This window comes from Cylas formicarius, unplaced genomic scaffold (assembly GCF_029955315.1).
Source record: "Cylas formicarius isolate icCylForm1 unplaced genomic scaffold, icCylForm1.1 PGA_scaffold_5__7_contigs__length_24384050, whole genome shotgun sequence".
NCBI lineage: Eukaryota > Metazoa > Arthropoda > Insecta > Coleoptera > Brentidae > Cylas > Cylas formicarius.
Window position 1 is genome coordinate 14,868,977 of NW_026844341.1, and position 144,179 is coordinate 15,013,155.

The following is a 144,179-nucleotide window of genomic DNA, read 5'->3' on the forward strand; positions in this document are numbered from 1 at the left end:
TTTTAGTAAATGTAAGTTTAGAACCGCAGGCACTAGGTCTACAAGTTTTAAAAAAGCTAGTGAAGATGATCGACGTATTGTGATTCACGAAGAATTTATATTAATAGTTAGTTAATATTAAAGTGTACTAAAAACCTGCGATTAAAGTGACAATATCACCAGGCAAATTTTTGAAAATTGGTTCAAAAATCAGCTGGAATCAAATCTTCCACCAAAAAGTTTGACGGCGATGGAAAACTCAAGCTTTCGTTTCGGTATTTTAGACGACATTCCAAGGAAAAACATCGACAAAGCAAATGTTGATTGGATGGTTAAAGCAAAAGAACACTGACTTCGCAGAGAGGACCATAAACGATAAAATATGGAGGATTTTAAATATTAGGAATACGTTATTTGATATAGCGTTACGCCTACGTCATAGCCTAACGTCATTCCAGAAAGGTAGAAAGTCAACTATATAAACATATTTTTAAAAAAAATATATATCAGAGATTATAAAAAGCCTATTACACAGGAACTGAACATACCTGTGGTGTGTAGATACGCATTAAATAAAACAGCATAGTATACTTGAGAAAAAAAAACTTATTGGACGAGAAAGAGCAATGGATTGTAAATTCTGATAAAATTGAAGCTAGAAATAACGCAACGATTTAAATAATAACATATTGATGTAACGAGATGAAAAATGACAATCTATTTTCTTCTTGGCCTGCCTTGATGCAGCTGTGGCTGTTGACTGACACAATTTCGCAATGCTTGACAGCACTCGAGATTTTAATTGTGGCACGTGGAAACTGCTCTCCTCACGTTGATCTCTGAGTCGTACTAGTCTCGATCACAGCGGAGTACGACACCGAAGCTACATACGAGTTTTTGTGGACATATACCCAGTGAGATTGTTATCAAAATACGCAAAGAATATAACCATAACAATTAATTAAATGAAAACCAATTTCTTACGAAAGTTCTATTTTTTTTGCAATTTGATATGACTAGGTAGGAAATTTCAATTACTAACAGCAACATAGACGACAGACTTTTGAAAATTTGCAGTTTTGTGCTGCGGCCATCTAAAATCAGGTATACATCTGGTGTTATGATAATGGTCAAAAGCAAGACACCAACCATCCAAAACTAATGTTCTTCTGATTTTTTAAATGAATCGCTGACTGATTAACTACTTTAAAAGCTATTGGCTTCTCTGCCACTTTTGTTCAGGTTTCTCTCAAGACTCAAGCTTTTATGACAAAAATGCGTAATGTAGTTCAATTCAGAACCGATCAGTAAATTCTGTTGCGCTGCTAAAGTTCAGAAAAAGGGAGAAATTTATGAAGTTCAAACTGATTGTTCTGAATTAAAAATAGACGAACCTTATAAAAAGATAACATAAGTACGTCGTAGGGTTCTGATTTGTGTATAATATTTAGGGCCACGCCTTTCGCAAGTTATATGAGATCAGAGTTCCTTTTACAGCAGGATAACGCGTAGCGGCATACGTGGGTAGTACTTTAAATAAAATGTCGCAGATATTGCGGAATGGCGGGGCTATTAATCGACTTCTCTATCGCATAGAACACGATTAAAACACTGTATCAAATGGAGACGATCAAGATATCGAAGGAACGAAAAATGACGTCCGTTATGGCTATCGATGTGTGGGTGTTTTGTTCGATTTGTAAAAAAACCCGACTATTGACGAGTTGACACTAAAGTTATCACCAGATAGACCTTTAGCAATACCTTTTTTTTAGTTTAATTATAAAAGATCTTCTGAACGTCAGAACTGGAGTAAATAATCAATGGCAAGGGCGATTAACGCAGAGAATAAAAATTAAATGGGATTGCTAGGAGCGACTAAAAAATGCAGGTCAAGAGTGGTTATCTGTATTACGACAAAGAAATAAAGATCAGCTTAAGAAAGCTGGAACCAGCTTCTGCTCTTAGAGCCTCAGTTTGAACCGTTTTTTTAAATATTACAAGAAGTTAAAAAGAACAATAATATTTTCCCGTTTTGTATCTACAATGTTTATGAGTTGGGTTTATTTATCGTTCAAAGCCCTCAGAGGATATTTGCAACTGCTAGACGTAAACATATCTGCTGTTTGTTGTATGGGCGCAACAGGCAATCTGGTACCTTCGTGAAAAATCGGATGACTACCAACGCATTTGCTCAGTTGCTGAGTTTCAGTCCCACGTCCCTCCAAAGGCGACAAAGATATTAGTGTCAAAGGAGTTGAAGCGTTAAATTGCAAATTGGATATCTTTTTGGCGAATCGTATGAGAAAGCAGCAACTCTACAAAACGATATGGTTTTAAGAAGATCGGCATCCACATGTTTTTGCAGACAAATTATTTGAACCTACGGATGTAGCATATATATCATCCATGTAGAATGCCTGCTATAATTTAGTTAATTTGTAGCATATTATCTAAGCGGCTAAGTGCTAGACAAGAAAATATTGGACTTAGGCTCTATTGGGTCCAGGCTTGCCTCGGAGTATTTTCCTGCAATTGTCCAGTGGATTTTTATTAGCGCTTTCCATCAGTAGTTGGTGTCATCAACGCTTGGTGCAGTCCAGTTTTTCAGCTTCAAATTCATCTGTGTTTTGTTGAAGCAGTCTGTAAATGCTTTTTGGTTATTTACAAACAGTTTATTTTATTCATAGCGCTGGCTTCTTAGTCGGTATCTAATTCAATTTACTAATGCTTTAATCTTTTGTTTTACATTGTCAAGATGTTCCAGATGATGCTGTCTATAAGAAGGAATACAAGGACTGTTTTTGGCATGTTTGGGATAGTTTTTTGTGTCCTTATGGGCTTTTTGGCTACTCTCACAGTTACGGTAAGTCTACAGAATACCCATTTCTTTATGTGCGATGTTTTTTTTTACGTTATATGCGTCGTTGCCCGAGAGATATGTTTTTGGTCTGCGTTTTTCATTCTCATGACGTTGCATGAAGACAGAATCACCTGGAGCTGCCGGAACAGGAAAGCGCGTAAATTCAATTTTTCCAGCTGCGTTGCCAGATTTCGGGGAATCTCTCCGCTCTCTCCTATTATAATTGGGATAGTTCTGAGAGCACGCACCCTCCAAGTATTTTTGAAGTCTTCTGCCAGACGTTAGTATTTTTCAACTTTCTGGATGTGATTTTTTTGTAGGTTTGCAGGTGATGGAATAGCAACGTCAATATAAGTAACCTCGCTCTTCTCATTGTCGTAGATTGAGATGTCGGGTTTGTTATCCGTCAAGACTTCTCAAGAACTGAGTCGGTAACATATAGACAAGGTACCGTTTTTCCATCTGACCGTCATCATCTGGCTATAAGCGCAGTAATATTATAATCAAATAATCTAATTTATATCCTGGATTGTGGGGATTTAATGGCGTAAAGTTTGTGTATTGATGGACCACTGCGCTCTGAATTGGTGACGATGCTGCCTTACGGAAAAAATATTTTCGTAGAAGTATAATCTGCCACCTACTGTATCTCTCTATACCGGCTTTAGAGTGGTGTTTGGGGTATTTAGTAAAGCAAACCCGACTCTACGGTACCTCGGTCGTGAACAAAGTCTAGATATTTGTAGGTTTCTCCCCTCTTCATACTAGTAACAGCTCCACATCCCGATGTCTTAGTCAAAAAAAGTCCCCAATTATGTGCCACATACCCTTGTGAATTCCATTCACCTTACGTTTGTGGAAGCCATATTTCAATTTGATATCATTGGAAAATTGCTCGACACAGCGCAGTTGTTTTATACCTCTCTCAGTTGCCGAGAACAGCTTGATATCATCAACTATGTCAAATAAAACGATCCGCTATACGATCTGGAAACCCACAGGAGATACGAAAAAAAGTTTCTTGAATTCCCTGTGTCACAAGTGTCCCGACATCGTTTTTCTGATTTTAAATGGAACACCCTGTAAATTTCGACATTTTTTGAAACCTTGGTTAAAATAAATCACACTTTCTTAACAAATTTTGTTAATTGAATTCGCCAAAACCACACCACCTATTTAGCACACTCTGTATAAGCTGAGACGCACCGGTCAAACTGATTTAGTGGTGCATCATTTCCTTAGTCAATACCTGCATCAGTAACGTCACACACAATTTTATAAGGGGCAATCAAAATATGAAATGTAACACATAACCCCAATTTCTGCCTAAACTATGTAAAATTCGAATAGGACATTCTTAAGAAAGTGACCTTTATTTTAACAAAGAATTCAAAAAATTTCGAAACGTATAGTGTGTTCAATTTAAAATAACAAATTTTATGTCGGGGGGACACTTTTGGGACACCCTGTATCAACAAAATTTTAATATTTTAAACCTTCAGGAGAGTCCAATAAACTTTTGCACGTATCGTTTCGTATCTCCTACGGTGTACATCAGGTGTGTGAGTTGCAAATCGTTACTAATTATTATTATTGTTGTTATTATTATTTTTATTATTATTATTATTATTATTATATTTTATTTTTTTCTCATCGGAAGATAGAGTCCTCTCATGTCGGCTAGGTGAGTAGCAAAACATGAAATGTGCGCTATTGAAGTTGAGGTTGATTAAGAACTCTTCTAATTATGTTGCAGGTAGCTAGTACCACAGACTTCTGCATTTCAAAGTAGGCGCCTGGATTTACGGTGAGTGTTGTCAGGTTGGTTCTGAGGGACTTTGGTATTTCTCCCATTGCACCGATCACTATAGGAACAATGTTAACCCTATAGACACGCCATGTCTGTTTTATGTCATCCGCTAACGGTATATATTTTTCTCTTTTTTTTCACGTTCTTTCTCCTGCAAGTTGTTGGGTGCGGGAATTGCAACGTCGACGAGGATCACCATCTTATTTGCTTTGTCATAAATAAGAATATCTGGCCTGTTATGCTGGACAATGCGATCGGTCTGAACAGTTCTGTCCCAATATATCCTAAATCCCTCATTTTCAAGCATATCATTACTATTATTTTTTTTTTCCTCCTTATTAGGGTAGCAGCTTTAGTGGGGTTTATTAACCAGTCACTAAAGTTGGGGGGGGGGGGGGAAGGTTTATGTCTCCGGGATATTCAGGGTCTTTCGGACGATTTTGCAAGTTTCAAGTATTACGGACTTTTGCATTTTTGTAATGATGGTTTTATTCGTTATTATTATTATTATTATTATTATTATTATTATTATTATTTGGTTCATAAATTGAACAAGCATTTCTCATTCAAGACAGGATTATCTGTAATTTATGGAATTTTAATATTCACCGCAAGTCAAAGGAAACGGGAAACCGCCAACACCGTCCAATAACAAGGTCATAACAGTAATAATAATAAACGTCCCCACATTCGTCGTCGATATTTACCCGATAATTGCGGGATTATTATTTCGTATTTTGCGACGTTTTTCCCAAGGTCGCCTGCCTACGGAATCCAATATCTACCCCGACAAAAATGCCACAAAGAGTGGTCCCGATCGCAAAGAGGACAGACGAAACTGAAAGAAGGGCCAGAAAAATATTTTTCGGGGTTCTTTTCGAAGGAGCTGACGTCACCTGGATTATTTTCGTCGACTCTCGTTTCTCATTTCTCTAGAGTGGAAATTTACGATAAAATTACTTTACGGTAAAATTCCACGATACGGGACCCCCACGCAGTCCCTTACGACCGTTCTTAATTCAAAAGGGTTAGTTATTAATTTTCGTGGGACTGTTTAAAAGAGAATTAAGGAGCCTTCAAGGACCCATATTTTATTTGGTTCCGAGTAATGTTGATTACTTTGTGTATTTATGAGAAGAAAGTGTACTTACAGTACAGTAAATAAAAATAACAATTCCAAACGTTAGAGGAAGCAGAATAACAAGTAATAGATACATATATGGTACCCCAACAAGATAGAATATTAAAAAATAATAATGGCAACAATTTCAGTCAAAATAAAATTTATTTATTTATTTATTTGGTTTTTGGAAGGCAAACAGATTGAACTCTCAGCAGTGTCCTTTTAAGGATTACAATAGAAGTAAGTATGAAAATAAATAAATAAAAGCGATGAATTGAGCCCACCTTTGAAAAAAAAAGTAAACAATACAAATAATATTTCAAATTTAAAAGGGGAAGAAATACACTAATGTTGTACACAGGGAAGGCAATAAAAAAAGTGTTTTTAAATTTTATTTTATTTTTTTAATAATAAATAGAATATAGAATTATTGTATTTATTTTGCGGGATACTCTTAATAAGTAAAAACAAGAAAATATAACGTAGATAACGAGTGTCGATTCCAAATTCTAATAATAAACAAAGGCTTGGTTCTAAATTGTCAAAGTGCTCCATTTAATGTAATCCTGGCTAATATCTCAGAGGAGGCCAAATTTTAGGAAAGCGACCTCTCTTCGATCCTCCAATGTTAAGAGTTTATAAGGCATTCTTACATAGTTTAAGTTATGTGCTATTGAGTTAAGATTTTTTTTTGTAAGAGTGGTACAGACTACGACAAGAAACTCACCAGCAGTTGCTGAGCACAATCATGAAAGCGAACATCAAATATTATTCGATAAAACTAAAATTTTCGCATGTAACCAATTCTTCTATCTAAGAAAAATCCATAGAAATCTATAAGCAAGCATACAATCTTAACCAGGACTCAGTCTTTACCTTTTACTAATATGTAGAATGAGAGCCAGTTTCCATTAAGTTCTGAAGAAGCCAACAAAGAGATTGGCGAAACGTCAGCAATAATCTAAGATCCGGTTTAAGAACAACACCCCTCATTCTTTTCCGTGATAAAATATTATTTTAAATTATAAAACTTATTGATTAATCAAATGAGAAATGATTGACAGTCTATATCTTTGCAAGACTATTTTTAAATAAAAATTAATTAATTTCATTTTTTTTCTTGGTTACCGTCAGTATTTTTCTTTATAAATTTAGTCTCAATCAAAGAAAAAAAGTATATAGAAAATGCCATACAATGTTTGACTACCTTTTTTTAGGCAACAATACGTGTCAACCAGGTGTAAACAGGTAATCGGATGTAGTGATTTACCCTCATTCTTTTTCTTTAAAAATTAAATATGTAAATATACAGAATTTTATTAAGAACCCAACGATATATGATTGACTTTATAAATAAAGTGTGACTGCGAGCGCTATATCTTTTTTCATGTACGGCAGAGAAGGATGTACAATAACAGCTGCGCATAAGACTCTTGCCAGAAAGAGAGAGGCGTGTGTTCAGTTCTCTGTGTATAAGACAAAGATAAATATATTCCCCCACTTAAAATTATTTTGGAGCCTTACCACGTTATAGCAGTATTAGCTTTAAAAATTTGTAAAAGGATTTAAAATTTATTGGAATTAAGGAATATAATTTTTTTAACGTGTTTTACTTTATATTACATTTATATTAAACATTAAAAAATAAAATACGTTATTAGATTCAATATTAAAGCAGCTGTTATTGTACATAATTCTCTGCCGTACATGAAAAAAGATATAGCGCTCGCAGTCACACCTTATTTTTACATGAAATGATTGAAACTTTAGATCAAGTCAATCATATATCGTTGGGTTCGTAGTAAAATTCTGTATATTTACATATTTAATTTTTAAAGAAAAAGAATGAGGGTAAATCACTACCTCCGATTACCTGTTTACACCGGGTTGACACCTATTGTTGCCTAAAAAAAGGTAGTCAAACATTATATGACGTTTTCTATATACTTTTTTTCTTTGATTGAGATTAAATTTATAAAGAAAAATACTGACGGTAACCAAGAAAAAAAAGGAAATTAATTAATTTTTAATTAAAAATAGTCTTGCTGAGATATAGACTGTCAATCATTTCTCTTTTGATTAACCAATAAGTTTTATTATTTAAAAAAAATATTTTATCACGGAAAAGAATGAAGGGTGTTGTTCTTAAACCGGATCCTCTACTACAACTTTTATTTATATCAGACGGAGAAGTTTTTGTAAATAGTTTTACAAAAACCTGTGGAAGTTTGTTTGAAAAATGCATGTCTAACCTCACATTTGAAAACAGAAGCTTAAAATAAAAAAAGGGTAAATTTTGAGAAGCATTTTAACTAGCCGGGATGTTATTAATTTCTAATTGTTCCTAATTTACTAAATAGAAGGCCAATTTCATATTTTAAATCGAAGTTTCGTTATTTTTTCTTATTACATCTCTTGCGACAGCTTCAACGCCACTTCTTAACGAGCCATATCAAAAAGGCGATAGGAATTTTCAACATTATCTATGACAAATTTACTTATTTTTTTTTTCAAGCGTCTAGGGGCATCCGTTTCTTTTCCGTTTGAGAAGAGAACTGCAGTAAGTGGTTTAATTTGTATAAATACATCGAGAATTAATGCTCGAGCGTATGAATTATCTGTTTTCTGTGTTGCGCTCCGCAATAATACCGCCGTCGAAAATGAAATTGGGGCAATTAAAGTTTGGATTGCAGCCAGTTCCGAAAGCAACTTACGAAATATTTCCCCGGTTGCATAATGCGGCATCCGGCGGCGTCCAAAAAATATTTTAAGAAACGATTATTCACTCCTCTTGTACTACGACGTGTGAAAAGATTGTTTCTACTCTCTACTGCAAACTACCGAGTGAAGCGCCAGCTTCTTTAACCACATTCAGAGGCTATTTCGGGAAGATTTTAATCACTGATGATATTTTGACATTTGTCAATTCGGCCGGTCACGTAAACTTACTGAACGTTCTTCTTTCTCTTCTTCTACAAACTCAAAGAACATGCACTAAAAAAATAGGTATAGTCTAAGGGACTCATTCCAATCGCTAAAAGAAGCAAATAACATATGATGGAGATCGTAGTTTAGATGCCATCACATTTGTGCGGTATAGATGGTCCGGGTAATGGCCATAATAGTTATTCCTTTTCTGAGGAGATGCAACCCCTGAAACCAGGGAGACCTACTGTACATTCTTCCTTGTGGGGACCTATTCTTCTTTATTTTAAAGAGCACGAAATCCATAGATGACTAGTAACCCAGAAACGGGATTTATAATCTATTTTTAACATCCTACTCGTTTTTGCATTAAAGTGATTTCAGATTCTGAAGAGTACTCTTGGGATCCTGGACAATTGAGGTTCTCCTTAAGTCATGAGTATGTATTAAGTGCGGTTCATGATTAATTGCCATCGTTTCAGCCGAACAAATGTTAAAATAGCTGTTCAACACCAATCCCGATTTAATATTAATATTCCTACCCTATCATCCTCCCCCTTTTCCAAAAGAGCAGTTCATTGCGACAATCCTTAGAAAAACCAGAATCAATAAAATCCTGTGCAAGATCTGAGATCCAAGATCAACCTCGAAGTAGGGAAAAACGTTATATGACAATCTGATCCAGATAGAGGCACATACAGACCTAGAGCTCCTGAACCGCACAAGGGCTTGTTCTTAACGCTATAAGACTTAAGAAATTTATTTGCGAGATATGCCCTTCTCGAGTCCAGTTAACGGGAGTGGAGTTCATTAATCCAAGAGCATTATCCAATTTATCAATAACGGAATGCAAACAATTCCCCATGATGGTGGACCAATAGAAATACTTTTTCAAGGGATGATTTCCGCATTAACTGAAAAATAAAATTTTCTTTTTAGAAAGAATAACAGCCGATTGGGTCAGGATCAGCTACGACAAGCGCTATGTCACCCACATACTGCAACAAGGTAACCTCTGCTGGAATAAACTCTTTGACATAAATATTAAAAACAACATGTAATTTTACTTTTAACGGTCCGATCACCCTAGAAAGATTGGGCACAGAAACTCGTGACTAAAACGCCGTCTATGAAACGTCACGAGCGTCGTAAAATTTCAAACTGCCTGGCACGGCCAACTAAGGCATTACGAGCGACCACCGTGCGATCCGTGACGTCACCGACTACTGATTTTCGCGGATATTTTTAGAAGACGCGTCGAAGATTCCAGGAGTTTTCGCGTAACCGGGACGTTTGCCAAGCATTGTCCAAGTCTGATAGAACGTTTAAAAATAAAGCCGCCCCCCTCCTCCTTAGAACTGTTTCGCGGTTTTTCGTATCTTAATTTACTGCCGCTTTCGTTAGCTATTTTATTTTTTTTTAAACCTTTAATTTATTTATATAGTTATTTATTTACAAACCCAATGGCTATCCAGTAGACTGTTTAGTTACAGGGAAGCTTATATTAAAATCACTCTTATAATACATTTATTGAGTTCCTGTAAAAATGTTCCATTTGGTAGAGCTATCTTGGAGTACCTCAAAAAACTATTTAACATTTATCCAGACTAAATATTCTTTTTGTCATATACTTAGACATATTTCTGGAAGAATACTTTACAACTTCGTTATAAATTAAATTAGCTCTAGGGTAATAATGCCATGGATGATCTTACAATATATGAGTGAGTTTTATCTTTTTCTCTCAGTAAACTGCCATAAGCATATAGCTATAAGATAATATAGTGGCCCTACTACGGTATAAAGTGATGCGCAGCAGGTGTCTAAGATATTTTCGCAGAGAAGGTCTTTTGCGCATGCGTCATCCCCAACTAAATGAGTTGCTACATTGCCGTAATTTTTCGGAAAAAATTGACTAATTTTCGTAAGAACGCAAAATCAGTCTCTGAAATCCGAAAATAATTTTCAACGCCGAGAGAATACTGACAGTCTATGCCATTGATGGTTACATTTTTGGTGATAATGATTCTCTCCGTACCTTTTTCGTGTTTTTGTTAAATCTTGTGTTTGTGGTCAAAACTGTAAGGAAAAGAATGTGCCTATATACGGGTATGTGTTGCCTTATCTACGAGTTAATTTAAAAGGTTTAAAAGTGGTTTCTATAGGATTCCCACTCACAAAATTGTGTAATTTGTGCTTTAATACTTGCTCCTTCACGAAATTACAAGTGTGGCAAATATAAGTACCTAATAGGATCTTAGACAAACTCGACTGATTTAACAAAGCCAGAAGTTTGACTAGAACAATCACAAGAAATACTCCTTGGGAGTGCGGAGTTACCGGAATCAGTTCAGCTGCAACGGGAAGAATTTAAACGATAAATCTGCCGGATATTTTTGGGAAGTCTGAAGGCATTACAGGAAATTTTTCAGAATTACCAGGAATCTAGGAAATTATTCAATACTACAGTACGTAGCCACGTAATTTGACACTGATTAAATAGAAACAGTTCTATCAATAAATACTGATTTTGCAAATCTGCTTGTTAGATTCGGGACAACTTGAGTAAGAAAAATATTATATTCACAACTTGGGACGAAGAGAGCTTGATTAGTCTCTGACTATTCTCCCAATCCTTGCTTGGCTCAAGAGTAAACTATGTCCTTGAGTAGTAAGTGTCACCTACTTCCCTTGTGTGAATAACTATTTAGTACCACAAGTTTTTAGGCAAGTTATGGGACTGATCCATGTTTTTTTTTTATATACTAATCACTTATCCAGGTAGTGTCATTCTATTTACATTTGATTTTTTAGTTTACCAAGAGATGAAATTTTAAGAAAACAACGGATAACATTCCTTGTCAAAAATGGAGCTGCTAAGGAATCTGATAGCTGTAGAAGAGCATCCATATGTGGGGGTCACATCACTCCTTTAAGCTATAAAAGAGATGGTAAACTCTTGATAAAGTAGGCAGTAGGTAGATATTGTGATCAATTGTAAATCTGGTTACTTGTTTTCTGGTCATTCCATTTGCCGATGGTGCCTAACAGCCCATATCTATAGTGCCAAATGGTACCTTTTTTTTCTAACTTGACAGATAAAATTTATCAAATAATTCCACATTCCTCAAAAATATAATTTTGTTGGTAATATGTTACCAACTTTTTTTCGGTCCAAACTATTGATATTTCTCCTGCATAATTTGGGATAGAAAATTTTCCTCCTTGAACATAAGAGAAATGTTTGTTGATAGGGGGGCGTTTTTATGCTTTATTTTCAAGAAGTCAAAATAATTTCTTTCCTAGGTAAAACTAGAGCATATACTAGCCATATAGTTTAATGTTTTATAAACTAACTTTTTTTTATTGCTTTCATCTTCTTTTATGCCATTTTTAAAGGTGGTGGTGATCTTCTCAAATCAAGTAATATAAAAATTCCTTGAAAAGAGTAACACTGAAGCATCTTAGGTCGGACGCTATTGTGCAAATAAAAAATAAATATTATTATTCAATTAAAAAATGCAGCATATGCTTTTATTTAATTTCTTATTGTGTTTATAAGCAACAATGTATTTTATTCTTTTCAATAAAACCCTTATTTAATAATTCATGTATTTATTCATTTATAATTTTACATTGTGTTCATTCTCCAACGTGCTACTATATCTTCTGTGAACTTCAAAACGAGTTATTAAAATGCTATTATAATTAAAGGTAGGTCGTAGTTGTTGAATAAACCACAATCTTGTCAACAAAACCAGTCTGGATTGTGCATCTGGAAAAAAATATTTCTTGATAGGACATCTTCCTTTTAGAATGTTTCATGTGAACTTACACTTTTAAAAATCCCGAGCATTTCTGGAAAAGTAATTTTTGATTATTTATTTATAAATTATTGTGTGAATTGATACTAGTATCTAAAGCCAGGTAGACACAATGCAATTTTTGCTATCAATTTTTTTTTTAAATTTTGATAGAATAAACGACACTTTTTAGGGTTTGGTAATGTTAATTCGGTTACATTTAGGGCTCATTGTTTATTGACTTGTTTTATACTAGTTTTTAATTTTCTTGATTACGTTTTCTAATACCTACAGTTTTTTAACGAAATTGTCCATCGGTCATAAATATAAATATATATATATATATATATATATATATATATATATATATATATATATATATATATATATATATATATATATATATATATATATATATATATATATATATATATATATATATATATATATATATATATATATATATATATATATATATATATATATATGTATATATATATATATATATATATATATATATATCTATATATATATATATATATATATATATATATATATATATATATATATATATATATATATATATATTATAATATATATTATATAAAATGGACAGTCAAGCAGGTCAATTGAACAAAACAATTGAGTTCCAATAAATGTTGCTATATATGATTTGGTTTTCCTCCTTTGAGTGCGGTAACGTGAATTTAAAGGCATTTGTTCTTCGGTCTCACTCATCATCACTGTTCTTTTGCATCTTTAAAACTTTTTATAGGTTTCTTTCACGAGTACAGAACATTTTCTTCCAATCGTTTTTATCTGCTTCTCGCAATACTCTTCCCTAGCAGTAGAAACAATGGATTAACAATTTCCAAAGTTTCCACAACTTTGAGATGATTGCAGATGATTCTAGTATCCAAATTATTTTTAACTTTAAAAAATCTATGTTTTTATCGTAAGTATGTGTTCAACATTAAACATTTTGTGAATATAATAATAATAATAATAATAATAATAATAATAAGTAACTAATAACTAACTAATATAACAAATCGTCTTCAAAAAGCTAAAGTAGACTTGGAATTATTTGACTCTAAGACACTGCTATCCTGGAAAGTACCGGGCGCCTTGTTTAATAGGTTTAAAATAGTTTTTAAAAACCGGTTGCTGAAGAAAGCATGAATTTGTCTGGCAAATACAGTTTTAAAAAAGAAGACCGACTGTAATTAGAGCAAATTTTTAATAGTATTATATTTTCAGCCATACTTGTTACGTTGTCAATGGAGGATATTATCACCCAGGCAAATAATAAATTCGAAATTTATTCCGAAATAAAATTTTTCGCTTTTTCGAATTTCTAAATAAATGTACTAATAAAATTAATTTCCACTGGGGCGTTTTCTCGAGCCATCATTAGCATTTTTAACAGTAAACTGGTCTCCTTTGTTGAAGTTAATGTTCCAAGTACCTGTTTTTTAATGTTTTCCGAAACAAAAATGCACATAGTCGAATTAATGAAGACTTATTATGTCAATATATACATACATAATATATACAAAAATTGATAGTTTTAAGAAGCAAATAAATAAAAACATTCTTCATACATAATTTAGCCTTGAAAGGATCTAGATATAGTTTCATCCTCTTTTATCACTGACGTGTGAAAAATATATCCAATTATATAAAAATAAAAATAGCGAGACAGGCTTATAGAAATCTTGGGCTCTTAACTAGGAATTCAATATGAAAAGCAATCTAAAAATGCTTTATTGTAGTTTAATATGATCGAAAATATTTAAAAAAAAAATAAAAAAACTTCCACGGGCTAATGAAGGCTGATTGGCAAAACGTGAGCAAGTTTTGCAAATAGTAATTAATTTTGAAACTAGATTCTGGAAAGAGAACCTGATACTTATGTCAACAATATATGCGACACAGAAGACTTATGACTCAGTCACTCAGTTTTTTTAAAAGTATATTATGCAACAAATGCGTAGGGCATTTGAGTGTCGAGTTTATTTGAAACGAGCGGAGCGCAGCGGAGCGAGTGCTTATTAAACGAGTGACTTTAAAAGTTTACCGAACGTGTTGCATACTATACCTATTTTACGACTGTTAGTTTTCGTGTATATTTTTGCAAAACAACACAACTATATTCACTGACGTGAGCGTCAGAATTGATAAACGTCAAAATTCAATCCGTGCGGTAAAATCTCGTGGTAAAGTGACGCTTTCCGGATTTTAGATCGGTGTATAATTAGGTATTTTACAGAAGGGAGTATATTACGCAACAAGTGAGGTAAACGGCATTTGACTTACGAGTTTATTTGACACGAGCGGAGCGAGTTTTTAATAAACGAGTGAGTTAAAAAGTTTACCGAACTTATTGTGTACTATACTTTTTCTACGACCGTTAGTTTTTGAAACACGAATACATTCACTGACATGACTGTCAGAATTGACAAACGTCAAAATTCAAAGCGTGGGTAATATCTCCGAAAACATGCGATTGCTTCCAAATCCGTGCGGTAAACTCCTGGAAATGTCCGAAATGGCTCGCATTCATGGGAAACGAAACTGACGTGGTAAAGTGACGCTTCCCGCACGCTAGATCGGTGGGTAATTAGGTATTATATTATATTATATAAATATATTCCGGAATGTTACCAATGTAATTAAATTATTTTGTTTGAACAATTTCTTGAATATATATCTTTCTGATAGAGGGCGTTTTTACGCATATTTAAGACAGTACTAGTTAGGTTGGAAGTTAATTTTATTGCAATTAGAACTTTTTGTTGAGTCTTGGGTGTGTAAGTTGATTTAATATTAAATAATTATTGTTATGTATTTTTTATTGTTTTTCCTAAAAAAAAAATCGGTCAGGCCAGATGCGACAATACTTGCTTCACATCTAAAATAAACAAACAAAAAGTTCGAGTTGATCAATCGCCGAGCCCCCCTCCTTGCCCCGCGATCCGCGATCCCCACCTGTTAAATGGCGGTCCTTTCGGCTTCCTCTTCGCGTTTGTTTCCGTTCATAAAATGCCGGGGCGTCCTCACTTCCCCGCGCCTACGTCCGACGCCGCTTCCTTCGTCGTCGTCGTCGTCGCCGACAATAACCAGTGACGTAGAATTTTGAGGGGGCGTCGAAAAATACGTGGGCCTACGTTTCACATGTTGCGGGACGCTCCGAGTTCATTCATTCATCGTTTCGCTTTTAGTTCTCAATTGTCGTCCGCGTAGGCCACGAGATTGTGCGGATTTTTGCGCGTCTCCGAGTTTTTGTGAGGTTATGCGGTACCCTGAGGGACGGTGGTGCTGGTGCGCGTTCAGTGCGTAGTTAAACCGAGTCGGATATTATTTAGAAAGCTGCGCGCTTTCGTAGTTTGCGATTTTCTGGGCCCGACGCGTTTAAAATTCGCGCCGATGAAGCTCAGTCGGTAATTTTACGTTTGACACGGTGACGCGTCGCCGTACGAGACGCCACGAGTGCGATCTAAGCTGGCAACGGCGTTGTAGAAAGGTGAGGCAGTTTTACATTAGAAAAAGTCCGCTAGTGTAGTAGGGATCGCTGTCTTTCTCTATCTCGTTTATCGAGCGATCTCGTTGTGTCATTGCTTTATATCACGATTCCCTTGGCTATCAAACAATACTTTCTTTAAATATATATAGCGAAATAAAACGACATTTTCCTTTTACTATTTTATAGGAGCGTAAGAAATACGGAAATTAGAAAATAGAAAAAAAAACTAAAAAAACCATTTAATTTAACTATTAAAGTTATTAGGAGAAGTTTTCAAAAGCAGCAACGTGTACATCAATGCATTTTCCACGTTTTTCTATTGAGCGAATTGCCATCGATCTGGTTTTTTTTCTCTTATTGCAGCCTTTAAAACGTCAACGTGTTGGTATCTTTCCTTATAAATTTAGTTATTTAACTAACCCACAAATCCATTTATTGTTGGAAACTGGAAACTACTTCTGAGGTCAAGCTGATCTTGAAAACCATCCAGAGCTTCAGTAATAATTGCAATGTACCGCTCACCGGTCGGCGTTCCATCGTAAAAATATGAACCAACAATGCGAGAACCGCTACAGCACCTTATTTATGTTTTGGCGGCAAAAGTTAACATACCAATGAGAAAAAAAGATCTCTCTGTATCCCTTGCCAAAAGCACTTGAGCTGGTCGAAACTTATGAGGGCTAAATTTTTGTTTTTCCAAAAAGTTTTGGTTTGGTTTGGTTAGTTTTGACTATGTCTCGAATAGAATTGTCACGGTATGCATCAAAATATCCCACAACACCAATTTCCACGTCTTCATTTATAATAAATTTTTTTCGTTTTCTTTTTGCAAAAACGGTTTTATTATTTCTATAGATTGGATTGGATGGATTGGATGTATTGGATAGATTGGACGAACTATTTACTGCATGCCAAATTGCATTTTAGCATGTCGCAATTTTGATACAGTAAAATTAGCGCATTAAAACACATTTTTTGAAAACTAATTTTCTGTTTCTGTTATATTCCGAAACCGAACCGAATTTAATTTCATCTTTAGTCACTAAAACTGACGCTGTGCACAAAGCGGAAAGAAAAAAGCAATACGGGTCGTAAAAAAAACAGCAGTTTTGAAGAGCCCCATTTTTTTAAACTTTGAAACTGGACAATAAAACCAAAAATGTGGAAATGTTACGATTACTGTATTGGGAAATATAATTGAAAATTCCTAAAGGATGCTTTCGTGAAAAAAGGGTCCGGGCTCTTCCATCATCCTCTAGGTATGTTTACAAATGGCGTAGAATCTGCATCATCATGTCATATTTAATAGACATATTTTAGGTTATTCTTCCTAGTACTTTGCGAGTTTCTTCCCGTTTCATGACCAAGTTATTTACTTTAATAATTTTGCTTATTATTCACATCTTTATTTTCAAAATTTTATTAATTTCCCTTACACATTTCTTAGTATTAATATCTAGTTACATACATTTTCTGTATAATCTCCTTATATATAGTAGACGTATTTTAAGCACCGCCAAATTTTTGTTTTATAACATTGATTTAATTTTTAGAGGGCTTTCCGTAAATTAAAAAATATTATAAGGGTATTTTCCTTGTATATGTAAGCGAATTTTGTGGATTTCTGTCTTCAATTTTGAAAGTTTGTCCACGTCATCTTCGTTGAATAGCTCCTAAGAAAAATTTTCAAGACTGCGCTTGGTTTTCTTAAAGCTTGATGATATGAAATGCTTTTTTTTTCTACCAACTTTATGCACAAATGTGTTTGTTCACAATGTTATGCGAAGGAATTTAAAATATTGGCGTTTTAAAAAAATTATTAGAAAATTCGTTAGTCAGAAAAAACAGCAGTTTTCAGGAACATAATTTCAACAAGTATTTATTGATTTTTTGTCATGTCTCTCTAAAAGGAAACCTTTTGCAGGTTTTTACAAATATTAGAAAACAATATCTTAATATTAAGCCCTGCAATCAGTAAGGGGCATTGATAACTTTACGATTCTTGCCAAGTAACAATAATGGCTAACAATGCTCTGTTTAACAATGTGAGATATCAGTTGTTAACCTAGCCATCATATTTTTCTGCTTGTTTTCTCTACTAGTCGACAATTTTTAAATGTTCTCGAGAAATTTTGTAGAGTGCGTGTGATGAATTAAGAACTTTTTTGTAACTTTTTAATGACTACAGGAGTCGCAAACTCTATAGTTACTTTAGGAAATGCGCAAAGTGAGCAAGAAGGTTATTTCCTTCTTAACGAATATTTAAGCAATTTGTAGAAAAAGAAGGAGAATGTAATATCATAGAAACTCTTTTAATATTTTAACGAGAAATTTATTAACTGATTTCGTGTAAAAAAAAGAGCCTACCATTTATATCCGTTGTTTCTTTATTTACTCGCTTCGGGAACTTTTAACGAGTAGCGTTGAAAAAAATTTGTACTGTTTATTGTAATTTGATATTTTTGAATAGTTTGTCTTTATATTAAACATTTTTTCTTGCTATTTCCTTTATTTTAAGCAGCATGAAAGATGATTGTAAAACTGAAGAACTCCGCTGACGCATTCCCGATGTTTAACGTTGCTTTACAGGCTATAATTTATCAATGCTTAATTATATTCATATTCTTCATACTTCAATTCATCAAAATCGAATCACTTATTTTGTTAGTATAATTTACAATGATGTTTTCTCAAAAGTGTTAGACAAAAACGGATTTCCATCTAATCTACATTTCACCCTTCAAAGAAAAGCTTGTATTCAATTGTTACTAACAAAAAATATTTTAGAAAACTCTTTAAAAAGGTATGGAGTAATGTGGTCCCGAAATGGTATTTTACCTTGGAGCCTCATACAATTATTTTGCAGCATTTGGATAGATTTTTTCGTTTTGCCATCACAGAGAGCTGTCAAAAACTATATCACATATCAAATGGAGACAAAACTATACTCTCAAGTAAAAGATTTATTTTTTTATTTTTCATTTTAATTTGAAGAAAAAAATATTAACGGCTTCTGACTAACAAAAACATATCATGGTCAGCCATTATGTCATCGTACAGCAAATAGGTCATAACTTAAGGAAAGCTAATTTCTTTCGTTTTATGTTAGGTTATGAATGAAAAGACTTGTCGGATCGTGTATCCGATACCCGGCCCAGCGTACCTGTTGATCGGCATCCATTACCATATGGCAAGAGGTCATAGCACCTTTTGCCCAAACCGCCATCAAAATGATAACCCTTGCGATGCGCAATATACACAGTGATCTGAACAGAGTGCAATCTACCGCGAACAATCACAACAACAACAACAATAATGGTGACGAGTTCGTTGATATACTACAGGTAAGAACTACTTAACACAGAACTTTTAAATTAGTACGTTTACATTTAGTTTAGAACCCAATACTTCCATTTATGTGAAAGACTAGACAAATTTAGAGAAAGAAATATTTGCAAGCTTGGCAACACCGCTTTCCGATTAATTATATGCAATATTTTCAAAAGCTAAATGTATGGGTTTCAATAATTGGTAGAAAGATACATTACATTACATACATTATACACAAAATGTACCTAAATCAAATGTTTCCAAATCGGAGGACCGGACAAAGTGAAACAATCGATTGGCCCCCTCGTTCTCAAGATTTAAATCCCCTAGATGTTTTTCCGAAACCAAGCCAAAACTCAAATAAAATAGGTTTCTTCTTTGTTTGTTTTGAAATAATTTTTAACGTTATTACCAATTTGTTAAAATTGTTAAAATAGTTTATTCATTAAACCATTAATTATTTGCGTTTATCCTTACAATTTGAAGGACAATCCAGAAATGAATAAAAACATACCCTTCCTATTTAAAATAAGAAAGGTTGGTAATTTAGTGAAAAAAAAACGTGGCAGTGCCTTCTATGTTACCTTTGGATTGAGCATTGGAATTATCACAAAAGGGTATAAAATACTGTAAGCTGAAACATCTAACAAAGTATACCTCTAGGGTTAAATTTAAGCGAATCTGAGTTTCTCAAGAGTGAGTTTATACTTTTGAACAGATACAAACATACATCGAAGATATACAGGCATGGTAGCCTCAGAATTTTTATTTTTTTAAAATAAGGTTTGCAGCTACCTCTTGAGAAGACACCTGCTATGGAGTTGACTGGCCCCAAAAAGACACTCCTTATCTTATTGATTATAATAGTAAATTTGGATTAATTGTTTTTGTGGTTAAACATACGTTTTAATTTTTTCAAGAGAAATGCTACTGAATATAGTTTTGAGACCAAATCATGGCAGTGATATTTGTGTGCAATTTGTGTTGTGACGATATTATTTACTTTAATTTCTAGTTTTGTGCATATTTTTTTGAGGGTGATGGAATCTCAAAGCTCAAAAATTTTTAGGGATTGAGATATAAGCTACGGTTTAGTAGTGCCATGTTAGTAGTACCAAATACGATAACATCCGTCCAGCGGCTGAATTTCAAACACCCAGTATATTCTAGAACGCACCATCAGGGTTCCTCTCTTCTAAACGTGTAAAGTAAACGTGGGTTCCAGGTTCAGCAATTGCTGCTGGACGGGAATCGTCGGGACCCGATGGGTTTCCAAAATCCCCAGCAAACGATCCCGGGGAGGGTAATGGACGGTATAGGAGGGTCGGGACCACCCCCGTATTACTACGGGAACCCGTACCAGGCACCGCCGGGATCGGCTGGCACCAGCATGGAGGATCTGGTGGCCATGTGGTTCTCTGGCGGACCTTCAACTTCAGGTGAGTCTAAACATGTTACGAGACATCTGTTCCGCCTTTCATCGTGACCACGACCGTGACGGTCACCAGTGATTTTAATATTTCGTTATACGTAAATTCTTTGGCTTGGTAAAATATTCACAAAGCGTCTCAAATCGAATACCTTATTTTCAAATGAACCATCGAAATCACAAGCTTAAACTGAATTTGAAAAATTTGTATTATTATATTAAATAATATTCCTACCATGGTGGTATGTATATCTGGCTAGGGGTGTGAACATTATTAATTTATGTACTCCGAGGAGTATTGTATGTCCCAATGTCCCCAAGATTCTTATATAATGCCTCCTAGTCCCTATAATTCCCTCCAATCCCCCAAACTGCCTTTTGCCCACAATGCACCGCAGTTCTTGAAAATACTCTTACATTGCCCATACAATACCTCATAATTTCTAACAATTTCTTAAAATACCGATTAATTCTATTTTTAGTTTATATACCCATCACCTTTTTTCAAACGTATTAAATGCCAAACAAATCGAAATGTGCATAAATAAACTAAATTAAAATTCCTTCATTTGATTTTAGTTAAATTTGATGGGTAGATACCATTTGGGCGCAATTGATTTTTTTAAATAAAAATACCCAAAATATTATAAACAAATGAAATATAAAAAGCTGCCTTGACATCAAACAAATTGTTATTGTTATTTTTCCGTTCATTTAAAGTATTTAAAAAAAACAACTTGGTAGTTTTAAAAGTTTTAAAATCCTATGAAACAGATAATACCTAAATGACGTACTTAAAGTTTTAACTTAACTTAATAAATAATTATTTCATTTTTTATTCCTATAAACTTTTCCATTTATGTAAATAAAAAAATAGGAAACCTTGATTTCAATAAGATAACACAAAAAACTTAATGATTTTATTTTAATATATAATAGAGTGAGAAACAAAATAGGTTTTTGATACGAGGTCGCTAAGGAATAAAAAAAAATTAATGATTATGTATCATTAGTTTTGGGACATCAAAATGTATCATAAGCTCTTAATATCCGAAAGAAAAAATCCAGGTCAGCATTTCACAAGTACAATACTTTTACTTGGAAAACGAGGTGTGAAAACTAAATACAACAGTTACCTTTTTTTGTCAATATGCTTCACGTACTAGTCAAAATTGGCGTCTTCAGGCATTAGAGTAACGTAAACCTTTATAACCCATTAGATATCGACGTAAAACCCCCTTTCTAATTCAAATAGTTGCCGATTTCGATAAGATCCCAGTCAGAATCTGCTTTTTCGCCTTAGAAAAGCAAATATGTACTTAAAAACCCTCTTTTTCGGACAAATAATTGGTTTTCGTTCTTGATTTCGAGCAGACTATTGTCAAAACCTGCATTTTCATAACTTATCGGAATGAAATCCACTCTAAAACTGCAGATAACATAATGAAAACCCACTTTCTTGGATTGCTAAAAGGTTCTTCTTCCATTTTTCAAACAGATTCCAGTGAAAATCGGCTCCTCCGACACATATCTAGCCTAAAACCGCATCAAAACTGCAGATATCAGCTCAAACTATCATTTAGTGGTCCAAAAAGTTACCTTTTGTTGTCAATATGTTTCAAATACTAGTCAAAATTGGCGTCTTCCAGCATTAAAGTAATGAAAACCTTTGTAAACCATTAGATATCGGTGTAAAACTCCCTTTCTGAGTCAAATAGTTGCCAATTTCGATAAGGTCTCTGTCAGAATCTGCTTTTTCGCCTCTTATTGCACCTTAGAAAAGCAGATATATACTTAAATCCATTCTTTTTGGGACAAATAAATGGTTTTCGCTATGAATTTCGAGCACCTTATCCCCGCAATTCGATTCGCAAATTCCCAATTTCCCACAATCCTACGCAATACCCTGCCATTCCTCTGCGTTGTACACCAAAAGGCATTGTGTTCTTACCCCTCGATTGGGGGTAATGGCCCACTCCATCACTACTCCTTTTGCTTGGGTGTCTGTTTTTATACTTCCAACCAACACCTGCGTTTAAATAAAAGTGACAGCATCCTTAATTATTTCCAAAAACAAGAATTTATCGCCTGGTTTTCCAAAAACCCTATAAGTAAAACACAATTTGCGAATGCATTACGAGAAAATGAATAGGTCCGATATCCGCGCCATTTTCGACGCCCCCGCGGATCTCAAAAATAATTACTTCATAGTTTTAATATCACCTTTTTCGGTATACCTTATGTAATTTATGCAAAAATGCCCGTCGCGTTTTAACACGCCCGGTATACCCACATGCGGCCGGCCTGCCTACGCTACTGGCATACGTCAGCCTGTTACATTTTTATTATTTGCCGACGAATTACACCGATATTAATATTGTTATTGATAGGATTTTATATACGGTTTTGCAATTAGAATTAATGATTCGACGGAAAATCAAGCAAGGATTGGTGTGAAAAAAAAAATATTTCCTTCGTTGTACAATAGCATCGTTTCAAGGTGGTAAAAAGTAATAAAATTGATCATTTCGGTAATCATCTCACATAAAATCAAATTTTAAATAAATAAGTAATAGTAATAAATAGTACAATAATAATAATCATATTTTATTGATTCATTTTATTATCGATCTTATTGGCTATGTTAATGTAGATAAGACAAGTGAAATACCTAAATCGAAATATTGCTGAATTATAATTGTAAATAGCATTTTAAAATAAATAAATAATAATAATATATAGTATACTAATAATATCCACATTTATTTTATTATTAATCCCTACGGCTACATTAATGTAGATAAGACAAGTCAAATATCTAAAACTATACAGTGCTGCGATAAATAAAATTTTATGCATTTATACATTAGACAAACAAATAAAAGACAAATATAAACAAAAACATGTTCCAACCTCCAAGAATAGACTCTTCACTTCTTTTTTGAAAATTATAATTCATATGACCTCAAACATTCACAGGATAACGTTTGCCACATGGGTAAAACTTTAACGGGCAAATATGTTCACGGGGCAAGTTTGAAAGTAGTGTTCATTATTTTTAATGACAGTCATTAGACGTGAAGTAATAGAACATTGTTTTTGTAATAGCCACACCGAAATCAATGAGACCACTGATACAAAGACGTACATTTTCCACATTATCGGCAGTCAAGCTTGTACTATGTTTCGATTCTTTAACTTTCATCGTTGATAATAACTGTTCGCACTTACAAATCAATATTCTTGAGAATTTTATAAGCTGCGCTTATAAAATGTCTGTCTTCTTCGAGGTGTTTTTTTGTACAACTCCACGTCTTCAAATTTAAACTTTAGAAGTCTATGACGTTTTTGAAATCGCCAATTCTCTTCGAAAATTGATCCCACAGTAACTTGACTTCTTCAGCATATTGAGCATAAGCAATACTTTCATGCGTAGTGAGCATAGTGAAATGGTAACTGTTACCAGAGAGCATCGGGGCCACCCACAAGAGAATTTTGTTCTGGGACGCCTTCAAATGGTGTGTACAGATAATTTATTATCTCTTTAGGCTGTAAGCTCGACCAGAAATGCGAACTCAGATATCGATTTTGGGTCACTCAATTCAGAGAGTTTTTGCATGAAATCCACTATATCATTTCTAAGCTCCTAAAACCGTTTTAGCATTTTCGCTTTGCTTGCCATCTGACCTCATAATCATATGCTCATAATACTATGATAATAATAAGAACGGCTATAATGGTTAAGCCTTCGATATCAAATAAAATTCATAACATTCTGGAGTTGAATGGACTTAAAATACAACAACAAAAGTTCTGTTGGTGGACAATGCAATCAAGAACTATCAAATCATCTTTTTGCACATTTAATTCAGTTGCAAAATTCTGATAAAACTTTTACGTAAGCTGTCCATAGAAGGCGCATCATATGTGCACTGGATAAAATAGGGAGACCTGTTTATGTAACGAAAGAAAAAAATTATCAACCTATATATGAAACCCAATTTTTTTCATTCGCTGGACCGTCGGAAGTATTTAATTTGGTATCCATTTATTAATCTTGTTATTTTCTCCAAACAACTCCTGGTATCTCAAACTGAATTTTGTTTTTGATGGATAGAAGATGTTGAGAAATTTTTGGAGAAGTGGAAAATCTTAAAAACCTTCTAATATGGGAATATGGGAGTTAAGAGCTTTTGATATGTGGTCAGCGATGTTTTAAATGTAAGAAAGGACAACAACAGTGGTAAGTGTGGGGTTGCTTTCAGACTCATTGTGTTTGGAAGGTTATGATGAAGAGTATTTTGTGATGGTACGCTCAGAATTTAACCAATATGAGAATCAGTCATCTGATAAAATGTTAATGTCCCTCCTGTATCTCCACCCCCTCAAAGTGTATATAAACAGGTACAGAGTAGAATGTGAGTCAGTTTCAGTTAAGCTCTGAAGAAGCCAGCAGGGTGATTGGCGAGACGTCAGCTAGTTGTTATTTTAAGTAAGCAGGTCACATTTGTAAGAAAAAGCGTTTATTGTTTATTGTGAACACACTCTACCCTGACATTTTTTTTAAATTTTCATTTTGTTCAAGCTGCTTTGGAATCTTCTAGAAAAGAATTAAATTTGTTACCCACTGCACCGAAGTTCTTCTGTAAGATTGATAATGGTTATAGAAATCATTTTAACCACTATCCAAATAGATTTTATGCCGTTACTTTACTAACCGTACAGGAAATAAAAAGGGGCGCAAAATATTTACGCCGTTTTTTTTACATCCGAGCCATATCTATGATAAATTTATTGCTATTTAGGATTAGAAAACGCGAAGTTGAACAATAGCTTCCTAGTTTACATATTTTTCTAACCAACTATAAGAACCTTATGAAGCAGATAGACTTATATAAACACAGTTATTTGAAAAGAAATAAAACATGCTCTACACAAATGATGAGAAATCATCTTAAAAATTTCCTTATTCAATTTCATGCTAGTCTGCACTTCTAAGCTTCTAAGCTGGTACCTAGACAATGGTGTGGAATATCAGCACATCATTTTTCATTTCTTATTTTGGCCCAACTACCAAACAGGAAATAATAAACACCAATTTAAAGTTAGTTCATGTTAATTCCTTGTAATGCAAAAGGCAAATAAATAATATTTATTAATATTTGCTACGGAAAAACTGAATAGTTGAGTATGAAAGTATATTCTTTGAATTTAAAAATAAGTTGTTATGCGACAAGTTTGATAAACGCAACTTGTGAAGTGATCATCAAAATCGACAAGCGGAAAATTGCGATCAGTGGCTAAAAACCGAACAGTATTTTTAGCATGTTTTAGTAAATTTGAATATAAAAGTAGAAGAAAGAAGAGGACTAAGTTCAGACAATTTCCAGAATTTTCTTTTCCGATTTTTGATTTGCTTTAATGTTTAGCTTAAAAAAAAGAAATAAGAGTTGGTTTCTGACTGATGGTACCAGAAGGAAAACTTAAGTAATTGTACTATATATTTACACTATTTTCGGAAGTTAGGCGTGGGACTATCAAGGTGCAACCCCTCTACCTTATACTCTAGGCAACCGACGTGATCTACGGCCAAGATAGTAACCGTCTATATAAAAAATGTTTTTATGACAATCTCTATAATTAGGAATGAATAATTTTTGTCTGTATTTATTTCTTTTATGGTTTTTTACTGACTACTTAAAACGTCAGTAATTAGTAAACTTAGTCTGGAACAATATTGATGAGTGACAAAGCCTAGGGTTTTATCAAAGAAAATGGGAATACCTCTTATTTGAAGACCGATAAGGATATCACAAAATAATAATAGTACCTATGGTATTATATAAACTAATATAAACTAAGGTAAACAACTAACTTTCATTTCAATAACAACCCATAGAGTGGACATGCTTACCAAAGTTCAACTTCTTTTGAAATATTTAGATGCGCTTTTCACTAGATTGTTGGGCTCTTGTTTGATAATCCATCGACGTAAAAAATGTGTATCGTTCAATTTAATTTTATGTTAGAAAAATCGGGATCGTCTCAGTTATAGCACGTTGGATAGTATAGGAAACGACTCCAGGCTTGTTAAAATCCATTAAGCCATTTTGGAATTATGTATAATAAAAATGAGAAATGGACTTCGCCAAATGCAACTCATCGATCGCAGTCGTGTCGGAAACTTCCACTGGGTAACTCCGCGATGACCGACCCCTGACACTTCGCAATCGGGTCAACCCTGCTGCATTAACCCCGCCGTCACTACCCCCGCTAACGAATTTCGAGTCAACCTCCCACGTGCACAGCCCCATTCATGAAATGCCAACATCCCGATTCTGGGTCACATGACGGGTCAGAGCGCTTCCAATGCAAATGCCCGGAAATAGAGGCCTAATTGTGCATTTTTACAGATAATAAGTGGGGGTGGCCCGTTGACAGCGCGTGGGCTGCTGTCCTACATAGTTACGGAGATTGATTTTGTGTGGTAATTACGCCTGGTGGTTGCTGAGGGCTCACAAACTTCAATAAGGACGACATGCTCTTACCCTGATTGGATTTTCTGGCATCAACTCTTCGTAATATTCTTCTTCTTTCACTTACTTACAAATCAGTGTTCAGTATTCAATATTCAGCAGTGGTTGCTCCTTTTCTTGTACCGATCAGTTTCGGTATCGTTTTAGTTCCATACAACTTCGCATGCCGTTATTATTGGTGAAACAAAGGTGCCGTTTGCACATTATGAGACGCGAAGAATGATGCAATCAGATTTTTAATGGTACGTGTAGTTTCTGAGCTATGAGACTGATAAACGGCATTTTAGCGAGAGTGCTGAAGAAATTTGGCAACAAATTGTGTGTTAGTGGGCATCAGAAGTGATAAACGTCAAAATACTATCATATTTGTATAGATAACCGACATGTCTTCAGAAAAAATATAAACACTTCAACTGCTGCTTATTCGCATTTAAGTAGGATAATATCCCTTATCGAGGATCGATGTAAGGCCCGGTTGGAATTATTTGCAACCTAAGTCTAGAATGGGTCAGTAGTTTTTTCAAAGATCGTTCTCAATTTGTATCCCCTAAGTTTTATAACAGTAAAAGAATGGAAAGTGTAAATTCAGCAGCTATTATATAGAGATGGGTGTCCCTGAAGGTTCAATTTTAGGCCCTGTACTCTTCATGTTATATGAGAGAGAGAAGTGCTGTAGGGTACTCAATGGGTTGATGGCATGGTATGGAAAAATTAATCTATATTTGAACGCAAACAAAACGCAAACTATAAGGTTTCATAACCATCAGAAACAATGTGACAATTTTAATATCTGCTTAGGCAATGTCTCAAATGAGGATAGTGTGGAAGTCTGGAAGTCTCATTGTGATATTCTTATTTCAACTCCAAATAGTATTAACTATCTTTTTATAAATCTGAGTGAGATTTCAATTAGGCCGCAGTTGCTCAATTTATACTACGAGAAGGTCGAGTCCCAATTATGTTATGGGGTCAATTTGTGGGAAGTATCTGTAAATGCCTATAAAGTATTTTTAGCTCAAGTTGACATATTGTAGGGGTTTAGTTGCCCAATGCAGAATTCTCACACTGGTGAGTCTTGTCATTTTGGAACTGTCATTGTATGTTTTAAACAATTTATGGAATTTTAAGTTAGTTGGTGACGTACATTCTAAGCATACAAGACAGGACAGAGCGGTAAGCTGAATGTTTTCTTCTCTAGGCTGTCGACAACTTCGAGGTCATCTGATTATTTGGGCGTTACTATTTTTAACAACCTATTTGAAAAATAATTAAAGATATTATTATTATCCATAACATTTTATACTCTAGACAACTTTTAAGTCATTTTTTTTTATTTGTAGTTTCCTTTGGGAAAATAAATATTGTTACCAGCGACAATGTTTACAAGTTTAGCTAGAAAGTCAAATGCCACTAGAATAAACGTTTCAACATTTCTTGTAATAATATTATAATAATAAAATTTATTCTTCAATGGAAATGCTATCATAAAGTACATCATAAAAATAACACAGATATTGATAAACAAACTGTTCATCCCCTCTACCGCGACTACCTCTCAGCAAAAATTCAATATCCCAGGAGATATATTACATCTCTCTGACCCTGATTTTCACGCCTCCTGACGAATGGTATTCTAAAACTAGGTCGTAGGCTAACAAATCTTGTTAAAACTCATCTCGCTTGGATTGCATCAGGCACTGTTCCAACCACTGAACACTTGCACAAAATATCTGCCTTAATGTTTCACAAAACGTAGAACGTGATAACTTCCGCACCAAATGTTGGACAATTGAAGAAGTTGTCCAAAAGCGCTCTATCGCCTGAAGATGAAAGATCTGAAGCCATTTTTATTTCGACAACTAAAAGTGATGGTTCATATCAGGTAAAATATTCGACTAAAAACATCATTAGGATCAAAATCTTAAAGGCAGACCCATTTTTTTGTATAATCAATGTCCATTTATTCGGTAAATTTAAATCACATTTTCGCAATATTTTGACTAACCAAAACTAACCAAAATTAGTTCCTTTCAGATTTTTGATTTTTGGAAAATTATTTCAAGTTTTCTAATATCCTGGTAATAAAATTTTACCTACTGCCGTCAGTTTAAACAACCAAATCAGCATCTTAAAGTGTGATCTATGGTTACAAAAATAAGTCAATGTTAATATTAATGTTATATAATTCTTAATAAATAATAATTTTACAAACATAACAAGACCGTATCTAAAAGATAGTATTTTTGGGCATTAAATTATGGTGAAAAGAAAATTTGAGTTGAACCATCGTAGCAAGCACCTTCATTTTCCCTCGTAGCTCAGAAACTACAGGTCTGTTTATACCTTTCTTAAAGTAACAAAATAGAAGGATAGTATGCAAGATGGTAATAATACGGCCAATTTTTCCTTTCACTTGATAATTCATCTGGGGTAACACCAAGATATTTGAATTTTGTGACACGTGAAATGTCAATGACATTTTTCTTTTGGTAATATCGATATGCAGCACAAACTTTTGTTCGCATTGGATTGGGTTTATTTATTAGAAAAAATGAATAAAAAAAGTAAAACACAAAACAAAAGCATTTTCAAAAAAAAATTGTGTGCTTTGATTTGCTTCGCTCAGCTTGTATTGGTGTCATCTTGCCTTGACTTTTCATCTATTTCTCAAAATCTTCCATAAAAATCAATATACCAAAACTAATTAATTATAATTTACGTCAATGTCGTTACAATGTTGCTACACGTCGTTTCAAAAGCAATATCAGAGTTGGATTAGCTTCTATGCTTACATTTTTCCAACAAATTACGCTCTGCGTCAATTACCAGCCCCACCTAAACTATTCATTACATGCGCTCCCTCCCCTAGGGGGACCTAAATGAGGAGAAATCGGTTTTCCAGTCAAGGGAGCAACACCTGTATATAAAACAACCACATCATTACGGAAGGTTCTGCTCTATCCTCGTGTGACGTCATTTCATTCATGGAAATATTTCCCCTACGAGGTCACATGACGACGTCCCCACCACTCCGACGTTGGCCGGGGATTAAGCGCTTCTGGGGAAAAAGCCAGTGTCGAGTTCAGGGTGAAATGCGAGGTCTTGTCGTACGAGGGTTGTCGGAATAGTGTCTATAAATGTCAGTTGGTAGAATAGCATAAATCGAGTCGATTAGTAATTTAAAAAAGAGTTACATATTTTTCGAAGAAAGTTATTTTGTTTGCAATATGCATTTGAATAGGCATACGTTGTTTTTGACAATCGACATCTAATTTAATCACCATTAACATATAAATTACATACAATATCTAATGTTTTGTACTTTCAGTTTAAAGCAACACGAGCAATTGACATCTTTACGAGTTTTTAGATGTATGTCGACTCTCTATTTTTTCAAACAAATAAAATGCATCATGTAAATTATTAAAATGGAAAACTTACCTTTGGCTAGTTTTGTTACACTATTCCAACACTAATTCCGTCTAACATTTGTTCTATGTGATACTGCATATTAAAGAAGTTTCTGTTTTTCAATTTAGTCTTAGAACTCGCAAATTAATGGCCCCTAAGGTGTATTGTCAGTCTGCCAAATACACGTTAACTATTTTGAAAAGTCTGACATACTTGTTTTTTTTTGCAGGGTAATTATTTGAAATTGTAATCTTATTTGGAAACAGTTCCGATTTTCTCCTGGACTATTTGTTTTAAGACAATGGTATTTTGGAAACGCAAATCGTACAATTTTTTACCTATACATATATAAAAAAAACTTACAGTGACAATAAACCTGCACACTATATAATACGTAAATTAAATATTCTTTGCAGTTGTAAAAACAATGTATAACTAAATATTTTTAAAAATTTCCCAAAATAAATAGTGAAAATACAAGTCTAAAAAACTTCGTTTAATATCGGACAGTATTTTAGTTTTGGAACCAAGTGTGCTTCTAATTTAAACAAATCCAGTCCTTTCGAAATTAATGAAAGTGCCTATAGAAACTTCTGAAATATTTTGAAGGATTTTGAAGCCTGTGTTATTTTCAGCTACTAAAAGTAGATCTTCGATAATTTTTTGAACTGATTCAAAGTTCTCCATTTTCCCCAGCGAGTGCTTACTGGTTGTGGAGGTAACTCAGTATTTGGGCAATTCTTCTCATAAAATTGAAAACGTGAGGGTGCTTTAAAAAATATTTTTTTTTACTTAATTAATTTAATGATTTATCAATGAAGACTAGTATCTGATATATCCTGCCACCCTTTTGAGCCATGAGCCAACAAGTAACATGAAATAGGTTAGAATGTAGCACATTATGCAACGATATTTGACTAACGAGTTTATTTGACACGAGCGGAGCGAGTTTTTAATTAACGAGTGAGTTAAAAACTTTACCGAACGTGTTGCATACTATACTTTTTCTACAACCGTTAGTTTTTGGGTACATTTTCGCAAAACAACACGAACATGACCGTCAGAACTGATAAACGTCAAAATTCAAAGCGTGGGAAATATCTCCGAAAATATCGGATTCGTGGGAAACAAAACTGAGGTGGTAAAGTGACGCTTCCCGCACGCTATATTGGTGTGTAATTAGGTATTTTACAGACGGGAATAGAAAAAAATATTTTCAAATTTTGTGCTGCCTTAACCATATAAGGTGCAGCATCCGATAAGAGGAGTATGAATTTTTCTGTCGGAACACTCTAGGGTTAATGTTTCTTGAAAAAAATCTGTGTACACTTAAATTGTTAGTTTCTTTCCAATAAATTGAATCTAAAATTATCATTGGTTTCCTCTAAAATTGTAGAGTCTGACTCGCACGGTCTCTTAAATTTACAGTTTTTTAAGTGGTGTATTGGCGTCACGTGAGTCCTCAGTGAGCTAGGCTTGTTCGCTGTTTTTTGGTTTTTCTTTAAGACAATGTCGTATTGTTTGCTGGGAGGTTTCCCGTCTTTGCAATGTTTGCCTTTTGAGTTGACGTTTTACTGATTTGACATGTCGATCCACAATAAACTTTTTATCTGCATGAATCTGTGTCGAAAAGGACCGGACAGGCTCTTCATATGGCAATAAAATGTAATATGTAATAAATTCTTGGAAAAATTGCATATTTTGTACAAAACAGACAAAAAATGCAAAAAAAATGTATTTGGCATTTGCTTCTCCCATTAGTTATGAAAATCTTCCGCTTTTAAATATTGAGATTGTCTCACCATATTTTAATATTTCTGGAAATACACCAGAGGAAAAGGTTAAAAATACTAGTGAAAGATCTAACCAATTTTTTTTGCATTTTTTTATGCAATCAGGGAGGATTGTCTCTCAGGCCCTCAAGGAATTGGAATCACATTAAACTCTAAACAATGCCGTCTACTTCGCTTGTGGTTACAATTATCTTGGCTCCTGTACATTCCCAAATTATCCAAATGAAACTTCGAAATTTTAAGATCTACTATCAATTGGATATTAAACTGCATTAAAAATGCTAGTCTCACCAAGACTTTATAAATACCATGATAAAATCTGAAAAGAAGGGCTTTTATTTAATGATGTTATAAAAGTTTTCTACAAATATCCAAATTACAAAGACATTGAGAAATTGGATGCAATCAACCACTTTTTTAACCCGCACATCTGGACTATTTTCCCGAAAATCTTCGTGCCTCGAGTGAGAAGCAACATGAGGAGTTCCACCAAGATATAAGAGAAGCGGAGGGCAGAAAAAGGACAATCCGGCAATAGATCCACTAAACAAACTTTTTCGGCCAAAAGGGAGAGATGTTCAAAAAATAAACGGACTTAACTATTGTTAGGGTCTTAATTCTGATTTTTGGATTCTGTTTTTGTTCTTGTATTAATAAAAATAATGAGACTTTAAGTTATCAATTCTTTTAATGTTCATAAAAATCTTACCTCATAGAGGAAAATGCTTGTTAGTTAAATTTGGGAGGATTAAATTTAACAGAATCAAATGTGAGATCGAAATCAACAAAAGATGAATAATTGTTGGCCTGTGCTACCAGGAAGATTTTTTCACGCTTCTCACTTTATAAAACGCCCCGTATATCAAAGGAACCTCGACCGAAACCAGTCGGCGTCAATAATTTTAAAATCGTATAAAAGTTCCGACTGGACAGACGCCCGTGCAAGTCTGCGCTGTTTTGCGCCCGATTTCCCGGAAATACCACCCGGATTTTTACACGGGGATGATCGTTTCCCGATCCGGAACACCACCCGGCTGAAGTAAACCACCGCTCGGCGAATCTTGAACGGTTTCCGGGCGGTTTTAAGAGCAGGTGCGCCGTCAGATAACGGCCGGTTGCGACACAGTCGCCTATTTTCATTAAAGTCATTTTTAATCGTAAAGTGTCAAGTATTTTTGTTAATTGATTTTCTTGGTCGCGGCCACGTCTGCTCGCCGCGCTTACGGTAAAAGGAAAAACGTACCGGGCGGCTCAAAAAAAAAACAACGACGCTTGAATGGATTATTTTTTGTTACTTGTTTCTCGGGATTAGATGTTTCGTTAAATTTATTCTTTGGTGAACAATAATAATTATTATTCATTTATTGTTACGGAGACATTACATTCTCCTAAACAATGGTCTGCAGCCATACCAGAATAATATATAATTCCATATAAAATTAAACGAAGTTTAGGAAAAACCAATTAGGAAACAGTGGGTGAGCGGTCAATACCCAAAAGAGAAAAACTCTTAACTCTAAACGGCTCTAACCTAACAGACAATGTTATTTTTCTGACTATTTTGGACACTAAATTACACTTAACTCTAGGAAACTGATTTAGTGATCGAGCAAAACGATTATTTAGTTTAAATTTCAGATTTTATATAGCAGAGAAGATGAGATCAATTTTTTGTATGTACAGCCTAACTTGACACATTCGGCAAGAGATGTAACAGACATGGTTAGAAATGGTATTGCGAAAATTGAAAGCATATATATCCCTTGTATCGCCAAAAATGGGGATTATTTATTTATATATAAAAAAGTCTTTCCTACAAGCAGACTCAGCTGTCCAATAAAAGGAAAGTAAAAAATGTGACAAAAAAGATATACTTTGTCAGTGGACCAGTTTAAATTATTTTTTACCAGCTAAATCTAATTAGGAACTAATTACAGCTTTTTATTACAATATGTGAATTGGAATACCATCTTATGTGTCGTTTAAAGATTTCAAAGATCAGATCAAATAGGTCAAGATCCGGAAACGCGTTCTCTACCCTGTTATATGTACGGATATGGAACTACCTTATGGAAGTGTATTCAGCACATCGGTTTTAGATTTTAAAAAATTGACAAAAGGCAAGTTTTAATGGAATCTTTTAGAATTCGTAAATGGCGACTGACTAAAACACAAATTGACAAAAATTGACTAAAACCCCTTCCTCATCTGACACAAAACCAACACGAAGATTATACCAAAAAGCAATTAATTGAGGTTCTACAAAGATTGAACCTACAAAAGGAATACATCTGTGATAATTATGCAAAAAATCTAGGGCATACAGTTTTAAGGCTTCCACTTTACCACTGTATATTTAATCCCATTGAATATGTTTGGCACCAACTGAAATCTGCCATTCGTCGTAACAATGTTTTTCCCCGTGTGAACTCCAATGTCCTCAAACTTATAGAAACCCCCACAAACTTGAGCAAATTCTGCTAAACATATAGAAAAAGCAGGACAATCGTATATCCATATTGCAAATAATATAGAACAAATAATAATTAGAACAGGCGATCATAGCGATAGTGATACTGATATATTATGTGAATACTTTTAAGTAATTTAAGTAGGTAATAAAAATAATTTCTAATTTTATTTTAGATTTAAAAAAATATATTGTTTAGTATTTTTCCTAACAAAACCCGAAATAATTAAATTCTAAGAAAAGTACGGACCTGTTCGGCCATATTTCATTCTTACAGCTTGCCCGGGTCTTTCCTTAATTCGTATCAGTTAGTCACTTTCTTATATCTATGAACAGACTTTAATACAATATAATAATAATAATAATAATAATAATAATAAGACAGAGGTACAGAGTACAATGCGAGCGAGTTTCACATTATCTCTGGAGAAGTCAACATGATTCCAAGGTTCGTAAATAAAATCTTAATATTTCAATAAATGTGAGACATAAATAGGAACTGTAACGGAGGCACCACAACGAAATTCGAAAACGTGTAAGCAATCTGAGCTACTCAAAATTCATCTAAATACGAAGCCTTCCCGGCACGAACTAAATAAATAATAATAATTAAAAAAACATTATTTACAAACTTCTTACTGTCACACTTTTTCTGGACTCCTCCTCTTGATGAATCTTTGAAAAATTCTTAAAGATTCTCTGGTCATAGTTTATCATGGCTAAACTTACTGTGGAACGCAATTGTTGCTTCAAATTTAACTCCTTCACTAACTTCAAAAATTCTCTTGGACGATTCCAACGGGAGGCAAACCGTCCGCAAAAACAGCTGATCCGCACGCATTACGCACTCATAAGAGATATTTCAGGACGTGATCGAGCGGTATTTTTCTCGGTCCGGCGCGCGCCAACAGATGTTTTTTCGAAAATAGCCGGGAGACGCGTGTTTTTGTTATTTATTTTTTCCACTTGCGTCTAAATTTAATGGGGATTTTGTCACCGAACACCTCCGCGTTTAAGGAGAGGCTATTTTCGGGCGGACGCGGTTATATTTTCGAAACTTGGAAGTTTTTGCGTAATCACGTTCTATTCCGTCATTTGAAAGACTCGAGTTTTCACTTCTCCGTCCTTAACTCCCGAATCCGTATTGTCCACCATCCGCATCTACAAGGATTGCACTGTGAGAATGTAGTATATGGTCGGTTATCATTAAGAAGTGGAAAAATGCAAGCAAAAAACCTCAAAACCCAAATATGTATAAAATTTTGCAGAATTGTCCCGTTCTTCAGAAGTCCTATAATTTTTTTATCTATACCACAGACCTATCTAAAAATCGTTACTAAAGTTTTTTTGTTCATAGATATAAACATACTACTGATACATTCAGATAGTAGCAAATTGCACAACATACATCTCGTAAATTAACAAAACATTTTTGGCAGTTATGAAAACAATTGATAACCAAATGTTTTTCAAAATATCCCGAGAGAAAATTGTACTTTTTATCTGTAAACATAAATTTAAAAGTTCCCTTTCACTCAATATCTACAGAAATGATCGGACCGCATTTTACTTTTGGAATTATTTTTACTTCATTCATATCTGTTCCCTTTCGAAATTAGTGAAAATCCCTGTAAAAAGCATGTGTTATTTTCAATTACTGATAGAAATTTCTTTATAACCCCAGCGCCATAGGTACCTGAAACTTTTTTGCAACTTCCCTCAAATAGATTTATTGAGTCTGTCAGAAATCAGAGGTAGCTTTCAATTTCGTGAGTGCTATAGATAAAAAAGAATAATTTGTTTTTATGTTTCACTGTTGGTTCGAAAAATGAGTTTGTGTATTTATTAGACGACAGAAGATGAGTAGTTTCAATCTTCAGTAACTTTTCTAACTTCCAGAGCCTTACCAAGTTCCCCAGTGAGTATTCGGACAATTTTGGTCACAAAATTGAACACGTGAATGTGCTTCAAGAAATTCTATTTTTACTTGAACAATTAAATCATTTACCAGTGGAATAGTTAGAATAATATATTTTTTAATTTCGTACCTTAACCATATAGGCAATAGCAACAACCGATGAAGAGTATGAATTTTTCTGTCGGAAAAAGTTGGTTAAGGTTTCTTCAACTAATCCAGTCACACTTAAATTGTTGTTTTTTTTCAATTATTACCACCATAACCACTGGATTCATTGGTTTTACCTAAAACCCCAGTGGAATATATCCACAAGAGTCAGTTGTTGCATCAACCACAAGATAAACATAATTTTCATCCACATTTTTTTTAATATCATTTAGAGTTTGCTTATAAATGACGTCAACACTACCTCTACGTACAGTTAACTCGTCCGGTGTGTTAAATTTACGACAGTAAAGTACCTGAGTAGGCCCCATTGTAATTTAATAAACAAGTGCCGGGTCAAAACAAACAAAAAATGCAAAACAATGCATTTTGCATTTGCTTCGCTCCTTAGTTATTATCAATAACTTTTTCCAATGGAGATGATATCCTCAATGTGTGTCTCCTAGTTCCCCCAATGGTTGACTCTGAATGTTAGAAAGGCAAAATATGGATCAGTCTGCTCAGTACGGTTTTGATAATTTCACTCCTATTTTCCAGTGCTCTATGCTTCGGCTTAGAGTTTCAAGGTATCAAAGAGTTTCAACTTTGGAACACAATACCGAACCCTTGGGGATCCCTATATATGTTTTCTTTGGGTACACTAAGCTAACGCAAGTTTTGCCAACAAAACTGAAATATAGGTATAGAAATTACAGAATATAATTAAAAAGAATTCGAAAAATGGGACAAAATGAAGTGGTTATCAAGAGATCTTAATGCTGACTGGTATAAACAATAAACAATATAAATAACATGTCAGTCATTTAAAAAAAAAACGAAATAAAAGACAACAAAAAACATTTTTAAATAATATGCTGAATATATAAAGGAACAAAACATATAATCCTGATTTGATATTAGGGTGTATGAATCTAAGCGTAGTGGTCACATAATTTTAACATATTTGTTGTTATGATTTTATTAAATTTTGTTTCACAAGCAGGACAGCATTTCATAATAGTATACCATGCAACAAGCGAGTTTACTTGGCATGAGCGGAGCGAGTGTTTAATAAACTTTTTCTACGACCGTTAGTTTTTGGGTACATTTTCACAAAACAACACATTTTATAGAAGGGGGTAGAAAAAATATATTATGTTGCATATATACTTACCCATTCAACAATCAATCACTCAATTTTGTCTTGCCATTTATTGTACTGTATTGATTTGTAAAATCCAGTGTACGCACTGCATAAAAATATGCCCGAAGAGTTTCGAGTCTGACAGAAGGTCACATAAAGATAGGTCCTTTTGGCTAGCTCAAATATTATTTATGAAGAACACATCAAAGGAGAGGTGAAATGTGTTGTTCGCCAAAGCAAACACCACTCACTAACCCAAAGGATATTTCTTGAGTTAACCGCGCAACAAATGTTGAGGTTAAATGGAAGGTACGCCATCAACAAAAAAAAATCAAACATTGCTATTTCTCTTGGTTACAAATATTACCTATATTAGGTTTTGCACGACATATATTCCCCTCACAAAAAAAATAAACCTGTGCCCTCTGGTTTCGTAAAATAGTAATGCGGTTATTTGGTACCAAATAATAGCCTAGATAATATTTATGATTTAAGTACGTTGTAACCACGTAGTGGGGAAAACAAGAAGGGACAGAGACAACGTAACAGACTTCCGAGAATAGTACTAAAAGGTGGAAAGATAGTTGCTAATCCACATCACAGGAAAAGATGCAGAGGCAGCTTCAGAATTAACAGATCGACATATCTCCAAGAAGTAGAAGAAGAAGAAGAAGTAACCAAAACCTTCCGCGTATGTGGCGTACTCCCCGAACTGTCCTCTGTTTGCATCTACCCAAGGAGGCAATAATGCTGGTTTAACCACAGGCGAGCGAGGGATTGAAATCACCAAAATGTGATAATTTGTTATTATTATCTCGTAACAATTATTAGCAAAAGAAATACCGGACCGATTGAGACAATAATGAATCATGTGGCAAAAGACAACATGATTCAAAATTTATGGGCGAGTGTCTATACCGTTATCACCCGTAGTCCGCTCAAAGCTGAGATGTTACAAATGACAGCAAAAAGAAGAAAATGAATTTGTTTAAATAGAAATCGGAGTAATCTTTTAAACGGATATAGAAAGGTTCATATTTATATTTAAAAAAATACAGGACTTCCAGAGGGCTGTCAAGCAAGACACGAAGGAAGAAAGTGGTCGATACAATTAATTATGAGAAATCAATTTCTCCTGGATTCCAGGTGCTTGGTCTGTTGGACTTTGCGTAAGTCTATTCCTGTCTCAACCTTTGGATTGTTGGAGAGGTTCCCCACGTCTTTAGGGTGCAGAAACGCATTTTACGGACTATACTGTTTAAGCCCTGGAATTTTTCATGTCGGGACCTATTTTCACAACACTCTTTATTGACACTTCCTAGTATGTACATACTGAATTGTGCCACATATGTAAAAAGTGACTCTAATCTTTATATGCTCTCAAGAAACTCAGATATTCAGTACAGTTTAAGACCGAATCTTAACATAAAAATACTTACACATCGACTGTCTCTTACAGCAAATAGTCCCTTTGTTTTGACTGTAAAAATTTATATTAATTTGCCTATCGAACTGAAGGAGATCACTAGTCAAACTATTATTAAGGATTTTCTTTCTTGTGATACTTTTTAATACGTATTCGTTGTTTGTTATTGTTTATATATTTGTTATTTATCTATTAGTATTACTTGTTATTATTATTATTAATTTACTAATTATACTAAGATATCTTTATCTTTAAGAAAGTGGTCGATACAATTAAATATGAGAAATCAATTTCTAACCGCAACACTGGTTCGGGAAATCCTGGATTCCAGGTGCTTGGTCTGTTGGACTTTGCGTGGTGCGGTGGTACGAATGAGCGGGGAGCGAGCCTCCATCGCGTGAGCGTTCCGTCCGAAGGTTAGCGACTCGACGCGCGGCAACGTGGCGGCTATATAAAAAGCCGACGGGTCTGGGTCGGGATCGAGCAAAACGAAAACAAACACACACATAACGACCTGCCCACACGTATCCCGAAAAGTGGTTCAGTCGGCGTGTTACGCACCCACACGTCCCAATTAAATGCGGCACGCGCCACCGCCGCAACCCCCGGGGAACTTTGTGCACGCTCCGCGTATAATCCGGCCGAGCGCCGGCGTTACGTCACGCGACGTCACCGCGACGCGGCGGTGGGAGAACGGGCCCGTTCGAGGGAGGGGTGCGAAGCCGCGCCGATCGAACGCGATTGGTTCGGCGGGTCGACGCGGGCAGCCAAATATGGAACGCGGCGTTCATTCATAAAAGTTGCCGGTGGGACGCGCACACGTTCAGTCCGAGACCGACCGCGGAGGAGTAAGTTCGATAGACGCGTGCGCGCGCGGGAAGTTGACACACACACACACACACACGCAAAGTTTTCTGGGAGTGCGCGACGTACCGTTATAGTGGAGCGCGTGGACAAAACGGTGACAAAATGATCATGGACACTTTGGACACGCTGTCCAATCAGCACCATCATCATCATCACCACCACCATCACCACACGTCCGCGTTCCTGTTGACGGAAAGTGCGGCGGCCGCGGCCGCCGCTCACCACTTCAACGTGTTGAGTTTCGACACTTGTCTCTATAAGACGGGCAGTAGCGTGAGCAGCGGCGGAAGCCCGACGCCGGCGTCGGTGTGCACGTCGGTCGACGAGCCGCTCGTGCCCGAAGCTCAACCGGGCGACCTTAACACCCCCGTGACCACCTCGGGGGACGCCCCCTCCTTTTTCGGACCGAGCACCGTAGTCGAACCACCCCCGATCACAGGTTAGTTTTATGAATCGAACGGCCCACACAATCGCACCAGCTGATGTCGGGCCGTTGCGCCGCCGATATATCGACCCACGGACGTGCGTTCGGTTCATTCAACGTTCCAAAATAAAATGCGCGGGGTTTCGCGATATAACCGATCGATTCCGCAGGGTATGTTTGGAACAGAAACCGACCCCGTGATTAACTCCACCTACTGTTTATTACTCCAAAACGGCAGCCCTTATAGAACACCCTGCCGAGCAGACCTTGACCCGTAACCATTTCGGGACCGTCCTAAGAATTTATCTACATACACTCACAATCTTTTTTGCCGAGCAATTCTTGAAACATGTACATAAAAAATTTTACACAGGGTTAAAAACCCGCGAAGTACCACCATCTTCTCTCACTTTCTTCTTGACTTGCAACAATTTTTCTTACAGTTGACTTTGGCACTTTGGTCATATCACTTGTTTTTATTGGTACTCCTACTTCCACTTCCGAGTTTCTTATAAAATTTTAAACAATCAAAACAATTTGTTTAGCATCCGAAAACAAATGGATCCGTTTTTCAATTGCTTGCGTCTTCTAAATTGTCATTAGGTTCGGCTACCATCTCCACTTCGTCTTCAAATTGTGCTTCATTCTACGGCCTCCACATTTTAAAGTGTTAAAAAACAGGAACTTTGTTGTTGTTTGTTGTTTACAAATCGAAATAGGGTACAGGTACTTACCCTTACCCTTTGAAATATCCAGTGAAAATAGGGTCAAAGCTCGAGAATCAAGTAGAAAAATACGTGCTTCTAATTATTCGAAAATACCCCGCAGCATCAATGGCTTAATCAAATTTACTGTTTCTGCAAATATTGGTTAAGGTCCATATCAGGCAAGACCTACTAAATGGGGACTAAACATCTGTTGGGATTTGTCTTACCACGGTTCTGCGAAGATCTGCTGTTAAGGTACTGTAAAGTACTTAAAACGTCAAAGCGATAAATGCACTATATTTTTGGTAGTATTATGCCAGGAGGGCCCGACTTGGTTTCGTTGGAAGTTCAGCGCAACCTGTTGGGGGGATCTTTAGAATCTCGTTAGTGTATATATTTGGCGAATGGCAACTAACTTAGACGGTTCGCTCCAAATTTATCATGGTTTAGTTGGAAGTTCTGGTTTACGGAATGCCAAGTCTTTTTTCAGAAATCTTGTTGTTTTTTCCTGTTGAAATACACTTGAGGGAGCTTAAAACTCTCGTTTCTGCAATTGCTTCGAGAGTATTAATGGCTTATTACAACTGATTCGCCCCAAATTTATGACAGTTTAGTTCCCCATTCTCAAACTGGACTACGTTTAAATTCACCAGCACCAGGAAGTGTCCATCTGGTTAATTTCGGCGTTCTGGTTGCTAAGCCCATTCTCACTTGTTATTTTTTACGGTTGAAATGCACCTGGAGGAGTTTCGGATTGTGGTGACGGTCGAGGTTTCTGGACATAATCGATGGACCTTCCTAGACTGCGTTCGAAATGATGACGGCAGATGTTGAAATAAACCAGCACCAAGAAACTCAGTGCATCCTCTGGTTTACAAAATCTTGTTATTTTTGTTTCTGTTGAAATACACCTGCGACTCTGACTTTGGTGTATGTTTAAATGCTCTAGCACCAAGAGGTTAGTACCTGGTTTAATGGAACCTATGATTTACCAAACCCCTAGTTTATTATCAAAATTTTTGTTATTTCCTACTATTGAAACACACCTGGGTGACCTCTGGAATCTCATGTATCCAAACGTGACTGCCCTGGTTTTTGAAGACCTATTGGGTCCAAATTTATGATGGTTTGCTTCCCCATCCGCTAGTGGCAGTTGTTTAAATAATTGTAATAATAACTTTATTGCTCAATAGAAAATAATCTATTTGCAGAGCAATATAGGTTAATATCCAAACAAAAATACTGCTAGGCAATTAAAACAGTTCGTAATGGATATTGAGGTTGTACAAACATATCTTTTCCATTGCATTCAGTCTGCAATTAAATATATCACATACGCTATATATGCAGAATATGCTACATTTATACACTTTTTAACAGATTTAGTTTGACCTTAACACACTGAAAAGTGTCTCTAGTGTGAGAATTTAGCCGTGATATATATTCATGTACGCTAACAAATTCAGGCGTTATGCAACAATTTATAAAATAAATTCATAATCTAAACCTCGTGCTTTGAAAGCTAGGTATTTCAATATTTTTTCTGTACTAACATTAGCACCAGGAAAATTCGACCTGTTATAATCCAAAATTGAATAGAAACCCTGCTCTACCAGATGCCTCGCATACCATCAGAATAGCACTAACCTGGTTTAGTTGGAACTTCAGCTCAACCTCTGATTTACCAAATCTCTCGGGGTTTTTAGAATCTTGGTCCATTGAAAAATCGAAAAGTTGATCTATAAGTATATAACGACTTAGTTCCTCATATCATAAATATCCTGTTGTATGTTTTTGACCTGGGGTAGGAAAAACTAAAACCAATAGATCATCTGGACCACATTTTCCGAAGTTAGTTGCTACAGTCTCTCGTGCTTATCCCAGAAAAATTTCTATGATGAACGACGAGCCAATCAGGACACCTAGTTAGGACAATCAAATCGGAAAATATTTTGCATTCCGATTGTTCGTTATTAGGAGTTCGAGGAATATGGCTTTTCGGTGCTGTCGTTATACTCCCCTTTTTCTTGAAGCACGCAAGAATTCGTCAAGTTCCATTAGTCCGTGTTAAAAAAAGCCATATGCAGCGTACATGTCTTTTTTTTTTCTATTAGACGAGTTCCGAGAAACCCGCCGTTCGTTTGTTTACCTATAAAGGTCACGTGACGTCACGTATTCCTTCGGGCTTTTTAATGCCTTCACGCGCTATCCGAGCGTGTAATGGATTATCGCCGGGTCCAAAACGAAATCGATACCGGCCCGTAAAAAATGATGCGGTTCCCCGCTTTCGGCGTTCGCCCATCCATTAATCTGTCAATTAGGACGTTAGTATATGGCCCGGTTTAATTAGTCGGTCTTTGAAAACCAACATCGATGTACAAACAGCCGTTTTTATATGAAAGCGTCGGTCAAATTTGGAGCTGCCGGAGCCGTGAAAACTAGTTTGCAATGGCGTCCCACAGGGTTAGGTTGCCGGGCCCCTCCCATTTGCAAGCAGCGAGCTGCAGTGAGGGGGCTTGAATTCTTGAGCCGTTTGACAATAACATTCTGCAGGCTTTTGTTTAGCTCCCAATGTGTGTTGCAGGGAGATGATTATGAGTATGATTCTATTCTACGATATATTAACATTTAAAACGTGTTTGGGGCCAAAGTTTAATATGCAAATACATTCGTGGGCCACGTTTAAAAGTAGTGCTCATAATTTTTAACGATATAAATCAGACATGAAATAATAGGACATTGATATTTTAATACAATTTATTAAAATGGTAAAGCGAAATGAAAAAAAAATAGGTACCGGGTGATCATTCATAATGTTTAATTTTAATTTTTTTATTTAACGTTTGGGAAAAAACATCAAATACAAAAGTTGTTCAAAAAATAGTAAGCTATTTACAAGATAGGCTGGACATTGTTCAAATTTTTCAGGTTTCTTGTAGGGAACGTGCCCTTGGGGGTTAATTGGCCCTCTTATTCGCTTTAACAAACGTTTCCAAAATTATTTGTTTTCCTCTTGCAGAATAATAAAAAGAACATAAGACATAAGTTTTGCTAAATCTATAAATGACACTGTCAGTTACAAACAAACATTTTGTTTTTCAGTGACTACTTACTTCACAGCCACCTAAGATATAAATTATAAACTCTAGAATATTATTTTATTTTTGTTATTTTATTAGTTTTCTATGTTTGTTACTGATAAAGGCGCAAAAACCAATAGCTCTGCATATAGGACATATTATACAATATTGGGTTGTGGAATTGACCGTATAATTTTTTTTTTCAATTGACCAGTCAAATGACCGAAATAATTTTCAAAATACAATGAAATTTATATTTATTTATTTATATTGTACGTTCGTCGCCATGGCGTCGTTCTGGAAACTAAATGGAGTCGATATTTTTATTGGGATTCCCCGTATCGCTAATCCTGCGCACTGCCAAAGTCATGAGCTATCGATCGAGAACTCACGCTGCGGCATATATATATATATATATATATATATATATATATATATATATATATATATATATATATATATATATATATATATATATATATATATATATATATATATATATATATATATATATATATATATATATATATATATATATATATATATATATATATATATATATATATATATATATATATATATATATATATATATCCCTGTATAAGCGAATCTGTGTCTGTTTATTTGTAATTTTTATTATTGGTTTGTAATCAAGGTAAAAATAGAAATTGTTATTATTAATATTAATATTATTACTGCTTAATGGTTATTAATCGATAAAATTCAAGCGATACAAAAAACACTTTGTCTGTGATGAGGAAGTTTTAAAATCAATATGTGTAACTTCCTGTTGCGATCAGGGGGGGCGTATTAATTTACAGTAAAAGTAAAATTCTATGCAAAATCTTAGATTTAGACAAACATTTTCTAGATACCCACGCGGAATTTTGCGCGATTGAGTTAGTACTCAGGAATACCGTAGTTATAAACGTATACAGATCAGCAAGTCACGGTGACCCTTATCTTCTTCTTCTAAATGAACTATACGTCAAAAAAGAAACATTATTAACATTTAAGTTGACTTCTGACGTTCTAACAACTGAGTTTTGCAATCTGCTTTCCTCTGTTGGTTTATTTCCTTGTAAACATAGCGCCCACTCTGTTTACTACTCAAACGGGCCTGAACAATATCTCTGCGTACTTTCAATTGGGAACCTTTTTTTTTGAAAATAGCCTAGATTCATCCCTTACATCTCAGTGTGACCTCAGAAATAAAAGAGATCATATGCTTTTTCTAAACGCTAAGTGTTGAGTATTCTCCTCTCCCGACGTGTGGTCTAAGTATAGATTGGTCAGTGCTAATTGCAAAAAACGCTTTAGAGCTTTATGTCTAGACCCACCAACATAACCTTCAAGGGTTACACTCAAATTAATCGCGCCAGATGAATTCAATCTGCTCTTCACGAATGTAGTTACGGACCAAATCGAACGACCTTTATGTCTATCTATGGAAAATTCCACCCCCTCATCAATCTTTCTTCTTGAATACAGTCTCTGATGGCGAAGTCCGCAACATTATTATGAGCCCGAGTAGTTTAAATTGCACCGACTGCTTTGGTTTAACTTCAAAAATATATTGACAGCTAATTTTTCAAAGAAGCTTCCACAGGATACTGTAATATTTTTTATAAAACTTCTGGATTCCTCACTCAAACAGCCTCAGTCAAGCTCTGAAGAAGCCAGCATGATGATTGGCGAAACGTTAGCTAGTTCGACTCAACAAAAACCGACGCAGGGGGCATACAGAAGTTTTATAAAAAGTGTATTGACAGCTATAGCTATATTTTCGAGTGCTGAATTTCGTTCATATATATATATATATATATATATATATATATATATATATATATATATATATATATATATATATATATACATATATATATATATATATATATATATATATATATATATATATATATATATATATATATATATATATATATATATATATATATATATATATATATATATATATATATATATATATATATATATATATATATATATATATATATATATATATATATATATATGAAAATCTCTAAATTCTTGTTCATGAAAAGGGAGATCTAGATATTCCGAATAATGTCAGGCCTATCGCTATTAGCCCCTTTTTGACGAAAGTTATCGAATAAACCTTAAAAAAATGTTTATCCACGTTCTTCGAAGCGAACAAATTTCTAAGTGAGTCGTGAAAATAAATCTACTACAGATGCGCTTATCTATTTTGTCGGCAGGGTGGTTCCCGACGCTACTAAAGTCTTCGATTGTGTGACCCACCGTAGAATTCTATGGCGTCAGAGGTATTCCTGTAAAATTAGTCGAATCGTATCTCGATAACAGGTTTCAGTACGTTCAGTATGGAAGTGAGTCGAGTGGCAGCGTCCTACCCCTGAAGTGCGGGTTTCCACAAGGCTCGGCTCTTGGACCGCTGCTAGTTATCATTTATATAAATGATTTACCGCTGTCTGCCCCAGTGCTAGCAAATGTTGCTGCAGTTACAAATATTCTGGAACAATGGTTTTCTGTAAATAATTTCGTACTTCATGAACTAAAAACTCTTGGGATTTGTTATAGATAGGAAAAGTTTCGGCAACACCATCTCGACGCGTATTCTGACTTGCTCTTCTTAGCTATTATCTAACGCCGGCGGTTCTCCGAATAGCCTGCTTTGAGCTGTGCCAGCGTACTAATAGGAACGACAACAGAGAGAAGTGGTAAATGTTATATTTTTTAAGAACTTTTGATGTGTGATCAATAAGGAAGGATAACGGTGAAAAGTGTGGGGTTGCTTTCGCACTCATTGTCTCTGCAAGATTGTGCTGCAGAATATTTTTTGATGGAACGTTTATTATCTCTAAAGCGGAAATTATTAAAGAGAAGAACCGATGTAAGGTGTTTTAATTCTGGGTTCAGAAAATCCAGTTGAGGTAGTTTTACTGCTCTACAAACAAGTGCGTTGGTTTCCTGTAATCAGAATGAGCCACTGTTAGGTCTGATATTCTATTGACAAAAATATCTAAGAATGGGAGATTATTATTAGTCTCTAATTCAATGGTATGTTAGGGTGATAAGCGTTTAAATGGCTGAGAAGATCTAGTAAGATTCCTGACCATCAGGCCAAAAAACGATAGTATCCTCAATTTGGAGTTTCAATAATTTTGGTTTTAAATCGAAGGCTTTCTTCTCAAAGCTCAAAAAATGTAATCACAATGACTGCTGATAATGGAGAACCCATAGTTCTTCCCGACGTTTGTTCAAGAATTCGAATCTTAACAACCTACCTTTTAAGTAAATTAAAATAAAAATGAAAAACTTTTTTGCACGGAATGTCTTTTATGACGCTAATGAATATTCGGAGCTACTTAGTCGTACAACGCTATAATGAACTCTTGTATTTTATGGGATCTTATTATTAGATTTTCCTATAATATCGATGTTTTTTCATTTCGGACGTTGTTGCCTAACTTATCTGATTGGTTTATAAAGTTTTATTGTATTCTATTATTATTATTATTATATAAAAATCACTGCTACTGCATTTGGATCAATTTTGCGTAGGAAAGAACGCGTGAATTTTATTTATTGCTCCACCCCAGAACGCTGTACTATTTTATGTAATCCGAAAAGGATTTCCCATCCAAGGTCAACGTGATCATCTCACGTAAACGCGCGACATCCTCGACCGCAAAGAACGCACGTCATCCTACCGAAACGTATGCCTCGTGCAACTACGCGCACTTAACGATATATGCGCTTTAAGTTGAGCATCGATTTTCCGCGGCCGCCCACGACGACGCCGATGATGGTCGCCGAGAGCCGCTGAACCTTTGCCTGCCTAACCGCGTCGCACTTGATTTCCAGGGCGCCATGTTCAGAGTCGATTCATAGTAAATTCCCCATGAATGGGCACGGAACATTTGAATGGGACCCCCGGTTATCGATCGCGTTCCATGCGCAGGCGACAACGCGCTTTGGCCTTTTCGCTGTCGCAGCGGGCCTTGAAAACGCCCGGCGTCGAATATCGACGCCTACGTGATTTAAACAGATGTTCGCACTTGTTGCCCCCCCCCCCCTGCCGACCGTTTCGTTTTTGCGGACGTTCCGGAGGAAATTCGGCAATCAAGCGGTCGGTACTCGAGAGGTCAGCGTTTCAGGTGTGGGATAACGGCTATTTTTAGAGGTACGCGATTTGGTTAGGTTCGGGCCAAAACGAATTGGGACATGGCGGAATGCGAAAATTCTTATTTAAAGAGACTGTAAATATACTTTCAGGTTATAGCAGAATCTATTTTATGTTTTATGGTAGCCTATTCAAAGTCTTCTAAATAGTGAAGACTTTTGCGCTTTCGCGGTTCTACTAAAGGAGTTTTTTAAGATAGAATAAGACAGTTATACAAGCGTAGTCAAGGATTTACCATACCTTCTTATTGCTCCCACTTTTTACAATGCTGCTTAAATATATAACTAACTTCTTTGTTTAAATATATATATTTATATCACGTCCTAATTTAGATTTCTGCTTTATAAATATATATACTGTCTTATTTGCATTGATTGAAATCTCACTTCGACGCAGCCAGTTGTAATACATAGTTGAATCAGCATTCACTTCTAGCTCTTGAATGGTAAGAAGGACAGTAACCAACTTTATTCTTTTAACTGGAATATTGTGAATATTTTAAAAAATTCTATTCTATTCTATTTTGAGTATTTTTGTCATAACGTTACATATGTAATTTGAAGTAGTTTTTGAAAAAAATGAACTTTTCCATTTTTTACGGTATTTGGAAAAATATATTTTTTACACATACATAAAATAAAAATCGAGAATTTTGGTTATTGATCCATGAAAGTGGTTAATATTTAATGCTTGGTCCTATCTATATATTACGCGGGGTACTCACAAATGACCATTAAAAACTGTTTTTTATGATAACACCATATATTTAGCACTTTTATTGGGTTTGTACTTGTATTGCCGAAGATGGAGGTCATATCGAAAATGATTTGCAATTAGTAGTAAGTTCTATTTAGTTGCATTACTTGTTGATTTTATATTGAATTTACTTATCTAATGTTTAAAGAAAATTTAGAATGGGATATTATTTAGGTTTAGTGTGATTTAAAATAAATTGCACCAGTTGTTGCAGAAAACTTAGCCATAACTTCTAAATTGCAAATTTTTGTATTGACAATGTATACTTCATTTCGGGATGATTTCCTCCTTATAAGGTTCCACAAAGTCGTTTTTTGGAACTAATGATATTTTCTTCCCTACATGTTAATACTACATTTCGTATTACATACCGGAACGTGCCCAGATAAGTTAATCTTCAGATGTTTTCTCATGATTCAATAACTCTATGGTTCCCATGAGTCTGTAGACCTGCCCAGTAGTGTGACGAGCTTTGTAAAATCCTTATGGTTTTATCGATTCTTCAATAATGGCCAGTCGTCTCTCCACAAAGTCTTTCTTTCGGATACTTTTTGAATAATATATTCTTCCCGATATGTTATGCAGGAACATGGAGAGATAACCTCATTTTCTCATTACGAGTATGGATAGAAATTCATCTTCAGGTCTTTTCTCATGATTCAATAATTCTTTAGTTCCCACGAGTCCAAAGATGGTGTAAAATCCTTACAATTTTGTCGATTCTTCGATAATGATCAGTAACCTCTCCACAAAACCTTTCTTTGGAGTACCTTTTGGATAATATGTTCTTCCCGATGTTTTACTACATTTTCTCATTAGCAATATATACAGATAACTCCATCTTGAGATGTTTTATTATGACTCAACAATTCTACAGTTCCAACGAGTCGGTAGACGCTCCTAGTAGGATTAATATTTAGTGAGGCACCTCGTAAGATATTGTAGTTTTGTCAGTTCGTCAATAATGGTCAGCAGCTTCTACACAAAATCTTTCTTTGGAGTATTTTTTGGATAATATGTTTTTCTCGTTGTGTTCCTGCTACATTTTGGTCTTCTATGCAGGAACATCTACATTTTTAAGGAAGCTTATTCGGTGAATATGTTTTAGCATTGCTCATTTAGAACGTCCCAGGACGCTATCGTTGTTAGGCGCATTTTTGCACTAATGCAAATAATATTCCTCAGGCATCTTTTCTTCCTGACACAACGATCTCGGCCATTTCGCGCGGTACTCTTCGACCTTTTAAAAAATGCAAGTCGACGTGGCGCGGAGAAAAAAAGAACCCAAAGTGACGGAATGTTACCAGTTATTCGAGGAGCGAGGAATCAGCATAAACGCTGGCGAGAAAAACACACACACACACACACACACACGTCAGGCTCTCTCGCCTTGGAAAGTTAAACGTCTAAATTTAACCCTGCGTAAAACTGTTGCGTTGTTTTTCGACTCTCTGGCATCGTCGTCGGGATATTAATAAAGTTGGCTGGCGAGTATCGCGGCGAATTCGTTTGTTTGCACCTGTTCCCGCGTTAAAATCTGGACCCTCTTCGTTTATAAGGCTATGGGCTTTTTTCCGTACCGTTCAAACGAGAATACACAGAAAAAAAAATCAAAAAACTGTTTTTTCTTGCGCATTTTTTGTAGTAAACCGAAAATATACAAGGTTGGTCGAAAAATAAATGTCGATCCTAAGTTTATGAATAATTTATGTAGCATAACCCTATGCTTATCTCTTACTTTTTATAAGCAACAGAATAAAAAAACAGAAATTTAGTTTTGAATTGAACAGGTAAGTAGCTATTACCAGTGAAGTTCTTAAATAGTTATACATCACATCTCCTTGTCCACAAGGAAAGTGAATCGGTTTAGAAATCCTTCCAAACATTGCCCAGGATATCTTATTTAATTTGAAATTTTATGTCATCTACTTTTTATTTGGATTTTAAATATGTCCAGAGGAAAAAATCCAGTGAAGTAATTTCTGGAGATCTTCACTATTCAAAAAATACCGTAATTAAATATTCATGCAGTTGTTGAGCAAAATGGGCTGCAAATCTGTCTATGTAGAATATCAGGCTGATTTAATGAAATCATTTTACAAAATGATACATATCGATCTCAAATACGGTTTTGATCGAAGAAACAAACATTTGTGGATGTTGTGTATGATTTTTTCTCAACCATCATCATTATTAGAAGATACTTCAGCAGATGCAACATGGGAATTATATTCTCAGCAATATAATCTGAATCAATTAAAATTTCTGCGTTTAGCAGATTCTTGAAGTAGTGTTAACCTGGTCAACAGATATCAAACTTAGATCAATACCGGTATAAAAAATTTCATAAATAATTTTTTTTTTAGTCAAACTAAGAAAACCATGGCACAGCATGTTCCATAACACCACTGGAGCAACTAAAAACTAACCTAAATGAAATGGCAAATTCGTTCCGGTAAAATTCCACCGATATTAACATTTAACCATAAACCGCAGACAACCACCTCACCCGACTGAAGCACCTATTTCCACCACTAGAAACAAAAGATCCCAACTAACAACCAGTTTGCATTGCAGGTACCTTAGACCCGGAAGAGCTCACATCAATCGATCCCCAGCAGAGTCGAAACTCGCCCCATCAGTCACCTTCGAGCACCCATTTAGCGGACAGGGTGACGCCTCAAGCATCAGCGCTCTCACCCAAAGAGGAGAACAGCAACAGCGCGTTAAGCACGATGTATCCCCATCACTCGTCGACGAGTAACAACATGGGTAAGATCCAGCACAGGGGAGTGTACACCTCAGCCGGGTCGCCCAGTATGCAAAGTACAATCCACATGCAGCCCCAGAGCCCTTTGGGACTGAGCAGCCAAAACATGGGACACAGTCCTTCGGCAGTAAATCAATGGTTGCTATCGAGCGGTGATAAACCTATTTACCCTTCGATGTTTGGACTGTTGCAAGGGACAAGTCAGAGTCCCCAACAGTACCCATCGGCTACACCTTCTCCCGCCGGTACCCAGTACGACGACAGGAATACCGATCAATTAATGCTCACCATGGAGTGCAGCCCTAGTTTAACGTTGAAACAGCCACCCAGTTATCCGAGCTGTACCAGCACGTCGTTGCAATTGGAAATGCAGCAGCCCGACTTGGTGTACTCGCGTGTGGCTCAGCCTTTAGTGTCCTCGACGAAGTATCAGTGGGAAACGCAAGACTATGGCTCTTCGCAGGGCTCGGTGGTTCCGGGACCCAGTTCTTTAGTGCCAAAACAAGAACCATTCACATCGTCGTGCGGTGCGGAGATGCAGCAAGGTGGATCACCGTACGGTACCGTTCAGCTCGCCGAGTACAACCCTTCCACGTCCAAGGGTCACGAAATCTTGTCCCAAGTGTACCAACAAAGTCCGGTACCGCTCAAATTGGTACCGGTGAAACCGAGAAAGTACCCCAACAGGCCCAGCAAGACTCCGGTACACGAAAGGCCGTACGCGTGTCCTGTCGAGAATTGCGACAGGCGATTTTCGAGGTCGGACGAGTTGACCAGGCATATCAGGATCCACACCGGACAAAAACCGTTCCAATGCCGGATCTGTATGCGCAGCTTTTCGAGGTCCGACCATCTCACGACGCATATACGCACGCATACGGGAGAGAAGCCGTTTTCCTGCGACGTCTGCGGCAGGAAGTTCGCCAGGAGCGACGAAAAGAAGAGGCACGCAAAGGTGAGGTTTGTAAACGAAACTGTTTGCGACATTTTGGACAGGAAAAAGTGGGCAAGCGTTTTTTCTTAATTATTTGCTTCAAAATCGTTTGGTTTGAGGACGTTTTCCTTCTACGGGTGGCATTTTAACATTTTCACAGTTTTACACGATTATCGAGTAAAGACGAATGTTTATATTTGAAACAAATGGCCTAATGCTATGCCACGAAAATAGGCCCTGGTAATATGGGATTACTAGGTTTGCTAGGTGCACGCCCGAGTATACTTAACAAAACCACGCTTCTTTGGATTGTTTCCAGTCTAGGAAGCATTCTATGGCTAGGAGCTGACCTAGTTTTTGACTTCTGTATCGGTTTCTAGTTGGAACAAACATGATGCTCTCCAGTACTAGTTCTTGTTTTGCCCCACCGTTTGGTTCTCTGGTTTGCCTTTTCACTTGTAGATATTTTGCGAATAGCGCTTTTTTTGTGGGTTAAGCTCTATAGCATATGGGGTAATGGATCGCATCTCACTTTTGTTCTTGATCTATTCTAGACCTCGAGAGTGATTTCTGACAGGATCTTTACGTTATCGTAGATAATTTGTGATAGAAAAGTGTCCTAGTCTACTTTCCCATAGGCCCACGTTTGCTTCTTCCTTTTTTCCGTCTGGCTGTTGGCGTTAAGGTTGAACAGAATGTAATTGTGATCGATTAGAGTCTCTTCTTCTTAGACTTCCCATGTTAATATTTCTTAAGCAGTGGTTGCAAAACTTGCTGCTTACGAAGAAATTACTTTTATCCCCTGGGACCTTCTGGCATTCTACTGGGTGCTTGAATTTTTGCCAATTGCATTAAAGTCTCTCATAAATTCTAAATTTCTTCTCACTGTTTGGGTCAGTTAAACAACAACCAAAATCTTTTTCGTAATTTGGACAGAAGAAAAATGCACTTAGCCACTTACTATCCAACTCGAACTAATAAATCGTTGAATAGCAAATAAGATCCGACAAAACATAAGAACACCATCAATTGCCAAAAATATTCCGTGTATTAGTGGTGCCATATCCATGGTATCCCATAGTTTCAAACGTATAAACCAATGAAACGCCACGATTTTTGTATGGTGCCTTAGGTTTGTAAAGGACGTTAAAATGCCTACGATCGTTTCAAAAAACGTATCCTCCAGAAGATCCGGGTTTTTAAAATAGGCACCCAAAGTCGTTATTTTTATTATTTTTTAAAGGTTCAGGATACTTAAAGGGAACTTAGACTACAAATACCTGTGCTCTTGTTTGACATTTTTGCAAACAATGCTGAAAAAAAATTATTAACCAACGGTATTTCTTGATATTATATTTAACCTAGAACCTCAATTGAAGTGTGATTAAAACCATAAAATTTAATTTTTTTATTTAGTGACCCATATTTCCGATTGTTTAAAATCAAATAATTAATTATCATTAATTTAGAAATCATTAGTTTGAAAGTCGTAATTGTTTTGAAGTATTTACAACAATCTTTGCATTTAATACACACCTAGGTAAAAATCTGCTTTTGAGCCAAATTTAATTATTTCTTTCGTTAAATAATGATGTCGATTAATAACAGCAAACAGGCTGAGTTTTGTTATAATCAAACACAAAAGGAAGTTGAATTAACGTTTTCGTTATTAATTTAATTTATCTATCGATTTTACCAAAATTAATGACCAACTCCAAGCCTCGTTTTAAATACCACTTAAAACTGTTGCAATAGGAAATAATAACTTCAGTATGGGTCATACTGGTTTAAAAGTAAATATTTTAAGATTTGGATAAAATAGTCTTTAAAATGGTTTCAAATTTTAATAAACAGTCTCTTCCCAATATTTGAAGAGGAACGAACTCGAAACTACAAGTCCATCGTATCCCGATCGCTCGGAAAGACATTCCGATAATGATACGTCTATAAAAATGTCGTCCCAACACGAGCCTAACCTACAGCCATCTATAACAAATGCGGTCCACGGACGTTGATTAATTGCGAAGAATTTAACAGCGGTGTGCAATAATACTATTATGCTACGCCTCCTTTTTTCAGTCAGCCAAGGATGAAGGCGTGGATATAAATAGTCCGGGAGCATAAACTACATTGACCTAAAATTCATAACCGTTGTTATTTGAATCCGACACAAATCGAACTATCAGTTTCAGTCGTAAAGAAGAATACTGAACACTTCAATAAAGATGGGGGACTACACTTTGCGACATTTTCAAAGTGAAAATGAAAAGCTTTAGATTGACGAAAATATCCCGATATTGTTGCCAGAACAGAAAAGAAAGAGGAGATCGCTGTCAGTAAAGTCGACAAGCAATTTTATTTAGCCAACAAAGTTTTCTAAAGAAACATCTATTTTTATGAGAAATATACCGAAACGAATGAGCCATGAGTGATTCTTCAATGAAAAGTGACTGAATGATTGACGAGTGATCTATTTTCACTTGAAATATTTTCCTACAAAATTGACGGCGATCATCAAGGTTTTTCTAAATAATACAGAAGAATTGCAATTTTGCGGATTTTTCCATTGTTCTAAAAAGGATGATGAGGAAAAAATATAATTCCTCTACTACCTATTAGACTTTATGGAAGTCCTCTTAACTGATGGCTGATGGTGGGGGCTTCAACCAAGCCCTCTTGAGTATTTCATGGACATGAAAGTTTTGGAGCACTGTCCATCGCACTGGGGGCAGAGATTAAACATTTCTTATTTTTCTAGAAAAACTTTAATCACACACATTAAAATTTTGTCTGATTTATCGATACTTTTCTACATTTTTCAATTGTAATTGATATCTGTTTGGGATTTAAAAATAAAAATGTTGCAAAATTTCCCTTTCTTCTTATTTTATCGGATTTATGACTGTTTTTCTATATTTATCACCTGTAATTAGAATCTGAGTTGGCTTCTGGCATAAGTTTCCTCCGAATTAAAAAAATGAGAATTTAGGTTTGTGAGCATAAAATATATTTTCTACAAATCGCTAGCTCTTGAGAAAACTTCTAACTCAATCATTATAATTGCATCCGATTTATCAATACTTTTTTATATTTATTAACTGAACTGGTAGATGATTCGGTTTCAAGCACAATTATTAAGTACATATTAAAATTTTCCCTTCCTTCTTCATGTTTATGAGTAAAAATAGATGAGGAACCAATATTCACAAATCGCTAGACCTTTAAAACACTTCTATTACAAACATTACTATTTTATACCACTTATCAATACTTTTTAATGTTTATCAACTGTAATTGGCAGCTGATTGGACATCAAGTATAACTATTTCATTCAAATGCAGATAGACGTTCTCTTCCTTTTTCCTGTTTATGAGCAAAAAATAGATGAGGCAGCATTTTGAACAAAATTAAAATAATTATCAACTGTATTTGGGCTTTAGGCATAAGCATTTCACCCAAATTAAAATTTTATGGAAGTACCCTTCACTCCTGATATAGATGAAAATAGATAAAGAACAAGAAAACTTCTAAGTCAATAATAATTATTAACTTGGCTTAGTAGCTAATTGGACTCAAGTATAATTATTTTTAACAAATCGGCAGCTGTCCAGAAATCTTCTAACTCAAACATTATAATGTTATCTGATTTCTCAATAGCTCTCTGTATTTATTAACTGTACTTCGTAGCTGATTATGCTTGAAGTGTAACTATTTCGACTAAATTCATTCATTCATTAATTTTAGAGAGCAAAAATCAGATGAAGGACTATTTTTAACAAATCGCTAGCTCTCTATAAATCTTATAACTCAAACATTATAAATTTTGTCCGATTTATCAATACTTATCTATATTTATTAGCTGTAGTTGGTAGCTGATTGGGGTTCAAGTATAACTATTTCGTCAAAATTAATTCATTCAATTTTTCTATCACGTCGAGCATTTCCTATTGATGATTAATACCGAACCGATCCTAACAATACTTTTCTATTTATCAGAGTCCCTTAAAAGGTAATAAAAAAATGCGACGCAGAAGAGAAGCGAGAGCGGAAATCTGCGGGTAAACATCGAGACGTGCCGAAAGCTCCGATCTAAGATATTTTAATTCCCGTGGCGATGGAGAGCTTTTACAAGCATTCGGTCCTATGAATATGGTTATTGGATTCGGAATTTATGTAACCTGGAATTACTATTCGGACTGCTGCGGGGTTCTAAATTAATACCGCGCATAAATTTGGTTTTTACTCGGCTACCGTGTTGATCAGTTAGATTACAATTAGGGTCGCGTCTCGTTGCGAGTAAATAAGAGCTGTGCCCGTATTTTTCTCGCTTGCGCATGGGTTTCCGGTATTTCTGGTCGCGCAGCTTTGCATCGGCGAGATTGGAAGCGCTTTTTTTTCCGAGGCCGCTTTACTGCCGACGCCACTGGCGCGAGTTTCACCTATCAAGTGCCCCCCGAGTTATAAATTTCAATTAACGCCAATGGCTAAGGATTGAGGTTAATACTGCGTCTATCGATTTTCGTGTGAAATTTTTTTACTGGCAGCGGTTTTTTTTATTCATTTCTGCATTAGGGTTGAAAGTTGGGATGATCGGCAAATATTCACCGAACTTTGTGGCTTCCGCATTAATATACACGACTGTATAACAGGTAATAGATAATACTGTATAATGTATAATTATTTAATAATAATAAGTAAATCGTAAATAAATATTTGGTATACAAAATTATACCATGGTCACTTGAAAAGTTTTCGATCGAACAATGATGCGAGACATTTTTTTTCATTTTTTTTCTCCGAAAAATAAGGTGAATCCCTCATTTGACAAAAATCTTTGTCCTCCAGTTTTCAGACGAGGGAACTTAAAGAAATCGCTTGATACTAGATCTGGCGAGTAAGGCGGATGGTCAAGCAGTTCAAATCGTAATTCGTACATTTTCCTCTTGGCAACCACCGAGGTATAAAGCGGTTTTTTTTGCATTTTTGAAGGTAATCGATTAAGATGACTCTATGGCTACCCCAAAAAACAGTCGCCATCATTTTCCCGGTTGAAAAAACAGTTTTTACTTTTTTCGGAGTCGGTTCCCCTTCCGCAGTCCAATTTAATGAAATTTAGGAATGTTATTGTCTGTAGTTACAGTTTTGGACGTCCAGAACGTTCATCATCTATTAAGCACGTTTAAATTCAGCTGCCCAAAATTTCACTGTGTTAAATAACGGTGCGGAGTCCATATACACAGAGTCGAACTCAACTTTAATAAGCAACTAGTTTCTATAATCAATTTTGACAAAAATACTCACATCGACTCACTCAAATGATGCTCAACTAAAAACCGCGCCTTAAAATGGTTGAGACTTTGGTAAGTCGCAATCAAGAGGTTCACAACTAAGAACACTAGCTTTTAGTAATAAGTGACGCCATCTTCAGGGAGAGCTCGGAAACTTCTCAAGTGACGCTCGCAATTATCTGCAAAAAGGGACTAAAGACCATTTAGAATTTGTCAAAGTTCAGCTCCAAACATGTGTATAATCAGGAAAAAATAAGAAAAAAGAGAGCAAAATTACATATTTACAGTTAAATAAGAATTGTTACTAATATTAGATTTTTAATTAACAACAGTAGTGGTCGAGAGAGAAAAACAAACATAAAGATTTTATTTAGGATATAAACCACCGCATTACCCATCATCCAGGAGATACTGTATTTCTTTTTGATAGAATTGACAATCAAGGACTTACATTTTATAGTAACACTGTTGTGTCGTATATATAGGTTATAAGAAAACGACCTTTCACAAAGCAGTGAAGAGGAGGCGAGATATAAACCTGAAATCTTAAATTTAAATTATGAACGTCGGTTCTGTATTTAACCGTATTTACTATTGATATTAATTGTATAGAATACTATGAACCAAAACTGCAGAACGCAATTTACGTCGATTTTCCATAGATCAAAATTTAGTTTCCCCTAATTTATGTGATACTGGCATCCTTCTGCGTATACCACCTATAAATCGTGGACTAGATTTTTGTAGCCTCTGAATACTGTGTTTATCTGTTTTATCCAAATATGGTCCGTAAACTTCGTCACAAAAATTAAACTGACTCAAAATGAAAGAGTCAGATGAAGTAGTTTTTAATTTTTTCGAAAATAAGTGACGACCTGGAAATATATTTTTTTTAATTTCCATATGCTTTCTATATATATTTATTAATGTGATATCTTGATTTAACCTGTCTTGGGCAGCTGATGCTTCATTAGGTGGAAAGAAAATAAAAAGCTATGTATCATTTACGTACAGTACCCTAGGATCTACCCCAAAATTGAGCCTTGAGTACCCCACAAGTTGATATTTCTCTGGAAGATATTTTTTACTAGTTTTTGCAAATTAAAGTATATTTCCCAAAAAGCTTTTAATGAGTTCAGACGCGTTCTCCGAGAACCCAACAAAGTACGACAATATGTATACAATAAATGTAATAAATGTATAAGACATCAATTAATTAAGGTATAAGAAACAAAAGTAAGCAAACACCCGGCAAATAAAAATTCCACTAATGGTTTTTGGAAATATGTTGAAATATTCCCGACCAAGATAATTATATGTCTTTTTGATAAATTCGTGATTGTGCGTGACACTAAAGTTGTGCCTATTGCGCGTAGGATGTGGTAAACGGCATTTGAGCCACGAATTTATTTTGCACGAGTGGAACGAGTATTTAATACACCAAATGTGTTGCATACTATGCATATGCAGCACCTTAAGCTGCAGAATCTTAAGCTGCTGTCAAATAAAACCCCTACATTTTAGCTTACCTTACTATAATTCTTGCAAATATCGTAAGCTGTCTTTTGTTTGTATTAAAATCAATCCCTGTTTAAATGAGAATGTTTGTAAACAATTTAGATAATTATTAATTTGATTCTCAAAAGTATTGAAATGCACTATCCTAAATGAGCATTAAAGTTATGTACATCATCAGCATCTTATTTCGATAATTATCCAAGTCCGCAGCTCTGATGTTACAGAAGGAGTTTGAAGATGTCGTGGATAGAAAGGATCTCAAACGTTGAGGTTTATAAAAAGAGAAAACTTGCATACCTAGGACATCTAATGATGAGACGATGATGAGATTGTTATACAGAGGAAGATCCTGGCTGAGAAATTTGCGAGACTGATTCTGTTGCAGCAGCACTGAGTTATTTAGAGCGTCTGTCAACAAGGTCCGCATTGGCATGATGATTTCCAACCTACGGTAGAAGATGAAACTCTGAGAAGAAGAAGCAGAATATATATATATATATATATATATATATATATATATATATATATATATATATATATATATATATATATATATATATATATATATATATATATATATATATATATATATATATGATTTTGTTAGAACTATAGCACTAAACACTGCAGCTAGCCCTGGATCACCGGCTGGCTTAAAATCAGTGTTAAGCCATACATTTGTAGTCCAGAATTCAGGAAACCCCCTTTCAAACTTGTAATTACGCAAATCTTTGTAGCAAGTTCAATTTTGCTCGGTTTTGGTGCGCTTTGTCACGTGAATTTGAAATTATCTCTGGTCCAAGGCGAATGGCCACTAATAAACCTAGAAGAAAAGATTGACATCAAGGATAGGTTACCTTGGAACAGGTTAACTCCACTGTCCTCAAAATGGCAGCTTCCCTGGCCCCTGACGTTTTTACAAGATCTGCAGGACATTTTTTTCATTAAAAACTTTAAATTATCACCGAATGTTTTTCATTGCTATGTTAAAGTTTCAGGAGTGGTATAGTAAACGATGGCTGGTGTCTTTTCAGACAGCTTTTGTATATTTCAATATGTAGAACGCGAATGTGGAACTGTCCAATAATTAATTTTTCCTTCATATATTCGTAAAACGATTCTCTTGCAGCATATATTCAAATGACACTATCTTTTATTTACGTAATGACCGTCTCCTTGTTCCAGGTCCACCTCAAGCAACGAATGAAGAAAGAAAGTAAGCTCTCCGGCGGCGGCGGTTCATCGTCAGCCGCCATCAGCACGACCTCCAGTTCTTCCCCCTCCCTCGTGCAATCCTCTCCGTCCACATCACATCACGCTCACCAGCACCACCACCACCACCATCACATGCACCCCCATCATATGCCCAGTCACACGGTGACCAGCGGCGGCTCGACAGACGACAACGGGATCGGAAGCTTGGGGGGCGGCGGTCTGTGAGAATTGGCCAACGCCGATCACCTGCCGATCGGCGATTGTTTTCTGTTAATACAAGACGACTGTGATTTGGCGAACGACGAGTCGCCTAGGATAGTTTTTATACAAATCGACGAGATCGCGACGGCGCCGCTGATGCCGGGCGCCGTCGACGAGGATAGCGTCGATAGAGATGAAGCAGAGAAAGAAGAGTCGACCATACCTGAAGATGATCTCCATACGTAGTGGATAGGTGACGAGGAAAAGTTGTCGTCGAAGAAAAACGGGCAAGTCTGGTGCTTTGGTTTGTTGACGAATGGTTGAGGGGGCGGGCGGGCAGGGGCTGATGGGGTTATCGATGCCGCAAACAATTACTGTCTGTGCCATTTTTTCTTAATCATGTAAGCGTACTATAGAGGTTTCGCACGTTTGGGATGGTGATGTCGCTGGGCACTTGAAGACTGCGAACGTCAGGTCTTATAGAATTTTTTCCTTTAAAATTTCGGTTGGTAAGACAAAATTAGAGGTCCTGTTTCTTCTACTAGACTCTCCGCTGCCGTACATTTGGTGAGTTAGTCATATGGTCTAGAATATGGCTAAGTATTTGTAGGTTCTTGCTGGTGATGGAGCTGCTCTCACTGTCTATACAGTAAAAAGGCGTCAAGGAACGTCTTATTTGAAAACCTCATATTTGGACACTTAATTTAAAACCGTGACAACATCCACAAATATCTTGTTACTTTTGGAAATATTCGGGAAAACCTAAAAATCAGAAGTTTCATTTTAATTTTTTCATGGTCTTATTTAAAAAAAAATCAAAATGACACTTTCTCATCGCAACTTTTTCTCTCCTAAAAGTTGACATTATTAAATTAAATCGACAGTAAAGCCCAATTTACACAAAAAATTAAGTAGCCATGAAACAAAAGCATTATTATGTGAAATCGTCTTGACGTATTTGTTAAATACGTAAAAACAGTAGAAGAAAATGCGCCTTTAAAATAAATGTAATAAAATATTCTCTCAACTGAGAAGACCTGAGAACACACTTATTAAATTAATATTAAAGATATAACATTTCTTTGATCCGATAATGTAGGTGATAATTCAGCTTAAAAACATGTAAGATGTTCAAATTGAATGCCGTCTGTTGCCATTTTCTGTGAATTATAATAAATATGTAACATATCGCGTTTTTCCACATTGAAAAATACATCTTTTACTTAAAAATTTCTAATTGCATACAACAGTAAAAAGTAGCTGGTACTTTAACAATTAACAACTTTGTCAAGGCTGTTTGACATAAATTTTTTGTTTTATACTCACTTTTTTTTATTTAAAAAAATGAAGGTGATGATGCGTACACGAAACTGAAATGTCATACTTGAAACTTAATTCAAAAGAAATTGCTAATTTCCGGTTTCTCTGGATATCTCCGTAACTAATCAAAATTTTGTAAAGTTAGAAACCGTTTTTAATTAAGCATCAAAATATTTTGCCTCGAAATATTGTTGCTATGATGAAATTTGAAAACACATATTTTGCGAGGCAGTCGAATATCTGTCAAATGTCAACGCTGTCTTCATTTTCCATATAAATGAACCCTCCCATATTTCACTTGAAAGATAAATAATAAACATCTCGAACTTTTCTTCATTGATAAATTTTTGATTCAAAAATCAGCTCACAGTAAATAATAATCAACGACTCTGAAAGTTGGTTTGAAGCCTAGCCGGTCTAGCACAATCTGTTTCTTGCCAGCAAATAGGTTTTCAATAGTTTTTGTAATCAATTTCAGGCAATATGGTTTAGAAAACTTAAATTGAAAATGTCCACAAGCGTTGTGTTTGACACTTGACAAGTTTAATGGAAAATGTCTTTTAATATTAGAAAATAGCAAATAAGGAAGATTCTATACCGAGTGATACACCTAAAATGACGTCTCTGTACACTCCACCTCTAAGTTTGTTAATCCATGATCAATTATTCTTTTCTATATTGTTCAACGCATTTTAAGAATTATAAAGTGCAATGAAAAAGAGAACAAGAAGCAGTTCAGTTCGCAGTCCTCGAGTGCCATAAATAGCGAAAGACCTCAAAAACAAAGCGATCGGCGCAAGCTCATAGCCGACTAACAACTCAAGCTACGGAATACACTCAGACACACAGACTGAATTTTAAAGTAGAACCGCCATATAAAAAAAAAGTTATTAAAAATTTAGGGAGAGATACTATTTAAAAAAAATCATATTTTTCTATATCGATAGCAGAAACGCGTTTCTCTGGCCCCCGTTATTGAGCTAACGACGTCTCTAAGTTTACGTAGATTTTTTAACGTTTAAACTAAACGAAAAGCTTTAATTAATTTGTTAGGGTGTATGATGTCGTTGATTTAACGAAACCGAATGCCAAATAACACTTACCCTGTCTAAACACATTCCGTACGTTGTTTATAATTAACTCGTAAAAATTAACGTAAATGAAATTATGTGAGGCGCGTGGTCTGAGTACGGTCCTGTGCCGCGAGAAGCGAACCGCCAAAACTGCTTCCAAATAACCGACGCGTCCTTACAATCACGTAACTAGTAACCGATAACAATCAACTGTCGCAACAATCCCCGGGAGAAAGGGGGGAAGCTTTTTATTTTTTATTAATTTTAGAAGCTGGGGCAAAGTGGTATAATACGCCCCACATTTCGGAAATAACTATTAACGTAAGTGTCTTGGGCGTTTATTAATAAATGAGTGGGCAGGATATAACTATATCACGAATTTACTCGAACATCAACAGAATGCTTTTCTAACGAAATTTCAAATGAAAGAAAAACGTATATAAAAATAATAGGCTATTTTTTATTTTCCATAAGTTTATTTTGACATTCACATCTTTTAGATATATTAAGGTACGTCGTGCAGCTTTCATTCAACCCCTTGTCATGAACTATACACTGATAAAATCATCTCAGGATTTGGTGGAACAATATTTTGTTCCACACTCAATGCAGTCGGTATCGTCAATATCTGGAGTCTCTTCTGAAGATGCAGTGATGGTTTCCCCTTCCTTATATGTTTTTTCAAGAACTGGAACTTGTGAGCAGTGACTTTTTATCAGATAGAATCTGACCTTAAACTCTAAAGATGATAAAGTCATAGAGGACTGCTTCTTTTCGAATGTATTAATAGGAATAGTTGACAAAGGAGTAATTGCTCTGAAATGGTCACGGATTTTCTTTTATTTCAGGCTGAGGATTTGGTGTGGAATCATTGAGGATACCTTCAACATCAGTAGCACAAGCTTCATCGAGATTTATTGATTTAAAGAAATGTTCGGGGGTATTAGACATTAACCTTTGCTATCAGTACAGATACTTCGTTCCTATCTAAGTTTCTATCCATCCAGGTTCTTGTTGATGATTTAAGCAAGAGAGTAATCCCTGACTTTTTTTTCGATTCATCGCTTGAGATCGTGCAAGCGAGAAATTTTTAATAGACAGTCGAGGATTTTCCTTAAAATTCCATTTAACCCACCTTTGATATTTCACTTTTTGGCGAATGCAAAAGCTATAGTTTTCAAGTCTTCTTTTGGTGTGAACTCAGAGCTAGACTTCGATATAAGAATCTCGTGAGACTGTTGGTGGCTAGATGTCTTCTCAGAGTTCTTGAAGGTATACTATACTCTTTGCCCACTCCCATCTTACCACATATCACTCTTACCATGGTTGTTGACATTACAGCTTCGGTCTAAGATGCTCTTGTTACTGTTCGTAGATACACTCTGCTCACTTTAAAAAAAACATACAATAATTAGAAGCAGTAAAAAAAATGTTTTGACACATACCAGAGGATATTTACTTGAAACATGAAGCAAATATTTGGATGTACTTACCAATAAATATTATCTGTTTCCGTAAACTACTACCAAAATACCATACAAAATAACCCACGAATCCGAAAATGAATTAGAGCACAAATATAGCGGAGAGGCGTATTATAACTACATACAGGGTGATCCGAATTCTAATGGAGAAACATCAAAATTTACCTCGTTTAACCAATGGCGTTTGCTAGGCCTTTTTAATTGATTTAAGTAATACAAAAATCCAGTACAGTTTTGTTATTAAATTTAGATACCCCGATCATTTCTAAACAAAAAGTGTCTCACGAACGCCACTGCTTAAGCAAATGCAGGTCTGCTCACGCTGCAAATTATTGTCCGTAATACATGCTAAGTCTGAAGATAAATTCTAGAAAAAAAAATGAATTCAAAAGATAAGGATAAAACTTTTTTTTAATATGTGCCAATCCTGTATCTCCGAGACGAAGCATGCTAGGACATCGTTTATATGAACTTTTTTACTTATACGCTGCTAAAATTTCTCTGTAATAATTCGGATCACCTTACGGAGAACCACAAACCAAATCCACAATGTTTTCGTATCCTGGGCATTAGTGCGAACGCCCTGTATATCGTGGAACTTCTTTTGTGTACAACACATGGTACCGGCGTCGCACGTTTTCTCTCATTGGCCAAGAAGGGTTACTCGTACGCCAGGACCGTAACAGAATACAAGCCGATAGAGTAAATAAATTGTCAATATACTAAATAAAATATCTTATTCAAGAAATTTCTATACATCGCGTATGCCTTAATGTAAGTGTCTTTTTTACACACTGCGACGTTCGTAGAAGTATAGGCCGTAGCGCGGCAAAGTTACCAGTCGTCGGGTTACTTTGAACGGACCTCGTAGAGTCCTCGCGTCGCTACGGGGTCCTGTCAACAATGTCAAAAGGTTTGTGCGGATATATATATATACAGGGTATTTCGCGACGGACGTGCCATAGTGTCGAGCGATTGGTATAGCCGCGATTTCGGGAAAAACGCTCGCGTTTGATCTCGGGTGACGGATAATGTAAAACACTTACGTTCTGTAAGCCGGTCAATAGAGATTTCTGCGCGACTGAAATACTACAAGGATGCCGATCAGCTGCAAATCTTATGAGTTTTCTAAACACACAATTGAAAGCGTTTTGTCTTTTTGACATAAAATTGAAAGAGTTTGAATAGTCAACTGAACTTAACTTGCAGCTCAGGTCATCCGTCACGTGGCAGTAATTCATATTTCCTCTCCACATAGATTATGTTTGAAAACATGTACAGGCCGCAATTTTTTTGTTTTTAAAGCAATTTTTAGTTTGTTGCTCAGAGTGCTCCAGTTCTTCGGTATCAACATCCACTTTGGATATGATTTCCGCAAAGCTTAGGAAATGTTTAAACTGACGTGAACTATTTTTGAAAATGAAAACCTGCAAAATAGTTATTAATAGACTTAGGTTTAATGTTTTTTCGTGGTTTAAGAGTGTGTAATTATATACAAATATAGAAATGATAATACAGTGGCTGAACTAAAAGAAAAAATTCGAGAGAGAATTAATAATCTCAATAATACTGGTGAGGTACTATAGAAAACAAATTGTAAAATACCAAGCTTCTATACATTATCATGCTGAATATTGGTCCTTTAAATATTTTAAGACGTAAAATAAAATGTCTCTTAATAAATGCATTTATTTAAGTTCACCATATTGTTATGTTTTTTTGCTTTAGATAAACAATTTCATTTTTGTTCCTTTCCAGAAATGCAATACCCAGTGCACTAGATACATGGTGTACCATTTAAAAAATGAGTTCGTGATATTTACAGATTTAGAAAGTGATGTAGTAAGAAATACAAGTAAAAAAATTGGTGTTTAAAAAATACGGACCAATATTGTTTGTATGATAAATATCGACTTATTTTAGTATTCGCAAATACTATTGCAATCTTAGAAAATAGTTTTATGATAAAACAGATTTTATTTTTTGAGTTTACTATCTCTGTCTCAGAGAAGTGTCAAAATTAAATTAAAATCAGTGGCCTATAAAGTTGTATAAGGTTGCCCTCCTCCCGAACGCTACTGTTTCATTTTTATTTATTTAGGTCCAAATCGGTCTATTATTACTAGAACCAAGAACAAATTAAAACAAAAAACTTGCCTCTTGGAAAGAATTTATTTACATTTGCAGAAACTTTTTTCATAAAATTTTCATTTTGTAACCTTTTTTATATACTAATATTTCAATAATAAGAACTTTGGATACTTCCTAAACTCTGCCGAAATCAAATATATACATATAAATAAAATATTTAAATTTTTAATGTTGGTATCGATAGAATTGGGCCACCCCGTATAATATAAAAGTGAATAACCTAAAAATTCTCTTAAATACAACAAGCTTTTGTGTGTAAATTTTCTAACCGAAAGTAATACAGAAAAGCATTTTTTACGCATTTAATGATGCTTCTCATATTTTGGATATTTTCGCGATCTTGGACAAGGTGATTAGAAAAATAGGAACACGGAGTAAAAAAAACACTTCTTTTCGCTTTAAATTGTTTACTAAATTTATAATTTTCCTCGTCTAAATTTGTTAGTAACAGAAAGCTGATAAACGGAAACTGTGTTTCGAGAATGTAAAATAATCATCATTAAATTTGTTAATGCCCAGCCAGTGGGCACATACCTTTTTATATTTCTGATTTTAATTTCATTACGGATAATCATTTATTCCATTGTTTTCCTTTCGTTCAATTCGTTTTTTGAAAACGTTTATTTTAATTCTCTATTTGAAAGTTCTCATTAGATTGTAGAGTGACCAAGTGATTGATTTAATCTCGAAGCCTATACATCAAATAATTCAGTGATATAGTAATCTAGTACAAAACAGTCATATAATACCAAATGTAGTATTTTTGGAAAAATTGCAAAATACTGAACAGTCGACCATAAAAATCATTTTACTGTGCTATTGACTGAGATGGACTGGTTGAAACTTTAACGCTAATAATTGTGGTGTATAAAAAATAACCAGTGGCAGCTGCGTGTGAAATTTTCGTAAAAATACACGCAAAACGCAATCATTTCCGTCTCTATTGGCCGGCCTATTGTGGAAACAACGGGAACGCCCAGTCCCACTCTAAATCAAGGCCTAACAAATGTAGCGTATGTGTAACAAATAACCTTTATATGTAAGATACGAACTGTATATTGAACCTGTAAATAGACAAATTAATTTAATTTAAATTAACGTCATTTAAATCGTTTACACTGTATATAGGTAATTTAATTAAATTGTTGAAAGATCGATTGTTGATTATGATAATATATTTGTTGTGAGAAGAATTGAAATTCCCGACGCCTCGGGCACACACTTTCAAGGACTAGTGCACCGCACTTCCCCCTCAGTTTTTGGTTATCCGGTATGTCCGCACACTGAAAACTATTTTTATATCCTCAAATAGATAGATGTTGACTAATATATTGTTCTCAAGTTAACGCGCGTTACGGCACTTGTCGATCGACCCTCGTAGCTGGAGTATACGGGGAGCGGTCGACAAGTTGACGCCGCGAAAATGTTTCAATCACACGAGGCTGTAAAAACGTATCGTATTTTCTTAAATGTGATATTTGGATACTTGGATATTGCGCGGTTATGGATTATTTGAAAAATAATTATAACACCGCCCTGTGTTGCGAGTAATTGTGCAAAACTCTCATCCCTTTTAAGTATGTTGATGTTTTTCTCGTCAAAAAATGTATTTCTCGACAGAATAAATAAAAAATCGCTGAAAATTACTGAGCGAGTTTTATTTGTAATGCCCGCAATGAAAAACTGAAAAAGTGCCATCCGATTGCTCTCGATGTTATCTGGGCATAAAACTCAGGTAAGTATAATACTTCTATACCACGTTTCTTGACGCGCGCAAGCAATATAATGTAAATATGTAATGACAATGAGCACTAAACAAGGCGGACAGCTTAAGTCAGGATAATGATAGTTTTCCTTATTTCAATTTTTAAGACCTACACTCCTCCAATCTTTCCTAAATTAGGGTCACACTAATTTGCGTATAATAGAAAGGCGAGTTTGGTGAGTGGTGAGTAAAAGTGACAGCGGTGTTACTACAAGAACATTATTAGAATAATAAATATAATAACAATTATCTATATTTACAAATATTCTGGATATTTATTTTTAGTAAAATCACCGGAAATGGTTATAGGTAAATATTAACAAAAGTTATTAAAAATTATCCGAAGGATTCGAGTTTGAAAGAAAAATTGGGTGTTACATTTGAAAAAATAAAGAAAATGCACAGGCAACTAATGCTATTTACAAAATAAATATGGATTTCTCCTAGTTGTTGATAAAATCTGAGAATATGGATCCAAACTTTCACATCTTAATTGAAAAATACTTGTCTGGAATATATTTTTCTTGTAACGGTCAAATTTATGAACAAATATCAGGAACAATGGGTTGGGTCTCCATTATCACCAGTCACCCTAAATGTATTTCTAGGAGCCTCTGAAAAGAATCCCTCGACACCTTCCATCTAAAACTAAGAACCTCTCTGAGATTTTCTTACCCACTCGAACTCTATATACCCCAATACGTTTTACCATCGAATTATAAACTAGATATTCTGATAGAACATCGTACCTAACAATGGGTCATTTTTTTTACAATTCAGAATTAACATCTGCTCTTCTTTCTAATAATTTCCAGATTAGAGTCATTAAACGTTCCATCACAAAATCCACTTCGTCACAACCTCCCAAAGAGGGTGAGTCCGAAAGCGACCACAAAATTGTCATTGTGGTTTTTTCTTATATTCAAAATACCACTGACCACATATCAAAAGCTTTTAGGAAATGTAATCTTTAAATCAGATTTACCACTTGTCCAAAAATATTCCAACATCTTCGGTCCCTCAAAAACAGAATTATTAAAAGAAAAATCCGACAATCCATAGAAATCTATAATCAACCAAACAATATTAACCACGACTCTGAGACTTTACGTATCACCAATATGGGAATCAGGTATCCGAGACAATTTTCATGCCACTTCTTTAGCTCCACCCCCCTCAGGGCAGCAGGTACAGAGTAAAATGTGAGCCAGTTTTAGTTAAGCTTTGAAGAAGCCAACAGGATGACTGGCGAAACGTCAGCAAGTTCGATTCATCAGCAACGGACGTAGGAGAAATCCAGAAGATTTTTAAATAATATTACAGTAGAATGTGGTCGTTTCCTTGAAAAATTAATAATTATACATGATTATAATTATAGAGATATGATATAATTGAGATATTAATTATTCTAATAAATAAAATAAAAATAAATAAAAACTCCTAGTTTAACCAAGTTGATAATGAAAACACTCTAAAAGTCAGTCTTTACAAGAAGCATTGTCTCCAAATTACAAGTCGTCTTAGAAAGAATTTAATTAACAGGTGGTAAAAATTCGTTAATGTAGATTTCAGTTTTGGGAAGGTCAATACAAGACTTTTGAAAAATTAATAATAATAAATACGAAAATTTCACAATCTCACTCACCAAACCCCAAGGTACAGAGGGCGTCCTCGCTGAAATGTTTTCGGTAAAATGTCTGGGTGGCTCCTACATGTATCTACGTGAAAGCCATAACTCTACCAGCAACCCCAACATGTACTGGCCACCAACCAGAAAGTGTCGAAATCGTGAAAAATATAACCCACGATGTGGTTTGGGGTTTTCGACGTTATGTAATGTCAAATCTGACTGAAACGTCAAATAGTAATAGCTCAAAAATAATTAGCTCATCAGGTAGCTGCGAATTTAAATTGCCCAAAATATACTCAAAATTTAGGATTTGCAGCAGCCCCTTCTCAACAGAGAGGTCAAAGAGGAATCAAAGTCGAAAAATAAATGCATGAATATATGCGATCGATAGTAATTAGTAAGTATAGTATATTAGTTATAGTTATATTATATATAGTATAGTATATAGTATACAGTATATTAGTTATATTTAGTTATAGTATAGTAATAGTACTTAAACCGTGGTTATACCAATAACCAACTTAACCCTATTGTTTTTCATTGCTTGCTGATAATCACCCATTACAAATACGAATTATGCAAATCTAGCAGTTAATTAAATTATAGAATGAAAATGAAAACTCGATAAGCAACAACTAGATTTTTATTTTGTTTGCCTCTGATTTTAGAACTGGGAAGAAATTATGAATATAGTTGACCAGTCAACTGTTTGAAATCAATCTATTGCAGTATGACTAAAATATCCATGTATATCCAAGCAGTATTATTCCAATTTTTTTTTTTTAAATAAACGTTTATTATTTATTTTGTATCTGGTCTATGGGGTTTAATTCACAGTGGACCATGAAAACTGGACTCACTCTTTTTAAATTTTGATATTGCGATGTTTCACTCAATAGTATAATAGATGTTCCTGCTTCCTGCTTTCAAATATCGTAGCCGCCAGCATATAATTTCGACTTTCTCTGTTTTAATTGTTTTAGTAATGAAAATTTGCTTCTGTCAAAGTTTACCACACTTTCTTCTTACTCATAGGTGAAATGAAATCATCCTTTTTTGTAGTCTTTCCATCCCTTGTTGCTTCTGTGCCGCTCTTTGGTGACCTGATGGTGCCACATATATTCTTGTGGTATATTCTTGGTAGTTTGTTGACTATCATAGTCGAACTAATTTTGCAACTTCCAAATCTGGCTTTGAAGACATTGAAAATAGTTATTTTCTCATGTTTAGAAGACGCAGTTTAGCTAATCTGCTTCTCAAGCCTGAATCTCTTAAATAAGAAGTATACAGCAAAGGTCTCGACGCTAAGCCCTGTGGAATCTTTAACTTAAATGTTTTAATTATGGACCTGCAGTTTTTTCTTCGAACTTTTGCTCTCTTTTGGACACTATAAACAAGACAATATTTTGCATTTTATTGTAACAATTATAAAGAAAATAATTTCAAATTTAATACCGCAATCTTGTAGAGGAGATTGTCAATTCAAATTAGAATTGAAATAAAGATTAACCGGATGTGGTATTCTTTTGGTGGTCTGTTCAGAACAAAAAATGCATTTAGCGAAAGAAACCATTTATTTATAAAATAACCAAAATTGCCAACCAAAAATTAAACGAAATAACACTCCATTAGGTAGCAATAAAAAAAAATATATAAAAAATAGCAAATAACTTAGGACTGATTTTATAACGGTAAAAGAATATAAATAATACACAGGTCTGACAATTTCTTATTTTTAGCTGTTTTTGTGATCTTTTTAAAAGCTTTTTATTTCTTACTTAGGTTTATGGCTCCTTTCACGAAACCGATGAAATAATTTTCGTAAAAATACTTATGCCCGTAACTACAGATCGATTCAATGTCGAATTAAAAAAAAACAAAACTCTTTTTTGTCTGTTCTCTGTTCTTCGAATAGACGTTCGGGAGATATTTGAAGCTAGATAACGTTGGAACGGTTAGAACCAAGGACTTCGAATTTTGCTCCATACTAAAACTAGGCGATGCGCACTGGTTACCAAAATATTGAGCCGGTCAGATATCGGTGTCCATTTAGACTGCTATTAGTGGTTTTTGCTCGGAAAGTCGCTATGTGCCAAAGTAAGGGGTGCGAAATTTCGAGTTACCGAGTAGAAATTCAGCAGCAATTTAGGGTTAAATTCCTAGATAGACCGTATTGAAGCTAGGCTGGATCGGGCGTTGTAAAGTATTTTTCAAAAAATTGGAAACATTTTTTTTGGGCAGCGAAAAATAATTTTCTGAGGAAAGCTATGTCCGATTGAAAAAATTCTTAAACCTGAAGATGCGCGAGATGCTGCGAAAGTACACAAAAATGTAATTTAATCAAAAATATACGGGGTGTCCCCGTTATTGACAAGTCGCTGCAAACGGCGCAGTTTGGTTTTAAAGCTCTTTTACTCCTCCTAGAACGCTACAATTTTTGCATTTACTGTTTTCGTCTATCATACAGCGATATACGGACTGGAAAGCGATTGGTTGGAATGAAATATTACCTCGTAAATAAAGTATTTACGCTTTTCGTCTATTATACTGGGTATAAATAATACATGAAATGTGCTATTGGGCCCCGCTAGAGCCTAACACAAGAATAAAACAACTATTTTTAAATAAATGTAAATAGGGCAACACTAAGTTAGTAATTAAAATATGAAAGTTAATAAATAAAATGTGTAACAAGTTTGGTGAATGCTATTTGAGTCACTAGTTTCATTTAGCACTCGCGGAGGAAAGTAGAGTTAGTGAATGAAGAAATTTATCAATGAGTGACTTGCGACGTAATCATCGGAACCGAAATATTTCAAAATAACAAAGAAAAACTCCTTCAATCACACGCTATACGTTCGTGCTAAAACAAAACTCGTGACTAAAGTAGCATTTATCAAACTTGTTCGATAGTACACTATTTTTGCTTAATTATTTATCAATACCAATATTTTAAAAGTACATTAATTAATCTCAGTCTTGAGAATACGCAAAAGTCACCTATCCCGATTGTGATTTTTTCTCAGCGACCAGTTAATTGAAACGCATTTACCACTGCAGACGGAGAAACCGAAGAAGGTGGCTTTTAGATGAACCACACACGACGGCTCATTTGCACAGGATTCCTCTCGAGCGTTTATATTGTCTAGAGAACGCGCGCGCGCATATTGTCTTCTCCGAGGCTCTCCTCGCGGCCTCTCAAGACAAACCCTGCCACCCAGCAATGCCGTCGGGTCATCATGTGCCGGAGGTAATTAATTCCTTTACCCCCGCGTCGAGAACAAGTTTGACGAATAATACTTTAGTCACGATTTGTTTAGTCACTAGCGGATCGAGTTTTTAGTTTTTTTTACATTACTGTAATAATGATATTAAGGAAATTGAAATATAACTGTAATGACATAAATAATAAATACCCACCAAATGACGCCATCAATATTCCTCGTGGGGTCAGGTAGTGGTGCATACTTTCGCCATTCATTTTCAATCTGTACTCAGAAGAAATCTTCAGTGAAGCCCTTGGGAATACCGACATAGGATTCCTTCTAAATGGGGAACGATTAAATAATATTCGATTGGCAGATGATACTGTGTTATGATGATGATATGTTAGTCATAGTTAAACCAAATTCATGGTAATTAGTAAAGAAATAGGTGCGAGTTACGACCTTATGATTAACAACACGCATATAGAAAGGGTTTCACAGTACACCTACAGTATTTGGGAATTATAATTAATAATCACTCACAGGAAATTAAAATTAGAATAGAGAAAGCAAATGCCGCCTTTAAACAAATGGCTAAATTGTTTAAAAGTCACAATCTCAACATGGACATCAAAATCTGACGGCTTAGATGCTATATTTCATCTATACTTTTCTATGGAAGTCATGACATTTACCGAGGTAACCCAAAAAAAGACTGGATGCCTTCGAAATGTGACTTTGCAGAAGAATAATAGGGATTTCATGATTGGACAGAGTGACCAACAAAAAAATACTGGAACTAGTGGAAAAGCATTTAGAGAAGAAAATTGGAATACTTTGAACATATTATGAGGAACGAAAGTAAATAAGGGCCTTTAGAAATATGTTCTCCAACAGAAGTATATGGTAAAAGAGGACCAGGAAGAAAAACTTAAGAATATGGTTCACAGCAGTGAACAAAGTCGTTATAGCTATGATGGCCAATATTTGAAGAAAAAAAATTTCACCAAAATTTTAAAAATATGGTAATCTAGTGAGCAGTCTTTAACGTTTTTTGCTGAAAATAGCAAGATGTTTGGCACCTAACCTTCCCTCGAGTCGCAGTGTAAGATATATATTCTTTTTCATTCAAAATGCAATTCGATGAAATATTTTTTCGCAATTTTTTTATAGTGTTATGGGTATCGAATCAAGTCCATACATTTCCTTTTATCTCCTCGAAATTGTTGATTTCATTTAAATATGTTTGTCTCGATTCCACCAATCGTTGGGTCTCTTTAATGCAACTACTGTTTTGAAATTAGATTACTCTCATCCATCGGGTACACTTCCCTTCGAATTTACTCTGCATCACCATTCCTAATCATTTCTAATTTGTATTTGTATTCTATTTTCATAATCCGAATTATAGTAGTAGCAGCTATTTTTTTTTGTGCCCTTCAGTGCAATATACAGTGCACTAAAAAAATATTATCGTTATTACTATTCCCAAAAAAAAATGTTTTAATAGAAGTCGCATAAAACCAAATATATTTTTTAATGGAACGTGGAAAACATGTTTTGCTATTATCTCCTACTATATTTCAAGCTGCTGCCTTTCTAATACGGGGGGCTCCATAAAGTTTTGACATTTTAACTGATGTTTCTTTGATTTTTAAAATGAAGCACCCTGAACATAACTGCTTTATCATGTTCAGCTATTACCCTTATGGCACTTTTTTTTAAAGTTTCACTATATTACAGTTACAAATACAGAATAAAATAAAAGTTGTAAATTTATTATATTTTAACTTAAAAGATCGATTTAATAAGAGTTTAAAATAAATAAGAACCAAAAGTTCAGATTTTCACGAAATTATCAAATTTGATAGACACAGTATTATCGAAGCAATTGTCATGTAAAAATTTATAATTTCGTGAAAATCTGAACTTTTGGTTCTTTTCTTTTTTATTTTGATAAATGATTTTTCATCAAATAAAAGCTACTTCAGTTCAATTAATAAGATTTTGTTTTAACATGCGTTTTTGTTATTACTGAGTAACAAACTTGTGTATTTTTTGTGTTATTTCAGGTGATAAATGATATAAAGCCAAACCTACAATTTGCGGCACAGGGGCGAATAATAAATAGAAATATATACAAGAGTTGAACGTATGGTGTGTAATTTAAAATTCGAAATAATATCGGCAAATAACATTTTCAATCTCAATTTTCAACGATGGCAAACTTTGTGCAATTATAATCAACTCTTAAATGTTATAATTATTAATATTCGTTGATAACCAAATTCAATCAAGCGTCATTTTGGTATTGAATTTCAATATGGCAGTAAACATTTTGCACTGAAAATTTCACAAGCTAAATGCAAACAATATAAAAAATGTCTAATATCTATAAATAACAGATGGATACAACGAAATTGCGTTTTCTTGAAACCGACATTGCGTAGTATAATTGACTTGAAAAAAGATATTGACCATTTCCAGGTGAACGCTCCTTATAAGATACGCGGCGTTAATGCGACTCCGTGTACAATGGATAACGGTGATTTTTAATCGATTTGAAACCAGATGACATAAAATGGCGACCGTTGTCAATATAATTTATTTCGCGAGACCAATAAAAACGCTTATATGTAAATCCGTATAAGATTTCATTTTCTCGACTCGTGTGTATACGTGTACGTTACGTGCCGCATATAGATAAGAGTTATTACTATTTCGTCTACGGGGTGACGTCAAAAAGTTTTGCGTTTTGAAGTTAAAGGGGGTTGGGCGCTATTTTTCATTTATTTCACTCTAAAAATAAAAGCCTGAAAGCATTTTACTAAAACTTCAAAGAGTCAAGACCGAAAAACAAATTTCAAATTTTCCATTCCATGGTACTGACTCATTTGTCCAAGGAACTTTTCTTCTTCAAGTGCTCCTCCCAGGACATTGGTAATGAGTCGCATGTCCGCAGCAGATCTAAATAATGTGGTGGGGCTTACTCCACACCACTGACGAAGATTTTTGTGCCAAGACGTTCTTCAGTGCCCAGGACCAAGTTTTCCCTCTATTTTTCCTTGTATGATAATATGGAGCACTTCATATTTTTTGTTTCTCATTGCGAAAGTCTCAATTTTCTTACGCATTATTTCAGTGAGGGTCAATGCTTCCAAACCGTAGAATAATAGACTAAAGAAAGAGCAACGTAATAAGCATATTCTTAAAGGTATTCTAAAAAATCTGTTCGTTAACACATTTTGCATGTTCTTCAAAGATGTTCTTGCTTGCTCTGTTCTCTGTTCTGACGCTGATATCTGTTAAGTTATTAGCTATGATTTTGTTGTTGCTGACGCCTATCCATTTGGTTTTTTTTTATAATTAACAGTAGACCCATTTGTTGGCTGTGTCCTGTTACCGCTAATAACGGTACCTGTAAATCATCCTTACTAACTAACATTAACACGGAATTGACATAAAATAAATTTGAGTTCTAAAATCATATAAACTCTTTGCACTATTTCAATAACTCGATGTTTGTAACTTCAGATGAAGTACTTTCTGAAGGTAGATGGCGCTCGACACCTAAATTCAAATTCAATTCAAATTTTATATACAAAACTTATTCAATCGGAATCCAGTGTTAACTTAAAACATTCACCAAAAATGTGCCATTATTTTACAAATAATCAATTAGTGGCAGTAATAGTTCAAATCAATTATTGCAAAAAAAATATAAGAATTTAGAAATGACATGGTACTACCATTTAGCTGATATATTGTAAGTTCTCTCTAAATGATAAATTATATTCAATAAAAAATATGATGAAATATCTTCGTGATCATCTAATTAATAAAAAAATGTCATTATTACAATATTAATTAATCACCAGTGCCAACAAACAATACATGATAAAAAAAATCACAATAAAAAAAGAATCACCCATTTGTAGATGATATGGCTGTTGTTGTGACAAGTCCTGATATGGATTGTTCCGCATCTGAATATGCAAGGAAGATCTAGTCCTTCGGTGATAAGAATGACTCAGCTTTGAATATGAATAAAACAGAGTCAATTCTTTTTTCTTATAGACAACCGGAGGGGAGTATTTTTATCACCTCACCATAATAAAGAAGTAAAATCCTTGGACAAAAACTTAGATTTTACCTTAACTTGGGAAAGCCATGTCAAATCAATTAGTACCAAAATGAATAAGTGAGCAATTCCAAGCAGGATGCCAATCAATGACGTCAAAATCAGATCTGACTTTAGCAACTGCAATTTATCTTTCATGTTTAAGCGTTAATTCTCAAAACAGTGACTTTTAAGTTTTAAAATCTTCCGTTGCCTCAAATAGGAAACTGGCACGAATGCAAAGTTACTTTTGATTGATGATTGGATCTTATCAATGGCGCGGACAAAACTCAATTACCAAAATTTAACCCAGATTTCCACGTCCACCGTATTCGGGAAGTGTATTTAGAGTAGGTTGCACAGAAAATTAGTCGCTAATTTTTCAAGATGAAATTGCCGCACATAATCAAGTTACGAGTTTTCCAGCCTTGATATGGCCTTACGAAGGGACTAATTCTCTTGCACTGGTTAGCCATGAAAAATATTATGTTTCTCTCTAATAATTTCAACATTAGAGATAATGAACTTTTCACCTCAACCTTCCAAATAAAACAAGTCCTAAAGCAACCCCACACTTATCCTTCGTTCCACTCAAAACATCATTTACTATTTATCAAACGTTCTTAAGAAATATATCGTCAACACCAGATTTACCACTGGTCCAAAAATCTTTCAACATCTTCGATCTGTAAAACACAATTGGGGAAACATAACAAAAAATATAGGACAAATAAAAATAAACTCATCAGTAATTGCCGAACACAATCATCAAACCAGACATAAAATCTTATTCGATAAAAGAAAAATCCGAGAATGCATAGAAATCTAGGAGCAACCAAACAATCTTAACCGCGATTCAGGTCTTTACCTTTCACCAACATCTAGCTCAGCCCCTTTCATATAAGCAGGTACGAGTCAGTAGCAGTTAAGTTCTGAAAGCAACAATTTTGAACCGAGAAGCTTTAGTGAAAATTTTTACCATTCATCATTTTAAAAGAATCAATACATGCAACTCCCCCGAGACTGGGGAGTTGCACAACATGGGTTGAGCCGAATCATGATCAGCAACTATGTGATGCTTATTAAACTTGTCGGATACTATTAGACTTATTACCAATGAAACCAAATTTAAAGGAGGAATTTTTCAAATTATAGTGTTATGGGATTGTTTCTGTATTATGTTCGATTGTAGATCTTTTTTTACAAAAAATTTGTACCTTTTTTTTTTTGGCGCCACTATTGCTGTGAATTTAAGTCAAAAATATTTGGCAATATAATTTGGTACAACAGTCAACAGTCTTATAGATACAGCTCTCCGAAGTCGAATTAAATTACTTCTGGTTAAATCGGCGCAAAGAAAGATTTTATTAGTTTATTAGTTGTTGGTGTTGTTTTTCTTGTTAGTTATTTTAATAAAACCAAATAATTTGAAAATAACTACGGATAGTTATAGATATACTTTGTGTAAACGCCCTGTACAAACAACGCGACCTCCGCTTTCGCATACTTCGGAGAAATTCAATTCTAAACTTTTATAGTTTTCAATTTTTATGAATGTCTTTTAATGAATTGCTTATGCGCTGCGACCAGTGCATTGTTAAGTAATACGCATTTTTTCACGATAATTTTATAACTAATAATTGAAACCAAGGACGGTCCGTTCTAAAAAAGAATTTTTTTGCACCACAATATTTGTTGTCTAACATAATTTCTGGTTACTGTAGCGACGTAGAGCATAGCAGGTCTAAAAGCAAAACAACAATTGTATGAATCATTAAGGCAACTTATTGAACAAACAACATTAAACCCAGAAAAGAGACTCCCAGCTTTAAATCGAATTTAAAATCTTCTTGAACATTGCAGAGGTTACCTCTATCAAGGAAAAGTTATATAGATATATATAAAACATGGAGCTATAAGGAAGAGGATTATAATTCTATGTAAACAATAGAAAGGATTGCAAAACTCGCGATCACCTTCACCATTTGCATTCTAATAGCAGCATTCCTTTGCATCAGCCCTACTTCCTCTGACTATTGTACCGGAAAGCAGCCTGAAACAAATCAAAGTAAGACCTGTTTAATATGCAGAACACATGTACGTGTCCGACCAGCTAAGTTGTTACAGAGGGTTATACCAAACCAAAATCTGGGTTTTCGTGGTATTCAGCAGAAGTATCTATGAGCCTTGCAATTCGAATACTGTTTCCGTGCATTGGTAAATTATAATCATGACGAATCAAATTCTTTCCAAAGATCACACGCTGTATTCACCGCCCTCGAGACCGCTTATCGTTCTGTAAGAATCCTATGAGGGATGGTAAAACGGAATATTCACCAATCTCCAAGGAAGTAGCGAATGCCCTAAGTTACCAAAATATTTGATATATACCAGGCAACAAGTTTAGTTTTGTCAAGGAACGAATAATCTGAATTCTGCGAAATTCGCAAGTATTTCTGGTAATAAATAATAGAAAAAATTATTATGACAAAAATCTAAACCTAAAACTAATTTCAGTGAAAAATGCAAAAACTAGATTCATCCACATCCAATTAGATAAACTAAAATAGATCTTCTGGATTTTTAGCGACTACCAAGACAAAATGGAAGGAGTGTCCTCTCAGACAGCTTTCATCGCCAATTCAATGAAGATCCGACTTGTATGATAGAGAGTAAAATTAAATATGTCATTAAAGCCTCAGCTGTTCCGAAATTCATAAATAAAACAGGCGATCCTCATGACTCTAAAATTCTTCGATTGTATGATCTTTCCAAAATTTACCAAACAAATCTACCTCTTCGAATTTGGCACCATCGGTTCACCAATGCACTCTTTAGCAAAACATCTAGCACAATTTTAAAACCTTTCCAGATAACATTCTAAAGTTAATTTTCATCTTGAATCCCTCCTAAAGTTCCTGTTCAAATTTACAAATTTCCAAAATATCAGAAGCTGCTATACGCTTATTACTTAATTACTTAATTAAACAAGCCATTGATAGCAATCCCTTCACACATTGCTAAACTATCTAAACTGAGAGAGACTTGACGCAGCTCTCATAAAAATGATAAGTTTGTTTCCTCTAATATTGTACTTCTGCTACCACGGTTCACATGTTCATTTTATTTCTTTAAGTAGCTAAGATACTTCAAGATAAACTTGGTGGAACTTTCGTTATGTATAATAGGTAGAATTTGCCTGACTTGGTTCTTTCTTCATGTTAAAAATTGTTTTTTCACTAACACGACTCAGTTTTGAAATGCCACTCACAGCTGCACTTAAACTCAACTTTCCATCATTCACTAAACAGCAAGTGATATTCGATATCATCTTCGCACTCGTAAGGAGCACTTGCCCTTGTTTGAATTTGTAGAATTACACGTTTATGGCGAGATATCGGACATATAAGAAGAATATCGTATTTATGGGTATTATAAGCCATTTTGATGGACTTGCTAATTTTAGTCATTCATACCTTCTTAAAGTAATCCAATATACCTACCCCTAAACACTGTTATTCTACTTTTTGTTTAAGTAATTCATTTAATATGCATTGAAATGCACCCATGCTACCCACATTGTATTCTCAGCGTGACTTGGGCTATAGACGTTATTATTAATCGAAAACCAGGCTTAACCATGGACCATTCTAAAACCGACTCCCGTGGATCGATACCTAAATGCGTATTGGCATCACCATCCAGCCCAGCAAACCTAAGGGATCAATTCGGTAGTTTTCAAAGCAATTTCTCTGTCTCAACACAAATCTCTTAACCGGGAATTCACACATTTCACATCAGTTCTTCTTTCAAACAATTTCCGATATCAAGATATAAGACGGTCTATTAAAAATGCACTTCTACAAACAACAATCACAAATTAAAAAAAAAGCTAGATTCTTTACTACTCTCAAAATCTACCAACATCTACAGTCGGTAAAAGATAAAATTGCTCTTCTGGCAGCACGAAATTCTATCTGACGTAACTAACATTTTTGAAAGAATACATGAAAAACCAGAATGATGCATTTTTATTCAATCTAGTGTTTTGAGACTATACTTGGATATTTAGTCGAGCGTCTAGAAAAAGCTAGCAAGACAATCCTCTACAAGTAGTAGAAAAATATGGCGAAGGAGTCTGCTATATAATTTTTAATGCTGGCTCTAAAAATGGTTGCAGTATCGGAGAACTACAATAATTCAATAAATACGGAAAATTTTGAGAGTTGATATACATTTCTTTTTCATGAGAAAAGTAGACTTTTTCTAACCCATGAACAGAGAAAAAAATTTTTGTTTCGTACCGTTTTCTCATTACTAAAATGCTTTATGAAAAAACTATATTTTTTTTTAATTTAAAAGGTGGTTCAGTCAACAGCTGTTGCCCAATCTTAGTGAACCCTCATTAATAATAATGGATCATATCACTATGGTTGGGCTGAGTCAATACCTAATCAAAGTTGGATCAAGCAGTGTCTCGTCGACTGGTTGACAATAAGGAATATTCCATTTCAGTCAAGTTTAGTGAAACACCAGCAATGGATGTTAGTGAAGCAACACCTGCCAGGAAAACTGCTTAGTAGTAAGTATTTTCCTTAATTCAAAATACAAGAATCCGCCTTATCATTGCCAATTTAATGCGATAGACAGAGCTTGGTCAGATTGTAAAAGGTATTATGATACCAATTCCATCAATTTCGTAACATCTGATACTGCATTGCGTTTATGTTTCAGGTTGATCGATGCATCTAATATTCTCCCAGTTGTTATCGATATGCATGAATCACACTCGGAGGAAGATATATTTTTCGATTATGTCTAGTTTTTGTTCCCCTTCTTTGCTGTTTGCGTTATGGGTTTTCGTTTTTTTGTTGTTGAAACATTGGGAGATTTTCAAAAATAAACCCATCTAATTGATATTTGTCGTCTCCTATATATTACATGCGTTTTATTTTCATTATAACAAAATAATAATAATAAATACCAAATTCAATTCAGTTTTTAGAATTGCATATCTGAACGTACCTACTTGAAGCTCATAAATTGATTAGAATAGGGCCGCATCTAAAAATGTAAGCAATATAGCTAAGACATACGGATCATTTTTGACTCCGATGGTATCTGAGTTGGATATGACACCCTGTAGGAAGGCGATTCGAGATGTCATAGGTGCGCAAGCAGAGAAAATTGCTTGTACAGTCGTTAGCGCAGCTGTTCCGTTGGTAAAACCACAACATAAAAATCGCCAGCGTCCGATGGGCCCTAGAAAAAAAAGTAGAAGAAGAATGTCGACCAAATTACTCGAAAATTACAGAACGCAACCCGTCCCGCTCCCACCCCGCCGCATCCCCCCCGAGCGAAAATAAATCAAAAATAAATAACAACCGCACGGCAAGAAGAAGAAGAAAAAAAGGATATCGAAGAACAAGGCCCATAAGTTATTCAAACGCTATATGTAGACTGACCTATCCCTTTTTCTTAGGAACTTGTTTTAATCGGACGTTCTCCGACGAACGGCACCAGGATAATAAGAGATCGGACGGAAATTTTCAACCTGGTCGCTCGGGTCGCTGGGTTTTACGCACCTCTATACGAGGAGGGACGAAAATAAGTGATGCGAGGCCAAGACCGGGAATTTTCGTATCCGGGTCGTTGCCTAAGTTTTGTGAACGACACTTTAGTCACGGGAAATTTCCGGCCATACTCAATATATAAGAGCAGGACATAAGATATGCAGAAGCATCACAACTGGCAATCATCAAAACAATGTTTTAAACAAGATAACGTAAGAAAATATTAGAAATAAAAATAAAATTTGTGTTTTTATTTCCACATGATACATTTTCCTGTTAAACAGAATACAGTATATATGCCGACATACGAGTACAATATAGAAAATGGCGAACTTCAGTTATGGACTAGCCACAGATACTTCTCCACCCTGCTGAATTCAACCGCGAACATGAAAAATAAAAAATATAACAATTTCGGCATGGCATATGTAAATTCCCTCAACTTTTTATTTGTAACAGGTAGATATTTCTCTGCACTAGTGATATCTGCTGCTAAAAATATTTTGTGATATAGTGCGTCAAAGGCTTTTGAAAAATTTAGTAATGCTGATACTGCAGTTAAATACAAACTCAAGAGTGGATAACACCTGCATTAAAGAAAAATCCTACTTTACAAAAAAAAGCTAAACAACTAACCAAAGCATATTATTAATGGCTCAGTTCAAACTATACCGAAATAAATTGGCCGATTTGTTGAAATAGGCTAAACAACAACCAAATAGTAGCTTTAATTCCAAAAAGTATAAAAGTGTACAACAAATATCAAACCCGATAAAAAAAATAATTCACTATAATCGAAAAAGGCCAACCTGTTTTAATAATTACTTTTTAATGCAAAAAAATACCACTGAAGTACTAAAAGCACTAAACTCACTAAAATAAAAAAAAGCCGGGGTTAGCTGATCTAATATCAGAAATTCTAAAAGAAGCTACAGAATATATCAAAAAACCTCTCACTTACTTAATCAATCATCTTGTAATAGCTTTAAGTAACTTGGTACAAATGTTGATAGTCATTTGAGATGGGACCACCACTCCGAATATAACAAAAACAGATTTAAATCACTAAAACCAAAAATTATTTCGATAAATTTTTGGGTTTGACCAACATATATCCTTGTATATGGCTTCGTCTAGGAAACAAAGTTTATCATACGATTTGGTTCTTAATACTCGTTTATTGCTGAGATAACTAGCACTATCTAAAACTATTATGCTGCCTGTGGTATATTTGGGAGAACATAATTTTTTATCCACTGATGGAAGCTACAGTGGAAAATTGATCTTGTTCTTACCTCTAGTTGCAGATATATCTTTCTGCAGCACATATTCAAATGGCAATTTTGTTAGTTACTCTCCTCTATTCCATCGTCGAAAATTTTTTCAGCCCTCGGTATAAACAAATCAAATAAAGCGCAAATGATTTTAAATTTTCTAAGCTGTAGGCACAAGTAAAATAAAAATACCTCCCGTTGATAAACGCTTAAAAACGGCTTATCTTTGGTTTATTGCTCGATTTATTTGGGAGTAAAGGATGGGGCCCGACAACTGATGATCATTCATCCGAATAGCATTCTAAACATTTTTAAACAAAATTCCTACTAGAAATTATGAACGTCCTTACTCTACCAGAAACAGAATATCTATTTTTTACGCATACTACTTATTCCGATTAATCAAAATAAACGACACTAAAGGAATGCCCGGATTTTTTTCCCTTTACCACCAAAAGTCCCCAGTTTCATCCCAAAGTGCATCACTTCGAAGAAGCCTAAAAATTCAGTTACGTTGTTTTCCCCCCGGTATACGCGCGAGGGCAGAGCGAGAAGAAAACGAAGCAGCGCCGGGCGCAACGACAGAGAGACAGAGAGAAAGAGAGACAGAGAAAGAAGAAGAAGAAAAAAAACACTCAGCGACACATTGTGTGACTGTGAGGGAGTGGCACTCGATATAACCTGTTCCTAATCTCCCGAAGACTAAACTGGCATAATACAAGAGGTGTTCGACGTGCCATAACAATCCGTTGTTGCTCTTTCTTACTTCTCGCTCGACACATCTCCGAGACGGCCGGAGGTCGAGGCCCTTTGTCGCCAGGGTTATTTAAATCGGTAGCCGTGGTCTGACAGGGGTCAGAATGCCGATCGAACGTCTTCGATTTCAATAATTGTTTCACGTTCCGGCGTTGATTTTTACCAGGTCTTTCCTGAGGTTTTTTCGCAATTTTGTAAAGGTATATTAGGTCCTTGTCCGTGTCCCGATCTAAGTCTGCCCGATAATAAATTTAATGAGTAAATAAATAAAACAACTTTATCAACATACAATAAGACAAATTTTACAACAATTATCATAAATAAGTAAATGAGCTAACATTAACAATGACAATAGGATAACAATAACAATAAACGTGGGAAAACGGTAATACTAGGCAATAAGTAGACAAAAACAAAAATTAAAATAGTAGAATAATAATTGCATTACATTTAACAAAAGCACAAAAATATAACTTACTATATAATTTCCATTATCAGTGTCTTTATAAAATGTTGTTTAAAAGACGCTCTAGATGAGTGTCCGAGCAGGCTTATCTCGGTTTGTTGGTTTACCAACTTGGCCACAACTAGCAAAACGGAATTCTTAAAGAAACTGACTGATATAATAGTCGGATAGTGTTGTTTTAAGGTTTGTTTGTTTTTGTTACGGCTTTGGCTGCAATTGTTTTGCTTTTTAACAAAAATTGTTGTATTAAATGATTTTATAGTGGGTTTTACAATATACCATATAAAGCGCTATGCAATAATTTCTTTTAATCGAAAATATATATAAAATGGAGACCTGTATACTTGTTGTATTGTATAATATGTCTTATGACTAATAATAACGGCATTATAAAATACTTACTCAAACATGTTTTATTAAAGCTGTTTAATCCTTCCTTATAAAAGTATATGTGTATAACGCAGATCTAACTAACCTAACCTAACATATTTGCACTACGATATTTAAATTTTTTGAATGACGAATTCAGTTGAAGTAACAGCTATTATAACGAATTCAAATTGAAAAAAATTAATAAACTACTGTCAATTCTTGCAAATAATCCAGGGATTTCACATTATGGTTTTAATGGAAATAGGACTGATACCAGAGTGCTTCAGATCATCATTCCTCTAATCACAAAACAAACAAACCATACAATAATAGTATTGATGAATTCAATAATGAAAACAACAATACGGCTTCTAGTGACAACGAAGCAGAAAATGTAAAATTGCTTTCAGAAACCCACAAAAAAATTGAAATTACTTGGGCAACCTCAGCATTAAGGGAGCTTTTTGCTATTTAATACGATACAAACTTCTGTCTTTTTGTCCTGTAATTTTTTACGTCAAATATTTCGGGTTTCCAGTTTTGAGCAACTTATGTAAAAAGTAGGTTAGATGACGTTTTTGTATTCTAAAGCAATCTGGAGTAAGTTGGCCTCTATTGTGTACAACAAACCCAAGGACTCGCATAGACCTGTTTACCACTTCACCACTTATCACAATGGTTATGTTACAATTGTTCCCTGTTGTTACTGATGGTCCCTGACAGATACCATATGGACCGTTTGGCAGTTTTAAGTTTAAGTTTGTCAAAAAGACAACAATGGAGGATGTTCTAGAAATATTGCACTAAACAGGAACACAGGAATAAAACTTCCGAAATTGCTATTGACCGAATGTGGGACTTACAATTTGTTGCATGCTTGACGGGTAACGTGTGATGCAAAATTTAGTTTTGCAGTGGTTTTCGTACTATTTCATTATTTTCCATCACTAGTCATTCAAACCCCAGTAGTGAGCTTACTTTTTTATATTTTACATTCTTTCTTATTATACCCAAACATGTTTTGGTTTTATTTGATTTTACAGTTGACTTTGGCCATTACACGGCCAGGCTTTTATCCGCCTCCGTCATTGAACACTACCTAACCGGAAAACAAGTAAAACAATCGCTATTAAGCAATAAGATATTGATTGTATTGGCATCGAAACGTGACTTTACTACCGTTGGGTACGGGCAGTACGACTTTACCGATCCAGTAGCGTATTTTTGCTTAATTTCATCGATTTACGGGACTATACTATTAGATCCACTAATGACGAATATCATTTTCCTCATGATAACAATATGGAAATGCAAATCTGCAACAGTAGACTATAATTTATTAAAAGCCGGGTTATCATACCTACAAACTCAATAACTCATGTATGTGCAAATAATAATAATAATACTGCTTTATTTACAATAGGTATACACCCAAATTGCATTAAAAAACAACAAAACAAAACAATCAAATAATAAATCAATTATGCTTTAGTATATTTAGTATATAATGTGCAGTGGATCCAAGTTAATATCACACAAGTTAGTAATACGGCTAAAGTTTAGACACATTTGTTATATTGCTATCAGCACGGCGTAAATTATAGGACAGTCTATAGAATTTAAAAGTTTATACAGCATGGCGACAGATAAACCATAAACTAACCGTAAGAGACTCCATGTCAACAGTTGGAGTAACCAAAGTTGACCAAATCCTCTTGGATGGTAAGATCCATGTTACTTAAAGTCAAAATATTTTAAACATTTGCGCTTGGCGCTCAAAACTAGATGTATGATTATTATAGTTAGGTGATCATATTATAGCTTAGTTGTGTAAACAAATTTAAGGGTATTGCTATTGGTATTGGTATTAAAGTACTTAGGCGACCAGATGGGCCTATTGGGACCCAGAGGGCGCCCAGAATGCTGTCCCTCCTATAGAAGGTCAGCAACTCCTTTAGCTCAATACCGTGTATTGAGTCCGGATCGATCAGAGCCTTTCCGAAGACTTGCCAGTGTCAAAGCAGGGCACTCCCCTTCCATGCACCATCTGCACTCCGGGTCGTCTCCAATGCTTAGCAAGCAAAGATGCCTCCTAAACCTGCAATGTCCTGTGTGCGCTCCTGTTAGTGCTGTACACTCCCTTCTGACCAGTCCCCTGGTCCGAGGAAGGGCAGGCCTGCCTCACTCCCGGAGAAACCCTCCAGCCCACCACGGCCCGTTCTGTCACCCAGGCTTCGAGAGCTCCCCGCCTTACGTACGGGGTGATTCCCAAGCGGGGCTCTGGTCCCATATGCCTGTGCGAGGAGCCCTCCTTGGCTAAGGCGTCCGCTGCCTCATTGCCCCGGATCCCGTTATGAACCGGGACCCAGACCAACGTGACATTCCTCGCCTCGGCTACTTTCCTCAGTACCCCTTTGCACTCCTTTATCAAAAGGAGCGCGTGCGCACTGACTTTAGCGTCATAAGTGCAGCCCTACTATCAGCAGAAGCAGAAGAATACTCTTCTGCTTCCGTAATTGAGCCTGCATCTGGCCATCAATATAGCAAAAATATCCCCCTGAAACACGGTGCAGTACTGAGGGACCGACAAGTTCGATCCCGTTGTCTCGCAATGCGCTCCAGCTCCGACCAAACTCCCATTCTGGACCCGTCCGTGTACCAGACAAATCCTTCCCAGAAGCCAACTCTACCCTCTCTCTACTCTTCTCTTGATGGGAAGAGAAAGGTCAATTTGTGAAAGAAGGTCATCTCAGGAATCATGACTCGGCATGCCCATGACACAGTGATCCCCGGGCCAGCCCTCTAAAATATCGTACGGGCCCGCTTGAAGGTTCCCTCTCTCCAGAGCCGGCAGCTCACTAGCCGACAGCCGTCCTGGCCGCCTCCATCCGCACCCGATCTGCCAGAGAAGGCAAACCCACCCGAGCCTCTAGGGCCCTTGTCGGTGCCGTCCTCATGGAGCCCGTTATGCAGAGGCATGCCAATCTCTACAGTTTATAGAACGTTTTTTATGGGCTATTCCTGAATTTTGTGTTTGCTTTGTATCAATTTCTAATTATTATATTTTATTTATCAATTCATAACAACTGAATATTATGTTTTGTAAACGTTATGAGAAAATACCTTTCTTGAAATTAATGAAGAACACTCACTCCTATGTTCCGCCTCAGATCATGAATAATGACTAAGAGTTACGTGACCTTTCTGAGATATGTAATTTATTTGCGAAGATCTTTGAATGCATATTTATTAAGTCGGGGATTAACACTGGACATCGTGCATCAGTTCGTACGGCGAACAACGGTGCCTAATGACTAATGACACTGTGGTGTGTTTCCAGAAATATCGAAGCTATCGGATGTCACTCCAGTTCATAAAAATGTTCCGAATAATGGGGTTAACAAATAATTATCAATTATCTAGACGATCTCAATAACGCTTTTGATAAGATCGATCATAAGCTACCGCTAGTTAAACTGGCTGAGGTCTGTATGGATAGAGTGTTGTTGGAATGGGTTGAGCCATATCTGATTGGCAGAAAATGTACAGTCCGTATCAATGCCCGATACTTGGTCATATTGATTATTGAATTTATTTCTTTTTTTTATTGTTGTTAACTAAGCTGTTGATGGTTTAACCAGTTTGTGTCAAAATGAGCAAATAAATAAATAAAGTGGATTTTTCAATTGAAAAAAAAGGGTAGTTAAATATGCAAATATGTAACGAAGGTAGGACGTCACTAGTTGCGGTTATTCAGGTTAAAATTTCACCTCTTTTCTAGAGTAAAACTTAATTTAACCGGCTGGTTAATCTCAGCATTTCGAAAAGCGCCACGTAATAGAGAAAACCCGGCGCAGACGACGCTGACTCGCGAAACGAAAGCGAAAACTCTCGTCTCGGTAAAAACTAAACGTTTTTAACGACTCCTCGGCTGCCACGCCGAGCGGCCAACGCGCTTAATTACCTTTTATCTTGACCGTTTGACACCGATTTATGCGGCGTTATTCTGCCTCTATTAAACGCTATTTGTTTAAAATTTTAGTGCCTTCACAACAATGGGCCTTCGACCGTGACGAATGTTTTTGTTGCGTCCAACTTTATCGTAACGGCAATGGTAAAAGTACGCGGTGTGCCTCAAGACCCGCTTCCGGGGCCGCTTTCATTAAATTAATAATGAGGACGTCCTATATAACTTTTTTCAATAGAAATGGCTTAAGGGCCCCAGATACCATGTTTAATTTATGCCCTTATTAAAAAAAAAGCATTTCAACACCAAGCAAAGGAGCAGGTTCTTAGAATTTGTGGAATTTATAGAGAAGATACTTCAAAATTTGTTGAGGTTATATATGAGGGAACCATCGGTTCTTGGAAAAAATTAAATGGCAAAGAGAGAAAACATTTTATTTTTCATCACGTTTCATTAAGATCTTGATCTCGGCTATGAAAAAAATAATGCTTATAACGATACACAAAAATAAAAATGAAAATGGTTGCAAAGCGTTTTATTATTAATAATAAAATAAATGATGAAGTGATTCGTAATCGTTGCAAAAACCCCATTATAAGATCCATAGTGAGTAAAATGGAACGAAAATTATTTTCTTGGGTATTGACCACCATTAACTTCTTGCCTTATTTCGTATTTTGATTTTAAATTTTAAATCTACAAAATTTTGTGTTTTTTCCTTATATCTAGAGGCAAAATTTCAGTGGAGTAATGTCAGGAGATCTTGCAGGCCATTCTATTGATCTCCATCTACCAATCCACTGTCGGGGAAATACTGCATTTAAATAGTCACACAATTATCCAAAATCCCAAATCTGTCTATCTGCTATATCAGGCAGATTTGGATTTGGGAGAGAAACTGCGAGAGTAGGAATTAAGTCATTTTGAAGAAAATATCAGACTCCCGTAAGATTTTAAATGAGGGATAAAGGTGCAATATTTGTACTCAAAAACCTACAATTTACGATACCATTTATACCAAACATGGCTTCATCACAAAGCAGTATCTGGCGATCCATCAACGTTTCCTTTCCTTCATAGTTTCACAAAACTTTAGTCTGGGGTCCGGATTATCTTCAGTCAGCTCTCGCACTAGTTATTATTATTATTAACTCCAGAAGATGCACGATGAGAATCCTCTACTTCTAATAAAATGTTTAATCTTATGTTCTCATTAGTAGATGAACTTTTACATGCTGTTTAATGAATGATAAATTGAAATAAATAAATTTGGGACCAATTATTATTGATAAACTATAATTTCTTTTTACCAAAGTTTAGACAACGTGTTTAAATATTAATTTGTTAACCTATAAGGCACTAGAGTGTTTTGCAAGCAGAAATGGAAATAGATGTTTCTTAAATTGCATATTTTTTGCTGTTACAATATTTACTCCTAGATTGTGAAGAAGCGTAACTATTTGTTCGAAAAAAACATTTAAACATTTGTGAGAAATGAGGCGGTGGTGTAAGTTGTACCTCTAAATTGCACATTAATATTTAGTCTGATCCGCAGCGAATTTTTCTATGGAGAAATTCTGAAGTTTTTAAATGAAGTGTATTATAAAAAGTCAATTATTAAGTTTAAAAGTGTCCTAATTCTTTGATTTTTTAATACCATAAATTAACCTAGGACAAGAATTCTGTAACTTTCATATTCGTTTTGCTTCTTCCGTTTTTAAGCATGGACCATAGATAGAGTCAAGGTGATTAAACTGTGACAATACGGGGATACATACAATACAGATTTCATCTGTTTTGTAGGAACTGACTTGTTTTGATATATTAAAATTAAATTAAAACAGCCGGCTTGCAACTTTTTATTAATGGAGTGAGTGCATCGCAGTTCGTCGTCACCAATTAAACCAAAATTTTTAAAGCTATTGAACACATGTATGCTATATTTATATTTTTTGATCTATTCTGAGCGTTGTGCTCCGCAAACCATTAAGCTTATTTACTTGCATTTATTTGGAGGCGGTAATTTTCAGAAAATTCAAATTGGTTTTGCATGTCGTAATTTATGTCATATGCATAAAACTGATGATTACAAGAGACACAATCCCTGGGAAAAAGTCTGACATAAATCGGGTACAATAAAAAACAATTATAAGCAATATTTGATACAGAATAAGAAAATGGATTTTTAAAAGTGGTGTTCTGATAAAAAAAAAGGAACTTGGCATAGACAATCGCTTTTGACGCACCCTGTATATTTTCTGTTTGAGTTTAGCAATCACAGGTCAGAAGTCAAAGTGATCTCTACAAATTGCAGGAAATTTTCTGCAAATATAAATAAGTGAAACTATATGCACAAATATTGCCCGTGTAAAATAACTGCACCCGCCAATGAATGAACCCGTTGATTTGTTTACATACTCATGAAAAAAAACATCGGAATCCAAACCGCAAAGCTTTTTAGAAACTTCACACCTTTGCATTTTCGCTATCATTATTGTCCTAAATCAGTTTTTTTAAAAACAAAGCAAACTTGGACATACTGAATGAAATGACACGTGAAATGAAGATGAAGTGTGGTGCTCATTGGTGAGCGTTTTAGCGTTTTTATTAGTTGTGTGACAGTCGCTATCGAAACACGAATTTTCAATAACCACTTTTTCCAGAAGAAAAAAAGGACATTTCGATAAGGTAGGCAATTTTGATTTTTGGCATTTTTACACAGACAATTGCAATATCACAAAATATGTATTCAACTTTTTACAAATAATAATACAACAAATAAATTTTAAGTTTAAAAAAATTGTTATCTATTTATTAAGTTTCGTCTAAAGAATCTAGTAGGTAGGTCGTTGATTCTTCCTAGTTGGCGCACATAAATTTTCCTGAGTGGGAGCTATGATACCTTTAATGAACTGCAATTCGAAATTTGTCCTTTAATTTGTATGTACTATTTAAGAAACTTCTGAACTCCTCCTGCGTCGGTTATTGTTGAATTGAACTTTCTGACGTTTCGCCAATGTTAACTCCTTCAGAGCTTAATTGAAAATAACTCTCATTCTACTCTGTACCTGCGTATATATTGTTTGAGGGGGGAGATGAAGATTCCCATATTGGTGAAGAGTAGAGCTGATCAACTAGATCCAAAGGACATGAAAGACCCTCAGTTCTTTACCTGCCACCAATATGGGAAACAGTCATCCGAGACAATGTTCATGACCCTCTTTTAGCTCCTTCCCTCTCAAACAGTAGCAGGTACAGAGTAGAATGCTGGCCATTTTCAGTAAATCTCTGAAGTAACCAACAGGATGATTGTTGAATCGTGAGCTAGCTTAATTCAACAATAACCGATGCAAGAGAAATCCAGACGTTTTTCAAATAATGTTACCGTAGCCTGTTGAAGTTTCCTTGAAAAATTGATTTTTTTATGGTTTAGTTATCTATCTACTTGACTTTCCTTCAGAAATCTTGCCACTACAATAAGAATGAGAGTATCCACCCTAAGTTTTATATGGGAAAAATTAGTTGATAAGTTTGTGACTACACCACGTCAAGAAATATTGGAAATTATCGCTACAGATTACCGATATAAATAGCACTTTCTTAACAGCATCGGAGCAATTGATGGAAAACAGTGTCAGATAAAATGGCCTTCTGGCAGTGGCTCTACCTACTTTAACTATATGAAATATTTTTCTATTTTATTACAAGGTGTTGCTGATGCTAACAAGAAATTTATTGCAATAGAAGTGGATGCAAGACGAAAACAAAATGATGAAGAAGTATTCGCTTCATCAGCATTATTTCATCTTATTAAAAGTAACAATTTCAACATAAGCACTACCAAACACCACATTACAGTACATGATGTCCTCATGGGGGATGAAACGTAGCCGCTAAAATCGTATATAACGAGACCATTTCGTAGTAAAAATATAAATCCCGTAAAAGAAAATTTTGTTAGATGGGTGTCATGTGCAGAAAAATCTATAGAATGCACATCTGGAACATTGAGAGCAAAATGGCGTACATTAGGAAAAGACATTGAAGTATAGGCAGAAATTATATATCAGGATCTTGATTATTGATTGATTATTATGATTGATTCTTATAAAAATGCAATAATACAAAACAGTACTTTTTTACCAACTTCAGACTACCATGGGACACCAAGATCCGCAGATGAAGCAAAAGAAATAAGGAACACGTTTGCAAATAATTTTTTAGAGAATTAAAAATATTACTTTGGTATTTTTCAGAAGGGTATTACGTTTTTCTTTAACGTATTCACCCATTAAACTTTGTATTAAATTAGCCATATACTATTTCTTTTTTACTTATCTGATATCTCTACTATAAATGTCTAGTCTAAAAGAGAAATGTGATGATAATTCGGTTAGAGTAAAAAATATACACGGTGTTCATTTTTTTCTAAACCATATATTAAATTGTTTTTCTGTTTTCACCATCGTAATCATTGGAAAATCTTTGTATCTCTACTCATAAGAAAGTTACCAATGATGAGCACTTAATTTAAATCAGCCGGTATATGGTTATAGCTTCTGGATATCACCATATCATCAATAAGTTTTAAAAAGGTGGGTGAAAGACAACAATAACACGCGCTAAACAAATTTGGCATCTTTTTGACGGAATGTTTATAGAAGGTATTTATTGACAAACCTCCTTTATCCACAATATTACTATTGTAGTAAGATATTTCATCATCATTCAGATTTTGTTTTGCATCTCGCAGGCAGGCAGCGGACAACAAAACGAACGTCCCCGGTATACTGAGAAAAAGTGCTACTAACTATATTTAAATTGCAATCTGGTTCGGCAATGGCGGACAAATTATTCAAAACCGGTTCCATTTTGCGATGGCAATTTGCAGCGATTCTGACATGTTACGAAGTTACAAACGCTCTTTACTCGGAAATGTTGTGATATTTTATTAAGGAATCTTGAAAAACCTTGAATTAGTCTGTGTTTCAATGTATTCTCCGTACGTTAACAATATAACTAAAGGAGCAAACTTAATTATACGAAGATTTAGCTCTGTACTATTATGTTGGACTATATAGCTGTTATAAATATAGTTTTGTTTTTGTTTGTTTTAACCAATGACCTTGCGACATTCAATAACCACCATGGAGATCGTCAATAAGTTTTTAAAATATTATATTATTTGACTCAATGGTATAGCCACCAATAGATAACTGCCACGCTCATTGAGAGTGTGCAGAGAAAGTTTCCATAGAACGTTATTAGAGAGGTTACTATATTGGTGAATATACTCGGTGGTATATTCACCAATATATGATTGCCACGCTCATTGAGATTGTCCAGAAAAGGTTACTATAGAAGGGACTTGAACATGATCTTTTACTGAGAAGTTTAGTTTTACTGCCTCTGAGCTTACGAAGAGACTGGCCGCCTGTATTATTTCTCTACAAGTGAGTTCATTGCGGTCAAGTTAAGTCGATTGTCTGTTTCTCCTGGAATAATTACGTTTTCGTGTGCCTCTGCTGTATCTCCATTTTCAAAACCATACTTAGGCAGCTTCGCGTGTATTCCTGTCATCTGCGCTGAAAAACCTTATCCTTTTCTTTCTTTTATTAGTTATAAAATTAGTTAATAGGTTTTACTTCCCCTGTAATTAATATATCATATAATTTATATTCAATATTTCCTGAAGTTGGGTCATGTTATCTGTTGGAACTAAAGTGCTATTATTATCAAAAATATTGTTTTGGGAAAACGAGTTAATTGCGTAGAAGCCGCTATTCAGGAACAAAATGGCTCAATCATTAGCATAATTTTTTACCGTAGTAGGCCCACTATATAGCGTTGGACAGATGCATGTGAGAGAGGAGTTTTCGTCAGATTTTTTTGCATGCCGATAGCCTGGGAAAGATGAGAATGAGAAAAAAAAGGAGGAGCCCAGAAGTATACTTATTGAAATATGTGTAGACTAATTGCACTGCAACCACCAGCGCTAGATTTATGAGGCAAACATACTTAAATAATAAACAACGGCTCATTTAAGGTGAACGTCAATAAGCATCACACATACTATTTACAAAGCTTCTGGATTCCTCCTACATCGGTTATCGACTCTTGGGTTTTTCGTTTGTAGAAGAATTGATTACATGCAAGAATTTTAGTTTTATCGAAAAAAATGTTCATGTTCTTTGAACTTAGTTGATGTCTCTTCAGTGTATTCCTCGCCGCATATGACCTCAAATGGAATTTTGTGTTTTGAGGATCGAAGGATCTAATATCTCTAAAAGAGATCCTGCGTTAGCTATGAATCGCAACTTAAAATCTGTTATTAAAGCTTCTTCTCTATCAGAATCCATGAAAAAGTATGTCACTCCTCATGACCCTAAAATTTCTCATCTCTATGTAGCTTCTAAGATTCACAAAACTATTGTTAGCACCGTCGTTTCTCCCTAGCAAAATATCTAGCTTCTATATTAAATTCCCATTGAGCAGTTAATTGCAATTACATTAGATGCAGATGATATGCTGGTTAGTTTCGAGGTAGAATCTCTCTTTACTAAAGTCGATATTCTTGAATCTCTCAACATTATTGCAGATATATTAAAATGCAAGAATTCGGAACCAAACCTTCTCAAGTTGTCAGGAACATATTTTTCTTATAACGGTAAATTTTTTTAACAAACTCCGAGAACAGCTATGGGATCTCCATTATCACCGGTCATCGCGAATATATTTATGGAAGCCTTTGAGAAGAAAGCCCTCGACACCTTCCATATAAAACCAAAATTATAGAAACGCTACTTCAATGATACTTTCGTTATTTGGCCTCATCGTCAAGAATCCCTCCGAGATTTGATTAGCCATTTAAACTCTATACACCCGAACATACGCTTTACCATGGAATCAGAAAGTAATAATATTCATAGATATTCTTATCAATAGAAAATCAGAGCTAACATTGGGTAATGTTTACAGAAGACCTACGTTCACAGACCGATGCCTTAATGCATTGTCACATCATCATCACGTCCAAAAATCATCGATTATCAACTCTCTTGTTTACAGAGGCGGAAAAGTATCTCAACCCGAGTCACTCAACCCAAAATTCTGCTCTTCTCTCCAACAATTTTCACATTAGAGATAATGAGCTTCCCATCACAAAAAACACTTCACCGCAATCTTCCAAGGACAATGGGTCCGAAGGTAACCCCACGCTTATCAATGTTGTCCTTGACCACTTTATCAAAAGTTCTTAAAATATATAACGTCAAAACCAGTTTCAACACTTGTCCAAAAATCTATCAATATACTCGATCCGTAAAAAACAAAATTCCGTTTGACATACCCGGAGTTTACAACATTCCATACATATGCGCCGCCAAGGAATGCATTGGAGAGATTGGATGAAAAATATCAATTAGATTCAAAGAACATGAATGAGCCTTAAAACTACGACAAATCAATCAAATTTTATTGGATAAAACTAAAATTCTTGCAAGAATTAATTCTTCTACCAACGAAAAATTCGATAATCTATAGAAATCTATAAGCAAACAAACAATCTTAACCGCGACTCCAGCCTTTACCTTTCACCGATATGGGAATCAGTCATCCGAGACAATGTTCACGCCCCTCCTTTAGTTTGGTTTTGGTTAAGGTTGGAAGAAGCCAACGGGATAATTGGTGAAACATCATCAAGTTCGATTCATCCACAACCGACGCGAGAGTAATTCAGAAGATTTGTAAATACTGTTATAGCAACCTGTGGTAAAAAGTCACTAATCATCATTAAATATTAACCTCGAACTTATCGCAAGTTGATATATAGAACAACTAAAAAAATGTAGCCCGGAAGGTACAGAATGAAGATTTAATGCGCATCAGAATCGTCTTCAGGTCGGGCCGGAACCAACCAATCTTTCCCAGTTCGTTAACGCGAAATAAAATCGTTATTCGCGAGTGTGTAGGGACGTCCAGGGGAGCGTCGTGTCACGTGCCGCTCTAAATGGTTTTCTCGTTCTCCAAAGTGACCATTAAAGCTGCCCACGTCACTGGACCCGCAGTGACTACGCTTCTATTTATAGAATCTCGTCTCAGCGGGCAGCGAGAGCGGACCTGGGCACACCGAAATCGACTCGTGCCGTGCATGCGACGACGTGCGTTTGTTTCGGAATGCGCGGCATGCTCGATTCCTGCGTTTGTTTCCGGATTTTTCGGTTACGTCGAAGTGGAAGGACGATGGTAGTTTATTTTACGATGATAGTTCTGAAGCATCCGAAGAAGTTTGTTTGTAATTTGGAGAGTCAAAACGCTGCGCTTTGAGGAGGGTGGTTCGAGAGGAGCGAAATAGTGTCTTCTTCCTATCTGTCAAATGTCAGATTTACAAAATATTGTTGAAAATAATTAAACCTCACAATTATTTTTCTTTTCGTTTACAAGGAAGAGGGAAGGGTAGTGTTAAGAGTGAAAACAGGGAAGAGAAAACCCTGGAAATTATTTTCAACTTTCTAAAATGGCCACCAGAGGGAGTAATTTTCATCTTAAAATAATAAATAATAATAAAAATAATAAAACCATATGCGCCATGGATTACTTTTGGCATCAAGGAAATTATGAAGAATAAACTCCGGCCAGGCTGGATTAATTACAAACGACTCAATAACCAAGTTCATTATATTATCGGGCATGAAAACCAGCATACTTTAATAAACAAATTAACCGAAATGACTAGAGGAACTTCTAAAATTTTTAAATTGTAACAAGAAAAAATCATCCAAGCCCGATTTGTTGCAACGTCTTAGTGAAACCGATATAATTAACAACAATAAATTAAGGCAGATTCAAGAATTTCATTTTTGTGAGTTGGTAGAGGTTGAAATTTTAAATATAATTACACATATTAAGAGCAAATATTTTAATGTTTACCATACATATCACATACCATAAATTACTATATTAAAAAGTGTACATTTCAATCTAATTGGAAGGAAGCTAAAATAATACCGTCTCCTAAAGATAACAATCCAGACAATTTAGACATTTAAGCAAGCAGCAAGCATTTTGCCAACATTGTCAAAAATATTAAAAATATGAAAATTCAAATATAAAAGTTCATGAAAAAAAAACAAATCATCTCTTTATATCAATCAAGATTCAGAAAAAACCATAGTTATATTCCAGCTCCATCAAGAGTAGCGGACGATATCTTCGAAGATATCAATAAAAAAATAATTTCGGTCTTGTTGGATTACTCTAAAGCTTTTGATAGCCTCAATCCTAATCTTATGGACACAATATTTCACTACGCAGGCTTGTCACAGAATGCTCGAGACCTCTGTCAAGATTTTCTTACCAACAGGAAGCAGTCAGTGTTTTATAACGGTAAAACTTCAGCTTTTCTGAATACTGATACGCGCATTGCTCAGAGATGAATTTTTAGCCCTTTAGTTTACTTAATTTTCAAAATACGTTGCCATTATCTTGTTTTTCAAAATTCAAATGAACATATTTTGCATGACCTAATGATACGTACTCATCGATAAACTCCTTGTATTTTAAAAACAAGTCTTAAGTTTTGAATGCCTACAATTCAAAAATGGATTTTTCTAGACTATCAAATATTGTTGTTATACCACTTATATTGTTCTATTTACTTTGTAAATTAGTGATTCCTTTATATAAACCTTATTTATTTTATTTATTATTATTATTGTTTTTACTTATTTATTTTAGAATTTATTATTATTTGTTGATGTTTAGAATTTTTTAAAGCTGGAAAAAATTCAAATCTTTTGTCATAAATGCTTTTTACTCAATCTCAAAAAGGAAAATTTTGAAGTTGCTCCAAAATTGCAAAGCAGAATGAACAAATTTTAAATGCCGATAACTCCAAAATTGATTTTTGCTAGGGTATCAAACGTGATATGAATGAGATCATTTTCTGAAAAAAAATACGATATTATTTTTTTTAGGTTATTAGATAGTCAAACTAGAGTACAACACAACTAAAATTACAATTCAACAACAACACAGTATCTTTCTCCTAACCCTAAATATTATGGAAGAGTTTAAAACTTAAAATAAGTTCAATTTTGGTAATTTTCTCCACTCTAATTACTGTTTGTGATGTGCTTATATGTTTTCAAATATTTGGGAGTTATCACTTCTTTTTTCTTTAAATTTTCTGTATCAATATTTTTAAAGACTAACGAAGAAAAAGAAGAGAAGAAACAAATAAAAGAAATAAAGCATCTCCTGCGACAGAAATTATTCCTTCCAAATTTTTTATTTATCTATCGTTCTGAATAGTCGGTTAAATTTATCCAACCTTTGAGTTTTTTTGTGATTTTAATAAAATTGTGACCAGACGTTTTTAGTAAATGTTTGCGTAAAACAGGAGGAGTTCATCCTAACGAACGAACGAAAAAAGGAATAAATGTTATTAATGTTCTTGTCTATGTCTACACTAATCCTCATCTCAACCCTTGTCATATTGTCATATTCATTAAAAACTGATTTTGATAAATTGGAGTACTGTAATTGACTGAATTCTATGGTAGATGCATTTCCCTTGCAACTTGCAAAATATGCATTACTGGTCACCAATGAATCCTCATTTAGTGCGTGAAGTGAATTATCACAATCGGTGAAAGTCTGATGTGGTGTTTTGGGTGATCGAATTATAGGATCATTTCTTGTTAATGGTAAAGTTAATTGCCATACTTATTTGAACTTTTTAAGAAACCACTTGCTGATTTTATAAGAAAACGTTTCTTTACAAATGAGAAGAAAAATATTTTCTCACGAAGATTTTTTTTGGACCAGATTTATCCCAGCCGCTGCATATTAAGTTGCAGTTTGTTTCCATGACCTACCAGATATCCAGATCTTACTGTCCTGGACTTTTATCTTTGGTGTAGAATAAAAAAAATTGGTTATGAAACTCGTCATACTGCCCCTCAAAATGTGGTTCATCATATCCGAAACGCATTTACTGAGACACTCAATATAGTAAGCGAGTAGGTGGAGAGGAAGAAGTTATGAGTTTTAAAAACAGCTAAATTAGAGAGCAGAATGAACGGGAAGTAAGAAAAAATGGTAAAGGAAAGGGAAAGGAAAGGGGCCTTGCAACGTAAGATATAGCGAACTGATGAAGGAAAAGTCCTTAAAAGACCAATTATGCAGGAAACAAAGTTGGTTGCATTTCGTGGTTGAGGTATGGAAATCAAGAGAGAGAAAGAGAGCTTGAGAATAAATGGCATAAAAGCTGTAATATATTATAACACAAAACAATCGCATTTACTTTGTAAATATACCTCCCAGGAACAACATTGAAATCTTCAAAAATTCAGCCAATACATAGTTTTTGATTCGATATACTCACCAACGACACATGTCATTGCATCGTCAGCTAATAATGTAATTTTACTGTTTTTTGATCAATATAGTATGAGCAACAGAAAAGAAAGACAACACACTGTATAATGTATGTATGTATGCATATATTTTTGATTTTTTTTGCATTACTGATAACATGAATCAAATTCGGATATGGAAAATAAAGCTTATTATTAGGTGTAAATAAGTATTTTTTGAACAATGTAAATTTACCCTTACTCATCAAATTCTTGGTTTAGATTCTAACTTTGACATTTTGAGTGCGGTGAAACGGTAATAATATTATTCATTTGGCAGTAAAATGCCACTGATTTTATTACCTTTTCAAGTACGAGCGCATAAATAAATATATTTATGTTTTCGCGTTACGATTCACGGATAAAAAAAAGTGATCGCAAATAGTTTCGCACTAATCGTCCTTTCGTTTAACGAAGCGTAACCATGTAAAATGTCAAAGTGTGCCAACCTCCACTTGAAGTTGGCAAATATAATACCATTTTTTCATCAATCTTCTACCCTCTTCAGCTCTTTGCCATTATACTAGATTTAATGTATCTATTGAAGTGAAACTTCGAGCTTCCATTGTCTTTATTTTTACTAAATTACACAATGTTTCGTACAGATGGATTGCTCTAGGTTATTAAGTATAAGCTAAGCTGACTTATTGTGTATTACGGAGTGAACTTCAAATTTCAGGTCTCTTAATGAACTCAATGAACGAGCTGTAATGAATATTTGATTCGAGTAGTGTTTCAAACAAAAATTAGGAAATAAATCAAATTACCAGAAATTGATAAATAAAATAAAATGATAACGAGGACTTATTTGCATCCTCAACTCCATATGTAAGGGGAGGGTCAGAGATGATCATACGAACAGCAAATAAATATATCAAAAAATTTTTCGAATATACAGTGCGTCGTACAATGGAGACGCAAAATGTCCTCATTCCACATTCAGTGAAATAATGATAATTATTATTATCATTTCGCAGCAAAACAGTTTCCTAGCCTTATGGTTGCAAAACAGAGTTGAATACAATCATAAAAATTCAGTGAAAGTGATATTCAAATGGATCCTTGCATGTTACGTCCAATCGATAACAAGCAATAAAAGAAAAACTTTTCTACAATTGGGAATAAAAAATAGTAAACAAGCAAAAAGAAAAAAGAAAACAAAAAACAAACCGCTCTGTAAGTCAGTACGAAAGCTAACTTTACCATAAAGGTATATATTATTCCATGGAACACAGTAACTGAATGTCATTAAAGTCTACTTTTCATTGTAAACCACTTTGTTTCTTTAAGTTTATATGAAACTCGATTGGTGGCACATGAAAAATGGAACGCAAACACGACCTTTGGACGTTTTGTATTGTTGTCACACAAATCCAAACATGGAACCTGCACAGTATCACAAAAATTAAAGTGACTTCAAATCAACGGATCAGTCAACCTTGTTTTTGATCACTTTGACAACAAATATCTGTTTGGATATAACAGTTTTAGGTTACTGTATTATCAATCATCAATGTGTATCATCTTATTAACAGGAGGTTTAAAACGAATATTAGTATCGAAATTTCTGCCAGTGTTGGGGCATTTTAATTCTACAACTTGAATTTATATACAAAAAAAATATCATTATTGAATACTTTTTTGCATTAATTTCTAAATTATAATTATTGTTTACATCTGTATTAATCTTTGTAAATCTTCATTCATTAATATTTGCGCCTCAGTGTGAGTTGACGTAAAATATAAAAGGTACATTTGTGTTTCAAAATCGTAAACAAGATGTAATATCATAAATATAAACAGTAAATAGAAGAGGCCCGCCCAATGATCAAACCTTGTGGAACACCAAACCCAATTAGCACCGCAGAAGACACAGTATCCTTAAACTCGACATACTGAAGTCTCTTACTAAGATAATTGCGCAACAGGTGTGAAAACCCCATAAAATGTTAAATTGCAAGTAACAACTCGTGGTTTAATTTATCGAACGCTTTAAAATAATTGAAGAGTATTAGGAAAGTCGATTGACTAAAACCCGACTGATCTAAAGTATATTTTGTTTTTGCAGATGCTCTCTAATATTTTTTTCAATGACTTTTGATTATACTGGCAGTATACTAATCGATCTCACTCGTTAATGTTTTCGACAAATTTAAATCCTTCGGAAGGGAAATCTTCAAAGTTATTGGGTATGGTATTGCTTATTTTGTAAAGCGCGTCTTAAGTGTCAACCTTATGCTCCGACAACTGAAAAATGTAATTAGATAAAATTGTATAACCTCTAGCTACTACGTTCTTTTGGATTCAAACAAGTGATAAAAGATATTGAGATATTGTCCGATACTTGATAGTGACCATTATTTGATCGTGGTCTTCTATTTTTTGTTATTGATTTTTATGCTATCCATGTTATGTATTACTTTTAATACCCATTTACTGTAGGTTTTATCTAATCGTATACATTTCTTTGTAGCGTACTTTGTATGTCAACACAGTTAAATAAAAAAACTATCTATCCCATAAATGTTTGTAATGGCGTTTCTTAACTACTCTCTGAGATAACGTCTACTTCGGCCTTCGGTGCAGTATCTTTTCAAAATAATTTGAAAAATGAAGGTACTATTAAAGTTTAGTTCTCTGCTAGTACTCCTTGTTTAAATGAAGTCAAGCACTTTTATTCTTATACAACCCAAAACTGTGATAGCTCTAAAGCAGCAAAGCATCGAGTAGTTCATATTGATCGACTTTTGACATGGAAGACGCACGTCTATGCTGGAGCGTAAACCGTATTGTCTTAGGTGTACACAAACCACACAACATGTTGATCCGAAAATCGTCCCCAATGGAGTGTTTTATCTGCTGGCGTTGCAGCAATTAGCGTTGAAACCACAAGAATACCCAGATACAAGCTTGCGAACCGATTTTTCCACCATATGATGTTGCGTAATGCCCGATACTGTCGCGTACAACGTCGACATTCCTAAAGCAAACGGCAATTAGTTGAATAACAGAAAGCAAAAGAAAATGAAGACAGCAAACCATAAACCAAGCTGCAATTAATATTGCAAATTAGATCCTCGCCTCCAACCAACCCATTACGTTTCGCTTTGCTGATAATGCGTCGCGAAATGTACCTGCACCGATTAATATCGAAAAATTGGTTTAATTTAAGATCATTGTTCTCTTACATTTTTGGCTGATGGAAAATTGTCTCGTAATATTTGAAATTTATTGCCGCAATTTACTACCCCACCAACGATTCAAATATTCCTGCTGTGGTTACAACCATTACTTCCCATATTATCAATTTTAGACCTCAATTAATAGTCAGATTGTCTGGTATCCCTTTATCGGAAAACTTGGCACATTGTTTTGGATTTTCCGCCACCTTACCAGTAAGATCTGGTATGCTCATTTCCAATTTACGTGGGCAATTTGCTCCTTAGACGTCGCGGTACATACGAGCGCGCACTAACGAAGGATGCAGTGTTCCACTTAACCGACCGTGCAAATCCTGAATAAATAAACATTTACCTTATTTATTGTTTCTATTTTTAACGCCGCGACCGAATGTTATTGTTCTACGAACTATTTGTGGGGGGAAAGCTGCCCACCACAAGCTGGGCACTAGTCTGAAAATAAGAGTCCGCAACGACAACGTTTCCGTTATATAAGGACAGTTTAGTACATGGTGTTTCGTATAATCAGTCCCTTTATATAAAAGGATGTTCGATTTTTTTATAATTCAAGTTTTATGTTGCATTATTTGTCATTTATTATATAGTGCTTGTTCTTATTTGATGTTTATTTATTGTGCCTGGCGGTCATCAGATCTGCAAAGCCCTGTGAACTTGTATTCAGACATAGAAATACATAATCAGTAGAATACTTCCATACACACAACTTCCATCTCTGTCGGTTCCACCAATCACCTTCTTGGAGTCCCCTTACTGCCATTGTTTGTTTAACATCTTGGACCCATTTCGTTTTTGGTCTGCCACGTTCTCTTCTTCCACAGAGTGTTCGGTTTCGGATTCTTTTGAGAACTCTATTCTCGTTCATTTCTACAGGTTATTGTAATACTATTAACAAATCTTCTGGATTCTTCCTGCGTCAGTTATATATACGTTTCTCCAATCGGAAATTGGAAACGTCGGCAATTTCGATTCATCAACAGGAGGAATCCAGAAGATTTGTAAATAGTTTTTTTAATGGTATCTACGAGGATTGTTCCCTTCACATTCGTAAGTTCCATTTTTGATACTCCACATCTTCTTTAAAAGTTCATTTCAACGGCAAGTAATTTGTTTCTCTCTTTTTGATTGAGCTCCCTTGTGTCAGATCCGTATGAACATACGCTTTCCAAAACAACTTTGTACATGGTTTGCTTGGTTTTTCTTGCAATTTTTTTTCCATAAGGTTGGATTTAACCGACCCATCATTCCATAGGTCTAGTATGGTTGCCGCAGCTTTTGCAAAGTACTTTGGTAGCTTTTGCACGATATCATCATGTTCATCTTCAGCCGTGCTCTTTAATTTCGATCTAGTCAACATAGCTAACTTTATCATCCAGGATGTATTATCAGCAACCAAAGCACCCAGAGACTGTTCCCACGCACTGTATGCTTTATCCACAACCTTGGAAAATTGCCAAAGTTCATCCTATCTTCAAAAAAGGTGATCCTCGGCAGTTGAAAATTGCTGAACTATTTCGATCTTATGCAATTTAACTTTTCTCAAATTGTAAATAAACTTTCTATGGAACATTATGGTTATTATTCGAAGAGATCATGTATCACCAACTAATGTTCTCTGTCTTTTTATGTTTGCGACTTTCTAATACACTGGCTTCCACAAAGCGTTTGACCATCACTTACTGGCTGAAAAAGCGTCGCAAAAATTTGGTTTCTCTGATACGCTGATTTCAGTGTTGAGGTCCTATCTGGTGAAATTGAGGCGTTTTCCTCTTGTTCCAACTCCTGGTGTGTATCAAGGTTCTAACCTTAGCCCACTTCTGTTCAAAACATTTATAGACGATCTCATATCTTTGATCATCTGCGACAAGCTTGCCCATGCGGATGAACTAGAACTATATCACTAGATTAAGAGCGGCACGGACTGTCAGTCAGTGGTGTACTAAAAACAAATTGCACTTTAATAGCAGCAAGTGTAATATGCTTTCTTACCATCGCACACAAACTCAAATAGCCTTCAATTACAGTACGGATAGTACTATCCTGACTAGATTTGCCACCGTATATCGTTTCCACTGCCATGTAAATTTTATTAGTCGTAATAAGAACTTGCAGTCATTTTTGTAGCTCAGTTACTACTAATAAATTATTATTTAACTGTTACGTTAGGTCCATGCTTGACTATGGCTGGGTTGTATGGTCACCAATATATAATTGCCACTCTCAATCCATTAAGAGTGTGCAGAGAAAGTTACCGAAGTATCTAATGTTCAGGGAGGAGGATTCCTATCCTGAGAGGGGAATTGATCACTATCTTCTACTGAGAAGATTCGCTGTAATGTCTTTGAGCCTACTTGCAATCTGTATCATTTCTCTACAAGTTAGTTCATTACGAAATCGATTGTCCGTTTCTTCTAGAACAATTAAGTTTTCATCTGCCGCGGCTGGAAGGGAGACATCAATTAACTTTCTTAATGCAATTACTCAGATCCAATATCCATTTTGAAAACTCTATTTATAAGATGTGTGTTACCTTCAACAATTTATCGCACTGCGCTTGATATTATGGTGGTCTCCAGGCGGTAATTCCGTACGTATCCGTACGGACAAGTCTTATCCTTTTCTTTTCTTCTTCTATCTTTTTTTCAGTTATAAGATTAGTAGATTTAAGATTATTTTTTACATCCCCTGTAAATATATCACATGATTTATATTCAATATTTCCTGTAATTGAGAGAGAAGATGTGTCTCATTTCCCTTAGACCGGGTTAATGCTGATGTTTGAAAGCACGACCAAAGGCATTTATTATCAAATGTTAATTAAGAAACATTTTTCTGGATCGGGCCTCTGCATTTGAAGGCAACCGGCTTGACCTCAAACCTAATTACACTTCCATTGCTGCATTTTAAAAAATATATATATTTTCCTTTGATATCAGTCACACGTGCGTTATCGAGAACGCAGGACGAGATTTCTTCCTCTATCCGAATGAAATGATATACCGCGGCGCTAAGGGGCAGGGAGGTCGTAAAGGTAATGCTCCACGTGTCGGTAATGCGATGCCGTCCGCCCACGTTGTGGATTAGATAATTTAATTCATCAAAAGGGCCGCGCATCCACTACGGTTAAATTTATACATAATTATGGATATATAATATGCAACGGATTCGATTTATTTGCGGGGAAATTCCTAAAATAGACTCCGCCTGGTCGGTACGTCTAAAAATACTGCCATAAATTATTTGTCAATCGGTTTATCGATTTATACCCCGTCCGCTTATAGCACGGAGTGGGGAAACGCGGCGTGTCATTTTAATTCACAATTAACTCGATATCAATTAACTAATGAACAAAAATATCAAACTAAAAAAATGTAGTAAAACAATTAATACAGGGTTATTCAAAAAGTAAGAGCATATTTCAAACAGTTATTTTTTCGAAACTGCTATACATAGAAACATGATTCTAACTTTAATGGATAAAGTTCCAAAGTTCCAGGACGTTGGATAGGAAGAAGAGGAGCAGAAGTCCAACTTTATCGGCGGTGGCCTCCTAGTTCTCCAGATCTCACTCCTTGCAATTTTTATCTATGGGGTTACATAAAAGAGATTATTTTTATCTCTCTTATGCCTAACATCCTTGAAGCTTAGTCCCAGGATATCAATGTGGACAGTGTGGTGAAGAGTTTTTTCTACTTGTTTCCAATTGAATTTTTTACCAATATTAAGCATGTACTTACTATTTACCAGCAGAAGACCCCTCGAAATATCGACCTATCTCTACCCTCTCTAAAATCCTGACCGGAATTCTCTGTGACCCCTATTTCAAAACGATATCCTGGCAGAAGAATAGAAAGGCTCTTAGAAACGTTCCCAGGGATGCAAAGAGCAGCTTGTCGCATATCAGGTGATATCTCGGGACGCCAACAAGAACAGCAAAGATCTATACTCCGCCTACATTCACTATCAGAAGCAATTGGCAACATATGCCACTCCTGGCTACTACAATGTCTATCCATATACAAAGTCGATCCGACAATAATTAACCTACTCAGGCTAATGATTCCATTTTAAATGACCAGGGAGTGCCCACTGAAAAAATTACGATAAAAATTCGGAACAGAATCTTCCAGGGAGATGTGCTAAACGTCCTCTGGTTCTCCATCGCCCTTAACCCACTTTTAACGGCTCTGAACAATGTTAAGAACAGATTCGAACTTGGAAACTGCGTCACGTTAATTTACCTTATATACATGGACAACGTCAAACTGTTCTCACTAACAGAAAAAGGTCTTAAGAAGCAGCTCAGGTGTATCGAGAACTTGGGCTGGATAAATGCAAAACAAACTACATAAGGAGAGGAAGGCCATAGACTAACCCAGGCTTCGGGGAATGAACCATTGCATTTATGTAGAAGGATGCGCCAAGGTCCGGGGGATTGCACCGAATGAATTAAATCAATAACTGCTTAAACAGTTCAAACAAAAAGCCACTCCGGTACTCAGAACTAAGCTATCGACACAAAACATTATCACAGCTATAAGTAGCTATGCCATCCCAGTTGTTGCGTACAGTTTTGGTGTAGTTACGTGGACACAAATCGACCTGGATGATCTCAATCGTACGATAAGTACTTGGTTCACCAAGCATCACATGCATTGAGAGGTTCCGCTTGCCTTGGACGATGGGAGGTAGAGGAAGAGCTGACATACGATTTCGTCACAAGAGACAAGTTGAATTCCTTAGACAATACTTGTACAGAAAACAGAGTGAGATCTACACAGGGCAGTCATCAACCTAAATGGAAACCTATCGCCACTCAAACTTAAAGATAAAGAGTACAGATGTCATCAAGGATCACGAGCTTTCAGAACAGATGGAGACAAAAAGAATTGCATAGCAGATATCCCAAAACAATGAGGAAATCGACAGTGCAGCTACTAACGAACTACTAACTAACCAATATATTCAAAGAAACTGGCGGCTTCATACTCGCGAAACAGGATCAAGTCATTCCGACGAAATCTTGAAGCGTGTCGTATGTGTGTCGAGAGTCACGCGAAGCATCTTAATACTTGTAAGACGATGGCACCAAGTGAGTATGCAACCAGGTACAACCACGTAGCAAAAATAATTCACACCTTACTATCAGTATGATCCAGAAAGTCTGGCCCTAATGTAGCTCACACTTAACCCATATCTAAATACAAACTACACAATTCAAGTAAAAGTAAGCATAATAGTATAACAATAATATATGTACCTTAAACTACATATCAAATTAATTATAAAATATAAATTTAAACTTGTTCTTGTTCTATGTAACGCCATAGTGAGTGAGGTAATTAAGGTCGTGAATTGATTTCCTAAACACTAATTTGCATTCCAAATATTTAAGAATGCTGGAATTTATCACACGTTTCAAAGAACACAGAAAGTTGTGCTTGAAAACATTTTTTATTTATATCCAATTTCATTTTTTGAATGCCCCGGATATATGGTCAAGTTTGGGTAAGTTAAAAAAAAAAGCGACAAGTAATACAAAAGAGAGAGAACAAGACTCTTACAACACTGGATTTTATGTCATACTACAATGCTTCTTTATATGAATACAGCAATCTCAAATTCATATAGCACTTTTTGGAGACATGCGCGACTTCATACATAGATCCAGATTTTTAAAAGACTCTCCAACTTGAATAGGTATATTGTCCGCATATAATTTCATCCCGGACTTCTTTCTTTGTTTTGGGAGCAAAAATAATAATAGATCACCCCTGGATTAGGTTCTTTTGTGAGTCTCGAAGGAAAATACCGGCTTTATGTAGAGCTTTTTGACGCGTAACTCTGAGAAAAAGTCTAATTCATCTGTTAGACCACAAAAAAGTCATGGCAGTTGTTTTTATCAAAAGCTTTATTTATTACTTTGATCATATTATTGATTTAATGAAATATAATACGCAAAAGCTTAAAACCAAATTTAGAGCTGATTCAATTCAAATGTATTCGAAAAGATGGAGGGGGGCAATAATTTTCCATACTCGGAATCATTAAAAAGGACTTTTGTTAAGCTACCTAGCGTGCCATAAGTGAAACGATTGCGATTGCGATTTTCTGGTATTTTATAAGAGAAATTGTTTTCTGGAAAAAAAATCAAATTCGCCAACAACCCAGGTAAACAGTTGTGAAAAATACATTTTTAAAAATATTTCAATGAAAATTCAAATACTTGTCCTCAAAGTAATGAAATGAACTTCAAATACAATGTTTGAAACTGTATTTAATTGCAACTACCTTAGGGGTGTATGTAAAAGGATTTAAATACATAATTCGCATTATACATTCCACATTAAATGGTAGGAATATATAAGGACTAAGATATAAAAAAACTGCTTACCATCATACAAATCATGCAGATACAATATATGTTCTATATTACATATATATTCATATGCAACACTTATAATTAATAATAACACTTAAAATTACATTTATATTAAATTAGTTGCAATAGTTCCATTAGTTCGTGACTAATGGACCATTAATTGAATCCTGAGTTACATGGGTACTTGTCCCTATTGTTGCCAACAATGTTTTAATATTAATCCTTTTAATGACACATACAGTAAAACCTCAACTTTTTAATATCCAATATCCAATATGTCTGCTTAGAATAGAGATGCGGATTTCCCGTAATAGAACTTCAGATACAAGTTTTTATTTTAATTAGAAGTATTTAAAATTTTAGGAACATTTGTATTTAAATTACATTTAAAATACAAAATAATGTATTTAAATATAGTTCTCGCATTTCAAATATATCTTTAAATACATGACGTTCTCAATGGTGAAAAACTATATCAATACTGTAACGATATGAAAACTATATGACTAAATCAATAGAAAAATTTAAATTCCTATACAAAAAAATCATACACACTGTATAAAAACACCTTATATTAAATCTTCAACTGTAAAGAATCTTTAGATGGGTGTCAAAATTGACGAAGATGATAAAATTAACAATTCGCATACAAAATTTCTGTATACCGAAGTTCAGGGTTTGCAGTATTAACACCGAAATTTTTCATAAATACCCTTCTCTTTTAAATATATATTGCTCATCAATATACTGGGTAATCACGAAATTTCGTGAAAATCTGAACTTTTAGTTCTTATTTATTTTGATAAATGGATTTTCATCAAGTAAAAGCCACCTCAGTTCAACACTGGGTAATCTCTTATAATATCATATATTAGGAAAGAATTTTTGTTCAACAAAAACAATAATTCGATTAATATACGACTTAAAACCACAAAATTTACCACCGTCAGGTACTTATTCACTTAAAATTCTAATTTATGTGAACAAAAATAAACGCAACTTTTCAGCCAGATCTGACAAGAAGCAAAACTTTCAGTTAAAATTTTTTTAAAAATTATTTCGATTTTTTTTGCTAAATAAAATGCCGAGGAAGACGATTCATTAATTATGTTCCGTTATATTATAGGAGTGCAGGCGGACAATGGAAGATACGAAATTTTTAACTTGCCAAGATACACTTCTCGGTGTCTTTGAGAATAATTTGCACATAGACAGTACGAGGTATGTTCAAAAAGTAAGGTGACTTTTAAGTTTTATCAAAAAGCACTTCTGGTAAGCACTTTCTGGCATAGCCTTGAGATCTCCATCGTATCAAACCTCCTTCCTTACATAGGTATCTTGAGTTTTGGGAACATGGGGTTATATCCAATGAATATGGTGGTTGAGGTGTGATTGTCGTTTCGTTTTTAGCCAAAAAGTTAGACACAAGCAATGATCGTGATGCAAAATGCATGAATTGTTTTCCCACAATTCCGGATGTTTCCTTCGTACTGCTTCTCACAAACTTCAAGGTAATACTCTTTACCGATCGTACGATCTTGTAGTAAAAACTCTTGATGTACTAATCAAAGAAAACAGTAAGCAAAACAATGACATTGCTCGACCTCGACGTGCTTTTTTCGGTCTTGGCGATTCTGGGTTCTTCGATTGGGAGACAGGAGACGTTCATTCAGGTGTACCTCAGCGTTTGATTTTTGCTCCTATTTTCTTCAAGCCATTTATTTATGCCATTGACAAGTTTGTTTGGTTTGCAACGCTTTTCGCATTTGGTGATGATTTGACAGCTTTTAAAACTTCCGTCTGATATAAAATCAATTTGCTGCTGGCTCTTGCTTTGAATTTGAATATAAATAAAATGCCCCTGTAAGTTTCTGTGAAAAATATTGACTGATTAATAAAAGTGATTAAAATCAAAAATTTGCTCGATTGCTTTATCGAATCATTTAAATGATAGCAGCTAATCGCTTCAGGAGAGTAACTTCTGAAAGCAGATTTTTATCTGTTTAAGATTTTGTATTACGCATTTGTCCGTTCGGTAATTTTATAAAATTCATAATTACTTCACAAAATTCACGAAAATGAAATGCTATTGTCTATCCTCTTTTAAGATGTTTTTTGTGGAACTTTAGGTCGTTCCTTACTAAGAAACATCTTTTTTTGCAATCATAACCCATATTATCCCAAGCATAAATTTTTTTTTTTAAAAAAATCTTTTTTGCTCTGAAATTATTTATTTTGTTGCACTTAAGAATACATTACATGTGTTTAAAAAAAATGAAAACTCGAAACATACAAAAAAATACAGGTGTGTAAACGAACCACTGGGAAAAAACATTAAATAATGTTTTGGGGCACATTTATAACAACTAAAAGTAGATTGTTTTCCAAATTGAACCTGATTTGATACAAAAAAAACGCATAATATTTTATGGTGCGTGAGCGCACCACTGGTAACACCCGGTTTCATTTTTGGAGATATTTTAAAAAGCATGAAGTATGTAAATGCACATTACACTTATAACAAATGTAAATTGTGTGGCTGTGGTAGATTCTATATCTCCTTCGGGCTTTATTAGCATGAACAATGATGAGGTGAGCTTGATTATCATATCGCATTTCATCTATGGCAGGTGCAAGATTTCTTTGACTAATTGTTTTATCAGTTTTTAAAACTCGCAAAGCAATGTGAGATTTAAAATCTACCTGACAAATAAATTGTTCGTTGACAATATTATACATTTTCCGTGCATTCACTACTAAACTATCCAGTGAGTTACAAATTAAAGGCCACCACCATTTTTTTCCAAATACCTGTCATCTATAATTAGCAATTCCGTTGTCATATAAATCTACCCCACCCATATATCTATTGTATTGGGCCATTAAATAAGGTTGGGATATATTTACATCTTTCCGTTATTTTCTATTATAGCGTTTTACATTTTAGACAGAATCTACACTAGAAAGATTACTTGCCACAGTTACAACTGAATTGTCATGGCAATGGAGAATATAAATTTTTGATTTAGATTCATATGCTGAAAGATAGGATCCGCTGTCTTTTTTTGCAAATGATTTACAATTTTCCATTGGACATTGATTTGTTTTATTTTCCCGGATAGTACCGGTGGCAATAGTTTGAATGATGAAAAAAATTGTCAAAAATAATTTGGTGATTTACTGGCTTATCTACAACAGAAAGTAGACTCATGACAACATCACCGCCAAGAGCAAGGTCAGAATGAGGTTTATTTTGAGCACCAGCATATGGATAAAATAGGTACCCATCAGATGAACAACGCCACCAAAGCTTGAAGCCAAAACGAACTGACTTACGCCTTATAAACATTTTGCATGAAAAGCGGCCAAAGTAAGGTACCATTTGTTCATCTATGGATAAGTTGAACGAAAATATGCCAAACTGAAGATTTTTTTTATTTATTACATCAAAGAAGGGTCTAACTTTTAAAAATTTATTGTCAGATAAGTGCAAGTTTTGCTAGACCATAGGAATCTATTGCGGCTCATACATTTTTTTATAAGAGCAATTTCTCTGTCTTCATCAGTAGACCAATAATGCTAAATACGTGTCAATGAACCCGAGAACAATAAAATGCCTACAAAATTTAAAAGTTCATTTTTTGATAACGAGAATTCATGGCGGTTATTGTCTTGAGCATATTTTACCGAAAATCATCAAATCGTCATCAAAAAATATGAAACATATTTCAAGTTTTTTTTTTTTAGTTTAGTTAGTTTTTTTAGATATAGGTGTGTCAGTGCACTCAATCTGACTTTCCTTCCATGTGACAGAAGAAGCAAGCCTGTCGTTTGCAGAAAGCATACGTCTTCTTTTGAATTCCAGGATTTCATCATCTGAAGAGTCCCATTCAGGTTCAGTAGTTGATGCATTACAGGAATGTTGAAGGACAGCTATATCGTTCGGTGTATGTAACTCGAAAGTTCCAACTATATCAGTTTGTTCCCAAACTCTTGTAGATTTACGTTATCATTCATATCTTCTTCTTCAGTCAAGGTATCCACATCGGGTGGAATATAGACCGCGTCAATATGTTCTGTAAATATCTTTTCATGTCATTTTTAGCATAAATTTACAAGGAATGGAATGCTAAGAATACATAAGAATACGTAAATCCAAATAATACTTACGACTTTAATTGTTATTGTTCTCATCCATCACGATCTCCTCCATAGCCGCCTCTAATTCCTTTTGAGTCAAATACCTCGGAAATGCCATATTTTACGAACCGGTAGCGCTGTATCAATTATGAGTCTCGGAGATGTTATCTAAAGCCCTCCAGATTAATCTGTACGAGCGAGACATGGCGGTTTTCAGGGTTTCTCGCGAAACCGCGACGTGGGGATACTGTCGAACCACTGACAGCTTAATTAAATCCAAACAAGTCCCCGATTAATTGCTGAATTAATATGCATAGGCAGAGCGGAGAAAGTCCACGGTATTATGCAACGGCCGTTGCTCACTGAACGGTACACACCAAGCGAACGCCGCCGTTTTTTCGCGTAAGGAGCTTTTCCGGATCGAGTTAATAAGGGAAGTAAGTGCATTGAAAAAGAAAAAAGAAACTTTCATAGAAGACGAGGCACGAAATGCCTCCTTTACCTGAGGGCATCAAATGAGTTACTTGCCCCAGCATTCATGGCGATTAATTAATTTATTTTAAATGCCAAAGTCGCTAAAATAATATACACCATACATGCCGTAAAGGTGAGGCGTCGCCCTAATGGACACTTTCAAGCTTAACCTTACCGAAACAACAATAATTTGAGATTTTAAAAGTTTTGATTGCGTAGTTAGACAATTTATTGTAAAAACTAGGAACTACATAAGACACAGCCTGTGGGTTGGATAAGACCTGATGTTCTCAATTCTAGCCAATATTTGGTATAAATATATTGCCTCAACCCCCCATCCCCCCAAAGTAAAAATCTTGGGAGTCAAGTATAAGTGATGAAAATTTCGTAAGAGATTCAGACTAACTCTATCGAACTTCCTGATGCCTTAGGAGAAACGATAGCAGGAATTCTGAATCTCCTATAGCCTATCGCAATGTTTGACATATGTGATTCACATGTTTGGTGAAACGCAACTCACTGTCAAGTCACAACCCCAAGTTCCTCACCTCATCGACCTTGGGAAGGATCTTATCCCTGATTCTAATTTTACGATGTTCTTTGAAGATTCTCTCCGGGCCTTAGGTCCAAAGAATATGACCGCTGAAGAAACTGTGACAATCGATTTCAGGTACTTTTCTATTTTTTGATTTTGAAATGGGTAGGCCGCCAAATATACGACCTGCATACGGCACCATCATTGCAGCCGACAACTTAATTTCATATGAAACTATCTGCTGCCGATCTCTCGTATAATCCCCAATCAAACCAACGCACGAAGAGCGAAAATCGTAACATCCCAATTTATTATACAACGTGGAATGATCCACCGTGTCAAAAGTTTTACTATAGTCAAGCAGCATCGAACTAGACCCTTTTCCGCCGTCCACAGCATGCAGCAAATCCTTTATGATTGCTGTCGGTGAGGATGTAGTACTAAAGTTCGGTCTAAAGCCAGACTGAGTAAAGGAAATTATATTATTTTGAAAGAAATAATCAGAAATTTGTTCCTTCATGATTTTTTCCCAGTCTTTAGAAGACTGGCAGAATGCTTATTGACCTCAAATGGAAAATTCGTTCGGACTAGAGACTTTCGGCAAAGGTCGAACAATAGCTTTTGGAAACTTGCTCGATATTACACACATATAGATCACACGATCTATTAAATGGTAACTGAGCAACATCAAAACATCAGCATTCGCAGGGAGACATAATCCGAACCAACAGCAAACGAATTTAAAATCCCTGAATTTTTGTGACTTATATTTACCAGTCTAGTTGCTGAGAATTTTTGGCGGTCATGGTCATACTCATAAAATAACTGTCAATAGAGTCAAGATCAGTGAGGTGCTCATACAAAGTACTACCAGTCAAACCTGCGCAAAATTTGCATATTGCGCAACATACTCCAAGTGGAGCCACTGTTACTTTGAATCAAGACTTGTTGGATATACCACTTTTTTTCTTTCACAATGCTAGCAGTGTGGCCATTGCTCATTTGTTATTGTCTGCTTAAATTTGATTGTCTCTAAGTTTCATTGTGTGTTTAATTTCAGCAGAAAGCCAAGGTGCTAGTGGTTTTGTAATTTTTATGGTGAGAGAGGAGGCATATCAAATATTTCAATTATCAGTAAGACTGTAGATGTGATCCCGATCCACTTCTTGCAAAAGCTCCAAGAACACAATCTGATCTAATTTTCTAAAATTTCGGGAAACAAAAAACTTGGAGAACTTGGGATCCCTTAACCCATGAACAGAACAACTGTAGTTCAATGACATTTCCGTTTGTCACATTTTGGCTATCTGACGTGACAATCAGGTCGATCAGTGTTTGAGAATTTCCTGTTATCATGGTGGGTTCAGTTATAATATTGTGTTGCTGTCTGATGGTAGCGTAGAAAAAGTACTCTCCAGCTCCTCTAGTGTCTCAAGAACGTAAGAGCTAGGTGGATCGTAAAGAACACCAATAACGAAGCGTTTACCGAACAACACAACGGATACCCAAAGTTGAAGCAACAAACTATACCGTAAAAACTTTATACGCCCAAACACAGGGAGTACAAACCCCGGTGTAAATCTTTAACACACTCATAAAAAATCATTGAATTTTACGTTATTTATTTATTAATTTATTTAGTTATATTTTTTCTTCCTTTTCTTAGGTTGCCTATCCGTTGCGAATGTTGGCGATCATCATAGCGATTAGGACTTTGTCTGCCGCAATTCGGAATAGTTGCGTGGATGTTTTGTTGAACCAGGTCCTGAGATTTTTAAGCCATGATATCCTGCGTCTCCCTGGTCCTCTTCATTCCTTGTAGGATTGTCTGCAGCAGACCGTATCTTTCTTCATTCCGCATGATGTGACCTAGGTATTCTAATTTGCGGGTTTCAATTGTGTTTATTAGTTCCAGGTCTTTTTTCATTGTTCTCAAAACTTCCGTATTCGTTACTCTTGCCGTCCAGGGGATTTTTAGCATTCTCCAGTACAGCCATATCTCGAAAGCGTTCAGTTTTTTGGCTGTGGTTTCGTTGAGCGTCCAGGATTCTGCACCATAAAGAAGAACGGAGAAGACGTAGCATCGCAGGAGCCTTACTTTAGTGTCAAGGGTGAGGTTATGACATTTGAAAAATTCACCCATGTGGTTAAAGGTTGATCTGGCTTTTCCTATACCTGTTTTTATTTCCTGTGCGTTATTCCAGTCCTCATTAATGATGGTTCCCAGATATTTGTAGTGATCCACTATTTCGATAGCAGCTTGGTTATTTGTTATTTTTTCTTTGCTGATTATCATAAGTGCCGTTTTGAAAAACAGTTATTATAAGTCCGAGCAAATTGTAGGAGAGTTAGAAAAGTACTTCGACCTAAATCGCTCAATAGAAAACTAAAATCAGAGAATGTTAAGAAGTTTCGGCAAAAGTGGGCAATTTTTGAGAAGTTGTGCCGGTACACCGTCCGACCCTAGGCCCTTTTTAGGATCCGAGTTCTTTCAATAGAATTTTCCGAAAATCTGACGACACCCTTGCTCGTATAATTGATCAAATGTAGGACGGTTCAAACACACAACTAAAATAGTCGCAAAAAAATTAAGACACATTTTTAGTCACCCTGTATAATTTAAAATGGTTTTACATTGTGCATCCTGACAATCTTTACAAGTTTTGTACTTACCATTTTCTAATAAGTTCTGAAACCAATGAGATAATGAATACTCTATGGTTGACTCACCCTATACTACAGTTTACTTTCCAGAATTTATTATTTGTTTCAGTTATTTTTCTCCGTATTGCAACTTGCGCATTTTTATATTCAGCTTTGTCGTTATAATTTTTTGAATTTAAGAATTTCTAATATTTCTCTCTTTTTTCTTTCGTATCGTTTCCTATCTCATGGTCTATAAGGTTTTGGAGCCTCGTTTCTAGTCACTTTTCAACTAGGCTGTACAGTTCTTTTGTACTTTCTATCCACGTTATAGGTATCTATTTGTTTTTTTTCGTGTAAGTTGTGATCGCTAACACACTTCTATAGACTCTAACATCTTATATGCTTAATCTCATTTCTTTTTTCTGTGTAATCAATAATTGATTTTAAGTTTCTTGTAGGCTGCACCCACGAGTTTTCATGTACTTCCTAATGTTGATACAAGTCTTTAAAAAATAATCAAGGTAATCAAATGTTATTAATGTTGTAAACCTCTACTCCCCATCTATTTGTAAGGGTGAGTTTTCCTTTATAAAAGGTGAAGTTTTAAAACGCACACTTTTTCTACATCATTTATTATTTCAATGTATTTAGTTTCTTGTCCTAGTAAGGCTCGTTTTTATGTGACATAATAATCCAAGGAAATGTGATATTTTCTAATGTACCTAAAATCACTAATTTTTATTTTGTCAAAAATGGCGTAGATTGAATTTAATACGGCATCTGCACGAGTGCTAAGTTTAATTATAAGTAAGTAAATTGCGCGTAATAATAGAAAACTAAAAAAAATTCCTAGGAGTTGCTGCAGAAGATTCTGCAAGTATTTTTAATTTCATGCGAATTATCCAGGCAAGGTCGAAACTAGCATTCAGCTATGCTGTTGCAATTTTAGAGGCAACGTTAAGTCCATTTCAGTAGCTCTTGCAGTAGGTTGATTCTTATCTTTTCCAAAAGATTTACTGCAACCTTCATGGATGTCAGTTTCTCAGCTGTTTCTTCTTTTGGCACTGCAAAAACGATCGCGGTTTGAACGTGTCTCTACAATCAACCACCACACAAGTTGTAGGCATTTTCAACCTTTTTCCTATTTTACGTATTTAAAAGTAACTGCACTCACGAAAAAGAATGTTTTTACACAATACCTACAAAAAAAGCAAAATATGCTTTGAAATCAAAATTTAGTAAGCTTTTATAGTTTTGAAAACAACTAAACACTTTCCATAGACACAAAATTGCTAAAAAACAAACAGTTTTGCTTATAAAGAAACGGTATTTACTTTGTTTGTTTGCCCCAGGACGCCATGTTGAATTTAATTTGACAGGTCGTTGGATTGCCTAATTTACCTGCCATTTTTGTTTTGTAAAGTTACTATGAGGAATAATAATAATATTTATTGACTACTTCCGACATACGTGGTTGGTAGCAGGTTATATCCGTATATAACACAAACAAACAAAATTACAGACTACAGAAAATTGTATAATCACAAGTCAAAGAACTACACTAACAATATCCGAATCCAATACTTAACAATTTAACATTCTAATGTTTAACGGAATATTTACCTATATTACCAGATAGTTACCTGATCTGGTCTGATGATCATGTATATCACAATGTAGAGTTGATAAATCTCTCCTTCTATGAATCTCCAGCAAACTCTGGCAAATAAAGAAGAAGAGGCATTTCATTATCGTAAAAAAACAAAAAACGACTGGCAGTGTTCCTTGTTGCCGACTCTGGCCATCTGTCTGGCGCTTTTTTGAAGATGAAAGAAAAAAAATGGCATCGCTGTAACTCCCCTAGAGCTATGGAAAATAGCAAAGTATACCATTCTCAAGTAGTCCACATTTAAACAACCTACATTTCTTGCCGGTTGTAAACTCAGATACTTTCTGTTTTCGCTAGATTAAGCTAGAGATTATTAGCGGTAAACCAACCTTGGGCAACATCCAAAATATCCTCAGCGATAGTCGGTAAATTAAGAAAATTTTTGCTATAACCTACAAAGGAGGTATCGTGTACAAATATTTCGCCGTTAGTTGGTATCATAAAATTGCATATCTCAGACAGTTTTCGTCCCATGATTGACCATTGAGGACCAATAGTTGATTGGGACACTTTGAGAAACATATATATAGCACGCACTGATATCCATTGAAGAGATATAACTTAAAGAGCTTCAGGGAAGTTCTTCTAATGCCATAAATCGAAAATTTATTGAGGAGTAAATCAAGGAACACAATCAAAGGCCCTGGACAAATCGCACACTGTGCGAACAGTGCGCGACCTACCCTCCAAGCCCCAACGATGCCAACTACTTCAGCCATCCACCTACCGCACCTGAAACCAAACTGGGCCTCACTGAGAAGCGAGTTGGACTCCATTACCTTAGAAAGGGTCACTATAATAGATATAGCACGATGTTCTGATGCTCTGGATCTCCTTTCTTAAAGAGGGGGGATATCTACTATTATATTCAGAATAATACTGCTTATATTAAAATAATGAGTTGAGGCTGAATCTTTAACATTTTTGATGTCATTGGAAACTTCTTAACTGGAAATAAGAACAAACTGGATTGTTTTGGTGGTAATTCACTATGTTTTGAGCGACACATTAAAATCATCTGGTTTTAAGTTGTCATTATTTGGGTTGGATTTTCTATGATTCTTTTCAGCGTTAACTAATTTTCAACAATCTTAGGATTTATTTTTCGTATACCTATACGTCAAGGTTTTTATTGGTTATTTACTTTGCAATCTCGAATAACATATCGATTCTGACGTCAGCGTGTATAAAAAAGCACTGATCTATCCAATCTAAACAACGAGGCAGGCTGATATAAAGCCCAAAGGCTTTGGCAGCAAACATACATCACTTGTTTGATTTACGTCAGACGTATTATAAATTGATAACGTCATCCATTATGTTGTCGTTTTTCGGCATTGAATGCGCAACATTTTATCGATTTTCGGTGCCCCGTTCAGCAAACCAGACGTGACGCCGCTGCGTAGAGTACATTAAGCGACTAGAGAATAAATCGGTGATTCAAATTTTAACCGTTACGTCTTAAATCAAAGCCTAATATTATTTCAAATGGGCTATAATATATGTGGTATAGGACGCTTGTTCGATCTACACACAATAGACCTGTTTAGGGACATTTCATTGACAGATCCAACGGCTTACTGACGTGTTACAAGTAGATACGAGTAGTGCGGAGACGAGACGTGGTCTTTACGTATGGTAATGTCCGCTGGAAGCGTATAGGGTGTACCGAATTAGAATTATATAATCAACAGCCCAGTTACTAAAATAATGGAGTAATTTATGAAATAAGCAGTATAATGAATTCTCCGAAACTATTCAACTCTGTAACAATATCTCAAACTTTCAAAGTTAATGTAGAAATTACATTAAATATGCCAATTACTGTCTTGCCTTGTTGTTTGCCGTTATTGTTATTTTTAGTAGAGGTGGTAGGGCAAAGCGGATGTGTTAAGAGAGAAAACATATTACTCTCTAATTTATAATCTTCGAATAAAAAAATATGGTAAGGTCAGGTAATTCTCCGAACTTCAAAAGCAAATAGCCTTTAAATGAAAGATATTTTTTAAGTTAAACTTTATTCGTTTTTTCCAACTAGGTGGGCAAAGTAAATAAAAAATACTTTATATAAAAAACATGGAAAATAATATTCTGATAATACAAGAAACTGAAAAAAATAACTAACGCTAATTCAAAAGAATATAAGGTTTAACAAAAGGAGCAAAAATATGGTCGAAACCCACTGTAATTAGTGCATTGGTCACAAACCCATTATATACAGTTGTTGCACTGGATGCAATTTTCCCCGGTTTCTTCAAAATGGCTGCCACAACATAGGCAGCTACAATCTCTTTCCGAACTCCTAACTAATGGACTACCAGCGCCACTTTTCTAAATTTTCTTCTTATATAATAAGGTTTACAAAATGCTCGCTGAAACGCGATATATATGCAAGAAACTCGAAGAAACAAAATAAAAGGAAAAAGGAAAAAATACAATAACAAGATAAAATACAAATAAAAACACTTAAGCATCAGATATTAGTAATTTAGTTACAACGGAAGGAGGGATGGGTAAACATGTTTACCTGAATATTATAAGATAAAGTCTGCAAGAGAGTACATAAAAACTTGACAGCAAGTTAAACATGCCTTTAATTAAGAGTTTTAAGCATAATGGTTTTTCGAAGTATGGCCACCTTAGATGTTGATAATTTAGTAATAGTTGAATAAACAAATAGTTATAGTCTGTTCATAGATATAAGAAAGTGACTAATACGAATTAAGGAAAGACCCGGGCAAGCTGTAAGAATGAAATATGGCCGAACAGGTCCGTAGTTTGCTTAGAATTTAATTATTTCGGCTTTTGTTAGGAAAGATACTAAACAATATTTATTTATTTATGTATGTCTCTATGTTTAAATCTATAATGAAATTACACATTATTTTTATCACCTACTTAAATTACCTAAAATTATTCACATAATATATCAGTATCACTATCGCTATCATCGCCTGTTCTAATTATTATTTGTTCTATATTATTTGCAATATGGATATACGATTGTTCTGCTTTTTCTATATGTTTAACAGAATTTGCCCAACTTTGTGGAGGGATGTTAAAAACTTAGGTTTCTATAAGTTTGAGGACATTGCAGTTAACACAAGGAAAAACAATGTTACGACGAATGGCAGATTTCAATTGGTGAAAAACATGTTCAATGGGATTAAATATAGTAAATATGGTGGTAAAACTGGATGCCCTAGATTGTTTGCATAATTACCACAGACGTATTCCTTTTGTAGGTTCAAGCTTTGTAGAGCCTCAATTAATTGCTTTTTGGTATAATCTTCGTGAAAATAAATGTCGTTATTATACATGTAGTTTTGGATTCTTGCTTTTGTGTCACATAAGGAAGTGGTTTTAGTCAACTGTCTACTGTGATAACTTGCACTGTCCATTACAATGACGCAATTAGGAGGAATGTTTGGAACTAATTTGTTTTTAAACCAACTTTCAAATAAATCAGCGGTGGTGTCTTCATGGTAATCCGGAGAAGAATCTTTAATATTTTTCACAGACAGAGAAAGTCCATTTGGAATCCAACCATCTTTAGAGCCAGCATGCAAAATAGTTATTCTTTTACGTCTTTTTGATGGCGCATTTGTTTTACACTTATCAGTTGAGTCAACTCAACCTTTTCTGGGGTATCATAAGTGTCGAATTAGGTTTCATCCAAGTAAATAATTGGTCTTTTTGTTCTCTGTAAATCGTAATTTTTTCTAGATATTCCAGTCGCCATTTCCGAATTCTATAAGATTCCATTAAAACTTGACTTTTGTCAATTTTTCTAAATCGAAAACCCATGTGTTGAATACACTTCCATAAGGTAGTTCTGCCACATTTAACACTGGTTTCATCTTTTTCACGCCTCCTAATTAAGATATCTAATGTAGGCACGCTTTGTTCCTCGTATAACTGGTAAATTTTACGCCGTATTATATCTTGATCACTTTCATCTACACTCGAGGAAATGTCAGCATCGACTCTTTTTCCTCGTTGAAATAGGAATATTCACAATTTTCCATACAGTTGATGTTGGAATTTTCGTCAATGTGGCGGTTTCTTCTAAAGATGTTTGCTTGCTGGCACCACGTTCAATGAGAGTCAAATAAACATTGTCTATAACTTCCTTAGTCTTAATGGAATAGTGTTTTCTACATTTGGGCGTTAACATCTCCTGAGATACACTAGACTCGCACATATTTTGCATAATTCGCACACGAAACTTAAACTAAATAGTATACCAAACCAAAGAATATTAAACACAGGTAAGTATAAAATTATTTTCTATTACGGACCACAATTTTACCTGAATTTAAATTCCGAAACTATAGGTAATAATCTTGTTGCATTGTATATTAATGACCACTCTTGGAGAATCCCATTCAAGAGCAATTGGTCACTTTCTTGTATCTATGAACAGGGCATACCTAAATTTTATAAGAGAAAATCTACAAGACGACTCAAAGCACACTCAATGAATGGCTATTTCACTATATATTACAAAAACAATTTAGTGTTTACTGTTTTTTGTATGTGCCTGGACTCCAAGATCTTTATATTTTATTTCATAATTTGTAATAATTTTTAGTTTTCAGAAACACGTTTTTTATTTGCTGCTATTAACCGTTATTATACTGTTCCTTATAATTTTGTTTTCATCTACTTTGCTTACGCTTCAAAATAATGTATAACAGTCTTTTCATAAATATTGTTACTGGGCCTAGACTTTTGCTGGCTACTGTATGTTACGCAAAGAATATCTGATATGATAAAGTTGAGGCGGGAAAGGAGATCCGTACCACCAGCTAATGCGATTTTTAGATTGCCGTAGACTAAACAATCGGCACGGTTATTAATAATCTTGCTAAGATGCGAGAGAACAATAGGAGTTGTTCGCCCATATCGCTGACACGCGCTCACCTAAAGTCAATGTTGCAGATTTCTGCAACCTTTAAAACATTTACACGAGCATCTGCTCCCTGGATTGTAGATTTTTTTGAATGGAAACATTAACAACTGATTAATTTTCAGAACACCAATGAAATCGATTTTCGTGCGTCGGAGCTCATCACTCGAGATATCAGTAACGGTACGATTTAGCGTCAAGAAAAAAACATTATTTATTTTTTCTGTTCTCTGTTCTCTGAGTCTGTTCTCCGTAACGGGCGATGGGGAAGTTTTTGAGAATAGGATAATATTCGAACGGTTAGAACTACGGACCTCAAATTTTCTTCCATAGTAATAATCGGCGTTGCGTATTGGAGCTTATCAGACATCGGCCGCCATTTTGTCGCCTATTAGTTGTTTTTGCCCGGAAAGTCACTACGAAACATAGTTAGTGTCCGAAATTTCGAGGAATCGCGTTCAAATTGGACAGGAATTTAATGTTTAATACCCAGATGGAACCTGTTGAAACTTGAATACGTTTTTAATATTTTCTGGGACCCAAAAAAACAAAGATTTTTTGTCCGATCCTAAAGAATCATTAATACAGAAGACGCGCTAGATTCGAGGAAATAACCTGCGGGGATACAAATTTTTGGTTTTTAGGAAACGCAGGTAAACAACGGTTGTTTATCTTTTCGTTCACCCACCGAGTTCGCTTTTGATCGGCAAACCCGAGAGAGAGATAACTTTTTAATTAACCCTTGCTGGTAAACTTCCAGATTGGGCGTCGTTTTCTTTGGATGCCGGCAAAAAGAGTGATGACCTGCGTGGGAGATTTGACTCCTACAAAATGTGGATTGTGTTTCGGGATTTCTTGGTTTGAACATTATCTACTCCTAGGCATTTTTGGCCCATTAGAGCAAATATGAAATACGAGGTTAGCGCCAAAATTTCCCGAAAAAATGAAGTATTGCGTCAAACTGTTTTTTATTGACAGCATTTTAAACAAGACGTGTCCGATAAAATGTCGCAAATAACGCAAATTGAGTATAGAGCAGTCATAAAGTTTTTGACAAAAGAAGGGTTAGCACCTAAAATTATTAAAGAAAGGCTGGATGGTGTGTACGGCCAAAGTTCTCCTTCGTATTCTGTAGTGAAAGAATGGGCAAGACGTTTTAGAATGGGGCAGGATGGAAGATGAGAAGGTGATTCAAGTGGAGGTCTTAACGGAAGATACTGTTGCCATTGTGGAGGAGGTGGTCTTGAGTGATCGACGTTTAAAGGTTAAGGAAATTTCAGAAATTACTAAGCTTTCTGATACAAGTGTTCGTCGAACCCTGCATGATCATTTAGGTACGCATAAGGTTAGTGCAAGATGGGTTCCTAAAAACCTTTCGGCTATTCAATAAAAACGCCGTGTCGAGTGTGCGCGGTCTTTTTTGGAACTCTGTGTGTCGGAACCGAAGCCTGTGATAGAACTATTGTGGCGAGAGATGAAACTATGATCCTCTATCGAAAAAAGAGTCAATGGAGTAGCGGCGTAATGGTGAAGCACCTCCAAGAAAATTCAACAAAAAAAGTGATGACCACGATCTTTTGGGATTGTGAAGGCTTTCTTTTGATAGATTTTATAGAAACCAACACCACTGTCAATGGTGAATATTACGCAACATTATTACATAAATTGCGAGACTGCATACGTGTAAAACATTGAGGAAAACTGACCAGAGGCGTGCGTCTTTTGCACGATAATGCACCTGTCCATACTGCTGGTGTTGCACAAGCTGCCATTTTAGAGTGTGGGTTCCAAGAGTGAGATCATCCTCCCTATAGTTCAGATATGGCCCCCAGCAACTATTATTTGTTTCGATATTTGAAAAAGGACTTACGTGGACGGCGGTTTAACGACGAAGTTGAGTTAAAAAAGATTGTTTTAGCTCATTTTGCAGACAAACCAAAACAATATTTTTTTAAAGGGACTGAGTTGTTAATAAAGAGATGTAATAAGTGTATTGAAGTTAAGGGGGATTGTAATGAAAAATAATAAAAAATTGTTACTCCAATTTTCGCGCTGCCCTCGTAAATTCATCATGTTGCCTATAATTAATACATATTAAATTATATTAGTAGTCAGAATAGTTCGAATCTGTGCTATAAGCATCATCCTTTGTTAGCTAAAGTTAGTTACAATTAGCATTTTCCTTAACTATTACTCAACCGCGTGGGATATTTGTAAAAATGGAATCTTTTTTCGTTCGGCACATAAACTTACCTCGAGTCACAGTATAAAATGCAGTTTGATGAATAATTTTCCTTCCCTTTCCATGGATGTCCAATTAAATTGATTAATTTGAATTAAATATTTTTACCACCCTTGTACTAATCGTCAGATCGCTTTAATTCAACTACGCTTGTCAATATTTCATGACTGCCAGTAAATCGACCATTTTCTTTTAATTTCTGCTGCAATGATTTAAGTGAAGGAATCTGATTACTCTCTTACATCCTAAACAGTTTCATTGTAACTCTATCATATCGTTTTTTCCTTTCTAATGAATTATTATCAAGGACAGGTGCTCATTAAGTTTTCTGTTCTCCCAATGGCGGCTTCCATGCCCTCTGACGTTTCTAGAAGACCTGCAGATAAATTTTGAATTAAAAAATGTAGATAATTAGGTTTCGTTTAATTTGCTACGTTGAAGTTTTAGGAATGTTATAGTAAACATTGACTGATGACGGAGGTTTTTATTTTTTTCAAAGGCCTTGGTTTCGAATATCTGTTTATCTTCCAAAGGTCTTGGTTTTGAATATCTGTTTATCCTCATTGTTCAGCGCCAGCATATCCAGTTGGTTTCTTCGAGATCCTTGTGGATCTGGAGTCTGGCGTTAGTTTTAAGCTTTTATAATAATCGAATCGTGGTATTGTATTTGAAATGAATTCTGTAATGGTGAAATACGCACTTCTTATACAAACTTGAAGTTTAGGTAAGTACAAGAATGTGCGATTTTCACAAAAAAATGTTACAGGAGAAAGTAACAAAAAATGATATAAAAAAAATATTTGTATTTTTGTCACAACGGAAAGCAAAGCATATTGTGATCCTCTCCGAAAATTCTTCTTAAATCTACTTGATTAAATAATTGCTTACTTTTTGACAGTGTGCCTGAATAGATGTATTTCCTTACAAAAATGATTATACTATACAGGTACTGTATCTAACTACCATAGCAGGTTACACCTCGATAAAATAAGCTTTTATTTATCGTATGCAAAAAAGATTGCTAGATCATAAACAGCCCTTCGATCGTATATTCCACCGCATACTTAATTAACTCAATTACGTTAGAGTTCTTTCGTTTCAAAAGTTATGAGAAAATGGTAAATGCAAAAGTTGTATAAGATTGTTAGGATGAGCAATTTAAAATATACAGGGTGACTCAAAAAGAGTGACGGATAAAACATATATTTTGTCAAAGGATGCTCTATTTTTCAATTTTATTTTGAACTCGATTCTCCAACTTTTTTTTTCTATAATAATACCGAAACGTAATAAGTTTTTCCAATGTTACAATTTTTCTAAAAGAATATTAGTTTTCATAATTGCGAAAAATTAAGATAAAACCATTATTTTTATTGATGTTAGCGATATTCGAAGATGACATAAAAGATATATGCAACGGAATCTGAATTAGATGCTATATTGTTTTCAAAATGAAAAAATGTATTTGGATTATTTGAAATTAATTGGCACACCATATATACAGAGTGGACCACTTAAGAACTGTATGCCCTTGTGAAATTTTTGTTTATGCTTCAACATAAAATCATGGCCCACTGGGACTATTTTATAAAAGAGAGAGAAGTGAAAAAGGATAAAAAAATTGGCAACGAATTCTTATTCAGGAGTACTCACCACCAAACTATAATAATTTCTATAACGATTCAATACACGGTGTCTGAAATATCGTTTGCGCCCCGTTTAAGGCTGTATATCCCTGTAAAATCTTTCATTACGGCTCAAAAAACGCACTAAAAGCTTTTTACATCAACCTAAAGACTTGGCCAACTGGGACTCATTTTTGATGTCAAATATCGAGAAGGGTTTTAGGGATTTTTTTTAAGAATAAAGTGTCAACGAATTCTTGCTCAGAACTACATAAACCCTGACTATACTAATTTCCATGAAGGTCGCTTAAACATTATTCCCGTAGAATGTTTGTTTATGGCTCAATTTTGATATTTCCTTTTTGCTGTATAGATCTTTCTATAGCAGCGACTAAAGTCATGGGCTAACTGCATATTTTAGAGATTTTTTCAAATTGAAAATACCTAAAGGTAACTAGACAAGTGACCAAAGTTTTTAATGTTTTAAAGAAATAAATATTGTTAACTTTGGAAGTAAAGATTATTTTGTATGTCGTTAGGACGCGTCTCCTGGCTACCTCGAAATCGTAAAATCGATAAACGCGACGAGCGTTAGTATAAAAACGGGATTAAAAATTTTATCCGACGACGATTCTGATTAATGAAATGCCGTCGTTTTACCATAAAAATCAATAAGACTGCCCAACAACATCCACTAATCCTTTAAGCTCTCGCACATTGGAATAATTCCCCGGGCGTACACTAAACATGAAAAAAAATCCACCAGGTCCCGAAACGCTCACCGAAAATTAACGAATGGCGATGGCCATTCTCTTGATATATTAAAGATAAACATTTTAAATGATAATTTATGTACGGTACGTGTCTACGAGGCAATGGAATCTACGGACCATGAACGATTTCATGTAAAACCGCCTGAATGAGGTGGTCGATGAATACCCACTCGCATACCGCAGATAACGCGGCACGGGCGAAACAAACGAACGGCGCTTTAAATATGACATTAAGGAATGCCCGGGATCGCTGGAGCGTTTGATTAACCGAGATGATGATATTTTGGTATAGGTCTGTCAAAAATTATCTTCTATTGCTAGGAAATGGAAAAATGTCGCAAAATTAGTTTTCGTCTACATATCCATCAGGAAAAACATTGTTGCAGATGTTGATGCCAATGTCGATACCAAGTTCCTTCTTTTAAATGGCGCAACGATTTTTTTACATCCTTTTTCGAATTCTGGGGCAATGTTGAAATGGACAGGTAAGTATAGTTTGTTAGATTTACTGTGGCAGAGTGGGTCATAAAACCATCAGGGCAGGCCAACAATGAATGTGCTTCAGTATTTTATCTGCGTCCACTGGTATCCTGAGAATGGAAAACCCCACCCAACTGCAAAACAGGGTCGCACTTTGAAAAACTGCTACTGAAATCCGAAAGGTCGTCTTTAACAATCAGGGATAATGCACGATATCATTCTAGAGTTAGTGAAAGTGCACCAAATGCATCGTCAAGAAAAGAAGAAATTATCACTTAGCTGCGCAGTAAGCTGACTCCCAGAAAATGGTCCTAAATGTGACTTGTTAAAAATCGCCAAACATTACAGAACAAACGGGTCATCAAGTTTTAAGATTACCTTCTTACCATTGTATATTTAATTTAATTTAATTATTTTAATAAAAATATTATAACTGAGGCAAGGCACGATGATACTGCAGTAGTATCTGTTTGGAAGGCAGCGCTCCAGATAGTTGGCAAAGAAAAATGGATCAGTCATACAACACATACAGAAAATATAATAAAAAAATACCGGGAAAAAGAGAATACACTCGATATAACGCTACCACCACTTGCGTTTAATGTAGATGAAGAATCATTTTCTGGTAATAGCAGTTCCAATTTTGGCTCTGATGATGAAGATGTTTCTTCAGTAGTTTTGGCAAATTATATTTTATATGCTCAGAGTTTTCAAAGTTTAATAAATTATCTTTTTTTTTTCATATAGATTCACTTACCTAAATATTCGCATATCATCAAGGAACTCCCTGTTCTATTATTACATAAAAAATACATGAATCAATCTCTGAGTATGGACGTACTAATTAGATTCATAAATGCCAAGTACAACTCATTCTGTCTCTGTTACTCCCAAGTAATATAATCGTCATCGTTAGCAGCAGCTGTCTTGCATTGATCAGACAGACATTTAGGACTAAACAACATCTGCTGAAGTATAAGTGGAAGCAAGATAAAGTACTATGCTATCACAAATCGTTCCGACCATAGCTAGTAAAGTAAAAGTACTTAAATTGTGAAAAAAAAACATTACTGACTATGTTTTCATTAATTTGCTTTTATTTCGTATTTAATTCTAACTTTTTAATTATTTAAATTTTGTGGTTGTCCCTTACACAAATATCCATAGAAGAAAAAATGCAAAAAATGCCGTATACCGGGTCCAGTAAGATTTTCATCGTGGATATAAGGTCCAATAATATTGTTATTCAAAATCCCTGCCCAAACATTTTTTTTATTTGGATGTTGTCTATGATTTTCTCTCCTTCAACGGAGATTATTTCTACTCCAATACCTACAATTTTGTTTATTTACCTTACCATTTAAACGATAGGTAGTTCCATCGTTAGACAGCATCTGAAGATGAAAAAAATGCATTTAGGTTGAACATTTCTTGGTTCGTGTAGTGATGATCCTTTTCCTCTTTTAATACACGCGGTTGGTTAACATTATTTTTGGAAGCTACTTCAGAAGATGCACAATTGGGATTGTCCTTAACTTCTAAAAAAATGTTTAGCAAAATTTAGATAACTCAGTATTTGAACTTGGATTGTGAAGCAAAAGAGTTAAATAAAACAAAAAAGTACACTTACAGAAAAACCACAATAATGAACTATATAATGAGATCGAATTGAGATGAAAACTTAACTTTTTTAAGATTTTACAATATTTAGTTAAATTGATGTATTCCACATTAAGCAACAATAGTAAGCAGGACTGTAATTACCAAGACAAATAAAATTACTAGAATATTGATAAACTAAATAGCAAATCTTGTGTAATATAATAGCTTTTTACAAATAATTATTTATAAAATTTATATTATTATTTAAAAAAATCTTAAACATTAGCAAAAAAAATGAACAAAATTTAGAATGTTATAAAAAAGGTACATTAGTCTTGTCAATTTACTTATTACAGGAACTTATTTAAAGCAGTTTAAAAAACTAAAAGGTAAGGATCCAATAGATTGTTTTTCTAGATCAGGTATTCTGTGGGGATTGTAATGCAATTTATATCGGAAAGTCTGCCAGTAAGATAATAACAATAATAAGGTTAATGTTATTCCAAATTATAGTATGTACATTCCAGGTCATATAAAGCTATACAAAAGAATAATGGGCCTTGAAAATGTTCTCTTTATACATAAAGACCTAAATTTTTGCATGAATTTTTAAATGAGATGGTACAATTCCCCAATCTGAGTTTTATAGGTTCTGTTAACTCATCTCGAATGTTATCATTACAGAATAACAGAGCTACGATTTGGATGGGTTCATTTGAAGACGGTATTTATCACAAATTTTTAAAACGTTCCCCAAGTCAGAGTTTAGAAAGTCCTTAACAGTATTAACCTGCGAAGGGAAAAATATATAAATTATGCTTACATTACTTGAGAGAATTTACTATGTACACGTACATAAAGGAGGGGCCGAGTATAACTCCTTGAGAGACTGCTATTCTAACCTTAACTATATCTAAACGACCCTCTGATACCCTTCGGTCAAAAATGACAATACTAGTGAGAAGGTAGCGTCATCAAAACCAATATACCCTTAAACAGATATTAAGCAACTAAGGCTTTAGTGTAATCAAGCATAACTAGAACCATGGCACTATCCTACTAGCACTACGTCATCCATAATCTCAGTCAAAGCCGTCACGCAGCTGTAACCTCTTCTAAATCCAGACTGTCTATAGGGGATAATCTGATTGGTTGTTAGGTATGAAAGAATTTGAGATTCCGTTACTCGCTCTAGAACTTTTGAGAGTATCGTAAGTGGCTAAATTCTAAATAAGTAATATAGGGAATTGAAAAAGAGCAACAGAGAGTAATTAGAGTAGTATTTAACTTATCTGCTTCCAAAGCCTTTGTCTTAAGAGAAGAAGAAGAAGAAACATCTGCAAATGAAAAAGCTTAGCCAGGAAAGAATTATTGTTATAATAGTGCAATAGTTCAAAATTATAGAGAAATATGTATTTATTTTTGGTGAAAGAGTACAAGGACACAGGTGACAGATCAAATGTGCTTTCGGTATTTATCTTTTGTCAACTGAGAATAACTTTTCTCCGAATAAAAATATCATTGCTTTACATCAGTGCGCAAAAATTAAAAAAAACTTGATCTTCTGGAAAAATTTGGAAATCACCAAAGCCAATAAGAGTCCTACTTTCCTTAATTGCGTCAATTACATTTTCAGTTTTGAGCCGAAATTATTTTTTTTTTAATATAAACTAGAGGTTTCCAGTGTAACCCCGTTAGATATTTTTGAAGTTTTTGTATTTTTTTTCTTTTTAATCGCAGCATTTCTTGTATCATTTTTTAGTTCTCGGTAAAATCAAAGAGATTCGGTCTTTGTATGAGCTTATTCTTAATTTATGTAAGCTTTTCTTGATCTGATGAAACCGGTGTAAAATTTTAAAAATTATAATTTTTGAGACATCGGAGTTTATTTCAATCCTTATAGTATTGTTTAAACAAAATTATAAAGCATTTTATTGACAAGCTATTGGAAAGTAAACTCCTGATATTACAGCCACAAACGAGGTAAAATTTTGAGCTATTTGCTTGCGCTTCTCTTTAGCAAGATTTCGCAAACGAGTCTTAACCCCAATCCGAGTGGACGAGACGTCCATATAGGACCATCGGGCAAAAACATGTTCCTAGAGTTGATCATTTAATACCAATTATCGTCGAATCGTTAACTGGAAATAAATGGCCGTTTACCGCTACCAATAAAATAGCCGCGCAACAACAACAAAAACTGAGGCCACAAAACGAATATTTTTCTTCCGGCGAATAACGTCGACATAATGAGTAAAATGGCTTCGGCAAACAACGCGTCGGTCGTTTTATGACTCGTCACAATCGAAAGTGTTCGACTCCGCTGCAAAATACCTATTTCTGGCGTTTCTTGATAGGCATGTATGACCGTATCGATATTTCAGAAATTTAAAACACGATCCAAAACGTTTCTGGTGGCAAAACCGGCATCAATAAGTACTGCAGGACTTTTAGCAATGTTGCATTGGAAAAGTGTTCTCAAAAAATTCTATATCTTTCGTGTTAAGGAACGAAGAAGCCATCAATTTTTCAATTTTCCCTTGTAGCGCATTCATAGCTATTCAAAATCTAATAGACAATTGACAATCATTTATTAATGATAGCACACAATATCCCCAGTATATCCGGTCAATGTCCCATTTAAGTCCCATGTCCCGGGATATGTGGAGGATGTTCTTAGGATATACGTTAGCATATATACCAAGGATATACCGTAAAATACATCCCTGGGATATCCTCTGAATGGATAGCTTGCGGATCTACTGTACACGATATACCACAGATATCCTCTAAATAGATGGCCTGAGGATAATCCCTTGCGCCATAATGTTAACATTAAAATACAAACCTAAAAAGTTAAATTTTGAACAAATGAGAAGGAAACTACTTAGTTTTTTTAGATTTGTGGTGTTTTGGGAGACATTTTATTGGCAACCTTTTTGTGCACATCTACATTGTCGTGTCGGTCGTGCCGTGCCGGACTCGCTCGAGTCTCGTCGGCTTCTCCTCCTTCTCGTCGTCCGCCATCTTTTCAGCCTTGTTTTTGTTGGCGATATAAGGTATTTATCGGTATCTATTTTGACTATTTTGTATGCTGTGTTTACTGCCGTCACTGCTTTCATTTCAGTTATTTTTTGTTTTATTATTATTACTGAAGAACTAATAATTCGTGTAAGTAAAACTTTATGGTAATATACAACATAAGATTTGATAAATTCTAAGTTGAACGAACCATTATTGTGTAGTCTACCAACATCATGCCTTGTTTTTTATTATTTTGCTAGGTCAATGAGATAGGAAGATCAGGCGGCGGCAGCAGTTATTGGTTTGTATAACAAACTCTGACCCTGCTGATTTCAAATGAACTTGCAATGAAATTTAATTGGTTAGGCATGAAGAAAAAGGAGAAATTTTCATAATTAAAATTCGCCAAATTAATACTTGGTGAGTAGGTATTATGTTTTTTAAAAATAAATGGGACGTAAATGTAATATAAGCAAAGTATAGGAAATATAATTTAATATAATATTTATTATGGTGATTGCTTAGTTGATACTTTTTTTAAGGAGTTCTGGACCGAGTTAAGATGAAACCAACTTTTTTGTAAGCTACATATGTTTTAGATTACATATTTTTTTCGATTCTAGACTTTTTTTCGTATCTTATTGCTTAGTTGTTGAAAACAAAAATAAAGTCCACTTTCAGTTCATGTTTTTTTGAGCAGTTAAATTAAGGTATATAAATCTAAAATAATTTTTTTATTTAAATAAGCAATGTTAGAGAAAATCCCCCAGAACCAAATAATATTTTTAGTTGTGTAGTATAGTTAGTATATTTTTTTCTTAAAATGGACGCCAGACTCACCCAGCAAAAACAAAATATTAATTTTAGGAATCACCCACCATAAAGTACAATTGTCACATTAAAATAGTTGTTGGGTTAATTCATGAAAACGTTTTTCCTATCACGAACAAAAAAAACTAGGAAAATTTTTGGGTTAACAAAAAATATTGCATCAAAATAGGTCTTTACTGTCATACTGAAAAGGCATATTTGTTCTAGTTTTTTTTTGAGCGCGCTGGTACCTACTCTCATGAAAGAGATCTTACCGACGAGAGTTTAATGAGGTTTGTATTTAATAAAATGAAATACATAAATGTATACCTACATCATCGTGGAGATTAGCATCTAAGATGACTTTCATGAGACTACTATCAGCGCCAAATCAAGCCTTTACTTTAAAGGCGGATGTAGGAATTTTTTAAATCTGTTTTTTTAACATATAAGGTACCAGTCTCGTTCTTCTTAGTTTTTTATAAAGTACAGATATATAAAAGCTGTCTTTCTCAAAACTAAAATATTTTCAGATGCAGATAAGAAGGCAAACACATCACAAACATCAAAAGAATGTGAGAATTCAATAGCTGCATCATTTAGAATTTAGTTCAAGATATAGTTTCTTACTCTATTTTTAAGATACTTTAGGTTAGGTTCTTCTATATTTTTGCTATATTATATACCTACAATTTTTTCATATCTAAAATAGAAAAAAATCAAAATAAGTATAAAATGTGTTTTAGTAATGGTACAACCAATTGGGCTACTGGACATTACCTTTCCAGTATTTCTCATAGGCTGTTGGAAATGACCTATTAATTAAGTAAGGTCCACTGGTATATCTATATAAGATCCCACATCTTCACAGTCGGATATATTAACGTTTTATGAGTTCTATATGGAGAACTTTGTTAAACGCTCTATTATAGTTAACGCAGCACGAGTACCTGGACCGTTTCTAAGTCCAAATTGTGTTTCGTCGACATCTTGTTTTAGTTTTTTATATATCTTGCAATGTATCTGTTCTGTCTCCATATCCTTTTGTATTTCTTTTTCTTTTTTTATCTTACTTTTATTTAACTTTACGAATGATTTTTTTTGTTTACGTTGAGTGGTATTCATTCACTTGAGGAAGTGCTTTGGGTTTCGGGATATAGTTTAATTATTATTATTTTGTGCGTATATACATGCCTTGACAACTGTATACTCCGTCTTGTTCTCCCTCCTTTATTCTCGGGAAACCTTTCCTTCTTTTATATATACATTTTTTGTTACTCCATTTTTACCTGCCTGCGCGAACGCCCGTTGGGAGTCGGAAATTTGAAAACACCTGTTTTGAAAAGCAGTGTGCAACACCCTCAATCCTCGAATCCTCCGATAGAACCGTGTAGTGCAGTCCCTTCAAAGCATCGCACCCTCCACAAGGAAATTTGGGATAAGTCTTTGCATGATTACGGTCATTTTATTTCGTATTCGGGGAACCAGAGTGATCTTGGAATTACAGATTGGAACCAGCAAATTTATACACAAATTTGTTGCGTAACCGTACAGTATCTCTTTTAAGAATTACTTTAGTGTATGTCCCATCAAGCTTATAGTGCGGTAGTCTGGGCATTTATGTGCTATTATCCCTGATTTGCAGATGCAATTAAACAAATCACCATGATATGAATCCTCCCTTTCTCCATAAGTTTAAGAATTTCGCCTGGTAGATTATCTGGTCTTCAGTGTATTCAGTGCACGTAAGATTTCTTGCTTCGTTATTTCGGGAACTTCATCTCCTTCCATATGTTAAAGGTCAACTTTTTTTCCATGAGCTACAAGGAGATCCCCCATATTTTTTCCATGTTTTTAGTTTTTGGTCTGAACCCATAAAATAAATAAAACTAAGCAGTTTCCAAGTTTTAATTACTTGCGAGTAGAAATAGAGGGCAACGGATAATATGAAAAAGAGCTAAATAAGGAAATATAAAAAACAATAAAACTGCATTGCATTGAATAAGAACTCTATAAGTAAAAAAGAAATATCAATAAATACAAAAAAATGTCCTCAGTGAAATACATAGATCCATTTTAACATTTGGTTGTGAACCGTGGACAATGATTAATCAACAAAAAAGCAAAATTCAACTCTTGGTTAGTTTTGGTTAGTTTGGTTAGAAATCTTGGAAATTAAATACCTGCGAAGAGTTAAAACAGTAACAAAAATGGATAAAATAAAATACACGGATATAAGTACAATCGACAATGGAATATGTAGAAATACAATTGAACTCGTGGGCATCCACAGAGTTTGGAAAACACAAGGTAAAACAGGTATGGGAAGCAAAAAGACAAAACAGAAAGAAACGTGGAAGACCAAAACAACCACTATTGCTGAGATTCTTCAAAAAAGAGGCAAAGCTTGGAGTAAAGCAAAGATTATGGTAAGAAAAAAATGGGACGATATTAAAAGTAGAAATGAAGGATACCAAGCGAAGCGCTAGACATATACAGGGTATCTCAAAATAAATAACAGCATATTCTAATTCTGAAATAAGTTTTCTAGGGTTCTATATAAACATATATCAAAAGAAGGATACTAGTGGAGCCACGGGTAAAAAAGGTTTTACCCATTTTGGTATGCTGAATATAATTTTAAAAATATAAATGTCAAATTTGGTCAGTGGCGTAAGTGGCGTAACTTTTGGGTGATACTGCAATAACTTGTTTGTTGATTGACTTCTAGACTTGACATTTCCCTTCTTTGGTATCGTTATAAAGGCTGATGTCAGCCATTCCTGTGCTATTATCCCTGATTTGCAGATGTCATTAAACAAATCCACCAAGACATAAATCCTCTCTTTCTCCATAAGTTTAAGAATTTCGGCTGGTAGATTATCTGGTCTTCAGTGTATTCAGTGCATGTAAGATTTCTTGCTTCGTTATTTCAGGACCTTCGTCTCCTTCCATATGTTAAAGGTCAATTTTTTGTCTATGAGCTTCAAGGAGATCCCCCTATAATCTTTCCATGTTTTTAGTTTTTGGCCCGAGCCCATAAAATAAATAAAACTAAGCAGTTTACAAGTTTTAATTACTTGGGAGTAGAGATAGAGTAGAGCTAAATAACGCAATAGAAAAAACATTCAAACTGTACTGATAAGAACTCAATAAGTAAAAAAGAACTATCAACAAAAACAAAAATAAATGTCCTCAGTGCCATATATAGATCCATTTTAACATTTGGTTGTGAACCCTGGACACGGATTAATCAACAAAAAAGCAAAAGTCAATTCTTATAGATTAAATACCTGCGAAGAGTTAAAAGAGATTTTTCAGAAAAGAGGCAAAGCTTGGAGTAAGGGAAAGATTATGGTAAGAAAAAAATGGGATGATATTACATTTACAATTACAGGGTACTTCAAAATAAATATTCTAATTCCGAAATAAGTTTTCTAGTATTCTATATAAACATATTGGTATTGGTATTGGTATTAAAGGGGGGCGCCCTCACGGACGTCCAAACACTTAGGCCACCAGATGGGCCCGTTGTGCCCCCAGGTCGCTCTAGAAGGTCAGCAACTCCTTTAGCCCAATACCGTGCACTGAGTCCGGATCGATCAGGGCCGTTCCGAAGACTCCCAATCTTGCCCATGTCAAGGCAGGGCACTCGGTGAGCAGATGATACGGGGTCTCCTCCCCTTCCATGCACCACCTACACTCCGGGTTGTTTCCAATGCCTAGCAATCAAAGATGCCTCCTAAGCCTGCAATGTCCTGTGTAGGCCCCTGTTAGTGCTCTACACTCCCTGCTGATCATTCTAAGCAGCTCCCTGGTCCGAGGAAGGGCGGGCCCATCCATCATAAGCCTCGCCTGCCTCATTCCCGGAGCAACTCTCCGGCCCGGTCTCTCGCCTATGCGAAGAGCCCTCTCTGGCTAAGGCGTCCGCTGCCTCATTGCCCCGGATACCGGTGTAACCCGGGACCCAGACCAACGTGACCTTCCTCTCCTCAGCCACCCTCCTCAGTACCCCTTTGCACTCCTTTATCAACAAGGAGCGCGTACGCTTTGACTTCAGCACCATAAGTGCAGCCCTACTGTCCGAGCAGAAGAAGACTCTCCTGCTTCCGTGGTTGACCCGAAGCACCTCTCTGGCCGCCATCAATAAAGCGAAAATTTCCGCCTGAAACACAGTGCAGTACTGACCCAGAGGGACGGACAAGCTCGATCCCGTTGTCTCGCAGTACGCTCCAGCTCCGGCCAGATCTCCCATTCTGGACCCGTCCGTGTACCAGACAAGTCCATCCCAGGAGCCGACTCTGTCCTCTCTCCACTCTTCTCTTGATGGAAAGAGAAAGGTCAATTTTTCAAAGAAGGTCATCTCGGGGATCAAGACGTCACTCGGCATGCCCATGACCCCGCGATCCCCGCGACAGCCCTCTAAAATGTCGTACGGACCCCGATTGAAGGTTCCCTCCCTCCAGAGCCCGCAGCTCTCCAGCATCACAGCTGTCCTGGCCTCCACCAGAGCCTCTAGGGCCCTCGTGGGCGCCGTTCTCATGGCGACCGTTATGCAGAGGCAAGCCAATCTCTGCAGTTTGTCAAGAACTAACCTTGCTCCCGCTCTTTTGGTCCCCGACCACCACATACATGCCACATGCAAAGCTTGGAGTAAGGGAAGATTATGGTGAGAAAAAAATGGGATGATATTACATTTACAATTACAGGGTATTTCAAAATAAATATTCTAATTCCGAAATAAGTTTTATAGTGTTCTATATAAACATATATTTCTGATGTGATTTTAAAAATATAAATGTCAAATGTCAAATACTGCAATAACCTATTTGTTGATTGACTTCTAGACTTATAACATCGAAAAAGACAAAAAATGAAAAAAACGTAACCAAAATTAACCAAAACATTTTGCAAGAGAAAAAAAATTGACAAAATATGTACATTAAAGATTAAACCAGTCATAATTAAGATGATATTAAAAGTAGTAATGTAGGATTATGTAGTGTTGAATTTAGGCAGTTTGTTTTTATATGTTGACTCTATTTGTATATCGTATGATTTAATTTTTCTGAAAAAATTGCAGTCGCTAATACTCTCCGTTATATTTGAAATAACGGTTTGCACTTCTAAAAACTTTCTTACTTCCGCTACGATACGATAACTGTGCTCGTTCGCCTATCGGCCCATCCTCAGAACCCAACGACAAAAACAGCACGCGATGCTAAATACGCTACCATTCAGATCCATATATTAAAAACAAATCGAACTTCTTGATTGATGGTCCATTGAGAATGTAAACCTTTTCAATTACAACAATACAATTGCGATACATTATTCAACAGCGCAGGTAATTGGATTCATGGGCGTAGTGAACGCTTGCCATTTTTGAAACGGCAAAAAAAGCAGTCGGATCCGTATTATTAGCCGAAGATGAATAAATATCGCTGATGAATAGCCGTTGCCTGTTAACCGTCGTGGGTTGACTTTATGGTGTTTTCCGGCATCGGATGGTTGGACAGAGTTTTACCGGGACGACTCGTTTGGACCCTTAGCTACACGTGTTGCAGATGTAGATGTGACTATTCCAGAAAACTGCTCCCAAAACTGATCACTGATTAGAGGCTTGACTGTATGTATGTATGACAGTAACAGAGAGTGGAAGAGCTGCTGAATCATCATCACAGGACTTTCCTGTTTTTCACCTTTTTTTCCGGTGCTCTAGCACAAGGACAAAGAGCTGCTTAAACTTTGAGTTAGTCTGCAGAGAGGTAGTTTGTTTTTTTCAAATGTTCATTACTTTGCGTGCTATTCCCGTATCAGAACGATTTTTTGCATGATGTTGATTGTATTTTCTTTTATTTTCAGGTCTTTGATTTCGTTGGCTAATGGTAAGTATTTGTTAACTTTTTCTTGATGTGTTCGTTGTAAGTTTGTTGATGGTGGTACCGCTATGTCTTTTTTTTGTTTACGAATACGATATCGGGTCTATTGTTTTGTATATGCACATCCGTGATGATTTCTCTGTTCCAGTACAGTTTGTATTGATCGTTATCTACAACCGTCTAAGGTTTGAATTTGTAGTATGATCCTTGTTTTGTCTCTGAGTCAACTTTTTTTGTAGCTCTTGGTATACTACTTTTCCTACATTATCGTGTCTTTTCGTGTACTCGTTGGGCGCCCGTGTTTTGCATCCACCAATTATGTGATCTATTGACTCCGTTTCATCCCCACACATACGGCATTTTTCGGATTCTATTCTTAATTTCATTATGTACTTTTCGTAGTTCCGAGTCGCTATTACCTGATCTTGGATGGCACATACAAATCCTTCCGTATTTATTATTATTATTATTATTCTTTAATTCACGCAGGTAAGTACGGGTCAAGATTCCAGTATCGGTGAAGTGTTGTCACGAAACACTGGAGTTTTGCGTCTAATGTTCTATGGTGACTTTTTGGTTTAACACCTTTCGCATTATGTTACAGGTTGATAGGATGACTGCTTTCTGGAGTTGCGTAGAGAGGGCTTTCTGCAGTCCGACGGATTCCAGATTCCGTGCCAGCTTCGTTGGAATTTCGCCTGTCGCTCCAATTATAATTAGTCTTGATCGTCCTTGCACCCCAGGTCTGCTACATGTCCTCAGATATCGACATGTATTTGTCAACTTTCTCCTGATGTTTCTTGTCAATGTTACTGGGGGAACGTACGGAAATGTCGACCAGAGTAATATTTCGTTGGTCCTTGTCGTATATCATGATGTCTGATCTGTTGTGTTGTACCGGTCTATCTGTTTGTATTTGTCCCAGTAGACCCTGTAATGCATATCTTCTACTATTGTTTGCGGCACGTACTGATAGTATGGCGTTTTATCTGTTATAAGGCCGAGTTTGTGGCAAATCTCGTTGTGTATTATTTTTGCAACGTTGTTGTGCCTTGTCGTATACTCGCGCGGTGCCATCATTTTGCATCCACTAAGAAGGTGTTCTATGTTTTCGCGACCCTCGCCACACATACGACATCTTGTATCGGTTATTCTTTCGTCCTTAAGGATGTCTTTCAGGTAAGATTTTGTAGGGATGATTTGATCTTGTATTGCACATAAGAATCCTTCGGTCTCTGGGAATATGTTGCTTGATGTAAGCCATTTCATCGTAGCTGGGGCGTCGATATATTCCCTGCTAAGGAGGTGGGGGTATCTGCAATGCAATTCTTTCTCTCGCCATCTGCTTTGAAGGGTGGCGATATTGTAATCTTGGTCACATCTGTATTCCCTATTTTTAAGGTTAAGTGGCTATAGGCTTCCATCCATTTTGATTATTATTATTATTATTATTATTATTATTATTGTCATTATTATTATTACTATTATTATTATTATTATTATTATTATTATTATTATTATGCCATTCACTTTTAATATTGAAATTTACTCCGCAAGCGACTTTTATTTTAACAATAAAGCCATTATTATTAATATTAATAACGTTTTGTGTTCAAAGAGCACATACTATCTCAGA

General features: G+C 35.2%; 1 protein-coding gene across 2 annotated transcripts; it reads left to right on the forward strand.

Annotated features, from left to right (window-relative positions):
- The first annotated feature begins 15,899 nt into the window (after positions 1-15,899).
- LOC132701990 (early growth response protein 1-B-like) lies at positions 15,900-61,890 on the forward strand. 2 transcript variants are annotated; one of them, XM_060670372.1, is made up of 7 exons: positions 15,900-16,029; positions 19,139-19,373; positions 20,585-20,798; positions 39,263-39,277; positions 40,577-40,936; positions 52,228-53,375; positions 61,346-61,890. In XM_060670372.1, the coding sequence occupies exons 2-7, from the start codon at positions 19,260-19,262 to the stop codon at positions 61,598-61,600; spliced, it is 2,106 nt and encodes a 701-aa protein (XP_060526355.1). In that variant the 5' UTR covers positions 15,900-16,029; positions 19,139-19,259; the 3' UTR covers positions 61,601-61,890. The 2 variants fall into 2 exon arrangements, with proteins under 2 accessions (XP_060526355.1, XP_060526354.1); XM_060670371.1 differs by lacking the exons at positions 39,263-39,277; positions 40,577-40,936.
- Positions 61,891-144,179: the final 82,289 nt, after the last annotated feature.

Coding starts and splice junctions, on each gene's coding strand:
- LOC132701990 (XM_060670372.1), top strand. CDS start 19,260: ATGATAACCCTTGCGATGCGCAATATACACAGTGATCTGAACAGAGTG. Junction 19,374..20,584: donor AGTTCGTTGATATACTACAG/GTAAGAACTACT, acceptor CGTGGGTTCCAG/GTTCAGCAATTGCTGCTGGA. Junction 40,937..52,227: donor CGAACCACCCCCGATCACAG/GTTAGTTTTATG, acceptor TTTGCATTGCAG/GTACCTTAGACCCGGAAGAG.